We start from the raw sequence: 110,798 nt of genomic DNA on the forward strand, positions 1-110,798 counted from the left end.
CACACACTGGGTTTTCTGGTCCCTGTTGTCTATGTTGCTGCCTGAGAGAGCCGGAGGCCAGAGGAGGCTGTAATGAAGCTTTACTGACTGCACTTTGTTCTTCTCAAGTTTGCCTTGCAGACAAGCTAGTGACTTTCTGATGTTAATCTACCAGATCCACGACCAGAGCGGGGGAAAAATGCTTAAAAACTCAAAATTCTTAGAATTCTTCCTGAGGATTATAAAGCTGCATGAGGACTTGAGTTTCTGAATCCCATTCCACTATCCAGGCAATAAAGATAAGTTCATAACTGTTATGTCAAGCGTCAAGCAAACATCACATGGAAGAAGAGGAGTTCTGAAAGACTGCAAGTGGGTAAAAATTCTTCCTACTGCAGGAAGCACAGAAATGGTAACACAATGTTTATTCTCAAAGGCTGAAATAGAAACTTTCATCTCAATAAAACCCCTGAGCTTCCCAGATCAGAGAATGGCACAGAGTTCAGTATAAGCCCAAGTGAAAACATTTGAGATGTTTTATGTGTATCTTTCTTTTTATCCTGCTCTGACTAAAAAATAGAGGAAAAAACATTTAAGTTTGCTTGCAAGATACATTAATAAAATATTTTTTAAGACGTCACAGATGCTATTAGGAAGAAGAGAGAATTAACTTAGGAGAAATAATGTGAAGCTAGACATAAGGTTGATACACAAAAAGCTTGCAGTGAAAGTTCTACACACTTGCTAGTTCCGAGCCACAGTTTGAGCTTCCTAGCAGCCCATACAAAGAAAGAAACAAGACCAGCTGTTTTACTCAGGATGTCTGTGAGTTTAAAAACAATCACATGCTTAATTCCAAGACCAGAAAGGCTTTTCTTCCATGTGTTTTCATAGGGAACAAGGGGTCCCATCGAACACACAGATCTGTCAGTGGAACACATGTTTCCATGCACTCACTGAGCCCATCTTTTCAAATCCTTGATCCATCCCTCTGGGCAATAGAAGTGCCAGCCAGGATCTGGTCTGAGCAAGAAATGTAACGATAAGATTCATATTCAGTGGTCAGCTCATCTTACACCAGACCCCCTGTGAACAGTGATCATGAAGTCACTGATGTCCATATGCTCAAACACATACGTCCTAGATCTCATCAACTAGGGGATTAAGGGGCTGCTGAAAATGCACAGAATGAGATGTATAGGTACAGGAGCGGGGAGTCCACAGTGAGTGCTGGCCCTCAGGTCCTCCCCACGGACACAGCTGACCTTCTATTTGATATTCTGTAAAGTGGAGCTTGCTCTGAGTCTTGACTGAGGACTGGAGATGACGCCTGTGAATACCGTCCTTTCATCCCCTCTGATCTCGAGGTGCCTGGCAGGGAAAGTGTGCCTGGTTGGTGAGATCTGTACATTCATGATGTCCTGGGAAGGTATGGTCTCATTCTACTTTTAGAGCTCCCGTTAGAGCTACTGTTAGAGCTTCTGGGCCACTCGTGACCAGCATCACCCTACCATAAAGCTGGATCTGGAGAGACTCAGGCTCAAGCTTCCAGTTGATACAACCAGGTGGACTTTTTTCTCAGTCTTTTATTTTTTCAATAGGGTAATACATGTAAATGAGACTTGGAAAATATAAAACAAAGTTACATATAGTTCCACTATATATTACAATTATTTTTGAGTAGATAAATTTTAAGATTTTTTAATTGAAATTTCAATATCAAACTCTCAAAAGTTAATGGAATGAATATACAGAGAAGTAGAAGGATATAGTAGACCTAAAAAACATCATGAACCAATTCAACATGATTAAGATTTCTACAATTTTCACACAACAGTAGGATACAAACGCTACTCAAGTTCCCATAGACTATAAACTAGGAAACACTGGAACATATCCAGGGTGCAAGAATGTCATGGTCTAAAGGTATCGAAATCCTACAGAGTCTGACTAGGTTGATTTTTAAAGGAAGACCAAGTTGAGTGGCTTTGAAGTCCTTACGGCACAGTTCAGCTGTTGTTCACTCCCTGCCCCACCGAGCCTCGGATGCGGACAGAGCCTCCTGGAGCCGCCTGGAAGCCATAGCCCCAGCGGCGGGTGCAGATGCCCTCTTTGAGGGTGCAGATCAAGGCTGCTTTTTGCCAATGCTGTGCTGAAGATGCAGACATGCAAGCCCTGCTCAGGGAGCTTGTCGGCTGCTCTTGGATGCTAACTAGGCAGGGTGGGCTGGTGTGCACCCTTCACCCAGATGTCCTTTCAGTTGTTGCTCGTGGGTCTTCTACCATGAGCCCCTCAGTGGATGTGTGGAGGCAGGATGGGGTAGAATGGCTGAAATGTGGCTTGAGTGCAGGTTTCTGCTGATGGAGGGGGTGCCCCTGTGCCCCTCCCCCATCCACCCAGCCAGTGCAGGTGTGCCCTGGGTGCCTGCCCACCACTCCCCTTGACACTGCTGTACCATCGTGGGCCCCTCTGGGGCACTACAGGGGCCTAAGTCAGGGTTTCTGGTTCAGCGTCCTCTCCCAGGCTTCTTAACGAACCTTCATTAGACCCTAGAGTTCAGGTAAGGCTCAGATACTTAACCCCCAGAAGAACACCAGCTGTCCCAGAGATCTGCACTCCCAGGGCCCTGATGGGAACCAGTGCTGGCCAGGAAGACCACACAGGGGAGCAGAACATGCCACCCGAAAGTGTGCCACTTTGGTGTGTGGATTATTTTTAACTGAAGGCGATTAAGACCCTGAAAACTTAGGAAAACTTTTTACCTCTTCCTTAACTGCCTGAAAAGTGAACGTGTTAGTCACTCAGTTGTGTCTAACTTTTTGTGATCCCATGGACTGTAGCCCACCAGGCTCCTCTGTCCAGGTGATTCTCCAGGCAAGAATACTGGAGTGGGTTGCCATTGTCCTTCTGACCCAGGATCTTCCTGACCCAGGGATCAAATCTGCTTGGCAGGCAGATTCTTTACTGTCTGAGCCATCAGGGAAGCCTTAGAGATTTTTAAAAGGAAGCCTGTACCAAAAAGACAGCTCTTACCAGAGATAACTTTTTTCTAATCTGAGAGACTTACCTGCCTGGGTAATATCTGATGCCAACCATCTACTCTTCCCATCTTCCTGTGAATGGCCCTTGTCCCCCGATGGCACCCCAGACCCCTAACCCTTTCCTCAGCTCAGGATGGCAGCAAAGCCTCAATTGGCCAACTGCCTTTGCATCGTCTGTCTTTGTGGGGCTCCAGTATGCACATAATTTGTTTTTCTCCTATTAATTTGTCATCTGTCCATTTAATTATTATACCAGCTAAAGAATCTAGAATGGAGGAAAAGAATCCTTTTCTTCGCCAACAATCAGGAGATGAATTTCTGGCACAAGGGAGGGAGGGGAAGGAGGAAGGAAGAAAAGACTGGGATGAAAAAGAGGGAGAAGAGAGGAGAAAGAGGTGCCAGCAACTCAATCAACATTACTCCTTGATTTCTAGATCAGCACTTTTCTATCACTCCTCCTCCCAAGCTCCACTTGAGCAAATATGTGTGCTAAGTCGCTTCAGTCGTGTCTGACTCTTTGTGACCCCACCAGGCTCCTCTGTCCATGGGATTCTCCAGGCAAGAATACTGGAGTGGGTTGTCATGCCCTCCTCCAGGGGATCTTCCCGACCCAGGGATCGAACCCAGGTCTCCTGCATCTCCTGCATTGCAAGTGAATTCATTACCACTGAGCCACTGGGAAGCTGAGCAAATATAAAGAAGCAAATTGTTTCCGAAATTCTGGTTTCACTTTACGTCTCCATTGCTAAACCAGAGACATAAGAACAAGCCTGTTTGTTTCATGATTTTTAGGGCATGAACAAAGGCAAGGAAGAAATATTCTTGGCAGCCTACCTCTTTTTCTTAGGTCTTCGTAATTTCCTGTTAATTTAAGACCTGAACCTTTGCCAGGTAAATAACACAGGTAAAGATAAACTTCATTGGCCCTGGACTCTGACCTTTGTTGAATGCCCCACCCCTTCTCCAATCTAGCCTCCATCTCACCGCTGGAAAGTTTGGAATTGTTACCTGGAAATTTTGAGCAGAGAGTAAATAGCTGAAGAGGCAGAGCATATTGATTTTAGACCAGTGAAAGTATAAAACCACCAGCACATCTGAGAGTTCCTCTCCAGTCAGCTGATAAGTTTTCCTCTCTTTCTCAAAAAGGTAACCAAATAGATTCAATTGCCTTTCCATGTTCCTGGTAGGGCTCCCACCCACTCTGCCATCTCCCAGCTAATACCCACCCAGGCTGTGCTTTGCCAGCATTGTACAGAACAATTTACTTAGACAAGAGTAATTTAAATAAGTATTTAATCCCTTTTTCTCCCTATTTTGAGCACATCTATATTTCTCTTTTTGTTGGAAGGCTTCCTCTAACAGTGATTTCAAAGAGGGGCTGTATATGATAAAGGGGTTATATCCTTTATATAGCTGATAATCTAGCTAGAGATCAAAATTTAGGTTCCAAGTTCTTTCTCTTTGATACTTTAAAAATATTATTCAACTATTTTCTTAAATCCAGTGTTACTGTTTAGAAATCTGAAGTCAATTGATTTTTGTTCCTTCCTCACCCCTCCACTACCCTGTTGCCTGAAGCATAGAGGTAATGGCTGGAGCTTTTGCTGCCAGTTTGAATCATGAGGACAAGATGGAGGAATAGTGATCCAGAATGACACCTGTGTTTTCGAAGACCCAGTAAAACAGAGCTACAACATCAGCCATGAACTATCCATCTTTAAACTTCTACAACAGAGAAAAATAAATGTTCATTGTGTTTATGCCACTGTTATGTGTAGTCTGTGTCATTAGCAGCTAAAATGACTCTGATTTCATGTATTGATTAAATCTACATTAGCTTATACTTTCCAGAAATCTGATTAATTTTTTCAGTGAGTTCCTGTTCACCAGATATCAGCTATCTTGGCTGGCATGAAAAGGACTGAAATTTAGGTTTTATCTTGAGCTCCCTCCTAGTGAGCTCAAGGAATATGAGTGGGCATAGGAATGGCCTCTGGCATGACAGTGTGAATTTGGCAGCTCCCCATGTGCCACCACTGCTCACCCCCATCAGGGGTTGTGGGCACACTCTCCCGGCATGACTCTTTCCATGAGCCAGGCCTTGTGGTTGGAATGCCCTGTTCCCGCCAGGGGAAAGAAGGGGCTGCTAGGCTGCAGGTCCGCTTGTCTGTACTTCTGCCCTCAGCCTGATGTTACCATCTGGGGCTGTTTTCAGTGCCATGGGAGGCGGGCTGGGGAGAGGCTGGAGTTGGGCAATGATCTGTGGCGGCCTCTGTGGGGAGAAAAGAACACACCACAGGGCGATCAGGGCAATCGATCCCTCAGCCTATCCCTTTCCAGGGCACCCAGCTCTCATCTGGAAAGGGTTTCCATGTCTCTCCTACAAATGTGGCCTCCCCGCTGCGGCCTCCAGGAAGGTAGGGTGGGGGAGAACACATCTCACGGTTTTTAGGTTTGTCTCTTGGTCTTCTTCAACCTCCCTCTTGCTTCCATAGCATCTTCAGGTTGGTATTCACGGGAGTGTGCCAGCATCTCAGGCACATTACCATCTTGTCAGCCCTGCATTTTTTCATTGTACCCATCACCATCTGAAGCTGATATTTATACATGTACTTGTTTATGGTCTTTCTCTCGAAAACTCCATTAGATCTGCAGCTCCACAAAGGTAGTAATTTCACCTGTTCATAGCTGTCTTCCCAGCAAGGGGCACAGTGCATGGTAGAGATGCTTGATAAATCCAAATTGTTGACTGAATCACTGAGCTGGTGCTGGAGCACAACCTGATTCCAGCGCAGGGATTCCTGCTCCATATCTTGTGCTTTTCCCACCTAAGTCCCTGGATCTCCTGGGCAAAAATGGTGTAGAGAGGCAAGAGGTCATATTAACTAAGACCCCAACAATGATATTGGGTCCTTCTGGAAACACTGGCTGAAATCACTGCTGGATGATCAGGCTTAGGGCAGGGCTCCTCTGTCCATGGAATCCCCACTGCTTGAGCTCAAGAAAGCTTTGTTTTAATTGAATAGACACACAAACTCCAGGAAGAGGTGTTTCAACATAACTACAGGGGGCAGAAAACAGGGTAACTACAAGAGCAGTTTGGGGATTTTATGGTCAGGGAGAGAATGGAGTACTAACGTGTTCTTGACCCAGAAGGGCCTTTGGTCTATACCGTGTCATAGAGAGCAGGTAAAGAGCCTTGACCAGCGCTGCCCAATCCCCTAGCCACTCATTTCATGTGGCTATTTACACTTAGTTAAAATGAAACAGAATAGAAAATTCAGTTTCTCAATAGCACTAGCCAGTGCTACTGATTTCAAGTGCTCCATAATAGCCACATATGGCTAGTAGCTATTGCATCGGACAGTTGTTGTTTAGTTGCTTAGCACTGTCCGACACTTCTGCGACCCCATGGACTGGAGCCCACCAGGCTCCTCTCTCCACCAGATTTACCAGGCAAGAATACTGGAGTGGGTTGCCATTTCCTCCTCCAGGGGATCTTCCCAACCCAGGGATCGAACCTGCATCTCCGGCATTGCGGGCAGATTCTTTACCGCTGAACCACTTGGGAAGCCAGCACTAGACAGTACAGATAATATATAAAACACTTTCATCATCACAGAATGTTCTATTGGACAAAGCTGACTTAGACCCTTAGAATGAAAGGAAATGCATTCCTACTGCTGACCTGGCCTACTGACATTCTCTTGTCTTCCAGCCCATCCCCACGTCCTCAACACACACATAGATCAAAACAGCATCCCATCCCCATAGACTTCTGTTCCACAGGGAGCAACACTATCTGCCTTTACTTCCAGGGCCCTACAGGTCATAGGATTTATTGAAACGATGAGTCCTCGATAAGTTTTTGTTCAAGGCTGAAGGCCCCCAAAGTGAGTCAAGGACCAAAGTAACGGAAGAGACTCCTGCTTCCCTTGTTTTCTCACCTCTGGTGCCCCACACACACATACCCTCCCCAAATTCCAAAGGGGCAGTAAGGGACAGTCCCAGCTCCAAAACTTCCTGTCCCCACACCACGAGAACTCCTCAGAAATATCTGCTCCAGGTCTCAGACCAGTCTTGCTTATGAAGATACATTTGTTCACATGATAATTTTCTGTCTTACTCCACCTTCGACTCCTGTGCACTTAGCAGAAGTGGAAGCTGCTCAGTTGTGTCTGACTCTTTGTGACCCCATGGACTGTAGACCACCCGGCTCCTCTGTCCGTGGAATTCTCCAGGCAAGAATCCTGGAGAGGGTGGCCGTTCCCTTCTCCAGGGCACCTAGTAGTTGTTCAGTAAATGTTGGATGAACCGCTGTTTCCCCTTGTCTGCCGCCCGGGGGACCTAGGGAGGCGCCACCCTTGGAGCGCTGTAGGGGAGAAAGCCCCCGCCCAGTTCCCGGCTGAAGCGGGGCGATCCGGCCCTCGGGCCGGGGTCGGGCGAGGCGCAGCCCTGGAGGCGTGTCCTCCCGGCCTGGGCGCTGCCGCCCCGAGAGGCGGGCAGCTGGCCCGGCAGGGCCGCAGCGGCCGCAGAGGTCGGGCGGCCGCGAGCATGGAGCGTGAGCTGGAGGCGCTGGCCGCCCGGCCCGAGAGCCCGGGCGAGCCGCCCTTCCAGGCGCTGGTGGAGGCGGCGGGCGGCCGCGGGCAGGTGCTGCTGGTGGGCGAGCTGTGGGAGCGCGAGCAGAGCCGCGCGCTGCTGTGGGACTTCGCCCAAGCGGTGTTCCCGCCCCAGCAAGCCGCGGGCAAACAGGGCGGCGGGGCCGCCGAGGGCGCGGGGCCCGGGGCACCGAGGGCACCGAAAAGGCACGCGACCGGGGCGCGCGCCATCCGCTCGCCGCTCGTCTTCGTCCTGTGCCGCGCGTCGTCGCTGGCCGCCCGGGGCCCGCGGCGCCACCTGCGGGAGATGCTGCGGGATGTGCGAGGCCGGCGGCGGGCCGGCGCGGCGCTGGTCGGGGTGCTGGTGGCCGAGGCGGAGCCGGAGGACGCGGCGGCCCCGGAGCTGCGGCTGCTGGAGGCGCTGCTGCGCAGGGTGTTCGGCCGCCAGGCGGGAGGCCCAGTGCAGGCGGCCGCCTACCGCCCTGGCCACCCGGCTTCCAGCCTGGCGGTGCAGGCGGCCGCCTGCAGGGCCCTGCAAGCCGCCGGGCCCTGGCAACCAGGTGAGGGGGCGCGAGGCCCGCGCGGCGTGGGCGGGCGGCGGCTGGACACAGCGTTGGGAGCTCTTTAGGCCAGCGCCTCCCTCGCCCCCGCCTCGTGGTACCCCCAGGTAAACTGAGGCCGGGAGCGAGGCGGTGCCTAGCCCTAGACCTCCCAGCTAGGGCGGAGAGGGCCCTGGGCAAGGGGCCGAGTCTGTCCCAGGAGGACCCTGAGTGCATGCGAACACAGGGGCTTAGGAAAGCCCAAGGGACAAGCAGAAGGCAGGGGAGGATGGTAGAGAGAGGGCTGGACGGCGCTGGGCAAAGATCTGGAAGTCTCCGGGAGGAGAAGGAGGGCGAGGAGACGGGAAAGCCTTGAGAAGCGCCAGTTTAAAGGTGGGAGGACCACAGGACTGGGACCCGGGGGTTTCTCGTGCTGGGAGCGCGCTGCCGGAGATGGCGGAATGCACGACGGATGCGATGGTGAAGCGCCGTGGGGTCAAAGGAACAAGGCAAGGAATAAATGCGGGGCACTTGGAAGATGGGGGAAAAGGATGTGAGGGGCTGAGGCACAGGCTTTCCCAATCCTTCTTGACTGTTCACCGCGGTGTCTGCCTCTCTCCCCTCCACACTCCTAAGGAGAGGGGAGGGGAGTGAGAGTCTTTTCCCAGCCCCGTGACTGCTGCCATCAGCAAAAGGGTGAGAATCTTCTCCATCCTGGTACACGAGGTCTTACAGAAGCTTTCCAGGGCCCCGAGATTAAAATACGGACGCTGAGTACAGCTGGACCTGGCAAAGCTAGCAAATGCCAGAGCGATCTCTGCACTTCTAGCATCCTTCTCCTACTCCTCTCTCCAGCATCTGCCGCCCCCCAAGCCTTCCAGCCTCTGCCAACCCTTCTTGCTTCAGAGTTTCTTAAGGTAGAGGCTGTATTCTGCCTCCCTGGGCATTCGTGTGTTAACCCAGCAACTGGGTGATGCCAGACTTAACAGGGGTGGGGATGGGTCTCCTTTTCCAGCAAGGAGACCTGGTACCCCTGATGTCACAGGCTTCCCTGCCAACTTGGCCGGCCTAGGTGAAGACCATCTCTTTCAGCTGTAGATCCTGTCCTAACCTCCCCCACCCCTTCCCACATCTATTCTGTTGAGTCTGTGAGAAAGCCAGCTAAATTTGAAACTCAGTGTCTAGCATCATGAAAGACATGAAGAATGTCCTGAGGTGGATTGTCATTCAGATTGTTGCTGCCAGCACCTTTGCTGACCTGGCCCCATGGGGAAATTTTTCTGTTCCTTAGTGAGCTTGTGCCTAGAAAATTATCTAAGCCCTTAGTTTCTTAGCTATCTACTATTCCCAGGGAACAACTTTTTAATTCCCCAGAGCCAAGCTTGCTCTGGCCTCTACTTTTTTTTTTTTTTTTTTTAATGTTGCAGTTGCATGAAAAGCCTTTTCTTCCATCCTCCTTTTCCTCTCACCATTCAGAAGTGGACTTCCTCCTCCAGAAAGCCTTCCCTGACCCACTCCCCTTTGCAAGTTCACAAATCAAACCCCAGGACCTGCTTCTGCTCTCCAAGCTCTTACCATGGTGGTTTTGTCACTTTCCCATGTGAGTTTCATCACCACTGTATTCCCATTTCCTGACACCCTGCTCAGCACACAGAATCCTTGCCTCCTTTTAAACAGGAACACTTAAAATCTTTTAACAGTTTGCGAGGGAATCATTCTCTGTTGCATTAAAGTCAATTATACTTTAATCAAAACATATTGAACATGAAACCTTGCATTAATGACTGAAGGTCATGGGTGTAATTACAACTCATTGTCCAGAACTACCTTTCAGGCTTTTGCGGTAGGCTATGCCATGCGTTCATGCCGCTAAGGTTTTGCTGGTGATAGCAAAGTTTTCCAGTCTCTTCCCTCACTGTCTGGCGGCTATTCTTAGACTTTTAGGCTACCTGCCTCTTGGTAGTGGTTCTTTACTCAGTGTATACTTAATACAGCTGTCTTTTGGTTGCAAAACGAAGGACCCAATCTTATTAAATTGGGTACAAATTAAGAGTAAATGGGCCCCACATAAAGAATTATAAATAAAGATTTTCTGTGTTTTGGCTCTCTGGAGTCCTTTTTTAAAACTTTGTTCCAGTTGACCTGATTCCAGATGGTTAGGGATCCCCAGATAACTGAGGTGATACTATAATAAGGAAACTCAAATCAACATGTAATCATTTTGTGTGTGATTATCAAAAAAGATTAATTCTGTTCCTATTAAGAAATAGTTTGATGGCTTTTTCAAGAATAGTTGAATGGCCATCATTAAAAAATACAAATAATAAATGTTGAAGAGGGTTTGAAGAAATGGGAACCGCTAGCTACATGGTTGGTAGGAATGTAAAGTGGAGCAGCCATGATGGAAAACAGCATGGAGGTTCCTAAAAAAACTAAAAATAAAGTTGCCACGTGATCCAGCAGTCCCACTCCTGGTCATACATCCAAAGAAAGCCATAATTCAAAAAGGTACATGCACCCCTACGTTCACAGCAGCACCATTCACAATAGCCAGACATGGGAACAACCTGAGTGTCCATTGACAGATGGAGGGACAAAGAAAATGAGATATATATACATCCAGGCAAAAGCACTGGAGTGGGTTGCCATTGCCTTCTCCACATACAATGCAATGTTACTCAGCATAACAAAGACTGAAATAATGTCATTTTATATATATATATACAATGAAATATTACTCAGCCATAACAAAGAATGAAATACTGTCATATATATATAATGAAATATTACTCAGCCATAACAAAGAACGAAATAATGACATTATATATATATAATGAAATGTTACTCAGCCATAACAAAGAATGAAATAATGTCATTTGCAGCAACTTAGAGATTATCTTACTGAGCGAATGAAGTAAGTCAGAAATATCGTATGACATCACTTATATGTGGAATTTTAAATATGACACAAAAGAGCATATATATGAAACAAACAGACTCACAGACATAGAACAGACTTGTGTTTGCCAAGGAGGAGGGGTCATGGGGAAGGAAAGGATTGAGAGCTTGGGATTAGTAGATGCAAAGTGGTATGTATAGGAGGGACAAACAGCCAAGTCCTCCTGTATAGCACTGGGAGCTATATTCAATATCCTTTCATAAACAGAAATGGAAAAGAATATATTTTAAATGTTTGTATGTGTATAAGTGAGTCACTTTGTGGCACAGCAGAAATTAGCACAACATTGTAAATCAACTATACTTCAATTTTACAAACTTGTTTGAACTAAAAAATCAAAGGAGGAGGTTTATGGCTCCTTGAATTTTTTCTTTGGTGCTATATAATTGTAATTAACTTCACATCATTTTTGTTACTGTAGTTTCTCCAATATGGTACCTACATAGGGTTTCTGTGAAAATGAAATGAAGTAATATCAATATATATAAAAACAACTGGGTTTTTTAAGTTAAGTTCGAAAACCCTACCCTCTTTTGCAAATTAGAATCTTTTTTTTTTTTTTAAGTTAGTTGAAACTAGGGCAGTTGACAGCTGAAACCTTGGTTGCTGAACGGAAAATTCTCGCAGTTGCATCAAGAATCATCTAACCCACGCCCTCTGGGACTTTGTGTTCTTTCTAGCAGAAGGAGCCTGGGACAGACCAGGCCTTCCAGCACTGCTGGCGTGCTTTTCCTGGGGTCCCTGGAGCCGGGGGAAGGACCCAGATACCAGCTCCCGCAGTGGTCCAGCTCAGGGTGAGTGTGTCGCCTTCTTGGCCTCCTGGGCCCTGGGGGGTTGAGGGGGAGGGTTGGGGTTACAGTCAGGTGCACACTAGAACCGGAGGGATGGAGTGGACCAACATCCAGGAAGGCGGGGAGTAGTGCGGTGGGGTGGGGTGGGGCCTCTAGCCCCAGGAGTCTCGCCTAAGGAAGGCCGTGTGGGCGGGGCCCGGAAGGCAGAAGTCAGACTTGTCTGGTGGGGCACCTGGAGCCAAAAGCATTGTTCCCTGCCCTGCCCCACCCCCGCACCCCTGCCTGCCGCCCCGCCCCCTCCTCCCCCAAGGATCCTGGGAGGTTCCCCAGAGCAAGTGACTTGAGCTAAGGGTTGGGGGATTTTCTTAGGCGGAAATGGGAAAGCTTTGGAGAGGGAACATGAACCAAGACTTGACAGAATGATGTCAAGCTCAGAAAAGGGACCCCTGCCCAGAGGGTCCGGCGGGTGGGAGTGGTGGTGAGATAGATGCATAAGAGGATTGGTGAGGGCTGAGAACCAAATCAGGGCCCTGGGCCCAGGTCTCTCAGGAATAGGGAGCCGCTGGCGACTTCTGAGCAAAGGCACGCAGATTAGGGTGTTAAAGAGGTGGCTGGACTGCAGGAGCAGGGAGAGACCAGAGGCAGAGCCCAGCTAAGAGGGAACTGCACCCTGCTGGGGCGCTGGGATCCCTGCGTCGCAGGCTGTCACCTCCAAGAGGCTCTGAAATTGCCTCCTCTCCCAGGCTCTCTCGCTCATGGTGGCTGCTCCTTCCATCAGCAAGAGAATCTCCAGCCTCCTGTAACATAACGTAATCACAGGAGAGACAACCCATCACCTTTGGCACAAACCGAAATCAATGGCCTGACTATCTCATCGTATTCACAGGTCCCACCCACACACAAAGGAGGGGATTATGCAGGATAAGTGCCCCAAGGAGTGGGAAACTTGCTGTCTTAGAATTCTGCCCACACAATCGAAAGCTTAAAAAATACAACCGGAGAAAAATATTAAAAATCATTTGTTTAATTCCCTCAGTCAAAGGTAACTATAATTTGGATAGACTACTCTCTCTCCCTAGCTGCCTATTTATAGCACCATGTACTATTTACACTGTAATAAATTCACTTCTATGTAATAGATAAATCATCTGCAAAATGCATCACATATTTAAAATATTTAATTACAAAAATGTTGACTTCAGTCTCTGCATCATCATTTTGTATGCATCTGGAAACTAAAGGGAAAAAAGTGAAGGAATCATAAACAACTTTATGTAAATCTTTGATCACTTCCCTCTGTAGCATAGAACAGACTGTTTAGTCTCATGTAGAAGTGAATACATTAAGATGCAAATTGCATGTACAGACCATATGTATACATTTATAATGTAGATCATAAATAGTAGATTATACATGCATACATATACTGTTTTAGAGTCTGCTTTCTTCATCAATTACATAGTGTGACTATGCAGTATTCCACAGCAACAATTACATGTCAGCATCTTTCATCTTCTTTTTTCTTTGAGGTAATCGTAGATTCACACACAGTTGGAAGAGACCATGTAAAGAGTTTCTGTGTACATCTCGCCCAGTTTCCCCCCATGGTAACTTCTTGCAAAACTATAGGATAATATCAACAACCTGGATATGGACACTGAAGAAATCCACAGGCCTTATTCAGAGCTCCCTAATTCTACTTGTGTTTGTGCGTGTGTTTAGTCTTAGGGAATTTTATACATCATTTTTAATGCCTGAATCCCATCATATGTCTGACTAAGCGGTAGTTTACTCAGCCAATCCCTTTGTCAGACCTCATATCAATTAGGGTGCTCTCAGCTCGGGTGAAGAAACCATGATGCAAACTAGTATCAACAGCCAAGGAGTTCATTATCTCGCCTAGAAGACATCTAGAGATGGAATCAGCTTCAGGGCTCATTGACTCAGGGGCCCAGCGACCCCGCTAAGGACCCAGGCTCTTTCCTTCTCTCTGCTGGGCCGTCCGTGCTGTTTCATCTGTAGGCTGGTAGCAAGATGGCTGGAGCTTCCGCTGCTGCTGGCGCTATGCTGCTGCTAAGTCGCTTTAGTCATGTTCGACTCTTTGCAACCCCAGGGAGTGTAACCTGCCAGGCTCCTCTCTCTGTGGGATTCTCCAGGCTAGAATACTGGAATGGGTTGCCATGCCCTCCTCCAGGGGATCTTCCTGACCCGGGGATTGAGCTCAGTCTCCTGTCTCCTGCCCTGCAGGGAGATTCTTGACCGCTGAGCCACCACCACTGGGAATTCTAATTATTCCTAATTATTTCTTTAGGATAAAATCCTAGAAGTGGAATTGCTGGGTCAAAGGGTATGTACCTTTTTAAGGTTTTTGCTACGCATTTTGTTGGGTTTTTAAAATAGATAGTTACTGGGGCCGACTTCTTCGCTTTCATTCCCAGCGTACCCACTCAGAAACTTTGTCCTCTCACTGGGTGATTCCTTCTCTTGTGTTCCAGGTGACCTCCAGGACTCTGAGGAGGAGCTGGTACTGACGGCCGTATATCCCAACGGAGATTGCGAGGATCCCGGAAAGGGGTCAAAACCCTGTGACAGAATTGCCTCTGCTCCCACTGAGCCCGCCAGAGACTTGAGATGAAGGCTGGACCCCTGGCTGCCCCAGCTCTAAACTGCAGACTTGGAGCTGGCTCTTCTCACTGAGTCCCCTCTGCCTCCATGTCAACCTTGGGATGCTGGTAACTACAAGGCCCCACCTGCTGGGGGCTGTTGCATTGACATGTTACCAGCCAGGCAGTGAGACTTATGAAGCTAAGTAGGACCTAGGAAAATGTATTCTCTGGGAACCTGCCCCCTACCTTGCATCTGCTCATTCTCTGGTCACAGTGGGGTTATTATTTCTCTCTGTGCCTCGGTTTCTCTATGCCATTGAAACAGACAGCTCTGGGCTTTGAGGTCCTGTGGTGCTGTGGCATCCTGTCATTGTTTGCATGAGCATCCATCATTTTGAGAGCAGCTGGACCAGAAATCATCAGATCTGAGAGAGGAGACCTGGACCTGTCACTCAACCTTTGGGGCTTCTTGTTCTCAAACACGTAGGAGCACTACCAGCCCAGTGGCTCTCAACCAGGGGCCAGGCTACTCCTCCAGGCAGCATTGGAAATTGTGTTGTGTGTGTGTGTGTGTGTGTGCGCGTGCGCGTATTAGGAGAGTCACTGCGACTGTAGGGCACCCCTGCAATTTAGTGGGCACCTCATAATGTACGGGACAATCTCCAATGGTGCAAAATTGTTCCATTAGAAAATGCCAGTTGTGGCAACTTTGAGAAACACTGAGTGAGACTGTCTCCTCCCAGTAATTCTAGGAAGAGTCCCCAGAGCAGAGAGAATTGGGTTTCCTGGGGCTTTGGCTCCCAGAGCAAGCCAGAATAAAGATGCACTGCCATCCTGGGGACCTCTGGGGCCAGAGTGAAGATGGTCCATGGGCTGCAGGCCCAGAGTAAAAGTAGTTTTGCACATCTTTCTTCTCCACATTCACATTGACTTTCTGTGCCAAGTTCTTTGAGAATAAAGATGCTGGGAACTGACCATGTCACCAACGGAAGGAAAGTTAGGGGTAGGAATTACAAGAGCATAGGATTTGTTTTGGATCTCAGGTCCGGTCCTAACACAAGATCAAAGCTGATGAAGCCCAGACATGCCAAGTTCCAGAATCCTTTTTTCTCTGCTTATGAGTTCATCAGAGTCAGTGATGTTCCCTTAAAAGCCAGGAAGACCACCTGTGTTTACTCAGAGAGGGAACTCTGTATTACCTCCCTTGTCCTTCTCACCTGCCCCTGGAGAAATCCAGTCTTTAGAATGGCAGGGAGAGCTCTGATTTTCCCAAGTAGAAAGCACTATCTGTGGGAAGCAGCTAAATGCATTCATTCATGCATGATTCACTCAGCAGACATGCAGTTGTGACTGCTATTTGCCCGGCACTCTACAAGATGCTACATAACTTGTATTAGCTATTTTAGCTCTTGCTGTGATGGCAACCAAACATGGAATGGGAGACCTGCTGCTGCCCAGGAGCTCTTTGATAGTAAGGAGGAGGCCTTTCTGCTCCAGGCCTCCTGTTTATTCTAACAGGCAGCCTAATCCATGTCGGACTTCCCAGGTGACACTATCGGTAAAGATTCTGCCTCCCAATGCAGAAGAGGCAGGTTCGATCCCTGGGTCAGGAAGATCCCCTGGAGGAGGGCACGGCAACCCACTCCAGTATTCTTGCCTGGAAAAAGTCCACGAACAGAGGAGGCTGGCAGGGTACAGTCCAGAGGGTCCAAAAGAGTTGGACATGACTGAGTGAGCGTACACACACAATCCATATCAATGTGAGGGCAGGTAGGATGACAGGAAGGACCCAGCTGACTTCCCCCTACACAAGAATGGATCAATGAACTGCTGCTGGTTGTGTTTTAAAACAAGGGGCCCCATTCCTTCAACCGTGGCCACCTCCTGGGTAGAGAGGAAGCGGGAGAGCAGCCCCTGTCCCCGTCACCCAAGTCTTCCAGCCAGGCAAGCTGTTTGCCTGCACCCCCACTGCAAGCTGGATCCAGAGTTTCAGGCAGACCAATTTCTGCATCAGTATTATCTCGGCTGGAGGCTAGGACTGCAGAGGGCTCTATGGTATTTAGTGGGGCCCAGAATGATGTGTCTCAGTTAATCCAAAGGGAGTTCAGACCGGTGCAGTCAGCAGAGATGCTGAGACTGCAGCTGCATTTATTGCTGCGCTTGTGCATCGACAGGAGTGGCTGGTTCCAGTGCTGGTGTTGGAACAGTCTTCGGCAGCCTCATCATTGGTTATGCCAGAAACCCTTTTCTGAAGCAGCAACTGTTCTCATGTGCTATCCTGGAATTTTTTTTTTTTTTTCTGCCAAACCATATGGCATGTGGGATCTTAGTTTCCAGACCAGGGATTGAACCCACACCCCCTGCACTGCAAGGCAGAGACTTTACCACTGGACTGCCAGGGAAGTCCCTGATGATGGCTTTCTTGAATTTTGTTTGCCATGTAACAGAAATTACTGCTTGAAATGTTGGCATTCATATTAATTATGGATGTAATTCTGTGTATCTTACTGTGACTCTGAAAACTGTAGTACTGGTGTCAGGGAAATGTACATTATTTCCAAAGTCATTTCGTTAATGATGAAAACTTTAAAAAATAAAAAAGGAATTAAATAAAATGGGAAGGCTGGTAATTTTGAAGCTGTTATATATTTCTATTTCTCTGTTAACCTCTTTGTAATAATTTGATTGAAGTTTTTTTTATCTGGTGGTGGGGGGCGGGAGCTTTTTTGAAGTTAGGAAATTGTCTAAGGCAGAAGTCACAAGACAGCAGCCTCTGCTGTGTTTAAAAATTTTTGTAGGGATTTCCCTGGAAGTCTAGCGGTTAAGAATCCACCTTCTAATGTAGGGGATGTGGGTTCGATCCAAAGTAAGACGGCAACTGAGCCCATGCACTGCAAAAAAGAGTCTGCCACTACTGAGACCCGCAGGTACGTTTGCAAGCCTCTGGTGTGAAGGGTGGTTTGGTGATGTTCAGTCACTTCAGTCATGTCCGACCCTCTGCAACCCCATGGACCGTAGCCCACCAGGCTCCTCTGTCCATGGGATTTCCCAGGCAAGAATACTGGAGTAGATACCATTTCCTTCTCCAGGAAATCTTCCAAACCCAGGGATCAAACCCAGGTCTCCTCCATCTCCTGCATTGTAGGTGGATTCTTTACCGCCGAGCCACTGGGAAAGCCCAAAGGGTGGTTTACACGTGATTTTTTCATCACCTTCAGTATTTGCTGGGAATAGTTGAAGAGAGAAGGTCTTTCTTTACTGAGATTTGGGTTCTGCCTCCCAAATGTTAAATGGGACTGAGACCCACCTTTGCTTCCTTTAGGCAGGGTCTCCTCCCCTCCCCACCCCACAGTGCTGGGAAACCCTGGCCCACCTTCTCTGCCATCTTGAGAAATTGCTAAGACAAGCCCCATCCTTTCAGGAAGTATGGTTGCTGTCTTCTAGCAGGCAGTAGAGTTGGGTACCAGAGGGATGCCCTTGATGGTGAGTCTCTTCACAAGGAGTAAAGGTTGGAGCGGGCCTGTCTGAGGGGGCGATTAGAACAACGATCCCAGGAGCCATTGGCAAGGGGCCTGTGGTCAGGTCCCAGTGTGGACTCTTAGGGACTAATCTTTCTAATATGGCAGTGGTTGTGCTACTTCTGACTTGAATCAAGAATTCCTAATAGCTAATAAAATCAGACCTCGTTGCTGTCTAATCAAAAACAAAATGCATCTTCCCCTTTATTCTCATAAAATGTTTCTTGAAGGGACCTTTGGGAGCAGGTCATCTGAGCGAATAGCAGGACCTCTGGGATCGTCTGGTCTGAAAATCACCCAGTCCTGGCCAGTGACGTGTCCGCGACCACATTTGTTGCGATTGGAAAACCGGCAGCTGGAAAGTATAAGTAAACATTTACAAAGAGACTGCCTTTTTTTTTTTAAGATAGCATTTAACTTGGTATTTATTAGGGTGTGTGTCTGCACACGCAAATGTTTAACAAGCCGAGACAGCCTAATGGAGTCTCAGAGAACCCTTTGTACTAGTCACAGTTTCCTCTCAAAGCCTTTGTCTACAAGAGCACTCTGCACAGGGGTCTCTTGGTGATCAAACCACAAGCTTAAGGCAAAGTTGCAAAGGGGCCAGGGGCTGAGGCCCCCAAACCTATGGCCTAAACAAGCCCCTCTCACCCGGGACAGACCACCTAGGGCCCCACGTGCCTGGAGAAGGTTGACGGTGGCCACGTTAACCTGAAAGCCATCCACGCTGTAGCAGATCCCCGCTGCAGGGCTGTTCCTGTGGTCAGGAGGCTGCACTTTGTCCTATTTGGGAGGCAAACAGCCCGCACAGTGGAGGAAGCCGCTTATTTCGTACTCGAGGCCTGTATAACCCCCGTGTGACCTGGTTTTGTGTGTAAGTGGCTCAAGGATTGGGGCAGAAGTGGAAGCTGCCCTGGGCAGCCTGCCACATGATTACAGGTGGAAAGTTCAGGGGGAAAGAGGGTACAAGGCAGGAGTGACGCCCAGAATCCCACATGTATCCCTGAAGCCTTTGGTCCCTGGGCCAGAACCCTCCGGTTGCCTTCTACCTGGGGCTGCCTAATTGGAGCAGAGGCTTCCCTATTGGCTCCGTGGTAAAGAATCCGCCTGCATTCCAGGAGACATGGGTTTGATCGCTGGGTTGGGAGGAGCCCCTGGAGAAGGGCGTAGCTACCCACTCCAGTATTCTTGCCTGGAGATTTCCATGGACAGAGGAGTTGGTGGGCTACAGTCCATGGGGTCGCCAAGAGTCAGACACGACTGACCGACTAACACACACACAATATGGAGCAGAGGCAGAGACCAAGCCATGCTGTGGTTCACAGAGACCTCGGAATTCGACTCCAAGGGACCGTGGGATGTTTCTGGCTGGGCACTGAGGCCGCCGTGGGACCAGGGCTTTGACAAGAGTTTGAATCTTGTCTGGCTTCCTCCCTGAGCTGCCCAGTCCCAGCCAGGCCTCCTGCTGCAAGTGTAGACCAGTGCATTTCCGAGACAGAAATTCGGATTTTAAGTCCTAAGTCATGCTTGTGACTGTCCTGGTCTGCATTTATTTGGAGTAATTAGGCGCTATGCTTAGTCCTTGTAACCAAGACTTCATAAAGAGTCCTGGTGGCAGAAACCGGGCCTTTGTCTTGTCGCAGGAGTTCTTTCTCTTCCTCGCTGGTTGACAAGGTCTTCTCAGAGCAGGGTGTGGCCTCAGATCGCTACCCCAACCCCAGGAGGCCTCCAGCCTGACCACCCTGACCCTCCCGCGTCCCAGGGGCAGTGCACTCTCCAGAACTCCTAGCTGCCACGGCGGTCACTCCCAGTCCCTTAACCCCAGAGCGAGGTGGGTCTCGTGTCAAGCTTCTGCCCCTGGTCTGGTCTGGCCCTGCCTGTGCCACCACCAAGGAGCAGCCATGACTATGAAGTAAGGCAAGGTGCCTGGCCCGAATCCAAGGGCAGAGGGACTGTGGCCTTTGGGTGAGTCTAGACCAGCTCTTCTCAGAAGAACCTACAGGCTCACCTGTCACTTTAGATTTTCTAGTAGCCATATTGTAAAAAAGATCAAAAGAAACAGGGGAAATCATTTCAATAACATTTTATTTAGCTCAGTATGTCCAAAATAGTATCATTCCAACCGCAAACATTTTTAATACACTTTAATGAGACATTTTGCGTCTTCGAAATCCCAGTGAGAATTTTACACTTCAGATAAGTTTTTATTCAAAATACTTACTCTATATTTAGATGTTATTAAATTTACAGTTGCAAAAAGAGATTTACGTCTTCAGATTGTTCCACATACACTTACAAATTGTCCAGTGCCTGAACTGGGTGTCTGTTTTTAAATTTCAATGGAAAAAAATTGTAATTTAATTTAAAATCAGTTCCTGGGTTGCACTAGCCACATTTCAAGCGGCCACCTGGCGTTAGTAGCCGTCGGATAGAACAGCCAGAGTGCAGGAGACCTCTCCTGAGGGTTTGCTGTGACTCCTCCCACCCCTGGCCACTAGCCCAGAGCTGGCTCATCATCTCAGACCTTTCACTCTCTCAGTCACCCTAAGCCCCATTCCGGACCCTATACCCCCCACTCCGTCTCCCCACACCCTCCCCCCACCCCACGAGGGGACAGTGGCTTCCAGCATCAGCTCGTCCATGGCAGACTTCCAGTTTCCCAAGATAGGCACTGCCTTCCTGGACACTGTCCTTCGAGGAAAGAGACCCTAACCTCCTCGATGGCTTCCAGGGTTCTCTCATGCTTTAGTCCATCCAGGCCAATTCCAGTCCCAGCCGGGCATTTCCCTCCAACGGAGCACCTACCCCTTGGTGGCCCGAGTTCCCATCTGCATTCCCCGTTTCTGCTCCAGGAATAAGTGCTTTCAGTCAAAAAGCATGTGGCCTGCGGTCTGTACGTGAAGCAACTGGTGGCCCTGTGACCAGTTTTACTGCCCGCTGTTCTCTGCCAAGCCCTTGATGAGAGCACCTCCCGGCACTAGCCCGGCTGTCACGTAGGTGGACCCACCCCCTATGTTGCAGAACTACTGTGCAACAGGGATCTGATCCCTGGTGTCCTGGAGCCCACAGCGGCCCTTTGCACCTTATCACTCGGCAGCTTAGAAAGCAATCCCTGGCAGTCCAGTGATTAAAGACACATGGCTGGAAAAGAGGGAGAAAGGAGAAAGGCAGAAAGAGAGAGGAAGGGAAGGAGAGAGGGAGAGACACAGAGAAAGAAGGTAGGAGGGAGGGAGAAAGCATGAGGAAGGGAAGGAAAAAGACAGAGACAGGCACACAGAAAGAGAGGCAGAGCCAGGGAAAAGGCACGCACATAGGTAGTCTTCTGAGTATTTGCCTGTGTTTTCTGAGCTCATCACCTCTGTGGAGATCAAGATCACTCCCATGAAAAGTGGCTCTGACATGTACACCAATGTTCATTGCGGCACTGTTTACAATAGCCAGGACATGGAAGCAACCTAGATGTCCATTGGCAGACGAATGGATAAGAAAGCTGTGGTACATATACACAATGGAGTATTACTCAGCCATTAAAAAGAATGCATTTGAATCAGTTCTAATGAGGTAGATGACACTGGAGCCTATTATGCAGAGTGAAGTCAGAAAGAAAAACACCAATACAGTATATTAACGACATATATGGAATTTAGAAAGATGGTAACAATGACCCTCTATGCGAGACAGCAGAAGAGACACAGATGTAAAGAACAGACTTTTGGACTCTTCGGGAGAAGGCGAGAGTGGGATGATTTGAGAGAATAGCATTGAAACATGTATATTACCATATGTGAAACAGATCGTCAGTCCAGGTTCAATGCATGAGACAGGGTGCTCAGAGCTGGTGCACTGGGAAGACCCTGAGAGATGGGATGGGAGGGAGGTGGGACCGGGGTTCAGGATGGGGAACACATGTACACCCATGGCTGATTCATGTCAATGCATGGCAAAAACCACCACAATATTGTAAAGCAATCAGCCTCCAATTAAAATAAATAAATTTTTAAAAAAGAAAAGGGGATCTTCCACCCTCACCTCAGACACCAGTACTTGTCTTTGGCAGCCCCAGGGGGTCACTTAAAATGTAGCTAGTGCAACCCAGGAACTGATGTTAAATTAAATTAAAATTTTATTTCACTGAAATTTAAAAACCGACACCCAATTCAGTCATCGGACAACGTTTAAGTATATGTGTCTTAATACCTCTAAGAAGAGGAGCTATCCCTTGAGTTCTGCCCCTGCCCTTGATTGGAGTGGGTGGTGTCGTTTGGTGCTGTTTGTTTTAAATCCCCGGCGGGAGAACTAAGTTCCCGCATGCCAGGTGACAAAGCCAAAAATAAATAAGTAGATTCAATTCGCTTAAAATATCTGTTGTAAAAATCAATCAATTAGTCAATAATTTTTTTAAAAAAGAAAAAGGGCCAGGGCTTGCACTAAAGGGGGCAGGGCTTCCGTCCCTGGTTGGGGAACTAGAATCCCGCACGCCAAATGGAGGCCAGAAAAAAAAATTTTTTTTCGAAAAACCCCAAATTTTTAAAAAAGTAGCGGGGGGATGGGGTGGAAAGCAATCAAATCCAGTTCTTCACGGAAGGACCGAGCCCTCCGAAGACCCAGGATTTAAAGGCCAGAAGGCTTACGGACTGGGCAGCGTTAGGGGAGGGGAGGGGGCGCAGCGGATAGAGGATGCTGCTTTGGCGAGCTCGCCCCTTCCCACTTTCTCCGCCTTCTGGGAGGCGCTGCAACCACTAGAGGGCGCTGGGCGGGCCACGGAGATGCTCCCGCTACGCTTCGGACTGAATCCTGCTCAAGGTGGGTATGAAAGTGAAAGTGAAAGTCGCTCGGTCGTGTCGGACTCTGCGACCCCATGGACTGTATAGTGCACACATTTCAAGTGACCCCCTGGGGCTGCCAAAGACAAGTACTGGTGTCTGAGGTGAGGGTGGAAGATCCCCTTTTCTTTTTTAAAAATTTATTTAATTGGAGGCTGATTACTTTACAATATTGTGGTGGTTTTTGCCATGCATTGACATGAATCAGCCATGGGTGTACATGTGTTCCCCATCCTGTATAGTCCATGGAATTCTCCAGGCCAGAATACTGGAATGTGGGTAGCCTTTCCTTTCTCTAGGGCATCTTCCCAAACCAGGGATTGAACCGGGATCTCCTGCACTGCAGGAGGATTCTTTATTCACTGAGCTTCAAGGAAGCCCCAAGGTGGGTATATCTGCAAATAAAAATCAGAATCATGGTTTCCTCCCTTCACTCTGACAGAGACCCCGGCCCAGCCCATACGTATGTGAGACCACAACTGACCTCGTTGGGGCTTTGAGATCTTTTGTGTTACCCCTAAATCTGGAGGCAGATTGTTGTTTTATGAGCACTGGGTAAGAATCCTTTCTGTGGTCTTGCCGTGTCCTTTGAAAAGAAATCACTTTAGAATCTTGGAGAGGCAGAGGTTTCTAAGACATAGGTCTGAGTTCTAGCCTTGTGTCATTGGTCTAATAAACATTGATCATCTATTACGTGTGTGACCCTTTGCTAGTTACCATAGGGGACACTGAGATGAATAAGATGTGGCTGTGCCCTTGAGTAGTTCCTTGTCTACTTGGAACGTAGGCAAGGAGATATGATTATAGCTGTGTGGGGTAAAGGCTATAAGGGGACACATCGTAGGGTGGTCAAGGAAGGCTTCCTGGAGGAGGTGTGGCTTGACTGGAACTCAGGACAAGTCTGGTTAGCTGGGTATGAGTCGGAGAAGGCCTTGAAGGTAGAAGGGCGGTCAGAAACAAGGTACACGGCTGCACAGCTGCTCAGGATGGCAGGAGTGTGGCCCACAGGGCAGAGGAGTGGGGCATGCAGGTGGGGGTAAGCACGGTTGGGTGAAAGTCCTGGAGGTGTGCGGAGGAGAGAGTCCCTGTCTTCCTTGTTTTGAGTAGTGCTCCAGGCTGGCTGTGAAGAATGGCCCACAGAATTGTGAGATGGTGAGCAGGAAGTCAAGGCTGTTGGGAGCTGCTGCAGCCAACAAAGAAGAGGAGAAATTTATTTTTCTTATAAATAGAATTTTATACCTTTCCACCCTCTTCATTCATTTCACCCAAGTTATCAACTTTAAAAATTCCAAGGATTTCACAAAAAATTCTGGTTTCCGGCTTTTCTTGGAAAAAAATCATAAGCCCTCATGACAGTAGCCCGCATCTTGGCAGACCACCACAGTAGGAGCGAGCAGCCACTGCTCTCTTTAAATGGGGTGGGCATGCATTCACAATCGCTCAGTCCAACTCTTTGCGACCCTTTGGACTGTAGCTTGCCAGGCTCCTCTGTCCATGGGAGTTTTGAGGCAAGAATACTAGAGTGGGTTGCCATTTTCCTCCTCCAGGGGATCCTCTTGACCTGTGTTGGATTCTTTACCCACTGAGCCATCAGGAAAGCCTGAAACGGGGCATCATTCTTCATTTTGTCTCACTCACCACTACCCCCTACTGCCCCTCACATCCGAGTATCAGTCTCCATGCACTATCCTGCTGAGCCGGTGTTTTCTTACACTAGACGTGCTTGACTCATTTCCACTACCTGTTAGTGTTTATATCTGATTCTTTTAGGGCTTTGGGGGCACAGAAGGGTCTTTATGTGAGTGATCAGTCAGAGCACCTCTATAAAATAATACTCCCAAACACTCAGCCTGTTTGTTTTTCGTGCACACTTCTGAGGGCAGTGCCTTTTAATCTGAGCTAGATTCTTCAAAAGTGTTTAATAATTACATTTAATATATTTTAACATATAGCTTTAAGAATGCTATTTTTTTTTAGTTGATGACACTCAAGTGTGTCATCAATCAAATTTTATTTCCAGTGAGAAACATTGGTTTGTGTAACTAGGTTAAATTGTTTTGAAAAGTCCTCAGAAATAAGCTTTAGTAATCACTAGCCAGTTGAAGAGTAGCTTGATAGTGTGAGGCTAGAAGCTTTAAAATGCCACCATTTGTCACTAATGTTTGTCAAGACTTTCTTAGTACTGACTACTGAAGTAAATTGTCTGCTAAAGCTGGAATAAAACCGCAGATGTCGATCACAACTGGCATTTCAAATCAGACATACTAAAAAACAGGAACCCGCTGCTATGGAGGGTGAGAGGAACTGGGCAGATGGAAGGCAACAACGACATTTTTTTTTTCTCCTTTGGAACACTTTTCACTGTATATCTTTGTATTCTTCTGATTTTTAAACCATTTACAACACTCACTGTTCCAAATGTAAATTAGAACTTCCCTTGTTCAACTTTATGATAAACCAATGATTACTTAGGGATTCACTGTGATACGATAATAGAGCACTGATGTGAGGATTTCTTTTAAAACTGGGCTCCACTTTTTAAAAAAATTTGAAAATCACTTTTCTTAGAAAACGCTATTTGCGCTACCCAGACCCTCAAAGGCTAGGCTGGGGGGCGCTGCAGGGAGACCGCCCAGGCAGCAGGTGGCGCTGCGAACACCGCGAGCAACCTCCCCTCAACCTCCCTTTTCTCAGCAATGGCGGGTGACGGGGGGCGGCGTCCTTTTTCTAGGGGTGGCTATTCTGAAGCCTGACTCCAGGTGCGGACGCGGGTTCCTGTCCCCGCGGGAGCTGTGGCCTCGAGGAGGGTTAGAGAAGAGCATGGAGCTCTCCGTGCACCCCCATCCCGCGCGAGGCGGGGCGGCAGCGGCGGCCCGGGGAGACACAGGCACAGGGGGCAGAATTCGCGCCGGGCGGCAGGCGGCGTCGCGGGCAGCTCCGGGGCGGGCAGGGTCCTGGGTGAGAAGCGAGCCGGCGGCCTGAGGAGGCGACTGACTTGAGCAGGGCACAGGGGGGAGCCAGGAGGCTCGGCGAAGCGAGCGGGCCCTGAGCTGACAGATACACGGCGCGGCCGGGGCGGCGAGCGAGCGGGCGGGCGAGTGCGGGGCGCAGCCATGATCACTTCGGCCGGTGAGTGAGGCCGCCGCCGGCGCCGCCAGGGAGGAGCCGCCACGCCGGCTTTTAGCTGAGTCAGGGCCGGTGACTGGGCACCTCTCGGCGGAGGCGCCGCGCGCCTCGCTGTTCGAAGCCCACCTCCGGGCGGGAGCTGGCCGTGCAGCCCGGCCTCTCCGGGGGGCACCCCGCGACCACCTCCGGCTCGGGGAGGGGAAATCGCGCTGGGTGGACCGGCTCGTCGTCCCTCCCCAGCCACTCCCTCCGATCTGTGCCCGGACCCGAGGGGCTTCCCGGGCCGGTCTCCGACCCCGACGGCTTTCCTTAATTCCCTCCCTCCCGAGGTTGAGCGTGTGGGCCCGTCCGATCCCAGCCCTTTCTCTCGGGTGGGATGGTCCCCTCTGTGCAGCCGGACGGTAAGGCAGCCCATGCTACACAGTACTTCCCGACCTGACCCAGCTCTTGTCTTCTTTGGAGTGAAATCTAAATTAAACGAGGGCTGGGGCAGGTCGTTTCTGAGTTTATTCTGATATTTTAATTAAGTCACCCCGATAACTTTTCCTGTGTACTGAGAATCAGCCTATGGTTTTGAGGCTGGATGCACGGTCACTCTGCTAGCTAGAAGAAGGAACTCCTGGGCGTGCGGGCAGGTTTCCTCCACTTAACCCTTGCGCGCGAGGATTCGTGGAATGACGTTTGCAGTGGTATCAGCTCCGAAGTCACTTTGCAAGTGGAGTTTTTTAAGCCCCTCATTACAGATCGATCTGCACAAAGTTGTCCACAGTCTTGGTGCCTTTTTTTTTTTTTTTTGCTGGCTCACGGACCTTTTTCTCGTCTTGATTTACTCTACACTTGTCTCTCAAGTGTTTTGTTTTAAGCAAACTGATGATCAGAAGACAGTGACTTGTACTTTTAAGGAACTTGTGTTTCTAAGGATTGCTTAAATTGGCGGAGACCCTGGAAGGCATAATTTTACACTTGAAGAAATGCCACCGGCACATAGAATTAGACTTTTGTTTTAGTTCAGTATAAATAAAAGCTTTTCCAGTCAGAATTCTGTAAAGATAAAATTAGCATTAAATTTCTTACCACTTCTAAAGGTAGGACTCATTGTTTTTCAGATTCATCTTCTTAGCCCAAAGTACCTTCATCTCTTGCCTGGGTTGCTTTGAGAGCCCTAAGATTCTGTTTTTCCAACATTACCTCCATATAGTTTATTCTTCTTGTTGTAGTCAGAGTATTCTTTCTTAAACTTTAATCACATAATATTCTTCTGCTTAAAATCCTTCAGTGCTCTCTGTTGTGTTTATAATAAAATACAAGTTTAAAGACCTACATGATTTGATTCCTGCTTTGTCTTGTACTACTCTTTTCTTCGGTTTTACATAATCATACTGGCCTTTCTGTTCCTTGAATATGTTAGTTTCTTTCCTACTGGCCCTGTCACATTCTCTTCCCCCTTTCTAAACTCTTCTTCCTCAAGTTTTCCCTTAGCTTCGCAGTCTTTAGTTTCTGATCAAATTTTAGTCTTTCCTAATCATCCTATTTAAACATGCTGGGTCTCTCCCCCTCATCCATCCCCTTCCTTCATTACAGTCCTGTAATTACTTTGTTTACTTACCTGACTACTGTCTTTCTGTCTGTGGTAGAATTTTGGGTGGGAAACCTTTCATAATTCTTAGAACAGCTGCCAAGCAGATGGCAGAACTTCAAAAGTGTATCTTGAATGAAGAAATCAGTTAACTAATCAAATCAATTAATCAGTCACTAGAGTATTTGAAGTAGAGGCTAAAAAGAAAACACTTGTAGGAAACTTAATAGAATTTAAACCTGATGATTTTTTTGAAGTCCTGCTCTGAGACTCAGTGATGGTAGAATAGTACGGATCTGTTACTCTCATTGGTTACATTTACAGGATTACTTAATCAGCTTTTGCTCCAAACCTTTTGTCACCTGATTTCCTGTTCTTTGGCTGGCTGTGGTTTAGGATCTGTCCCTGGTGCTAAAGAGAAGCTAACAGGTTCCAGTTTGGGTTTGTCAGTTTGTTTGTTCGTTTATGGTCTAGGCACTTTCAGGACACTACAGACACAGTGGTGAATAAAAGGTCAGCATGTACTGTTAAGTTTTTCAAGAGTTTTGGCAGTGAAAGGGAGTGGAGAGATAGAGATAGGGGGTTATTAAGAGGGAGATGTGAGAATGAAATTCTTTGAGGCAACTGTTTCAACTTTCAAGCTGTGTCTTCTGGAGCATAGCTTCATGTTTATGAATAATATGCTATTTTAAATAATGCTGTAAGTTGATACAGCATCTTAGTACTTGCTGACTTCGTATTATGGCACAGGAGATTTTTTAGCATCCTGAAACCTTTCCCATTCCCCAGGTGCACCCATCCCCCATCTAAAGGTGAGTTCTCCTGTTTTTAAGATGGGAAGTATTTGTGTATGAAGTGTAGGTATTTGATTTCATTGTGTTCCATGGACAGTGGCAGCATTTCTAAGCCAGGACAACCATGTAACACGTTAGTCATGAGTGAAACCAAACAGGAGAGTGTACAAAGATCCATCACGTCTTTTGGTAAAAGCAGTTCAGGCATACCATTGACTGTTGATAAGGGAATGGGTAGCATTTTTAGTATTTTGATAAAGCATTCTGCTGTTTACCATCTGTTCCAGATTTAAGGCACTCTTCTCTATCAGTTCTTCATTGATACTGGTTCCAAATCTCCCCCTACCCCCCACATTGCATTCTTTAATCTGTTTTCTCTTCATGGTTTCAATTCAGCCTCTCTGCTCTGGATTTGTTATACCAACCTACAGCACCAAGAGGTTCTTTTTATCTGCATTTAAAGTTTTAGAATAGTAATATGCCCTAGCTAGAACCATGGCATAGTCTCCTTTTCCGAATTTTGTGTCTTTTTCCCATATGACTCTTTAAAGACTGCTGAAGCTGTTTGGCAAACCTACACTTACCACTTAGAAATGGCTACTTCTGCTAAGGAAAGTTGCTTTGACACTTTTTGTATCAGCTTACAGGTTCAATTCACTGTTGCAGAATGATTTTAAAGACCTACATGGAAAACATATCTGAGAAACAGTTTAGTTTCCTTTAGGTTCAAGGACAGTAATTTCCCACTTTTTTTTTTTTTTTTTCCCCTTAATAATCCCTTTGATATGTGACTGTATTTCAGGATGTATTTTTGGGAGACAACAGTTATTTCCTCTACTCTCCACTGTTGGTGCCAACACCTCAGGCTCACATGAGGATTGCTTTGCTTCAGTAACTCATGTCAGAACAAGTGAGATTGCACATCATTTAGCAAAACCTTCTAGGTTACTTGTGATACAACAGAGGTGCCTTAATATAAGCATCTTGAAACAGTCATTAGTTTACTCCGTTGAGTTGACAACTAAATATTCCTGCTTCTGTAAATAATTTTATGACTTGGTTTATTTTGTGTGAATAATTTTATTCTAAGATTGTGTAGGGAAGTTTCTCATTTTGGTCAGTCAATTAGGCCAGTGATTCTCAAACTATAATGAATATCAGTATTGCAGGGAAGGCTTGTGGCCCCATTACTGGACCCCACCCCCACAATTTTTGATGCACTAGATCTATAATGGGGCCAAGAATTTTTTATTTTTATCAAGTTCCCAGGTAATGCTTGTACCAATTGATCCAGGAGCCATACTTTGAAAACTGTTGAATTAGGCACATAATGTGGTATATGTGGTATCGTGAGAGTTTGATAACATAGTTAAGTCTTGAACTTTGAAATAGAAACTTTTTGGTTTTAAAGAAAAATAATCATTCCTATAATGAAGTCACCCCTCAAAAAATACTTATTTTCCAACTGTGATATATTTTTCATTAAGCATTAGTTTATCTCAGCATATATAGTCCATAATCACAATAGATAGCCTCCCTGGTGGCTTAGTTGGTAAAGAATCTGCCTGCAATGCAGGAGACCCCAGTTCCATCCTTGGGTTTGGCAGAGCCCCTGGAGAAGGAAATGGCAACCCACTTCAGTATTTTTTCTTGGGAAATCCCACGGATAGAGGAGCCTGGCGGGCTACAGTCTATCAGGTCACAAGAGCAACTAAATTAATCACCGTCTACCTTTTGTCTTATAGCTGGAATTATTTCTCTTCTGGATGAAGAAGAACCGCAGCTTAAGGTATGAGTTGAACAAAATTAACTGGGCTTAATATTTGTGCTTTGGAACTGTTTGACGATATTTATATTTGTGTATATTCCATCATTTAAAATAGCCATCATACCCAGTCTATAAGCAGTCATTGAAATCTAGACCCAGAGACAGTGCTTTGGCAACAGCAGTTGGTTTTCCCTAGAGTTTAGCAAAGCTGAGGCAAATAAATCTCAGTATGGTACCTGGAAACCACCCCCCCTCCAATTTTCTGTAGCAACAGAAATCACATATTTTAAAACTTTTTTCATATGACAGAAATTTAAAGTATACTTTAGTTGGCTCTAGGCACCTGAATTCATTTATATCCAAACCAGCAACCTAGAGTCAATCTTACCTACTGTCAAAGAAGAAAAATGTTCAGTATGATAAGGAATGACATTATATGGCTAGTCTCATGTTCTATGATTGAAAACAGAAAGGAAGTATGTAAGCCCAAGAGAAAATGTAAGTTAGTTGGTGAATTTTTATATTTGTCATAGATTAAAACTTTTAGTAAATATGACTTAGAATTTGGCCATTGATTTGTTTGCTTTTTTTTAAGGAAATATAATGATAAGCCTGTCTCAAAATCGAATTTTGGTTTTATCTTCTACAGGAATTTGCACTACACAAATTGAATGCAGTTGTCAATGACTTCTGGGCAGAAATTTCTGAGTCTGTAGACAAAATGTAAGAATTTGTTTCTATTAATTGGAATAAAGTAGATCAACCTTAATTATCCATGGATGTGGGTCTTGTGATTTATTGATTCCTTTAGAAATTTGCTGCCACTAAATTGTGACTTGAGTATATAGATTTGGAATTTTTAAAGAGAACCACAGTTTGAACTAGGCCTATACTTCCTAATTTCTTTCAGAGAAGTTTTGTATGAAGATGAAGGTTTCCGGAGTCGGCAGTTTGCGGCCTTAGTGGCATCTAAAGTATTTTATCACCTGGGGGCTTTTGAGGAGTCTCTGAATTATGCACTTGGAGCAGGTGACCTCTTCAATGTCAATGATAACTCTGAATATGTGGAAACTATTATAGGTAATTATCTTCCATCTAGTAAGGCTTTATCTTGTTGGCCTCTTTCTTACTCTCCTACATACAGCATTTTTCCCCCCTGAATTACTCTTTGATGTTCGCACATTTCATTTTAATGAAAGTTCATAATCTTTCTACAATAATCTTATGCATACTGAGTTTTTAGATTTGCCTTAGAATTCTATGCCATTTTTTATCGTAATAAACAGTAACATCAATAACAGAAATTATTAATGAAAGCACTCACCTCACAAAATATTTTAAGAGTGAATCTAAGAAATTATTCAGAAACAGCTGACTTAAGGCAAAGTTAGTTATCTCAGTGGTTATGGTCATCTCTTTTCCAGTGAGCATATGCTTAATATAAAAATACTAAATCAGGTTATTGTGAATAACAGAAATTAAATGATAGCAATTTATAGAACTGTTTCTAGCACAGGAAAACATTATTCAGTATTTCCATTGTGCTAGGCACTGTCCTGATCATTCTTCATTTCATGGTTTATTCCACAGCTTCCCTGTGAAGGGGGAGCTCACCCTGTTGTATAGATAAGAAAACTTGGGTTTCAAGATGATAAAGACACATGGTTATTAAATAGGAGGGTCAGAATTTAAAACCTAGACTTAATCACTACAAAATCCATATTGTTTCTACTAGTAACCGTTGTCTTATTTGTTTCTGTATTTTTGAAGTGAGAGGGTAGCACACAGGCAAGCCTCTGGGTTCTCCATTTTGCGAGTTGAATCAGCTCTGTAAGATTTTGTTCAGAGCTTTTGTAGCTTTAAAAATGTTAGAAAACACTTGCTCTAATAGATGAAAGAAGAGATTGTGTACCCTTCAGACATGTCTATGAATATCAAGCTTTAGGTCATAATTACAGATAGCCCAAGAGTGTTTTCTGGAAATGTATATAGTATAGATAGTGTTTTGAATTCCTGGTTGAGAGGAGATCTGCATTATTCCCCTGAACTCTTAAAGGGAGAAATTTGGTATTCTCTTTCAGAAATTGGGAAATGCTGCATTAGGGAGTCCAAATGGGTACTTTCCAAGTGTCCCTGAAGTTTGTAGTAAGATTTTGTGTTCACACTTAAAAATTTTTTGCCATGATGGTGAGAGGATGTTTCAAGCTTTATTGTTGTTGGGGATTTATTAAATTGGAGTTTTCATCTGTGAATCCTGTGGGAAGAACAGATTATTTTAAAGAATAGACCATATCATTTGAAACCAGAGCACTTCCCCTGCATTGTTAGGAATGGGGAGTTAAATACTTTTATCTCTTTTCTTTTATTTGAAGGATTTATTTTGATGAGTGTTGATAATTTTATCCATCAGTGATCTGCAGGTGCTTGCAATGTTACCATTTTACAAATGATGATTTTAATCAGGACAGTTGATCCATGAGGTGGCAGATTCCTTCCTGTATATCATCTTAATCTTTAGCTTGTAAGAGGTGATTGTTGACTGGTAGACCAGTTCTGTTTGCTTTTCTTTAATTAGAAATGGGGTTCACCTTTCTAGTTTTCTTGGGACTATTAGAATGAAATTTTTTTTTTTTGCATAATGTCAGTGAGATCTGTGAAAAGATACATAAAATAGAATTTAGGAACACCTTCCTAGGACCTTAAATGAATGTCACAAGCAGTACACTCAGAAAACTCAAGGCTAAAAATTTTCTCCCAATTGTAATAAGATTTTAGCTAGAAATGAGGCTACAGTTAGTATATCCGTGGTAAGTGAGAGCACGAGTCTCATTTGAAACTTAGAAGGTAACACTTTTCTTTCTCCATTATTAAATCTGAGATTCCTCTCTGGTGAGACAGGGGTAATGTTTCCTCGCAACTACATTTGGTTCAAAAAGCTCCTGTTGGGGCTTGGTGAAGATTTTCTGCAATGAAAATTAATTAAGGTCTGTGTTGTGACTGCCACTTTGTTCTTACTAACTGTACCTGAACCTGTCTAATTCTTCCTGGATGGATCCTGAACCTGGTGTATTCCAGTTTAGAAAAGTGTTCTGCTTCCCCTGAATATAGCCCCATTGACATGGGCCAGTTCTTCATGCTAGTTCGTCAATCATTTCTGTTTTCTAAGGCTGTAGATTGCAACTCATTAATCTTTTCCTTGTACCTTTCTCTTTGAAAAGGAGAGTGACAAGCCAGTGAGTTATGGAGAGGACAGCTCTTATATATCTCATTTAGCTTGAGTGGCTATCTTCCTTATGAAGGTGAAAGAAGTCTTAGGGTAATTTCCCTTTTTGGTTGCTCTTAATAAGTTGATGGTATGATGGTAAAGTAGTGTAAGTTGTAAACATGATACTTCCTCCCCTTTCATCCAAATCACTGTGAAATGTGAAAGCCGAATTGTGCATGTGCACCTCTGCACGAACTTTCATACTCTCCGGGGGAGAGGGGAAATATGTGTGAAAGGGTTACCCTACCTCACATTGAGACAGTGAGTATCTTAGCTGATTGCTGGAAAGGGTTTTGGAAATCTTTGGGATTGCCTTTGGGACCAGTGGCCCATTTCAGGTCATTTCACCATTATTCTACAAAGATGATTAAGGCAGGCTCTACTCTCAAGGGGCTAATAGTTTCATTAATGTGAAGACTGATAATTTATTGCCACGTGATAATTGCTACAATAGGTTTTTGTTAATATTCTCAATGGCAAGTGTTTGTTTTTTGAAAAGTGAAACAGTCAGCTATTTGTAGCCAACTCTGTAAAATAAGCAGCTTGGCCAAGTTGAATAATGTAATTTTGGTCGAAGTACAGTAACAAGATAGTAATGTTTTAAATAATGTCAACATATGGAATAAGTATAACTGTTATGAAGGGAACTATTGTTTGAAGATATAACTTCTAGCATTTAAAAAATCTGAAATTTACTTATTACTCCACAGTCATCCGATAAGTTTTCATGGTAATAAATGTAGGTATTGTCCTTTCTAGTAGTATCAGCCCAATTTACAAAGTAATCAGTTATTTTATTTTCCCTATAGCAAAGTGCATTGATCACTACACCAAACAATGTGTGGAAAATGCAGATTTGCCCGAAGGAGAAAAAAAACCAATTGACCAGAGATTGGAAGGCATTGTGAATAAAATGTTTCAAAGATGTCTAGATGATCACAAGTATAAGCAAGCTATCGGCATTGCTCTGGAGACACGAAGACTGGACGTCTTTGAGAAGACTATACTTGAGTCGGTAGGTAGAGGGTGCAACTTTAGAGATTGTTATTGATGAAGAATCAGCAGAGCAAATTATTAAAACTGAGAATTATAGTGAAAAGAAACTCTAGCTTAGATAGAATAAGATGCGATGCTCTTTTGAAAAAAGTTTATGTTTTTAAAATATGTCTTTTTATATTTTTTATGTTTTTAATGTATTTATAAAGGAACTTTGGCTGTGCTTGTTGAATAGCCTCTTTTGTCTTACCGCTTTTATTCCTTTGAGGTCTTGCATGGGGAAGTTGTCTTAATTAGGCTTTCTCTAGTTGCTGTGCTTGGGCTTCTCTTACAGCGCCTGGGCTCTAGGGTGCAGGCTTCAGTGGTAAGGCACATGGCTGTGGCTCTCCTAAGGCTCGGGGAATCTTCCCAGGCCAGGGATTGAACCTGTGACCCTTGCATTAGCAGGCAGATCCTTAACCACTGGACCGTCAGAGAAGTCCTCTGCCCTTTTAAAGAAGACTATGATAACTGCAATTGTAGTGCCTTTATTATGGCTAAAAATATACTTTCCTAGCTTGGGGGTGTTTTGCAATAATTATGACAATTGTAAGTCACCAGCCAAAGTGGTCAGAGAGGTGCAAGCCTGAGTTAAATGAACATGATCTGTTAAGTGCCCACTTAGCCTGCCTCACCCTCTATCCTTCTCCACGAGCTAGCTCTTTGTACTCCAGCCATCTTGACTTTGTCTCTTCTTCTAGATGGACCGTGCCTCATTCCACTTATCAAAAATATTGCCCCTCCAGAAAACATCCTTTTCTTTTCCTTACCTGCTTTATTCCTGTTCAAGATTCATAGTTCAGTTCACCTGGCATTTGTTTACAGATCCTTCTGTCACTCCCTGCCAGCCATATCCTCCTCAACCCCTGGATCCAACTAGGTCCACCAGATCAGAACCTACTTGAGGACAGGTGCTTTTACCACTGGGTCCCCAAAGCTTAAGGCAGCATTTAGCAGCAGTGGTAAGATTTGTTTAAATGAGTGTAAATATATGAATGGCCCAGTGTCATAGAATGGCCCTTATTTTGCTGTTTGATTTTTTGCAGTTGTAGTTACTCCTTGTCTTCAGGGGACTAGAACTAAAATACTTGTTTTTATTCATTTAACACTGTTCTCAGCATTGGAGATAACAGTGGGAAGCAAGGAACAAAGTTCCTGCTCAAATGGAATAATCCACTAGGGGAACCAGCAGTGACACCTATTCCCTGCAAGGTAAAGGGGTGATAAATGTTTAAAACAAGAGTAAAGCAGAGTAAGAAGTACATCTTACTTTGTCTCCCAGTGCACATATACGTATATTAATAGATGTCACTTAAGATGAAATGTGCTGTGCTTAGTCACTCAGTCGTGTCCAACTCTTTGCGACCCCGTGGACTGTATCCCACCAGGCTCCTCTGTCCATGGCGATTCTCCAGACAAGAATACTGGAGTGGGTTGCCGTGTCCTCCTCTAGGGGATCTTCCCAACCCAGGGACAGAACCCAGGTCTCCCTCATTGCAGGCAGATTCTTTTTGTCTGAGCCACCAGGGAAGCCCATAAGATGAAATAATACCTACTTTTTCTGCTTGTGGTATAATCATGGTATTTTTAAATTGTACTTCATTTTTTTGGAAAGATATTAGTCCTGTTAAGTTGATTTCATTATGTGTGCACTGATTTGTCACAACTTGCTTACAAAATAAATTTTATTTTATCATTGAATGTTAACTTTCTTTAAATTCTATAGCAATTTGCAGTTTTTCAAAAGTTTTGCATACTTTTTATATAATCCTGTATTAACCCTTTTTAATCCCCTGCTCTTCTATCACCCCTCCCCCTTCCCTGTCCCCTCTGATAACTACGAGTTTGTTCCTTATATCTGTGAGTCTGCTTTTGTTTTTTATTTTATTCACTTGTTTGTTGTGTTTTTTAGATTCCATGTATAAGTGATACCATATGGTATTTGTCTTTCTCTATCTGACTTTATTTTGCTTGGCATAGTGCCCTCCAAATCCATCCATGTTGCTGCAGATGGCAAAATTTTGCATTCCATTGTATATATACATATGTGTGTGTGCATATATATGTACACACACACATCTTTCTTCATTCATCTGTTGATGGATACTTAAGTTGCTTCCATATCTTGGCTATTATTAACACTGCTGTGAATATTGGGATGCACAATAGAAGTCTTTCTGAATTAGTGAATTTTTTGAATTTTGCATTTCTCAACTCCATTTTTGAGAAGTACTCCTGTAGCTCTTCAGCATGCTTGTTTATGCTGAAGATCTCAAAATTCGGGCATGCTTTGAAGAACCGCAAGGTAAACATTTAATCAGGAGTGAAAACTTCCCCAGGAGAGTGCCAGTTAGATATGACAGCACTCAAAGCTTGAGTCACTCAGAGCTAGAGAACAGTTATATCATCTTGTGTTCCTGGCCATTGAGTATAGGCGATAATCCTGAGGATTAGCTAGGTTGTCTGCTTGGTTTTTATAATACTTAACAGCACTACTCTGTTATAGTATACTGTGTTCATATAGTGAGGATCCTGGGTGGACACTAAATATTTGTTTTCAACCCATTTTTTTCATGAAGACAGGGAAATAGGTAATTTTCTTTTAAGATTTTCATCTAAAATAGTTTAAAAAATTTTATTTTATTTAAGTAGCAAATAAAGCTTCAGCTGCCTAGAATGACTAAAGAATATTGTTTAAAATTATTTGATTTCTAAATAAACATGCTTCAGTAACTAGATAATGATGTCTCTTCAAATTATTTCTTTCAGAATGATGTCCCAGGAATGCTGGCATATAGCTTGAAGCTCTGCATGTCTTTAATGCAGAATAAACAGTTTCGGAATAAAGTACTGAGAGTCCTAGTTAAAATCTACATGAATTTAGAGAAACCTGATTTCATCAATGTTTGTCAGGTAATAACATTATATTATTTTACACTGTGTTATTGGGTAATGCCTCACTACCTCATGTGTGTACCTCATTACATCACTATAATTTCATACATATATCTCTTAGTTGATCTTTACAACAGCCCTGTGAAGATAAGGTGTGTATTTATGTTCTGTTTTACTGATGAAAATAACTGAAGTTCTAAAAACTAAAAAGCTATTTTGTTATAATGTATTCCTTGTGTTCCTTTTTTCATTTTGAAAATAATCCAGGCATTTAAGGAAATTTTTGGAAATGAGGTTAAAAAAAATAAGTAGAAGAAAAGATAAAGATAAAAACAGTGCCTATGTTATATCATTCCAAAAGAACTTCAGGTATAAAAATTATCTTTGGTTTCATTTCCCAAACACAACCAGGACCTTTGGGTATTTTCTTTATCTCTTTTCATGTATGGATTTCCTTGCATACTTAAAATTAAGACAGTACAGAAAATATATAAAATGAAACTGTATCTATCCCTTTCCCTGGGCATTTTCCCAGTTAAAAGATTCATAGATGTTTTCCTCCAAAAACATGTGGAGCTATGTCATTTATCTCAATGACTGGATTGTGTTTTTATTGGCTGGAAATGCTCAGTTTGCTTTTTAACAGTTACCACACTGTGAATTTCTGTATTCTGCTTAGAGCATAGCATTTTATCACCCATTTTATTTTTTCACTATAATATATTCTCAATATATGTTTCTATCCTCTATACATATTTAAAATTTAGATTAATGCATCCTTTTTTGAATGCTTTAAAAAAAAATCATTATAGGCTATTACAAGATAGTGAATATAGTTCTCTGAACTCTGTTGCGTATCTGTTTTATGTATAGTTTTTGATGCTTTTTAAAGCAAGTGTTAAACAAAGAAAAAGTTGGAAGAAAAATATCCACTTTTATCTCACTTGGTCTACCAACATTTTAGTATAGTTCCTTCCATTTTTCTCTATATAGTTTTTTTTTTTTTAGTTTTGTTTGCTTCTAAATAGTTTTTAATAGTTTCTTAAATGGTTTTTTAAGAGTTACATGAAAAACAATAGTTCTTTGCCTTCTTTTCTCAGTGTATTTCAGTTTTATTTCCCAGAAGTAATTTTATTTATTTTAGCTATTTTATTCCTTGTCCCTATAAAAAAATTTTTTTGAATTTTACATTTTTAAAATTTATTTTTGAACAGATGATATTACATTCACATGATTCAAAATTCATGAAGGACCAAGGGGTATAGTTAAGTCTTCCTGCCACTTCTCCCTTTGGCTCCCAAGTTCCCTTACCTGGAAGCAAACTATCAACTATATATATCCTTCAGTTTAATGTGTTTTCCATGTTTTAACTGTTCACAAACTCTTGTACAAACTCTTTCTTGATTATGCAGTAGTCATTCAGTGGGTGTTCTTTGCCTGTTTTATCCAGGCTCCTGTTATTGGTCATTTATTTTGTTTCCATAATTTCCTATTCTTAGTTTATAATAATTTTTATTAATGTGTTCATTTTGAAATTGAGTTATTTGCTATTTGAAACAAATTTTAAATTGAACTCTTAAATATCCTAAATTTATTGGATGGCTTTTGTTAAAACATGTGGCAGATCATAGGAGTAGTAAGAGAAATGCTTCAGAATGTTCATTTTAGTGCCTCTTGTCCTAGCCCAGCACAATACAGTGCATTAGGAGTGAATAAATGAATGGCTCCTACAATTTATGGTAAAGCAGAAATTAGAAGTGAAAGAGCACTTGATAATGATTTGTGAGGAAGTTTTAAAGAAGTAAGGATTCATTCACCAACCAGTTATTTATTAAGTATTGCTAATTGCCAGGCACAGTATTAGGAGCCGTGGGCATAACTTGTATGGACTTTCTTATAGAAGGCAGATTCTACTTTCAGGATAATTTTGGTGCCAGGATGAGAAATGGAATGCTATCATTAGACTAGATAGTTTGCTGCAGTTTGCCTTCATTTTTATTTATGGTTTCCAGTGTTGTTGACTGTAACTCTTTAAGTATCTTACAAACCAAGTTTTTGATTATAATTGTTCTCTATCTGCGTTTCAGTGCCTAATTTTCTTAGATGATCCTCAGGCCGTGAGTGATATCTTAGAAAAACTGGTAAAGGAAGACAACCTCCTGATGGCCTATCAGATTTGTTTTGATTTGTATGAAAGTGCTAGCCAGCAGTTTTTGTCGTCTGTAATCCAGAATCTTAGAACTGTTGGCACCCCTCTTGCTTCTGTGCCTGGGTCCACCAACACGGGCACTGTTCCAGGATCAGAGAGAGAAAGGTACGCCTATCTGTTTCTGCATAGAACTAATCCAGCTATCTTTATCTTATTTGGGGAGTAGATAGAGTATTTCTAGACAACATAGTCTAAGAATAAATGCCATTAGGTTTCGTAGATGGTAAACTCTTAAGAAGACTATTGCTCTGTTTTGCACTCTGCTGGGCACATTAAGGAAAATGAAAAAAAAAATGGACCCTTCTGGAAACAATGAAAGTAGTTGTCTGATGGGGCAGGTGTGGGTCCTGCATGCTTTCTTATCAAGTAAATTAAAAAATCTCAGGTAGGGTAGGTTGGGCTAGATTTTAGATGTTTGGGTTAGATATTTTACAGGTAGAAACATTCTTAGCTTTTAAAAAAGCTTTTAAATATGCTTTTATTAGAACTGATAAAAATTACTATAATCCAGTAATCTTCATTTATCTAGGTTTCTTCTCAACATTTTTTTGTAGATTTTAGTATAGGGCTTTTGTACATTTTCCCCTAAATTTATTCCTAAGTATATTATGTCTTTCGATACTATTGTAAGTGGTATGTTTAAAGTTTCAATTCAATTGAAATTGCTTATTGCTAATATGTAGAATTATACTTGATCATTGTATATTAAAATTGAATCCCACAACCTTGCTTAAGTTATTTACTGGGTCAAGTAAATTTTTTTTATAGTAATATTCTTTTATATCCTGTAGTTTTTCTTTACTGAAATTAGTTTTCCTAAGTATTTACAAAGCAGGCTTGTTTAGGATAGTTTTTCTAATTTCACTGTTCTCTAGAACTTCCTGTTCTGCTTCGTTTGTGGAGTTTTAAACAGAATGGTGTCTTATGTTGTGAGATCTGGCTGTGTTTCCTTTCTCACTTTCATTTTGGCCTTCTTTTTCCCTCGTTTCTGCTTTCTTAATTTGAATTCTATACCCAGCATTTTCTCCTTTGTGTTTTGCTTTGACCTAGAAGAGAGTGTTGGCCAGTTGGTTTTAAGAGTTGTTGGGGCTCTGACTGCTTTACTTCAGACAGGTTTTGTGGCTGGTGGTGGCGGTTCTGTTTTGGGAATCTGGGAGATACTTTGTCCCCTGGTTTTGTTCTATTTATTGTCCTTTTTTTTTTTGTTAACCAGTTGCTTTGCGTGTTTTATGAAATTATTTGGCAGAAATTTGGTAACTGAACTGCCTCCATCTTATTTTACAGTCTTTTCTGTTTCTTAACAGCAGTACTTTAAAAGTTATTTAGTGTTTTTTTCCTTGCAAAATACTTATTATGGACATGGTTCAAATCTTCCATTTGATTAAAAGGGAAGAGAAAAAGTCACCCACACATACCATTCAGAAAAGTTTACCACACTGGTAACTGTTGATTCTCTTCGTTTTAGTGACTCGATGGAAACGGAAGAAAAGACAGGTAGTGTCCTTGTAGGAAAGACGCCAGAAGTGGTAAGTGTGCTTTTTGAAGTTGAGGTTTCCATTTAAACATAGAGTTCCACACTATATTGTAAATTGCTTAAAAGTGTTACATACCTGCTTTTATGGAGGTTTATTATTAAGTTTGATATCAAAGTTTTATAAAAATAGATTTTCTATAAAAAGTAAAAATTTTAAAAATTAATCTCAGGAAATCGCTTGGTGGTCCAGGGTTAGGCCTTGGCGCTTTCACTGCTGAGGGTCTGAGTTCACTCCCCAGTTGAATGGGGAACCAAAATCCCACAAGCTGCACAGCACAGGCAAAAAGCAGAAGATTGATCCCAGAAAACACTTGACTTAGAAGAAATCAAGTCCTCAGATCCCTACCAAAGAATGAATTCTGTTCAGAATAACTCTGAATTATGTCATAGGGTGAGAAAAAACTCTGACCTCTAACAAATAAATGGCAACTTGTAGAGACAGAGGACAGTTTACTTGTCTTTATTTTTAGTATTCATAGTGTACTTACGAGTGAGGCAAGGATTAGAGCAGTAGTCTGTTGGATGTAATGTTTCTTATATCAGAATTTTTGGTTACTGGTTATCAGGTATATAAATTTCAACTCTTGTGGTTGGAACGAGTTGTGTTGGTGGCTTGGTATAATTCGTGAGATCATATTTATGTGTTGATTAAAGGTGCTTTTTCTCAATTTTGAAGAGAGAGTTTCTCACCTAAACTATGAGCTAACTAAGTATAAAATAGTTCTTCCTGCATATCATCATTACTTTTACAGATTTTTTAAAAAATTTTTGTATTGGAAGCATGCTTAAGTTTTTTTATGTGTATGACTGAATTTCACTGGTTTAAGGCTATTAAAATTAGCTTACTGGATTTCAGTAATATAATCTTCATTTTTGTTTGTTTTGGCAGAGTCCAGAGCCCAAGGACCAGACTTTGAAAATGATTAAAATTCTAAGTGGTGAAATGGCTATTGAGTTACATCTACAGTTTTTAATACGAAACAATAATACAGATCTCATGATTCTAAAAAACACAAAGGTAGAAAATTCATCTGTAATGGAGGCTTTTTTCTTATATTTATTTCTCTGTTGACTATAAGTACTTAATACTTATTTCTTATTGAGTAATTTATTGCATTCTGTCAAGGAAATACATTTTTGAAAAAATAACAATGGAAGACACACTTGATCTTACTGAAGAAGAAAGGGAATTAATATTGATTAAACTCCTGTATTTTGTGTTAGTCTGTCACTGGGAAGTTTAGTGGTTTTTTTTTAACCCCATTTTTTTAGCTAACTTTTTTTTTAAATTTGTTTATTTTTTAATTGAAGGATAATTGCTCTACAGAATTTTGTTGTTTTCTGTCAAACCTCAATATGAATCAGCCATAGGTATACATATGGTTTGGTTTTAGTTGCTAAGTTGTGTCTGACTCTTGCAACCCCATAGACTGCCTGCCAGGCTCCTCTGTCCATGGGATTCTCCAGGCAAGAATACTGGAGTGGGTTGCCATTTCCTTCTTCAAGGCATACATATATCCCCTCTCTTTTGAACCTCCGTCCCCATCCCACTCCTCTAGGTTGATATAGAGCCCCCGTTTGAGTTTCCTGAGACATACAGCAAATTCCTATTGGTTATCTACTTTACATATGGTAATAGCTAACTTTTATTTGAATAAGTACATGTGGCATTTGGACAGATACCACAGTCAAAGCATTAATACAGGTTGTGTGTTTGTTTTTCCCAGTGAACTGCAGACTCCTTGAGAACAGGGGTTCTTAACCTTGATATTGTAACCTTTGCTGAGATATTCATCCTGACAGTTGTTCATTTTAATTTTTGAACAGATGATCTATTCATCTGGTTCCAAAAATATTTTAGCATGAAAAGATACATATTATGAAAAATCTTCCTGTCTTGCCTGTGTTATTTACCCAAATCCTTTCCCAAAGTCATTTTATATAATCATATATTATTTCTTTAATATGAAGTTCTTTGATTGAGGTATGTGTAATCATGCTTCTCTGGATTTTTAAAATAATTTTTACAAGTGTGCAAGAGAAAAGTTTGCATCTATGACAGTTTTCTGATGCTTATCTTTATAGTGCAGTCGAATTAAACAAAATTGCTTTGGTGACTGACAGAGGTACAGTGCCAGAAGAGGTACACCATTGCTCCTCAGGTTACATCCATTCTTGGAGACCTTCAGCAGGATGTCAAAGAGAAATGGCAAACTATTTAGAAACTAACAATTAGAATATCTACTATTAAATTCTTACCTGAAATCTATTGACCTCAAGTTAAGACCACAAGTAAAACTTTTGACTTGCTGTTTTTTAATAAGCTAGCTATTTAATCTTTATAAAGAAATTTCCAAGATTCATATTTTAAATGCTAATTCAGTTTATTCATGTTTTCACCACAAAATAGTGCTTCTTATTGCGTATTTACATGCAAGCTTGCATTTGTATGAATACAAATGATAAATATCTGTGTTTATTTTTTAGGATGCAGTAAGGAATTCTGTCTGTCATACGGCAACTGTCATAGCAAACTCTTTCATGCACTGCGGCACTACCAGTGACCAGTTTCTTAGGTAAATGTACTCATAGGCTCCCACTTCAGTTTAAAAGTGTCTCTGACAGACACTCTGTTGGCAGTATTACATGGATGTGGGAAACTTTACCTGCTTGCCAGTTCTGAATTTTAAATTCTACTTTTGCTATTTTATAAATTTTTTTCATTGCATTTAACTACCTGTTTTGAGGTAAAATTAATTTTCTTCATTAGTTGCCTTGAATACAGATTTTTTAATGTAATATATTAACCTCTGAAGTTTGATACAGTTTTGCTTTTGTTCATAATGTAATTACATATGTGTTTTTAGAGAGTCCTCAGAATATTAAGAGGCCTTAAGAGGTAAAACAGAATCATCGGTAACTTGAAATCCATAAAGTAAAATGATTTTTAACAGTTCAAGGTAAAAATGTTAGAGCTTTGACTTTAGTGTTATAAAAAGCTTTATGAAATTCATTTCAGTAATAATGCTAAATTTTGTTTTCTTACAGAGATAACTTGGAATGGTTAGCCAGAGCCACTAATTGGGCAAAATTTACAGCTACAGCCAGTTTGGGTGTGATTCATAAGGTAATACATACTGATCTCTGTGAGCAGGCATCAGAACAGAAACAATTTTTCTTGAGTTAAGGAACAAAAAAATAGGGGCTTCCCTGGCAGTCCAGTGCTTGAGACTCGGAGCATCCAATTCAGTGGACAGACCAGGGAATTAAGATCCCAGATGCTATGTAGTGCAGCAAAAAAAAAAAAAAAAAATAGAGAAACATGTTTACTATAATGCATTGACAAGTACATTTTGTTAAATTAGGTCAGTCCTTATACAGGAAAGGATAAAGTAAATAAATGCGTGGTTTTTTATTTTTAATAAGAAGTAGACATCTTTTTTGTGTGAAGACTAAGCCATTTCTTAAAAGATGAATTGAAATAATTATTTGCAGAGTCTAAGATAAATTTGGGGAAATATTATAAAACAAAGAGGAGGCAAATGGAAGCATTTGTTTCTAACTAGGATGTGATTTAAGATCACTTAAAAGCTGTCTTCTCCTGTGAGTGATAAAGTTGCTTAGGAGAGAACTCCACTTCCTCCTTCACTCTGGAGAAAAAGCAGTAGTCATGGAAAATGTTTCTCTCACTTTCTTTTACTGACACCTCTGTGATGGCTCACGTTTACAGGGTCATGAGAAGGAAGCATTACAGTTAATGGCAACATACCTGCCCAAGGACACCTCTCCAGGGTCAGCCTATCAGGAAGGTGGAGGTCTCTATGCACTAGGTCTCATCCATGCAAATCATGGTGGTGATATAATTGACTATCTGCTTAACCAGCTTAAGAATGCCAGCAATGACGTAAGTATTATAATGCACAACTAAATTCCCATTACTTAAGAATGAGGGAAACATTATATTTGCCAAATTATTTCACTGAATAGAAGAAATCTTGTAGGATTTCCAAATCTACATTCCCAGATCTAAAGTACTGTTTTCATAGAATCTTATCTTTTAAAGGTAATTTCCTCTCTTCCTCTATAAGCTAAAATTGTGTTTCCAGTCCCTTAAACCTTATGTATGAAAAGTGAAATAAAGTATCCAATATTTATAAAATGTTCACTGTATGCATTGTAAGACACTTTAGAGTCTTGTTATGTTACATAAGTGATTTTCTGTTATTTTATAGGAAACTAAAGCCCCTCCAAAATTGCCTGTACTCTTTTGGGAGTCAGAATTCTTGCTTGTGTAAGCTTTTTGGTGATTTTTAAATGTAACTCTTTTGGAAAAACTTATTAAGCATCCCTGTTTTTATTTTAAGGAGCCATGACATAGGAGTTTAGACTTTTTAAACCTTTATGTTAGGGTAGTCTCTATTAAAAAGCTATTGGGAGAGTAGCTCAGTGAGCCAGAAAACTTTTCCTACTTCAGTGAAAAGACTGAGATCAGTAGGATGGTCTGTCTCAGCTAATATGCCCCTATCCACAAATCTTATATAATTTATAGATATCTCTGCCTTAAATTTCTGGTGATCTCAGGTAAAAATTTTCTTATCAGATAAAGCTTTTTGATTACCAGCAACAAAAACCTCTGCTGACCAACTTAAGGAGTTTATTGGAACTAGCTTATATAATTAAAGGAAAGCTGGTGAACTAGTTCTCACAAAGGTTAAAGCAGGGTGATTCTGGGAATCTTGGTAATGGGAACTAATGGAATGATCCCTTCGGGGCTCTGCTGTCAGGATAAATGAACTTGAAATGTTTTTGGTCCTTGGGTCATTCCGCTTAAGAAAGATTAAAATTCCAGAGGAGCATCTGATTGGCCTCTCTAGAGTCACTAACTTTTGCTTTTGACACCATTTTCTCCCACTTTCTTCGTAACCATGTTCCATTAGGGTCCTTTTTCTGCTCTGTGCTTCCTCCCTCAGTTCATAAGCATATTCACCTATCCTAAAAAGACTCTTCTTGCAGTTGCTTCTCTCTCTTAGTTGTTGTCATCTGTCTCCTCCCCTTCTCGTGTAAACTTATTAAAAGAGAGCTGTACTGTCTCCACTTTGTCTTCATTTCCTTCAGTTCAGTTCAGTCACTCAGTCGTTTATAACTCCCCATTATTTTATATCAGCAGGCAGCATTCTTTTGAAACTGAAATTGTGAGGTTACCACTGACCCTCTGTATCCTTTGATAATATTCACTAGGCCAAATGCTCTCCATGCCAACAGCACAATATATTTTGAAAGTACAATGAAAGGTTGGATTTTAAGTACCGTGTACCAGATAAATGGAGCCCGTGCTTTTTCTCTAGATCGTTCGGCATGGTGGCAGTCTAGGCCTTGGTTTGGCTGCCATGGGGACCGCACGCCAGGATGTGTATGATTTGCTAAAAACAAACCTCTATCAGGATGATGCTGTGACAGGTAAGTGATTCTTTCCAAAGATGACATACTGTAGGATTAAGTAATGTAACTGTAACATTTGTTTTCTGCCTATATTTTGTGGTCTCTTAAAAATCTAATAGATTTCTCTACTTGTAGAGGGAGTTAATTTTGCCACATTTATCAGATTCATCGTATAAAAATATATTTTGTGATATATAGGCTTCTAAAAATAGTGTATCTCGTGTGTATGTCTGTATTACTGACTTTTGCAAATAGAAATTTATTAGCGCGATCTCCTTGTATCCTGGGACTATCTATGCTGCTTGGTGATAATGTAGAAAAAATATTGCCATAGTATTTCATTTGAAATCACTGCAGGATTTCATGATGTATCCTATCACAATTTAAAAGGAAAATAGGTATAAATGTATGGATGGACTTCCATATAAACTATCCTTCTTTATATCTGATGATTTGAAAAAAATGCTTCAGAAGCTGATGGTTATTTTGATAGCTATTAATAGTTCAGTTCAGTTCAGTCGCTCAGTCGTGTCCGACTCTTTGCGACCTCATGAATCGCTACAGCATGCCAGGCCTCCCTCTCCATCACCAACTCCCGGAGTTCACTCAGACTCACGTCCATTGAGTCAGAGATGCCATCCAGCCATCTCATCCTCTGTCGTCCCCTTCTCCTCCTGCCCCCAATCCCTCCCAGCATCAGAGCCTTTTCCAGTGAGTCAACTCTTCACATGAGGTAGCCAAAGTACTGGAGTTTCAGCTTTAGCATCATTCCTTCCAAAGAAATCCCAGGGCTGATCTCCTTCAGAATGGACTGGTTGGATCTCCTTGCAGTCCAAGGGACTCTCAAGAGTCTTCTCCAACACCACAGTTCAAAAGCATCAATTCTTCGGCGCTCAGCCTTCTTCACAGTCCAACTCTCGCATCCATACATGACCACATTAATAGTTAGCACTTCCAATAGAATATGTTTTATTTATATACTTAACTCTTATTATTTAATGTTTTGCTTTCTACTCACTAGGGGAAGCAGCTGGCTTGGCCCTAGGTTTGGTTATGTTGGGCTCTAAAAATGCCCAGGCTATTGAGGACATGGTTGGCTATGCACAGGAAACTCAACATGAGAAGATTCTCCGTGGTCTTGCAGTTGGCATTGCGTTAGTGATGTACGGGAGGATGGAAGAGGCTGATGCTCTCATTGAATCTCTCTGCCGTGATAAGGTGAGATCACATATTATTCATCCTTTCCTCCCTGCTTTTCCTCACCCTTCAGTTATTATATCCAACATTTATAGAAACACTTAACCTTGACTAGAAATTATCTCTGTTCCCATCATAACTCCTAGGTACATTTATCGATGAAACTTCTCAAAAGATATATAAAGCCTAATAAAATTTAGGCAAGAAAAACACTGATTAGAAGAGGTGAGCAGGACTAATTTGAGATTAAGACTTCAGTGGTTTTCAAATAAGCAGATTTAGAAAAGTTCTTTAGAAATTGTAAGTTGATTTATTTTACAAATAATGTTTTGGGGATGATTTCATAAACATTTGATGGGATACAAAGTTTGCTTCATTGTTTTTTCATCACAAAACAGTGCCCATCTCTGTACTTATTTATTTGGATGTGTTTTTTTTTCCTTTGCCTTTTGTCTTGTTTTTGAAAAACTGAAAAGTGAAAGTTAGTCACACAATCGTGTCCGACTCTTTGCAATCCCATGGACTGTAGCCTGCCCAGCTCCTCTATCCATGGAATTCTCCTGGCAAGAGTACTAGAGTGGGTTGCCATTTCCTTCTCCAGGGGATCTTCCTGACCTGGGGATCGAACCCGGGTCTCCTGCATTGCAAGCAGATTCTTTACCAACTGAGTCACGAGGGAAGCCCCTGTCTTGTCTACCTACCATATACAATATAGTAAAAATTGTTTTACTGTTGTAAAAACAAAAAACAAGATGTGTGTGTGTCTCTTGTTTTTACAACAGTGAAACGATTTTTACTATATTGCATATAGTAGGTGAAAGTGAAAGTGAAGTCACTCAGTTGTGTCCGACTCTTTGCGACCCTGTGGACTGTAGTCCACCAGGCTCCTCTGTCCATGGGATTCTCTAGGTAAGAATACTGTAGTGGGTTACCATTTCCTTCTCCAGGGGATCTTCCAGTACTGTCCTCTGTAATCTGACTTTAAAAAATCCACTGCTATAGTTTATTGATAAAACTGCTAATTATTTTGCTCAGCCATCAAACTCCATATCTCTTCCACTCATTGCTCAGTGCCCAAGAATTAAGTGATAAGGTAAAAAGCAAATTAGAATGTAGAATTAGAAGCAGGCTTCTTTGTTGTTTGACAAATGAAAGAATCATAGGGCAGTTGGTATTGGGCTTGAGTTTATACGTCCTAAAAAGTGTGAGGCAGCATAGGTATGTTACACAGAATACTGGGAATTAAAAGTAGTTAATTATTCCCATGTTAGAGCCTTTAGTTTCCCCATTCCTTTAGAAAACTACCAACCACAAAACGGTTCTCTTTTAGTTCATTTTCTGCCTAAAACCAGCTCCCCTTATGGATGCAGCTAAGCCTGTAAGAAGTTACTATTTGAAATAAGTTGATGATGTTGAATTATTTCTTAGGATCCAATTCTTCGACGATCTGGAATGTATACTGTAGCCATGGCTTATTGTGGCTCAGGTAACAACAAAGCTATTCGACGCCTGCTACATGTTGCTGTAAGTATTCTAACCCTTTCTTGTATAGAGATGAAAGGGAAAGTTTGCAGATGGACCCTCAATGTGTTGATGACTACAACACCCACAACCACATAGTCACCACCAGTGGTCTCAGATTCATATTCTCTTCCACTGAATACAGTCAGCCATAACCGAGCACCAGGTTCACTTAGCTTTTCCAGGTAATGGTGTGTCTTATTTGAGTAGAAATCCTTAAAGTCATTCAGGGCAACTTCTGGAACTTTGTTCCAAGGGAAACCCTCGTTAGTAAGAGACAAGACCATGTGAATGTGTGCAGCTACCCCAGGGTAGGAAAATCTGATGAACAATAGAAACAACTTCTTTTTACAGCCTCTGAAGTTAGCTTCCAGGTAACCCTGAGGGACATGCTCTGTGACAGGAGACACACTGCGCAGGAGAGCCAGTGCCCATGTTTTTCCACTCATAGTCACCCAATTCAGGTGTAGTTTTTCAATAATGTTGTCTGATGACACAGTGGACATTCCCTGTGTCTCCACCCAGGGCGTTTCTACCATCTTGGTGCTGGGAAAAGGTAGACCCAAGATCATCTTCCTATGCAAGGAAGAGTTTAGTACTGTTAATATTGTTTTCTTCCTAGAGATGTTCACATCACATAGTATTTATTAGCAATTTATTATTTATCAGTGCAGCATGTGGTATGTTCTAGATGTTTGTATTTTGCTTAAGTTTAGGGCATATTTTTTTTTAAACAACATTGACAGAACGATTAGATTTTTGGTGTGGGCCACAAATGCTATGGGTACAGCTGAAATAATCTTTAAAACTATCCCTGGATCTTAAACTTCACCAAGCTGTAAAGGCTTTTAAGTCTTGAAATGAAGAAATTCTCAGTTGAATCTTTCTAAATTTGGGTAAGACATTCTAATAGAGGAATACAGTAGTCCCCCCGCCTTATACATGGATATATGTTCTTAAACAACCAATGGATGGCTGAAACCATGGATAGTACTGAAACATACTGTTTTTTCATATACATATATACATCCATACTTGTTATAAAGTTTAATTTATAAATTAGGCATAGTAAGAGAATACTTGAATTGCCAGTATCACTACTTCTGTGCTTTGGGGCCAGTATTAAGTAAACTAATATAACCTTTATTAAGTAAACCATTATTAAGTAAATTAAATAATGTAAGTTTACTAAGTAAACTTAGCCATTATTAAGTAAACAATAATAAACTTTAAGTAACCATTATTAAGTAAACTAGAGGTTATTTGTGACCCTATGAACTGCAGCCCACTAGGCCCCTCTGTCCCTAGGAATTCTCCAGGCAAGAATACTGGAGTGGATGCCCGCCTCCAGGGGATCTTCCCAACCCAGGGATCGAACCCAGGTGGATTCTTTACCAGTTGAGCCACCAGGGAAGCCCAAGAATACTAGAATACTGGAGTGGGTAGCCTGTCCTTTCTCCACGGGATCTTACCAACCCAGGAATCGAACCAGGGTCTCCTGCATTGCAGGCAGATTCTTTACCAGATGAGCTACCAGGGAACGCTATTTGAATATAAGCACTGTAAAACCCCGTGGATCTGATAAATGAGTGGGTTAACTAAGTGATTGGTGGGTAGATAACAAATACAGCTTGGATACACTGACCAAAGGGTTATATCCCAGGTGGGACAGAGTGGGACAGCATGAGATTTCATCTTGATACTTAGAATGCATGCAGTTTAAAACTTGTGAGTTATTTCTGGAAATTTCCATTCAATAAATAAATTCAGACCACAGTTGATTGTGGGTAACTGAAACTGCTGAAAGTGAAACTGTGAATAGGAAGATAGCTACGGTATAATATACAAATAAGATCTAATTTACATTTAAATGATGTGAGCCACTCATATCAGTTTATTCTAGCAATAGAATGCATATAATATAATGATTGCAGTAATAGAATGCATGTAGTATATAATATAATCATCCTTTGAAATTTTTCCTAGGTAAGCGATGTTAATGATGACGTCAGGAGGGCAGCAGTAGAATCACTTGGGTTCATTCTCTTCAGGTAATAATTTCTAATTTCTGATTCTGTTTATATTCCGTTTCTATGTGTAATTAGTAGTTACACAGCAACTAACTCTCTGAGAAATCTATCTAAGTTCAGAATGTGGACCATTTAATAATAAAATTAGTGTTGTTCCTCTGAAAAAGAAGCCAGTATGTTTCGAGAGATTGGGATGCTATCTGAGAAGTAGTAGTCCACTTCTCATGTATTGATATATTGGTAATTCAAATGGGATGCTATCTTTCATACCGTGTAGAGTTCTTGAAGCTCTTTAATGAGAGTGAAAAGTAATAGGCTTTGTTAAAATGCAGAAGAGTGAAAATTTTGCAGATATCGAGATGCCTGTGGCATTATAGTATGGTTGTGATCTAGGGGACACACTCTGAAACCAACCTGACAGAATTGAATCTTGGCTGTGCCACTTACTGAGTCACTCAAACTCTGAGTGACTTAGAGCTTGTTACTTAGCCTCTTTGAATTTCAGATTCCTCATTTGTAAAATTTAGTAAAAGAGGTAGAGTAATAGTATCTAAGACTTTTTTGACAATTAAGTGAGTTAATATATCTAAAGCCCTTAGAATGGTATCTGGCACTAGTAAGTGCTAGTCAAGTGGGTGTGAGCAGTGGCAATTGTAATAGTGGCGGTAGGTACAATAACACCTCTTAAAATAGTTCTGCTCTCTGATCTCGCATAGTTTCTTTCCCCTAAGGTACTTTAAAGTGCAACACAGGAAAATTAAAAGTACTTCTTTCAGCTCTTTTTTTGGATACTGCTGGATATTGGATATTGTGATGAAATTGCACTGTAATGTAGGGATGGGAATCTGAAGGAACAAGTAAGATGAGTTTCATGTTCTTTTAATCTCTGGTACAGATTTTCTACCCCAAGTTCCTGGAATGAACCTTTGTTGTAAAGATTGTAATGTAATTCAACAAATATATATACATATATATTTTTTCCAACAAATATTCATTCAACATCCACTGAACTGGTTAGAGAACCATCTCTAAGATGCAGAGTTCGCCATTTACTGCAGACACTAAATACTTTTTTCCTATTTTGGTAAAAATGTTGGCTAAAACAGCAAAGCACAGATCCATATAGCATGCTAATAGGTTTCTCCTTTCACCAGTCAGTTTTTTTGAAGGAGGTTGTTTAACAAAATACTAATCTCCTTCAGTGTATTATCCTCTAACCCTCATTTGTCCAGCTTGTTCACAAAGACACTGGAGAGCTTTCACTAAATCCTGAAGATGTGGTATTTATACAGATCTGGTTTTCTTGCCTGGGAAATTCTATGAACAGAGAAGCCTGGAGGGCTACGGTACATGGGGTCGCAAAAGAGTTGGATATAACTTGGTGACTAAACAACTAGTCTGGTACCTCTAAAACAGAGTATGTGGTTAATTGGTTATTACTGATTTTAGTAAATTCATAGAAGTATCAGGTGTTCATTGATTTCTTTTCTGAGATCTGATAAAACCTATTTGTATTAAGCTATTTCGTGTTTTTTCAGAAGATCTACAACAGACTCCACAGTTTAAATTTCTTGATTCCCATCCCTTTTTTCTCTTTTTGAACGTTAGGATATTTGCTACTTAAGTTCTTTTGTACCTTTGCCATTTTCTGTTTTTCCTCAGATTTGTCAGGGATGGTTCTATAATTATATTCATAGGTTCTATTTCAGGGATGTGATTCATTTAGGTTAGAGACTTGAACCCATTTAAGTTAGCCAGTCTCTTCACCTGTTTTACATTTTGATCAGTTTTAACATTACTTTTTCTGGTCTAAAAATCATTCTCTTGAGACAAAAGATGGAAGCAGATTAGAAGCTGAGTAGTTCTGTTTCCATCCTTTTGTCTTTGGCATATCATTCTAGCCAACCTGTGATGCTAACCTTTCCTTAGTTTTGCTCTAAGTTTAGACACAATATAAAAACAAAAATAACTCAGTCACCTCGTGTGTATATTCTGCCACACAAGAAATTGAGTAACTGGTTTTTTTTTTTCCCTTTTTAACCTGACCATGCTTTGATCTCTAATTAACAAAATTCATTTCTGCTGTTGTATTTACTGTAGCTCACACATGTGGTCAGTTCCCAGTTTCAGCAGCAGATGTCTTCCCTGAGCTGCTTTAAGGCTTTGCTAAGGTCTCTACCACCAAGGCTACTACCAAGGATACTCAGATCTAGCTAATGAATTATGTGCTTTTTATTTCTGAAAGGCCATTCAGGGTTTTGGTGTGTGTGTGTTTCCTTCATAATATGATTCTTATAAGAAGTAGAAACTAGAAAAGATGTTAGGAATGCTTTTGTCTAAAACTTCATGGATGAAGAAAATTAAATGTAATCAACTTGTCTAAGGTGCTGCAAGTTCGCAAATTATTAATAACTAGTAAATGACGCAGATTGGATTTAGTCCACATCTAGCAGTGCAAAGTAAAATGACAAACAGATGAATAAAAAATTACGTGCCAGAAGTTCAACCAACTCTTTGAGCAAGCTTGGGCAGCCACGATCTTATTTACAAATTCATTAAAGTTTAGGTTCCTGGATTAAAGTCCCATGCCTCCAGTTTACACATGCTCTTTGAGAAACATAAGGTTCATGTACCCAAGACTGTTTTCATTTGCTTTTTCTTCCTCTAGTAAACCGGCCTCTGTTCAGTAAATGCCTGGTATGAGCCATTTAACAAACAGCTGTAATTCCAAGATCCAGTTCTTTGGTGTGATATCCAGATACTCTCCTCCCTACCCCTTCTCATCAAGACAGTTTCCTGATCAGTGCAAAATTGTGGCTACATTTAACGAAAGTGAAAGTGACAGTGTTGTTTACTCAGTCATGTCCGACTCTTTGTGGCCCCGTGGTCATAGCCCACCAGGCTCCTCTGTCCGTGGAATTCCCCAGGCAGGAATACTGGAGTGGGTAGCCATCCCTTTCTCCAGGAGATCCTCCCGACCCAGGGTCGAACCTGGGTCTCCTGCATTGCAGGCAGATTGTTTACCATGGAAAGCACCAGGGAAGCCCACATTTAACTAAGCCAAACTGTAAATGGCAATCTTAGCTTATCTTCAGATGTGATCATTATTTTATACTCTTTTTTTTAGACCTCTTATCACTGTTGTTCTGTGTTATGCCTTATGCTTTTAAGGCCTTGAAGACAAGGTTAATGCTTGTTTGTTTTGTTTATTTCATTCTTGGCATAGCTTTGTATGCAGTTAGGAACTAAATAAATTTTTATGGTAGCATTATTTTTTTGTATGGTGACATTGTTTTTTTCTAAACCACAAGTTTATTGATTTAATAATTTTATTTCATTTGATTATCTTAACATTTAACCAGTCTGCTGGATTGTTTTAATTTTCAGCTATACAAAAATGATTTTTTATTAATAGTAGAATAATTTTGCCCAAATAAAGAAAATTGGATAATCTTAATACAGAATTCTTAATTTAAAGAGATGATTTTTGATACATGATATAATGTTCTTTATATAATTCTTGGTATATTTATATTTTCTTCATCATCTTACTCATCATTATATTAAAATTGTGCCATTACTGCTATACATAACTGATTTGCTCTTCAGTTTTGTCACCTTCATTTTCGGTGAGGAGAAGTGTATCTAGTAAAATGATGGATGAAGACTGAATGGTTGAGCCTCGGAGCCTCATTGGGCTCTGGTACATGGCAGGATTAATGCCATTTCGCATTCCATGTTTCATAAGAAATATAGAATTCTCTGCCATTGGATTCCGAAAGTAGATATTACTGGAGCATTTTCCAAGGGTTTTTACTGATGTGGGGGCTCGGTAATTGCAGGTGAGGTACCGGCCAAATGCATCCCGGAATGTCTTGTTGAAGAGAGTGTAGACCAGAGGATTCACCCCTGAGGAAACATAGCCTATCCACACAAATATCTCCAGGAGCATGTTGAGAGTCATCTGGTTGCACGAGTCACATAAAACTAAAGTTACATTTGTAATAAAAAAGGGGCACCACATAAGTAAAAAGAGGAAAAATACAATCCCGAGGACCTTTGAGGCTCTCTCTTCATTGGAAATGGTCTGCACTGACTTCTTTCCTACTGTGGACATTCTTCGCATAAGTATGTCAGCTCTTGCATTGGGCAGAGTTTTGTCCTTGTGGAAGCCATACAGCATTGCTACTTTTTCTGGTGATGAGCAAGGTGTTTCATCCCTTTGGAAAACTGTGGACACGGTCAACCATGTTAGGCGTTGAGGTGGCTTGTTTTTGACCAAGTAAGCTTTCTTCTGTAAAGCATGGATAGTGAGAAAGTAGGTGACAATCATGATGGCCAGGGGTGTGAAGAAGGAAGCCAATGAGCCAAAGAGCATGAAACTGCCAAAACGATCCTTTGTCAGCCCACAGGTGATGTTGTTTGGGTTAGCCACATCAGTTTCTATCCCTTTAATAGGAACTGGAAGGGCAATGCCTAAGGAAAACAAGATAAACTGAGTTATGACCTTTGATTAGATCCTTTTAAAGTTTGTCTTCCAGACATTTCACGATTAGTATATGTTAATTCCTGGTACCCGCAAGGCAGAATCAAAGCACTTAATAAATGGAAGATTTGACAAACAGAATCTAAGTAGGCAAACCTGCTGTTTTTAAAGAGACTCGTTAGTGGTTTCAGTTGTATAACTAAAGCGTCCCTAAAACTATATTGTACCCATGATATAGAGAATGTCTTCATTTATTCTCCACTTCACAGTATCTATTTTTGTTTCTTGAGCTATCCCAGGTTAAGGAAAGGAATATGGGAGAGAAGTTGCTTTTTTCTTAATGTCCAATGTGATTGAGCTCAAAAGACTTAAGAATACATTCATGCAGTATCTTTGTTCTGAGTTGATACCTATTTAATCTCTGAAGTTACACAGTTTCATTTAACAGTTTATCTTCTGATATTTGTGAATGTCTTTTAACTTTTTCTTTCTGACTTCTTAGGGAAAACTAAGGGTTCATTGTTTTTTATTAAATGCTACTTAAGAGTTTGTGGATCATGAAATTTATTTTCAAGATTGCATTTTCCTCCATTAGAAATGAAGGAAATATATTTCATGCTAATTTTCTTACACTTTAAATATTATGAAGTAGGTATTTAAATATGATCTTGCTTATTAGTGAAATAGCTTTTTAGAGAAGAGAACACAAGTGTTGGCCCTAATCCTTTCCCTTTGAAACAGCAGATATTTTAAAGTAAGTCTGAGTTAATTGATCTTTAGACGCATCTAGGATTCTTGAGGTATCATAGGATTCACTTCTCTGAATCTGAACATATTCCTGTCATCTACATCGCCTTTTTATTGTAGCGTAGAGACCTTGACAAGAATGTATTCCTCAATCCCTTTCTAATGAAGGCCGCTGCTTTGTCTGCTTTTTCTCAGGTACACCACCAGAAAGATGATCTGTATACTTTCTGTTCTACACTAGGGGTCAACAAACTGTGGCTCAACAGCCAAATTTGGCCTGCCTTCCATTTTTGTAAATAAAATTGTGTTGGAACACAGCCATACCTGTTGTTAATATATGGTCTGTGGCTGCTTTTGTTCTACTGCCACTGAGCTGAGTAGTTTTGACAGAAATCACACAGAATCTGTAAGACCAAAACATTTACTCTCTTGCCCTTTGCGGAAAACTTTAGCTGGTCCTTCTGTCCTATTACTTCCAGTAACCATTACACTGTTCTCCTCCCCACCCCACCCCCACCCCCGCAAAAGCACATCTCTTTCAAAGCCTATGTAAGCTATTTATACTGTTCTCTATCTGGATCCTCTACCAACCTCCAGGAGATATTGTCTGTCTTCCTTAATGGTTTTAGCCCTTTGCTATAGTTTTCTCTCCCCTGTTCCATTCTATCATCGTCCATAATTTCATCCCATTGATGATTCTTCTAACACCCAAGTTTATATTTCTTGAACTCTTCACCTCCAGTTACTTGTTTGCATTCCTGAAGCCATCCATAAGTCCTCTTAAAATTATCCCATATCTAAAATCGTGAACGGTTATTTCCCTTTCTTGTCCTGCTGCTCTTCGTTGCTGTAGAACTTCTTTTCACAGTTATCTTGAGCTCTATCCAGTTCATCCTTCTCTTTTTCCCACATTCCGTTAACTCCCATGAAGGCTCATGTTACCTTCTCAATCAACTTGTTGGTCAGTAACCTTTGTCTTCTCTGGTATTTTTTTGCACCTTACCCTGTTACTCTCCTTTCAACCTTACTGTTGTCAGGTGTTACCTGGGATAACTAAATCCAGAAGAAGAAAATGAGCTCTTTTCAGCACATTACAGAGTTTAAAAACTGAACTAACACCGTTATCTACCTTTTCTTTTACAAAGTTGTTAAATTGTCATTGGTTCTACAGCATAGAGTGTGATGAACTGAAAATGGCATTGATCTTGACCTTTGTGCTTAAATAAGTCTTTAAGCCAACCTTTTAAAACCTCTAGGTTTCTTTTCTCATCTATAGAAGGAAAAAATAGGTTTGTAAGATCCCTTGTAAGCTGTAAATCTGAGGTCATCGTTTTATTCTTTTCTTCCTGTGTACTTAGTACTTACTATTAGACCATCTTCCTGAGTGAAAAGATTCTTTTTCCTATTTTTATATTCTTAGTGTCTAACATATAAGCACTCTATAATATAATTTGATCAGTTTTGTCAATATAAATTCATGTCATCCAGGCTTAATCAAGGTACAGCTTCTACCAACAGGCTCTATATTAGCTTGAATATATATTTCAGTTTCAAATGTTTTAATTCTTAAGGAACCGTTTCTCCTATTTTCCCTCCACCTTTGCCCTGTCCCCCATTCCACCCCTTGCTTCCACCCTACTGCAACACACACGTTTCCCTTTCCTTTTCTCTCATTGCCCTGAGCTTACCAAAAAGATAGGGGGTTTTTGACATAACTTCAGTTTTCCTTCTCTCCACTTTAAATTTTGGCAGTTGTCACTCATTATCTCTGATGCCCTTTCTGTAGCTTCTTTTTTAGGGCCCTCTTTTGTTCTATCAATCAGCCTCTTTCCCCAAAGTTAGCTTTTTCTCACTGCTTGCAGATAAATAGACTTCTCCTTGACTCTTAATTTCTTCCCAAGCCAAAGTAGTAACACTCCTTACTTTAAACTCCAAACTTTTCAAAAGAGGGTTGGTCTTGGTATCTTTATTCCAAGAATATGTAGGTCATTTTCAATATTTTGCTTTCTTGTTTGTTTTTCCCTAACCCCCAGTGTCTTTTTTTTTTTCTCAATAGAGAGAGAAGTCACATCTTTACTTGATTTCTTTCTAGTGTTTCAAGTCTCTCGATTATTTCAAGTCTCTCTTGATTTTTTTCCTCTTTGAATTTTCCTTACTAGGAGGAAGTGAACATACTGGACATACTGTTAATGATCATAGTAACTGTTGTGAATCTGTTAGTTTTTGTGGTACTAACTTATAAAAGATTTGAGTTACCATTTATGCTTTATATCATGCTCAGATACTCAAATATAGCAGCTATCTTTGAGTATTAAAGATGGGCACGGGGCATAAAACAGTTAAGAAATATAATTTCTTCCAAAAATTATTTCTGAACATCATTTGTATCTCTTAACATTTCTAATTAAACACTTTGAAGGACTTCCTTAGAGGTCCAGTGGTTAAGACTCCACACTTCCACTGCAAGGGGTACAGGTTCAGTCCCTGTGGTTGGAGTTCTAAGATCTCACATGCCATGCAGTATAGCCAAAAAAATTATAAACGTGTTCAAAACACTTAAACAGACACTGATGTGTCTAGTCTGTATACATATTAATTTCCAAGGTAACCAAATGAACTTTGATAGCGACATAAAATGTTTTCATTCTTTTTTCTCATTTCCTATTTATTTTCTTAGGTGTGATTTAAGATGCGTGTCATTTTTTGCTGTTACTTTAATAAAATTTCAGGATTCTGTATGCTACCTAGGCCTTAATGATTGGTTGACAAATATGAAAACTTTTTCAGATTTAGTCTTCCTGCATGTCAGCAAGCCATGAACTTTTCTGCTTTTTCACCCTTTTTCTGATACGATGGTTTAGAAGCTATATGATGAATGTAATGTTATGAGGAGTTTGTGTTGCTGTATCACTGTCTACCAGGCCTGATAATCTCCTAGCCAAAAGGAACCAAAGGCCTGTATACCCCACCCCACACCCTGGCATTCCCCACGTACCTATTGAAATCAACCACACCACGATAATCTTGATTAATGCTGTAGCTCGTGAGTTACATTGATTGGCCTGGATTGGCTTTTTGATGGCTATGTAACGATCCACTGAAATGGCGCAGAGATGCAGGATGGATGCAGTAGAAAAAAGAACATCAAGAAATAACCAGGCAGGGCATAGAACAAGTGGCAGGGGCCACGTAGCCTCTGAAAGAAAGAAAAAACCAAAAACATATTCTCCTGCAGTTTCTTTTTTAACTGATACATGTTTTTTAACCTTTTTCAATATTCATCTGAAATTTTATGACTTAACTTCCAAGAAGACTTCAGATAATAAAGGTGACGATATATATATACATTTCTGTAGATGGTACCTTTTAAATAGATTTTGTTTTGTATAGTAATTACAATTCTTTCTAAATCAGTTTAGCATTTTTATCATTATTTTGACCTTTGCTCTTTTGTCTGTTTCTTTTGTAATATTTAAAAAATGTATATAGTGTTACAGCTTAATTTTGCTATTCTGATAAAATTTATTTTTAATCTGCTGTTTAAAAAAAACAAACACGCACCTTTTGCCAGATAGAGGAAGCAGTGTAATGTGGCATAAAGAATATTAGCATGGCAGTTCAGGCCTGGGATTTGGGCTCATTTCTGGCATTAACTAGCAGCAGCAGTATGAGCCTTGCTTATAGCAAACTCTAATTTGGTGAAATAACTAAGTGGAATGACTTGAGTTTTCCTTTTGACAGAAATAGTTCTGAAATAAAGTTTGCGAAAGGAATGGCTGTAGGTTATTCCAGAGAAAAGTGGATTGTTACCCTTCCTTCACTCTAAGCACTTGAGATATAATACAGATTTTTGGTTTAAAAAGAACATCTCATTATTAGGCATGGTAATTAATTTATTTAACAAACTATTATTTAAAAAGCATTTATTCTATATCTGATACCTATACAGTCTTAAACACTTTAGAATATTAAATTTTTTTAAAAATTTCAGGTTTAGGGTATGCTATTGAATATTCTATGTAGTTTTCTAATAAACTTACTTAGAAGAGTATCCATACATATATGAATTTGATAGACTATATATTGTACATATATACTCACTACTATATTTTTTTGCAGTTTTAAAACAACTAAAATTTATTATAGCATTTGCCCTAGAGTATTTCAGTTAGAATCCATTTTATAAACACAAATTTTAGAACTTTCTACAAAAGCACATTGCTTCTGTGTAGAACAAATGCCATAGGAAGCCTGAGGGGTGGAGAGAGGTTAGTATTCCAGACCCCAACCCACCCCCACCCCGCCAAAAAAAAAGACTATAATTTAGGGAAAGATGTTTTAGATAGACTTGATTTTTTTTTTTTTTTTTTTTTAAGAATCAAATAGGATCTCAGTGAAAAATACTTGGATATTTCACCAAAAAAGCTAGCAGACCGGACAGATGCTCCCATTGGTACCTTCTGCTTCCACAGTTAGTATGTAGCATTCCTAACAGGACTATTAAAATATTTTTTAAATCAGTATGAGATTTTTTTTTTAATTGAAAAAGAATAAATGATTCCTTTGTACTTGGTTCCATCTTCAGCAGATTCTTTAAAAAGGCTTTAAAGCATCAGATGGAGGGAGTAATTCAGACTTTTAAGTAAATTACTTTAATCAGGCTTTTCCTACTTCATTGAATTGGGGTGGGGATAAGGGATGGAGATGATAAAATTTAGTCACTGAGCTGGAAGGGACACTGATTTTGCAGATGGGTAAAATCAGGTACAGTGAAGTCTTTAAATGTGAGAGGGAGCATTTATTAAAATTTTACTAAAATGTAAAATGTTAATTGGAAGTGTTCTTTAGGACCTTGCTACTCAAGATATGCTCTTCAGATCTGCAAGGATCAGCATCACCTGGGAACTTTTTAGAACTGCAGGCTCTTGGGCCTCATCCCTACCTGCTGCATCAGACTGCAGGTGAAGGAAATACCTTAGGTGATTTGTATGCAGATTAGTGTTTGAGAAGCACTGCTTTCTTGAAAAGGTTTTTTATTGAGTTTGCTGACAAAGGATAGACGCTCAGAATTCCTCATAAAAAAACTTAATGGGAGACTGCTCAAAATAAACAAAAGAAATAAAATATGGCAGAGATACTTGTGTTTAGGAAGAATCTAATCAGTTAGATTTTCTCCCTCTTAGCCGTGGTGTTCAGTTTTCTTTTTAACTAGCGGGAAAGGACCTTGAACAGTCAAAGGCAGCAGTGTATTCTTTGACCTGAGCTTAAGGAAATTAATGGCCTAAATAGAGCGAAAAGAATCATGTATGTCTGAGATAGTTTTGCAGTGGAAACTACTTAAAGTGAGGCTGCATTTTAAACTGTCCTGAAGTTCAGGTTTAGAACTGAGCAGCAAACAGAAAAATACTCGAATCTAGAGCTACAGCCAGAGATTCTGATCATAGTTAAAGATTTTAAAAGGCAGAAAATTAAGGTCTTATGTCTTAGGCTTCCTCTTGTAAAATGCCTGCTCTCTATCATCTTTTAAATGGGTTGCTAATAATTTACACTTGCCTATTTAGCTATTCTAATTTTGGATTGTGTTCTTTTCAGTTAACGTCTGGAAAATTCTGGTCAGAAATCTAGTAGCCGTGAGCAGCAGGCCACAACAGAACTCATATTAAAAGTACATATCTCTGGAATTAAACTGTTTGACCTACATACTTCTAATTGTGAACTAAGAGGGAGAGCTCTTTAGTGTTGCTTTTAGCTAAGCCTGTGAAGCCTTGTTAGCTTTGTTTTCCAGCAAAATGACTCTACAATTTTGGAGCAGAAAGGGGTTACTAAAATTAATGCAGATCATTAGAATGTTATTGCTTTAGTCAGTGCAATTCTTAATCAATTACAGTAGAAATGTTGAAGCATGATAGAGAATTTTCTTTAAGAAAGAAAGAGACTGAGATTTAGGATTAAGAGTGATAGATCTTTTTGTTTAACCTTTATGATTCCAGGTTTCATGAGATACTAGTGAGTACGCTGTTTTTATGAAACTAACAAATGTAATAGATGATTGGGTTAAATTAAAGAAATCTTTTATACAAAGCCAAAATAATTGCCTAAGTAGAATTCATGTAACATAATAATTTATGCAAGTTAAAAACAGCTCTAGATGTTCTCAGTTTATAAAAGGACTTTTCCTAGTACAGATATTTTCATTCTAAAATTGTCTTCTCAGTTAGTATTAATTTGACAGGCTCGAGGTCAGGAAAGTTTGTTATTACTCAGAGTAACCAGAAAAGGTTTTAAAGATTTATAATTTTATTTATTTGTTATATTATGTCTAACATTTCCATAAGAATATAATGTATTATTTAAAATGGAAGTTAAGATTTACATAAACAGAAAAGTGTATCTAAGAATCTAAGGGAAATAAGTTATCAGATACTTAAACTAAATTAATTCCTGAGGCTTTATTTTTTTAATAAAAACTATTACAGAAGAAAGAAAACATTTAAATTATATAATATGTATCATTTAATATGAAATATAACTTTTAAACAATATTGGGTTCTGCCTTGTCCCTAGATAAAATTCTATGGCCCTCCTGTTAGATCAAGTTATTTAAGATAAAAATGTTGCCTGCTTGCCAAATAAAACAGTTTTGGTTGATACAGTTTCTCATTTCATTTGAGAAAGCAGAGTAAAAGAGGTTAAGAGTGTGAATTCTAGAATTAGTTCTCCTAGGTTCAGATCATATCATTTATTTATTCCTGTGTCCTCTCTTGTAAAATGAGGATGATAATAATACCATTTTATAGAGCTGCTTTGAGGATTAAATACAGTGATACATGTAAAGTGTTTAGAACAACATCTGGCATGCAGAAAGCACCCAATAAATGTTAGTTCTTATTGTTTGGCAGAAACTAGCCAACTAATCCAGCCATTAAAACCCTCCCACTTATAAACAATGAGCCATATCATCAGTATAAAATCAGTGTTTGTTCAGTGTTTGTCTTCCTGCCTGTGGTAGCAAAACACATCCGATTAAAATGAAAACTCTACTTTGTAAAAAGGGCATGAGAACATGTTTAACTGTTCAACTTTTAACTAAATTTGTCATGAAAGTATGCCTTTTACTAAAGTTGAATTTTAACTATATCGAATATGGCTAAGAAGTATAAATAACCTATGTGCATTGCCATGCCTTTTTTGTTTTGTTTTCTTTTGGGTGAGTTGTTTGTTTGTTTGGCTTTCTTTTAAACTGGTATAGAAACCTGAATTTTTAAACCACAAACTTGGCTTCTTGATGACATAGACTAATTTTCATCTGAAACCTGCTTATCCTTGTGGCAAGTTTTTAGTTTGAAAAGCTGAGTTATGCTGTTAGTTTGGAAAGTAATTGACATTAATCTCTGAATGACATAAAAGATTTCCCTCTTGAGGATTTAAAGACTATTTTAAAGCCATTCCAAGGGGACTCTGTTCATTGATGTACATAGTTCTTGATACTGGAGCAGGACAAGTCCTAAATTGCCCTAACGTCCAAAAAGGACATAGTTTTCAAGTATGTTTTTTTCTTTAATCTCAGAAATTCTTATGTTTCTATATTTATCTTCTGGAAAAGACAGCTAGAGCAGTGCTTAAATTTTTATTACAAAGCTTCTTTGTTTTTGTTATTGTTTTTTCACTGCATTTGAGCATATGAAGGATCATGGGGTTAAATGTATAATATAGTGTTATTAATATTTCAAGTGATTTAAAACTTGTGAAAATTTTACATTGTTTTTTTTTAATTTCCATTTTTCAGAAAGAAGTGCCTTTAATTGCTTTGTTCCCTTGTTTTTTCACTGTATAAATGAATAACTGATTTTTTTCTCTTTTACTGCTATATGTTTATTTCATCTCTGGTCAAACATCTAAACTAAATATTGTATTTAAGTATATAAACCCTTTGCATGTTGTACAAATACTTGCCAATTATTAGTATATAATACATGCTGGGACCTACTTGAAAATTTTGCAAGATAGTGGCAGTGGAAGATTTAGCATAGCCATTTTACACACAGGGTGCTTGAGTTCTGATATGTTGTTAAGTGACTTGCCTAAGCGAATACAAGAGAACCAGGATTCAAAGCATATGGTATCTTGCTTCAAATGAACCCCCATATTTCAGCCATTTTATATGCCCACTTTCAGCATACCGCAGATACTGTTTCAATTTACAGATTATGAAACATTGTTTTAAATTTGTTATAAAGAAGCCAGTAATGACCAGTGGATGACCAAATGTCTCCCTTTACATTTTAAATAATTTGTTTAATGGGAGAAGAAAAAGTTCAGAGACATTCTTAAACTGTGAATAACCTGTCTTTTTTATACTGGCATATGATGCTCTTTTTTTCCTTTGAGTTCTACTCAAATATGTCTAACCTCAGCATCTTCAAGCCTTATATTATAAGCCACTAATTTGTAATCATGGTTTTTAAGAATTATAGACAAGACAGTGAAAAATCTAGAAAGTAAAGGTTAAGTCCAATGCTCCCAAGGAGGAAGAAGTGACAGAAAAGTTAATGTAGCCACAATTTATTTGAAAAACGGTGTTATATCAGTCATTATAATCTTGGTAAAATAGAAATTCAAATATATAATCAAATATACAAACTATTGGTTAGATAAAATGTTACTCAGTGTAAAAGCCACTTTAAAATTGTCAGTGCTGTCCTTTTTTTTTTTTAATTTAATTTTGTTAGAATATAAAGTTTCAGTGTTACTTTCTTTAAATTTTCCTAAGATAACTGAAATAACTCCTATCACTAATAGTGGTAGTTAATTTTTTTAAATTTCCATAACCAGGGATACTTTTGTTTGTACAGACTTCAGAAATTCTGAAGATTTTTCCTGTAATGAAAGAAAAATGCACAAAATCTACCCCTGCATTTTAAAGTTACAGAAATTCTTATAAATGCATTGATTTAGTTAACACATGAAAGGCTATTTAAAAACTCACAGTATTTGAACTCAGGTCCCCATTTATAATATATGAAGTTCCAAGTTTATGAATGTATCCTTTTGAAAGCTTTTAAGAGGGCAACATGCACTTTCTCATAGAAGTAGAATGTTTTCAATAATGAATTAATGCAGTAATATTTTAAATAGTGGTTCCCAGTTTAGCTTATTTTTAAAAATCTACTAACCTTTCTATGCAGCTTAATTACTGATAGCAGAAATATTTGGGGCTATGAAAGTTTATTTTGTAATTAAAAATTTACATTTGAAAGAACAAAATGAAGTTAAAAGTGTATATATATAATAATTTTTTAAACATAGATAGGAAAATGTTCTACATATTGTATGTTAAAATATGTTGGATTTTCTGCTCTTATAGCTAAGAATATCTTGGGCCCCAAATATTTAAATATAAACTTAGTTTTCAGCTGCTGTATGCGTGCTGTTTTCCTGTGAAATACATGGGATTATCACTGTTACCTGCTTTTGTATTTTGTTTATCAGCTTTCTTTAATGTCATGAAACTTTGCCTTTTAAGATTCCTTAAACTGTCTAACTGTTGGTTAAGTATCTACAACAGTATTTTGCAAATACTAATAGATGATTGATATTTATGAACTCATGGATTTTAAAGTTAAAATACATTTCAATCTCATTTATTCAACATAACATGTCAATTACATTTTGTTGTAGTTGGGATGGGCATTTTAACATTTTCTGTATGCCTAACAAAGCACAATTTAAAGAGTAACTTCACACATTAAACTATTGTGCACATGGAGATAAGAATTTGAGTTGGTGCCTGTACAATCTTTATAAAATATGCATAAATGTTCCTACATAATCCTCATTTACTTCTTTTAAACTTTATTCAGAATTAAGATTGTTTAGGCTCTCCTATAGAGTAGATTTCTCAGTAATTTTCCATGATTGTGTGTTGCACTAGATTTTTACAAACTTACAAGAGAGGGGATAGATAGCGAATACTAATGATGAGAGAGTCTTTTAAAGCAGAAAAGACATTACTATTTGTCTCGCCAAAGAATTTAACACCTAGCTAAGAATGGGAAGTTTTAGCTTGTCACCATCTGATTGTATTTGAGGTATTAATATTAGATACCTTTCTATAATTATAAACATGTAACATTTAACCTGAATACAATCAAATATGCAATCTAATTCTAGTTAACAAATTTTACTTCTATAACCTGAAATATTTTTATCTTCACCATATAAGCAATTCTAAAAAGCTCTATTTGCTATAAATAATCATCTTCTTCAGCAATTAATGAATGGACTATCAATTTATGTCAAGCATTAAATAAGTTATATACCCTCTTAATGCTGATTCTTGAGAGCCTTCATAATCCATCATCAGAATTGTATTTACCCAAATTATATAACTAGAGATGTTATGCATGAATCATAAACTACTTGCATCATTTTAATATCATTTTCTTTTTTATTATGACAAACTAAAATTTTAGTTCTAATTATGTTTTAAATTATTGTAATAACTCAGAGTTGGTCATTTATTTTAATAACTTACAGGTCTTATTCTTCTAACATACATCAAGGACATGAATGGTCAGAAATCGTAAAAATTAAACAGATGGATAATCTCTTGGGATTTTCTGAGCCAGACCATTCCTTCAGCAACTAAACATAATTTTTTGTTAACACAACACATGTGTAACACTTTAGTTTAAGTACACAAACTATAAAGAGCTATAGCAAGACTTTTCAGAATAATTCCAATTGAAATTTGAGTTTAGAGATTTATATTGGCATTTAGTGATTCAGAGATATTATTATTAATATTTAACCCAGCACATTAACTGTCACAATAGTGTTCTAGCTGTTGCTTTATCAAGAAAAAGAAGTGCTAGTAATGGGATAAAGTATAGAGTCATCTGTTCTTCACAATAAGTTTTAGGTAATACAGTCAGAATATATGAATATTGCTAACTTGGATGACTTCTTAATGATTGTTTTAGGTGACTGAGAGGGAATAGAATTGTTTAAGAAATTATTTTTTGCTCTTTAAAACTGATTATCAACCTTAGAAAATGATGAAAAATGAGGGACTGCTTACTCCCTGTATCTTTAAATAGTCCAAATTCATATGTAAACCCTGAATGAGTATCCATTTCTCTAATAGTATATCATAGTTCTGTGGTTCGATGGCAGGAACAAAGTGAAATACTTACCAAACATTATTGTTAAGAGGGCAATCGGCATCACAAACAATCCAACCAGCAAGTCGGCCACTGCCAGGGACATTAGGAAATAATTGGTAGCATACTGCAACTTTTTCTCCAGTGAAACAGCCAGAATAACAAGGATGTTGCCACCAATTGTGGGTATTATCACCGTGAGTATCAGAAGAGCTGCCCAGCGCGGCTTATTTCCCTGTTCCTCACCAGTCTGTTTCATTTTCTCTGGTATCGATTCTGTCTGTAATCCAGACCAGTTAGAAGAGATTAAGTGGTCAAATGAGCTCTGCAAAACATGCCCAGGACTTGTGTGTTGCTCGAATATTCTAAAAGAGAAAGCCATTCGCTGTTTTTCTTTGATTTGATCTGATTCCGGACACTGATCAGCATGGTCAGTAGCTAAGCTGGTCATCTGCTTTTTTAAGGCTTTGTACCCATGCCAAACACTCAAGGCCAAAGTTGACTCCTTCCTTAAAAAGAGAATTTCAAGTTCTATAAAATGAAAGTGTACATACATCTGTCCATGTCTGTAGGTGAGGCCCGAGTGGTTAGTATTCTGCAGAGGCTCAGGTTTCGGAAGGCTTAGTGAAAGAAACTGATAGCTGTGGGGAAAAAAAAGACTATTTTTTGGTTTCTCTCTCTCCCTTTTTTTTTTTTCTTGTTGTGGCAGAGTCGAGTTTGAATTTGAATGCCAGAGAGTTTGCCCTAAATATAAAATATATCAATTGCATTATTTTCTTTATTTCTTAATAAAACCCAGTTTTAAAAAGCAGTTGAATTTATTAGCAGTCTCTTCCTTCTCCATAGGTCTCTTGTGCATTTGTGACAATACAGCCAGTTCTTATAATCATATATATGCCTAGTATGTTCCAATTAATGAAGTGGGAGATACGTTACTTTTTTCAGTGGTATAATGAAAACCTAGGGTGTTTCCTGACCCTTGATTGTTATTTTACCTTTACTTTATAATATGTACAGAAGATTAGAAACATCCAAACAACAAACAGAACTTTTCATACACACTGGCCTTCTACCTAGAAACACTCCAAGCCCCCTAACCCCCCCCCCCCCCCCCGGCCCACCATGATTTACCAGCATAGGAATCCTTATTTGTAATTAGATTTGGTCTGATCAAGTTTATTTTAATACTCATATAAATGCCATTTTTATAAAACATTTTTATAACTCATTCTAAAAAACTGGGGTTTCTAGAACTCCTTTATAGTTTGAAAGAAGAGGAGAAAGTATTCCTAGGATCCAAAAAATTGTTTTTACTTGTTTCATCTTTCAAAGAAAATATCTGTTGCTGCACAGATATTTTCCGAATTTATCACTTTATGCCGTTTGAACCAGTTATTTTTTTAAGTAGTAATTTCTTTTTTCTTAGCCTTCCCAGTTTCTGAGGCAAGGAGGGAAGGCTAGGAGGAAGATTAAATCATTTTTTCATAAAGCCTTGCAAATCCCACATTAAAATCTTCCCTTTAACATTTGTAAATTTTTCATTTTGGTTTTTAAAGCACTGAATAGAAATAAAAAATTATGGTAGCAGTTTTTGAAGAAAGAAAAGGAAAAGCCTGTAGATTAACCCTATGTTTATCTATTGGGTACTTACCTCTTATTTGTGGGTTACTCTGCTAAGCATGTCATCTGATCTACTCAGGAGACCTGCTTGCTGCTGTGGTGGGAGTCCTCCTCCCGTTGACTTATTCTGAGCCTCCAGCACTGGTGCTTGAAATCATACAAATGTGTTGTGTAGCTGTAAGCGTGCCAAGGAGGTTGTTTCATTTTTAGAGAGTAGCAGCATTCATTATAATTCATAAAATCACCAGTTAAATATGTTGAACCAATTCATGATCCTTATTCAAGTTATATTCTTAAGAGCTGTCTTTAATTTGGGGGACTGTGATAAACTCTGTCATTATAGCTTAAGATAATTTTGTTTACAGTTAACCCTAGGCTGTTTTTCCTAATTGAGAAAAAATAAGATACAGCCTAGAGATACTGGAGCTTTAATTCTGTGGAGATTCTGCCCAGTGAGCCTTAAAGTGATTTCCAGAGTTTTAATTTCTACCAGTGAAACATGTTTCTTATGCAGCTTTCATGCCTTTGTTGCCGAACATAATTAATTTGCTCTGATTACAACCTTATATAGAAGAACACAGGAAGGTTTGAATTCTACATGCATATATAAGTTTTAGAAGAGATGTTTTCATTGCTTATTTTTAAAAAGATGAATTTGGCAGTTGACTCTTGGCAGTTTTTTTTTTTTTTCCTTACCCCCTATGGATATATTGGGAAAAGTATATGATAGGTAATGAAAATATATTTCTGCCTTATTTTAGAAAATTAGCATAGAAGTCTTAACAGCTATGCTATCTAAGCATCCTTAAACTAAAAGACTAGCTTCGTACTAGAACTTCGGCATTTTCAAAGCTTCCCTTTAAAAGATTATGTAATAGGGGACTTGCCTGTTGGTCCAGTGGTTAAGAGTCCGTGGTTTCAATGCAGGGAGTGCAGGTCCGATCCCTGGTTGGGGAACTAAAGATCCCGCATGCTACACAGAAAAAAAATAAAAGATCATCATAGATCACTCATATTTTTAAGTTATTTACTTACTTCTCTGTTGGCAGTAGCATTTATGCCGTTTCAAATTTATGTTCCTTGGACAGGACTGGGCGACTTCACTTTCACTTTTCACTTTCATGCATTGGAGAAGGAAATGGCAACCCACTCCAGTGTTCTTGCTTGGAGAATCTCAGGGACGGGGGAGCCTGGTGGGCTGCCGTCTCTGGGGTCACACAGAGTCGGACACGACTGAAGCGACTTAGCAGCAGCAGCAGCAGCAGCTTGTGTGAAAGTTACCAGAAAATATTTTGTTCAGTTCTACTGAGCACTTAAGATTTTATTCAATATTTGCTGCTTTATTTTAACTCAAACTTATTTTAGAAAAAAAATATTCACTAATAATTTTGGGTGAAGACAAAATAATCCTCAAGAACAATCAGATAAATTTTAATGTGCCAGAATTTCTCTTCAGGAATATGGAAATACCTTAAAATAGTGCTTTATTCTGAACCACAGTTTGGCTTCTGTGCTCATGCAGGCAGGTAGGTAGCTGCAAAATGAGTAATGTCAGATTGGAAATAGCATTATTATATTTAATGAAAAGACGTGTATGAAGTAAACCTTCATCAATTTGTGTTTACAGATAAGTGTTTTAAAATATTCATTGAGTATATTATAAAAATACCGACCATTATTATTATATAATTCTGTGTCAGTACTAACCCTTCTACCCACATTCACTCACTTCTTTTTTTAAACCTTAACTAAAAGTAGTTAAAATTGGTTCCTAGAATGTTTTTATTTTATATTTGTATTTTCCATTAGCTTAATGGCTAGGGACCATAAGTAGTTAGAACAACTACTTATTGTTGTAGTTAACAGCAACTTTGAGTTATTAGAAGCATAACTGACAATCGAGAGAAAGCAAAATAATGATACTAAATGAAAGAGTAGATGAGTCTAACTGACAACTAAATCTGTGCTCTTAAACCTCATGCACATTAGGTCACCACTTCAAATCTTTTTTATACTAAACACACACAAAAACTTGTCTTTCCCCTGTCTTTAATGAAAAAAACCATTTGCCCATGGTAGTAAATCTAAGCAGTACAAAAGAATATTCAGTGATAAATTCACTCTTGAGACAGTTTTAACAAACACATTTCCCTCTCTTCTCCAAAACAGAGTAACAGATTAAAAGATGGACGGCTCTTTGGTAATAGTGAATAGGGCCAACTGAAAAAACAGGAATTAAAAAGAACAGGCATGTAGTTCTATTCAGAATAGAGACTTGTAGCTCTCATAACTCAGCCCTCCACAACTCTTGTGTGGTATGGTAATCGATATAGTGATGACTATAACATATTTAATAAAGCTTCAAATGAAAGTGAAAGTTGCTCAGTTGTGTCCAACTATTTGCAACCACATGGACTGTAGCCTGCCAGGCTACTCTGTCCATGGAATTCTCCAGGCCAGAATATTGGAGTGGGTAGCCTTTCCCTTCTCTAGGGAATCTTCCCAACCCAGGGATTGAACCCAGGTCTTCCTCATTGCAGGCAGATTCTTTACCATCTGAGCCACCAGAGAAGCCCAGGAATACTAGAGTGGGTAGCCTATCCCTTTTCCAGTGGATCTTCTCAATCCAGGAATTGAACCAGGGTCTCCTGCATTGCAGGCAGGCTTTACCAGCTGAGAGCTTAATCTTTTTTCAGCTCTTTTCTGGATGATTGGAATAAGTGAAATGCATTTTTTTTGAGATTTCAAATATCTGGAAACTTTGTGTAGAATATGTTATTTATAGAACTAGATGAGTTTATTTAATTAATTAATTTATCAAGAACTCCAGATAAATTAATTCTTGCATAAGTAGCTTAAAGGTCAGTTTCAAACTCTAATCTGACTATAACCAAAACACCTAATTGGTGCCTTTTTTCCTAAAATACTGAATTTTATCCTTGAGGCCTTTTGTTTTGTTGAATAGAATCCGTCTTCTACTTAAAGGGGCAGTGTACTATCTTTTATAGGTCTAGGAAGGCAATTTAAATATCAGCCAAGGATAGTTGGCTAGTTGGATAGTTTTTACCTCTCAGTCATGATACCTTTCAAACACTTAACGCATTAATGAATCTTTGACAATATGTGGATTGTGTTCGTTGCATATTCATTCATGTATAAAGCAGTTGTTGAGTTCCATTTGTTTCTGGAGATACAGTGAATGAACAGAATAAGCATGTTTTGCCTTTATATATAATTTATAATCTATGGGGGATGCAAACAGTGTGAGTGAGTGAGTGATAGTCGCTCAGTCGTGTCCAACTCTTGGCGACCCTGTGGACTGTATAGCCCGCCAAGCTCCTTTGTCCGTGGAATTTTCCAGGCAAAAATACTGGAATGGGTTGCCATTTCCTTCTCTAATCAGATACTCCAACCTGATTCTCCTAATCAGACACTCCCTTAAATATAAGATTACAGTCTCTCAGAAAACCTCCTATAGAGACACAGAACTTCAGATCCAAGTACTAACAGAGTAAATGAAAATCTCTCAGGTCTTCAAAGATTTCAAAGGGAGGAAAGGAAGCCAGGTTGAGAGAAGAGGGGGGAGGTGGGGGTCAAAAGGGTGGAAACAGTATCCTGATAGAGAAGGCGATGGCAGCCCACTCCAGTGCTCTTGCCTGGAGAATCCCTGGATGGAGGAGCGCGGTGGGTTGCAGTCCATGGGGTCGCCAAGAGTCGGACGTGACGGAGAGACTCACTCACTCATTCACAGTATAGGTATGGTAGAAGTAAGACTAGCTCCTTCATCAGGGCCTGCACTGCAGCTCAAATACATCTTGACATTTTTTTTTAATTTCTTTCTTATTCATTATTTTTTGATGAGATCAGTGAAATAACTGAACTTTAGTAAGAGTAGCTGTTTTAGACTTAGTCTGTTCTGCTTAGACTCTTTGTGCTCATACTCCCCTGATGATTGAATTTACCGCTTATTTTCATGAAAGGCTTAAGCCAGTCTGAAAGCTCAGTCAGCTTTCAACTTCTTCTTAAAATGTCTTTTCATCCATCCTATTCTTTGAGATCATGTTGTCATCCCTCTTTTCCATAACTAACTTCTACCTAAATTCTTAATCCCAACTCTTTATGATACTATTTGCGATCTTACTAAATAAAGTATCTTTTTCACACATAGAATCCATGCCTTAAATACTCGTTTTCTCAGCTTTAACTTCTTTCTTGCAGACGTGCTCAGGTTTACCACTTAATGAAAAATAAAACCTTTCTTTATCCCTTCAGTCTCTTTCCTTCATCATTTGACTTCTTTAGAAAATTGCCTATCCTTTTTCCTTCTTACTGGGCTTCCCTGACAGCTCAGTTGGTAAAGAATCTGCCTGCAATGCAGGAGAACCTGGTTTGATTCCTGGGTCAGGAAGATACCCTGGAGAAGGGAAAGGCTACTCACTCCAGTATTCTGGCCTGGAGAATTCCATGAACTGTATAGTCCATGGGGTCACAAAGAGTCGGACACAACTGAGCAACTTTTACTCCACTTTCCTTCTTACTCCCTACCCAGTCTGTAACCCTTGTAATCAGTTTTTTATCCCCAGCACTCTACTAAAATAACTCTTGTTCAGTTGCTTAGTTGTGTCCAACTCTTTGCGACCCCATGGACTGCAGCATGCCAGGCTTCCCTGTCCTTCACCATCTCCCTGAGCTTGCTCAAACTCATGTCCATTGAGTCATTGATGCCGTCCAACCATCTCGTCCTCTGTTGTCTCCTTCTCCTACTGCCCTCAATCTTTCCCAGCATCAGAGTCTTTTCTAATGAGTTGGCTCTTCACATCAGGTGACAAATTTCAAACTTTTCCCCTCTATGTTCATGACTACAACCTTTTCCAAGTCACTGTTATATCTTAACCAGATTTCTGACGTAGCCTCTTAATTGGCCTTTTTTCTACCTTTACCTCTGGCCTCAGTAGAGCAGCCAAAGTGACTGTTTTTAAACAAGTCAGATCATATCATTCCTTTGCTTAGAATCCTGATAGCCCTTCATTTCACTCATAGTAAAAGCCAGTTTCCTATAACCTGCCCCGTTTTCATCTGCTCTTCCCTCTTCACTACCGTCAAACTGTTGGCGTCTTTGCCCCTCCTCACACATGCTGGATGTCATTCTGCCACAGGGCACTTGCATGAGCTGTTTCTACTGCCTGTATTCTTCCTCAGGATAGCCACTTGGCTCACTTATTCACTGACTTAGCTTAAATGTCACGTCATCACTGAAGGTGCCCTGACTGCACCAGTGAATGCTGCAGAATGCCCCATTCTCTTGGCTCTTCCAAGGCCCTTTACCATGATTTACTCTTTTTGTTCCATAGAGCTTCAGCTTTTTACTTACTCTATCACTTATTATTGTCCGTCTCCTACTAGAGTGTAGTCTTTGTCTTTTTTGTTTACCGTTCTCTTTGAGTTTATCCTGCTTGGAGTTTGTTAAGTTTCTAGTCTTTCGTCAAAATTTGGGATGTTTTTGGCCATTGTTTGAGTATTCTTTCAGCCTTCTCTTTTTCTTCTCCCATTGGGACTCCTATTACGCATATGTTGGTGTGTTTTGTGATGCCCACAGGTCTCTTAGACTCTGTTCGTATTTCTTCATTCTTTTCTTTTTCTACTCCTCAGATTGGATTGTCTCAGCCAACCTAACTTCAATTCTCAGTTAACCTAAGAAAGATGGTATTATCTCTGCCTGTTCTGCTGTTGAGCTCCCTCTAGTGAATTTTTCATTTCTTAGTTTGCTCGTTTAAAGGGCAGGGCTCGGAGATATGCTGATAATGCTATAACTTTTTAAATGTTAGACTAGGTTCAGAAATGCACTCTGAGATTTTTTAAGAGCTTTGTTGCTTATTACGGGCTTCCCTGATAGCTCAGTTGGTAAAGAATCTGCCTGCAGTGCAGGAGACCCTGGTTCAATTCCTAGGTTGGGAAGATCCCATGGAGAAGGGATAGGCTACCCACTCCAGTATTGTTGGGCTTCCCTTGTGGCTCAGCTGATAAAGAATCTGCCTCCAGTGTGAGAGACCTGGGTTTGATTCCTGGGTTGGGAAGATCCCCTGGAGAATGGAAAGGCTACCCACTCCAGTATTCTGGCCTCAAGAATTCCATGGACTGTATAGTCCATGGGGTCACAAAGAGTCAGATACAACTGAGTGACTTTCACTTTCACTTCTTATAGTGAAGTAGCAATTTCTTTATATAAATCTTATGAATCTACTTTCTTCTCACCTCTTTGAGAAGATTTCATTCCATTTTGGCATCACCTGAAAGCAATGAATCTGTTTGGAAACATACCACAAGCTTATCTAAAACTATAATAATTTTTAGTTTTTCAAAGTAGATGATAAAAAAGAAATATTAAAAATAGGACTAAAATCATAAGGTTTGAGGCAGGGTCTGTGTGGTTTTGGTTTCCTTATGGTACTTTACATGTTGTAGAAGGATAATTCTTTAAATACTAAATTGATGGTAAAAAACTACAGTAAAAACTAATTTTAAAACTGCAAATAGCAGTAGCTTAGGATACTGAATCTCCAGGGACACTGTCTTTTGGAGATGAAACTTTTCTTTTTCAGTTATTTTTCTGATAATATTTTATATATTTTTTATATTGAGATGAAAACAAAATTCAAGGTATACACTATCACCCCTCTTTTAATCTCTAAATCTCTTATTCACTTTATAAACTTTTATAAACTAGCCAAAAACAGAGCAGGAAATGTTCATGGAGACAGATGAACTTTTATTGCTGATGAGGAATTAGTCATTTAAATACTTAATTACACTGATCCAAAGGCATTAAAACAAGATACAGAAATTATTTTATGATGTTATCTTAAGAGATAAATGTTTACATAGAAAAGCTAACAACATTCAAGGAATGTCAGAATTATCTAAAACAACTGAATGAAAGTCTTATGAACTTATACACTTATTAAAGTTAGTGTGTTTTCTACTAATTTGCAGGTTCTTCCTCCATATCTTGCCTAGCCCTCCCTACCCCCATTGCATCTCTGTGTAATATAATGTGTTTTTTGGTCTTCTGTATTTCCTATAAATTGATACGTATAAAGACTTGGTCCAATTCAGAGTCAGTTTTTCACTCATTTCTTCTTTTCTCTCTCTCTCTTTTTTTTTAATTTAAGGAGAGGCTGGCAGTGTGCATAAGGTATAAGGTCTAGTTTTTCTTTTCATGATGTTAGCCGTCTGATAATGATGCTGATATCCATTAATTTCATTACATGTTGCAAAATATTGACAATATTGATATGATTTTGTCATTTATTCATTTATTAGCTTAGTTTTAAAAAGTATATATTTACCAGCATGTATGTGTGGGCTTCCCTGATGGCTGTGTGGTAAAGAATCCTCCTGCCAATGCAGGAGACACAGGTTTGATCCCTGGGTCTAGAAGATCCCCTGGAGAAGGAAATGGCAACCCCCTCTAATGTTCTTGCCTGGGAAATCCCATGAACAGAGGAGCCTGGCTGGCTACAGTCAACGGGGTCACAAGAGTTGGACATGACTTAGCAACTAAACAATAACAATAGCATGTATGTATGTGTTTGGAAAAAGATTAACATAAGGAAGTTTTGCTTTCAGTCAGTGTTTGCATTGCGATCATTGCTTGGAAAAATTCATTTGTCCTTTGAGAGCTGCTTGTTGAAAAATTTAAGTAAACCTAGAACATTATCGGAGAAGGCAGTGGCAACCTACTCTAGTACTCTTGCCTGGAAAATCCCATGGACGGAGGGGCCTGCTGGGCTGCAGTCAATGGGGTTGCTAGGAGTTGGACACGACTGAGCGACTTCACTTTCACTTTTCACTTTCATGCGTCGGAGAAGGAAATCGCAACCCACTCCAGTGTTCTTGCCTGGAGAATCCCAGGGACAGGGGAGCCTGGTGGGCTGCTGTCTGTGGGGTTACACAGAGTTGGACATGACTGAAGCAACTTAGTAGTAGCAGCAGCAGCAGTAGAACATATGACTTGGGGACTTCCCAGGTGGCGCTAGTGGTAAAGAATTGGTCTGCCGATGCAGGAGGCATAAGAGGCACAGGTTCAATCTCTGGGTCAGGAAGATCCCCTGGAGAAGAAAATAGCAGCCCACTCCAATATGCTTGCCTGGAGAATCCCATGGACAGAGGAGCTTGGCAGGCTACAGTCCATAGGGTTACATAGAGTCAGACATGACTGAAGCGACTTAGCAGTCATGCATTATTTTATTTTGCTCTTGAAGAAGTTGAATGTCTCAGCTAATTTATGAATGAGTTTGTCATTCCTTGTCTTAACAGATTTTCTGAAGAATGTGTCAGAGTTGGAATAATTATTATTAGACTGAGAAACATATAAGAATTTTTTTATGTGCTTTTGAGTTTATAGCCCTTACAGCCTGTCTCAGTCATTATGGTAATAAACTAAGTAAAGCTTTCCAATTAGGCTCCCAAATAAAGCTCTGTATTTGTGTTCACAGGCAAATTTTTTTTCTAAACCTCATAATAGTTTATATTAATAGTTAATACCGTGCTCGCTTCGGCAGCACATATACTAAAATTGGAACGATACAGAGAAGATTAGCATGGCCCATGCGCAAGGATGACACCCAAATTCGTGAAGCGTTCCATATTTTTGTTCATGTTTGGGAACGCATGTAAGAAAGATTAAAAAAAATTTTTTTTTTAATAGTTAATACCTTTTTTTAAGCATAATACTTTTAACAAGGGGAGAGTCATAAAATAAGATTTTAGATACATTTCAGATAAACTCTTTGTGAGTCACTTTTCCCTGGACTATCCTGTCCTTGCAGCTAAGGGGCAAAGTGGGTGGAGTGTTCTCTGTGCCACCAGCTCCCTGAAAAGTCAGGGAAGAAATCTGGATGTCAGAACCCTAGGTATAATCAGTTTCCTGGGTTTAATAGCCAACTGGTTTTTACATTGTTTTGAGTGAACTTTTGGGTATGAGTTACACTTTTTTAAAATAATAAAGTTAGGAAATAATCCAACCTTCCCTTACAGCAAAGTTCTTCCCCCCACCTCACCTTTTTGAGGTATGGTTGATGTATAATATTATGTCAGTCTTAGATGTACAACGTAGTGATTCACAATTTTAAACGACTGTGTTCCATATATAGTTACCATAAAATATTGGCTATATCCCCTGTGTTGTAGAATGTATCTTCATAGCTTATTTACTTTATACATAGTAGTTTGTACTCTTAATCCTCTACCCCTGTCTTGTCTCTCCCCCCAAATTCACCCTTATAGACAGTTTTCATAAGTTTGACTCTACTTCATTGGAAATTTGAATTTACCATTCTTTGGGGTTTGAGACTAGAGGACAGTTTCAGCATAGAATTATAGGTTTGAATTGGTCTGTATGTAATAACTGCTTTCATTCACAACAAGATACTTTTTTTAACTTTCTATTGAAATGTAATATATGAATAGTCTTTTTAAAATTTTTGTTGAAGTATAATGTACATCTAAAAACATACACTTAATTAGCCTAAGCTTGGTGAATTTTCGCGACTGAATAGCCTGTGTGACCAGACCTAGTTCAACATCAGCAGCAGCCTTTCAGAACCCCCCTTACACTCTCTTCCAGTTATTATACCCATCAGGCTGCCCCTCACAAGTAACCGCCCTAACAGGATAGTCTTTCAGAGAAGAGGTGAGATACTTCATTTGTCAGGGTTGTCCTCTTTTCTCTATTTGCTGCAACTATGAAGAGGATATGAAAAGAACAACTTCTCTTTTCTTATCAACACAAAAATAATTGCTGAAGACAGAAAACAAAAATCAGAATTCTTTTCATACCGACTCCTATTTACCAATGTAATATTCCATCAGAGTAATAACTGGAAGATTTAAATCATTTGGAATCATGTTGGAGTCTCTGTAAGTGACCTGTGTCTTCTGAAACAAGACCCAGAGTAAGCAGCAGTTATGAGAGGATGCAGAGCAGAGTTTGCCCCCACCCCCTTCCCCCATGGCTGTTTCCCACCCGGGAGGAGACACAAGGAATGACAGATGCTGGGATGCAGAGCTGTGGTTGAGGGATCACCTGACACTTTCCTTTCTTTGCTTACAGTCTCTGAACGTTGACGATAGATTTCTAATAACAGTGTTAGAATTCTGTTGGAGATTTTTAATCCGGCAACTTCTGTGTTGAATATAACTGTTGTTTGCCATAACTTTCACAGAATTGATTAAAGTTGTTCCATCTTGATTTAAAATATGTCTCTGTCTCTCATTAGGACCCCTGAACAGTGCCCTAGCGTTGTTTCCTTGTTGTCAGAGAGTTACAATCCACACGTGCGTTATGGAGCTGCCATGGCCCTGGGCATCTGCTGTGCTGGTACAGGAAACAAGGTAAAGCCCAAAGCCGGGCCGGCAGCTCTTCCTGGCGCCAGACTGTTTCCCTAGCAGAAGAGTTTATGGAACAGCTGTGAAGATACAAGCGTGCTGTAAGCTGCACTTGCCTCGCAAGCTAAGCTTTCCCGAACTTCCCCACTTTACTGTGCTGGATTGCTGAAAGCGGTTTAAGAACAAACCACATTACATGGGTGGCTCTAGTAGAAAGAATGCTGTTGAATTTTCTAAAAAGCATTGATTTCTTTAAAAAGAAGAGAAAATATTTTCTCTTTGAAGAACTACTCTGGCCATTTTACATTGTTATTTCACATATCTAATTTGCATAATTAGTATTGTGGAAATCAGAGTTCTTCTTGAGACCACCATGGTCAGTTCAGTTTGATTTTGTGTGTGTATTTTAACCTTATACCTAACTGCTGTTTGTCTGTTTTTTCCTCAAGAACGTAATAGGTAACCTGGTATTTGTTAAGCCCTCAAAAGTGACAGAGTTGGGCTAGGCACATTGATGATTCAAAAATAGTTTTTCGTGAGATTCATAAAGAAATGCACCAGTGTTTTAATAACAGGTATTCTTGATCAACAGCAATGACATAATCACCACATTTTGCCTTTCATAGCACACGTGAACACATCTTGGCTAGTTCCTCAAAAGTTATACTTTTTCTTTTAGCAGCGCACAAGTGTGTGTCTGTGTGTGAAAGAGAGAAAGAACAGGAAGATGGTTATATCCCCAGAGTCTTTACATCAGAATGGAGCCATGTTTTAGAAATCATTTCTTATCTAAACTAAAGCATAATTTTTAGTTTATTAATTGATTCCAGGAATTAGATTTTAACTTGCTTGACTTTTCTCTAATAAAGAGGGTTAGTATTGGATACAAATAATTTTTCCTAGTCACATAAAACATTATTGAAGCTAGAAATTAAACTAGGCATTTTCACTGTGTGGCAAGAATTGTATAAAAATTTATGAAAGAGACACGCCCTTCCAGTATTCCCTTTCTGTCTCCTTACCCTGCTTTATTTTTTTCAGAGCACTTAGTACCACCTGACATACTTTTATGACTTAATTGAGCAAAAGATTTCTTGGTCAAATACAATGAACAAATGCTGGGATGTGCAAAGCTCTAGTGGTTTCTTTCTCTCTCTTTTTTTTTTTTTTTGACTTTTTATTTTATTTTGACCTATTTACTTATTGTCTGTTTCCTCTCCACTGAAATGTAGGGTCCCTGAGAACCAAATATTCACTGCTAAAACCTGAAGTCAGACCTGACACATAGTAGAGTTTGAGTAAACATTTGTCAGTTGAATGATAGAGGGAAGATCATTTTAAGGATATGATGAGGAGCAAGTTGGACATGGTTTCTGCCCTCACAGTTTTGTTTTTAAATGTTTTCATTTTTTTGGAGGAGAATTTCTTACATGAGAATGTATCTTCAATTTTATTAGAGAAGTCATTCTGTGTATAAAATACAGTTTATAGAAATTGGCCTTCATTTTTTTCCAGACACATCTGTTCTATAAATAAAGGAAAAATATAGTTGAATGTTATGCAAAGTATTTTCTCCCTCGGGTCTTTAGTAGACATTTATGTCAGACCTCATAAGTTACATGTAAATTAGATTTTTTTTCTTTCCAGATTATTCTGAACTTAATATGGTATCTAGGAGCAAATGTTCTTTGGGACACAGCATCTGACAAGTTAATTCAATGAACATTTTTCATTACTCTTACTAAACAAGTCTGCTTTATTTCTAGATAGTTTATATGATCTACTTATGAATATCTGTCTGAAGTTTGGCACTTTAATTTTCCTTCTGGAAAACCTGAAACACCCTGTTTATTCTAAAATATGTTTTTGAGCTTATATCACATACTTTAAAGGGCAAGGTAGTGTCTTCTAACGTATAAGTTGGAAATTTTGTTAGATTTTTATCATGACTACATCATAAAAAATATATAAATAATATTTGAAAAACTTATTCTTCTAAACAACAGCACTACATTTTACAGGGAAGTGAGAAAGAACACACTTATGTGATGTTTGTTTTATCTGTGAATCACTCTTGATTTTTTTTTTTTAATAAATAAATTGACATGTAAGGAAATCATTACTCCCCACCCCCGAAAAAGGATTCAATTCATTTACCCGGCTTTGAAACAAAGGACATCTGAGAAATTACATACTATATTGAAATAAGTTTGATAATCATATAAACTCATTCTTCTGTTCTTCCAGATTTATACTTACCTAAGGACCGTGTAAAAGGTGCTAAACAAAGCTCCTGCAGAGTGTTTAACAGAGCAAAAGAGTTCTTGGTCAAATATACAAAGCTCTAGTGGTTTCTTTCTCTCTCTCTCTCTTTTTTTTTTTGACTTTTTATTTTACATTGGAGTACAGCCAGTTAAGAATGTTGTGATAGTTTCAGGTGGACAGAAAAGGGACTCAGCAATACATATACATGTATCCATTCTCCCCCAAACCCCCCTTCCATCCAGGCAGCCACATAACAGTGAGCAGAGTTCCCTGTGCTAAGGAGTAGGACCTTGTTGGTTATTCATTTTAAATATGCAGGGTGTGCATGTCGATTTCAAACTCCCTACCTATCCCTTCCCCCACCCTTCTCCCCTGGCAACCATAAGTTCGTTCTCTAAATCTGTGAGTCTGCTTACTGGTGGTTCCTTTAATTAGGTTTCTTCAATAACTTCAGATATGCAGATGATACCACCCTTATGGCAGAAAGTGAAGAGGAACTAAAAAGCCTTTCTTGATGAAAGTGAAAGAGGAGAGTGAAAAAGTTGGCTTAAAGCTCAACATTCAGAAAACGAAGATCATGGCATCCGGTCCCATCACTCCATGGGAAATAGTTGGAGAAACAGTGGAAACAGTGTCAGATTTTATTTTTTGGGGCTCCAAAATCACCGCAGATGGTGATTGCAGCCATGAAATTAAAAAACGCTTACTCCTTGGAAGAAAAGTTATGCCCAACCTAGATAGCGTATTCAAAAGCAGAGACATTACTTTGCCGACTAAGGTCCGTCTAGTCAAGACTGGTTTTTCCAGTGGTCATGTATGGATGTGAGAGTTGGACTGTGAAGAAGGCTGAGCGCCGAAGAATTGATGCTTTTGAACTGTGGTGTTGGAGAAGACTCTTGAGAGTCCCTTGGACTGCAAAGAGATCCAACCAGTCCATTGTGAAGGAGATCAGCCCTGGGATTTCTTTGGAAGGAATGATGCTAAAGCTGAAAACTCCAGTACTTTGGCCACCTCATGTGAAGAGTTGACTCACTGGAAAAGACTCTGATGCTGAGAGGGATTGGGGGCAGGAGAAGAAGGGGACGACAGAGGATGAGATGGCTGGATGGCATCACTGACTCGATGGACGTGAGTCTGAGTGAACTCCTGGAGTTGGTGATGGACAAGGGAGGCCTGGCGTGCTGCGATTCATGGGGTCGCAAAGAGTCGGACATGACTGAGCGACTGAACTGAACTGATACATTCCTGGAGCCCTTGATGTACTAGATACATTTTTGAATCTGCAAGAGGGGTTAATATATAGTATGCCGGAGTTCCCAAACTTATTTAATCAAGGAATCCTGTTTTCATGGAACTGATATTCTGAAGAATTTAATATTGGGAAAATCCTGGTAAACATTTTGGAAAATTCTACATACAGAGTCTTTCAAAGTGTTACCATGGAATTAGTTCTAATCCTATTTAATTTGTGTTGCCATTCTACTAGCAAGTAAAATCTTGTTTTCAGAGTTCTGTTTGTTTTTTGTTAGTTTCGATTTAGATTTGATTTATTTAATTTTTTAAATTAGGTTTTGTAAAATCATCTTAAGATATTATCTTACTCTAGTATTTGAAAAAAGTTGGATACAGAGTCAGACTGGCCTGAGTTTGCTACACTTAGGTGATTTTTGGCAATTTACCTTTCTAACTGTCTCTTTGTTTATAAAGATTGTTTTCTATTGCTCTTGTTGTTTTAGTGGAAGGTATTTTATATATTTAGGTTGAATATACCCTCTTCATCCTGAATATGTAATAAATATACAAAATATCTTCCACTGTACCTGGAAAATAATATTGTTTATCAAACATTAATCTCATTTTTTCTTACTTTCTTCTTGACCTCTTTTACCCGAAGACAGGGGCACTCCTGTCTCTAAGCTTTCTTTTCACTTACCATCAGATATATTGAAACTTAGAGCATGCTCAGTTCTGACCGTTACATCCAAGTAGTCTTAAATTAACTTGTGAATGCAATGTTAGATGGAAATATTGTGTTAGAAAGACAGTAACTAATTTGAAAATTTAGCTACATGAACTTTATTAAAAGGTTTTTTTTTATGCTTTCAGGAAGCAATTAATTTACTCGAACCAATGACAAATGACCCTGTGAACTATGTGAGGCAAGGAGCTCTCATAGCTTCGGCTCTCATCATGATCCAGCAGACTGAAATCACCTGTCCAAAGGTGAGTGGACAAAAATATTCTCTAGGAGAGAACTGGTTCAGACTTTTCTTTAGTAGCTTATCTTCTCTTGAGTACATTTTTACCTCAGATATTGTGAACACAGTGCATAGGAAGTAAAGAAGTAGGAGAATGGGAAAGCTTTAAGTATGTAATATTCTTTGAATGCATTTTTTATAAATTTATGGTCACTTTGTTAATTCAGCTACATAGCCATACTTGAAAAATTAGAACTCATGGGTTGGCAAAATCATAAAAATCAACTTTAATTTCTGCCTTCTGTTGTCCTTTTAAAATTTGTTCAGCGGAATGACCTGTTCCTCTAATACATGATACAAACTCAGTGGTCCATGACTTTTTTGGTCCGTCCTCTGAGGCAATAAAAAGTTCTTCAGTCACTTTATATAGTGTATACAGTCTCAGTTAAGAAAGGAGCTCATCCAGATTCTCTGTAGGAATGTCGTTGCCTTCATTGGAGAGCCCTTGGGCAGGTTTTCAAGTGGCTCCAGGAAGACTTTCTTTCTTTATCCACAACTCTTGCATATTTTTCCCTTCCTGCAGGTCGGATTGTAATGTTTCATTGCAGCTTTGCTTGCCTCTTCCTCTCTCTCCCTCCTTCCTTTTCTTCTCCCTCCCTCTTGCATTGCTTGTGCCTCAGTCAATAGCAAAGGCCTCTCACTTCATGTGTCAGATGTCAGTGCACAGTGACCACTGATCATATTAAGCCCACCGCGTAGTCTCCCTGAAGCCCATTTCTAGGCTTGGAGTTGGGAGGAGGAAAGACTTAAAGCCCAGCTTTCCCCATTCAAGCCCTTTTCACATATCCTTCTATCATCTTCCTCACACAGACCATATGGGTGACTCTGTAACAGATTTCAAGGCATCTATTTTAAAATCTCATGGGGTCTCCTCTCAGACCTTATTTCAGACTTGTATCTAATGTATCTTGGCAGCTCAGCCAAAACTTCTCATTTTGTTGAGAAACAGATGATGTATAGATCTTATTTACATATACTAAAATTACCATGTTTGACATAATGTAATAGATGTATATAGTTTATGCAGTAATTTCAGATCTTTTGATTCTTAATTTAAACTTAGGGCATTTAACAAGCTTGTATTATTTCTGCTTCTGTATGAGAAGTAGTGAAAGAGTAACAACAGAAAATGCCATTGGTATACTGTGTTTTTGCTCATCAGGTAGATTTATTTTCAGCAAAGTAGATAGACTGGGAAGGGGGAAAGGGAGGGTGAAGGAGAAAAATAATTTTAGAATTCATTGATTATTCTGTGAAACTTTGTTCAATAAATTTCAGTTTCTGAGCAGTTGCTATCATTTTTGTCACTGTTTTTTTTTTTTTTAAATCCAGTTCTACTCTTTCAAAATCATTTCTAAGACTTCTAAAAACTGGATTATTGCAGAAATAGAATCAAACTTCGCATCCTGTTTTAATAATATATTACTTCTAGAACATCTTTTCAAACAGACCACATTTCTTTTTGGGTTTTGTTTTTAACAGCAGTTATAATATGAGTAGCTTTTGCATCTTTTATGTCTGCTTTTGATCATCTGTTGATCTTTGTTATCCAACTGAGTAATGTCATTAAAGAAGGAAGTTTGGTCATGGAATGCATCTCCCCTAACAGTAATATACAGATATTTATTCACTTTTATTCTGTTACTTTCATGTTTATGTATTATGAACATGACAAATGTTTTACCATCTTCCCATCCTCTGCTGTAGGATTTCACTGATTTGATTTTATAACCATAAACTGTGTACCAACAATGGCCAAGTACTAATAAGTAAAACTTTTTCATATTTAGAAAAAGTTAAAAAGAATGCAGCAATTAGAATAATTATTCTTTTGTAATCATTCATAAACATTTGTTGAACCAAGTCTTAGCTGATGTGAATATGTGGAACACATTTCCATCTTCACATTGTATCAGAATCTTTGGTATTGATTCAGAATGTTGAAATGTAGTTATACCTGGTAGCCAATGCCATTAATATAAATTCTTTGGGGGAAGGTTAAGTGTGTACCCCAATGACAAAAAAGCAAAACTTTATACAACAAATGTTCTTTCTGGAAACACTATCCCTTAGAGTGAAATTGTTATTCAGTTCATAAATCCTTAAAGTTTAAGTTCTGTTTCGTTGTTTTCTGCTCTGAAGCATATGATCAAGAGCTTTGTAGACTATAGTTTATATCATCTCTCTTTTATCTGATAATTGCCAAGAAGATAACATTGATATTCTGGGAATTCCCTGGTGAGCCAGTGGTTAGGACTCCATACTTCCACTGCAGAGAAACTGGTCAGGCAACTAAGATCCTGCAAGCCTCACAGCGAGGCAAAGAAAAAAAGATATTCTCTCAGGGTGGTATGTGTTATTGCTGAAAAGAAACAACTGTTAACAAGCTTGAAGAGAAGTAAGTTCTCAAGGCTACAGGTTCCTAGTCACAAGGTTACAACCAGTCCATGAAATAAAGTGAAAATGCCTTGAAATCAAAAGTCACGTGTTAATTTAATCAAACTATAACCCTTTCCTCAAAGGAATCCAGAAGAGATATTTCTGAGCCATTTTGTGAGATTCTCAATGGAAATTTCCAAAGGAAATGTTTTTTATGTAATCATGATCTATATCACATCCTTTTATAGAATGCTGTCTTTACACTAAGCTCTACACACTGTGGTCTTAGTTGAACTAACTCCAGTACATCTTTGCTTTTCTTCTGCCGGTTTCTTACTCTCACAGACATAGGCCTAAGAACCTGCACACCCTTTTGCGTGATTACAGACCCAATTTAAAAAGCTGTTATACCAGAGGATCAGAACCATTTAACTAGAATAATGTTCTTTTATAGATCTTTGGAGTTATTTTGTCTCCAAAACCAAACTCTTTATGAAGAATCTATCTTCTGTTTTTCTTATTAAATGAACTCCACTGTTAGCAGTTACTTGAACATGTATATAGCAAGTAACATACATAGAATCAGATAAAAATGTTGAAGTGTAAGAATAGGATCTAGTGCTCATCCTTGTCCAGTATCATCAAACCTAAGACCTGCTACAAGGAAGCTTCTCCCACCACTGACATGTACCTCTTCTGTAAGTAGGATCATATTTGGCCACGTTTGATAAGCTTTTGCAGTTCTACAATAAATCAGCATCAACTTTTATAAGGTTTATTTTGCAGCATAACACATTTGTAAATAGAAATCTATATTACATACTGTTGCCTTAAGTAAGAGAGTGATTTAGACACTACAAGTGTTGGTGGTAATATAAAGATAAGGCACAGGCAACTAACATGAACAAAATAATGCTAATAAAATTGAGGAGGAAGCTAGAAACATGATTTGGTATATTGATAGGAGGAAATTATAATAGCACTGCCAGGAATATCTTGAAAAAGGAGAAAGATAATTTTCACTTTAGTCACATAAAGTTTGAGATTATAGCAAGTCATTTGGAGATAAGATGAGAACATAGGAAAATAATCAGAACGAAAGAAAAAAATAGGAGCCAGTCCAGATAAATTATGTAAGTCCAGAGCCCTTTATCTGCAATTCCAAATTCCAGAAAACTCTAAAAACTAAGAATTTTCTTTGTTTTTAAACTCATTTGGCTGTAAAATCTAACCTCGTATGAACATGTTTATAGCCTTTGTCCCATTTGGTAAATATTCAGTCATTTTGCTGCTTCAGAAATACTAATTTGGTTAATTATGGAATACTACCCCCATACTCCACTGAGGTTATTGCATAGTTAATGGTTTATGCACCATGTTAACTGTGAATTCTGAATTCCAAAATTCATTTAGTCTCAAGGATTTTGTGGAAGGAATTAAGAGACCTAGTTGAAGTCATAAGAGCTAACGTATTATTGTAGAAAGATAAAAGGGGACAAGAAAAACCCTCTGAAACTGATCCCTCAATGTAAAGCTTCATTTCTATATCCTGGAAAACTGAAGGAAAAAAAAGAGAGAGGAAGAGACATACCTAGGTGATAAGTTACAACAGAAAAGACTCAGTGTAATTTTATTCTCTTCTCCCCTCTACCTTTATTTTTCTCTCTGGCATACAAGCATGGGTTACTTTTTTTTCCCCCAACAGTATAAGGTGTATAGAATTAAAAACATGATGAATGTTTAAAATGTAGGAATTTGGAGAGGATAGACTTTAATCAAGCACAGCAGAAAGCATGGATCACATCATTGTCTGAAATTTAATTATCTTTTCTTTGAGATTATCATGATATAAAATGGGAAGTTAATATCACTTTATTCTACAAATTCTAATTTGTTTTCTGTGGGGGCCATATTATTCATACTGATAAAGTTGAGTCAGAAAATCATGATCCTTAGCCATGAAATTCTTTTTTTTTTTTTTTTTTTCACTTTAAGCCAAGTCTTTGTTTTCAAGAAAAAAGTGCATTCTCATTTCCTGTTCTTGGCATAAGTTTTAATCACTTCCAGTGGAACCAAAGCCTCCGGAACCCCTTTCAGTGTCATCTAAAATTTGAACTTCCTCTGTTTCTGGGTAAAATATCCGTTCACAAATGAGCTGTGCAATTTGATCACTGTTTTTGACTTCAAACTTCTCTTTGTCAAAATTAAACAAGACAACACCAACATTTCCTCTGTAATCTTCATCTATGACACCAGCTCCTACATCTATGAAGTGTTTTGCTGCCAAGCCAGAACGAGGAGCCACTCTTCCATAGCACCCAGAAGGAAGGGCTATCTGAATGTCAGTTTTCACAAGCACTTTCTCCATCGGTGGTACTGTGTAATCATAGGCGCTATACAGGTCGTAGCCCGCGGCGCGCGCGGACCCCTTGGTGGGGGCTGTGGTGTGCTCTGAGAGCTGGGCAAAGCGGAGATGCATATCTCCCGCCTCCGTGGCCCAGGCCCACTTGCTGGGGGAGACGACTTGTGCCTCTTGTGAGCAGGGCATGGCAGCGTAGAACGTGGGCACAAGAGGGAGCAGGGGGAACAAGAGCTGAAATTCTTTATGAAGATCATAATAATGAAAATGAAGTCACTGCTGCATAAATAATAAAATGTGAGGAAAATTTTTAAGTGATAAACAAAAACTGGCTTTTTAAGTACTAGTCTACTTAATGTTAATTGGATAAACCCATTATGTATTTGTATTGATTTTTTTTGTTTAAATTCCATCTTTCAGATGTTGTCTTCTTGTTTTGGGTGTGATTTTATATTTAAATTTTTCCTTATAATGTACATACAGTGCTTTGTCCAGTGTTTCTTTTTATAAGTTCATGAACCACTTCATAAACTGTTAGCACATAAAATTTCCATCCTATATAAGGTAATGTAAGTGTTCGTCTAAAATAAGTTCAGAATCAAAGGAATTTGACCTGTTGAACCAGAGTAAAGGCATCAAACCTTAGGATTTTTAAAGCTGGAAGGGAATTTGGTGATGATCTCATCATGCAGGGTTTTATAGTTAGAGAAAGTAAGATGTAGAGAAGTGGCCTGTTAATGGTCATAAGCTGGGCAGTGGCACAGTTAGCTCATTGTTTTCCCCATCACATTCTGTTGCTGCCTATGAATAAAAGTAAGCACCATTTTAAGAAGTATTGTTTTGTTAGAGGTAATAGTCATGGAGGACTGGTGGGATTCTTCTCTGGTATGGTAAGACAGCCATGCTTATTGAACTATACAATGCCTTTTACGCATTACTTTACGTATATATTACCTCATATGATCCTTACAACAGCCGTGTAGGTGTTACAATCCCTGTAGAGATGAAGAAACTGAGACTCGGAAAAGGTCAGTATCGAGGACTTACCCAAACAGCTTATTAGAACAGAGGTATTTATAGGCCAGTGTTGTCTGATCCTGTATTATAGTGCAGTGTGGCCTCCCAGACCAAGATAACTGAAAAGGTGAAGAGATTCTGAAAGAATATGTAGTGTAGATAAAATCATTATGTTAGGGAACTCAGATTCGGTATTTTCTGCTTTTGGCAGATTTGGGGAACTCCATAATCATTCCTTCTTGAACAAGCAGGCTTCTTTCTGAGTACCTACCATTTGAAAAGTGCTTGGTGGGAAAAGAGAAGTGTAAGACATGAAAGAAACTTAAATATTTCCTTTATTGTCACCCAAAAATCATAGGCACTTTAACAAGAACATATATTTTATAAATCCTGTTTTCTAATTATAAAAGTTAATATATGCTAATTTTAGAAAATACAGAAAATAATAAAGAAGCAAATAGAAATTACCCATAATCTCTCCCAAAATGTATCACCATGTGTGTTTCATTTTAGTGTGTTCTTTTGGTAAGAGTAATTATTACTCCTCAAAAAGTTAATGTGTGTGCATAATGAAAATCTGTATTGTATGTGTGAATATAAATCCAAAACATACTCATGCAGCTGCAGTGAAGAGTAGGTTGTTTTAAGGTAGAATGGAAGGACTATGCCCCATAGGAGCCCTGTAGGTGGATGGTGAGCAGAATAGCCCTAATTCACAGTGCAGTGAAAGCCTGTGTTCACTCACACAGTTTCAGCCTGCTGACTAACAGTGGTGCAGTACAAAATAGCATTCAGCATTCCCCCGAGTCTGAATCATCCACTGTGGAATGAGGACTGAAAACAGAACTGGTGCTCTGATACCAGAAAAGTCGTGACATCTGTGCTTCAACCATGGGACAGATCTGCTGTCAAATCTGGTCCAGATCCCCCTCTCTTTGCATGCTGTGAATCAGAATTTAGGTTTCGTTACCACTTGAGCAATCTGTTCCCTGCTCTAAAATCACATGGCAAGGGAACAGAATTAGGCTGTAATTCTTTTTCTTGTTCCTTCAGGTGAATCAATTCAGACAACTGTATTCCAAAGTCATCAATGATAAACATGATGATGTCATGGCCAAGTTTGGCGCTATTCTGGCCCAGGGCATACTGGATGCAGGTAAATGTTTTTAAATCTTCTAGATTTATTTATCTCTTTAAACTAAATCTAATGAAATATCTGTTCTGACTGTATGATGAAGTAGAAATTGAGTCTGAGACAAATTATTTCTGGAAAAATTTGGAAATAATTTAGTACAGTTAAGGCTGCAAACTGTCAGGGTTTGAATCCCAGTCCCTTTACAGTCCTAGCTATATTTCCCCTCTTTATGTCTGTTTTCTTGTCTTGTAGAGTCTACCTCATAGTGTTGGAAGGATTAAAAATACATGTAAAGCAATTAAAACCATCCCAATACCTTAGTAAAGTGTTTGATGAGTGTTGGCTGATTCTTTTAATTTTCTTAGTATGTATCAGTTTTAAACAAGTTGACATTGGAAATTTTTTGAGGAAAATAAGTTTTAGATAAATTCTAGCAGCCATGTCATCCTAAAGTAAGGTATGTGCAATATCTGCCTAGTATGCATAGCACATTGTACTGGCTCCTGAATTCACATTTGTCATTACTATGCTATGGTTTGTTTCAGAAGAAATAGGCTGATAGAATGGTGTGTTTTAGGGCCTTGGACTTTGGGTTTATTTAGCAGCATGCTCTTTAACTGTTTGTTATTATTGGTGATATTTCACTCAGTAGAGTAGAAGGGAGTGAGTGTAACTATTTAATTATTAAAGTATGAGATTCTGTCTCTAACTGTACCCTAGTCATGTATATAATATATGAATTATACATAAAAGAATAAAAAATTCTATAATCTTTTTTATTAATCTTTGCTGATTTGGACGGTAAAAAATAGTATCTCAAGGTTTTCATAGTAATTCTATTATTAGGTGAGCTCTCAAACTTATTAGTTATCTTAATTTCTTCTAATAACTGTTAACCATATTTACTACCACTATTTTATTGGTCAACTAGAAATGTGTTTATATTTCTAGTGAATGAGATCAGGAAAAAAAGCTGAATGTTTTGATAGCTTAGGTTTTTTTGGTTAACCTCTTCATATTTTCCACTTGGAGTATTTTTTAGTCATAGCAAGATTTTCAGTGTTCTTATTTTATGATTTTAGGCAATCTCCCTTGTAGATAAGGCTTTTTAAAAAATCTGTCTCCTTTCTAATTTGATTGTTTTACCTTTTTCTTGATTAAATTTATTAGATTTCTCTTCATATTTGTTTATATGCTACTGTTAGTCTTTCTGCCCCCTAGATTATTTTGGCTTGACTCTTACTTGCTTTATTTTCTCTTTCTTTTTTTTTTTTAATAATGTTAGTGCAGTTTTCTAAGTTTCTAAGGCAAATACTCTTCTCTTTTAATCCATTTATCTAATGGCATTTGTTTTGTTTTAATTTTCCAAGAAGTTGAGAGTTTTCTGCTTAAATTTTTAGTGTTTAAGATACGGTTTATATTTTTCTCTTTTCAATTTAAAAATAGGTTATTGCAGCTGTATATAAATAAGCAAAATATTCTATGGATACTTCAGATGAAGTAAACCATTTCAGTTCTTGACAGTATTGATTCTCTTTTTCCTGTGGTTATAAACATTACAGACATTGACATGCCATAGTTTCTTCCTTCTCATTCTTTGCCACCTTTCAAGGATTTTATGTTATACTTACATTGTCATCGTTGTTGTTCAGTCACTAAGTCATGTCCAACTCTTTACAACCCCATGAACTGCAGCACGACAGGCTTCCCTGTCCTTCACTGTCTCCCAGAGTTTGCTCAAACTCATGTCCATTGAGTCAGTAATGCCATCCAACCATCCATCCTCTGTCATCCCCTTCTCTTGCCCTCAGTCTTTCCCAACATCAGGGTGTTTTCCAGCGAGTCAGCTCTTTGCATCAGGTGGCCAAAGGACTGGGGTTTCAACTTCAGCATCAGTCCTTACAGCGAATATCCAAGGTTGACTTCCTTTAGGATTGGCTGGTTTGATCACCTTGCTGTCTAAGGGACTCTCAAGAGTTTTCTCCAGCACCACAATTCAGAAGCATCAGTTCATCAGCATCCAGCCTCCTTTGGGCTTCCCTGGTAGCTCGGCTGTTAAAGAATCCACCTACAGTACAGGAGACCCTGGCATTGGGAAGATCCCCTGGAGAAGGGATAGGCTACCCATTCCAGTATTCTTGGGCTTCCCTGGTTGCTCAGACGGTAAAGAATCTGCATGCAATGTGGAAGATCTGGGTTCGATCCTTGGATTGGGACGATCCCCTGGAGAAGGGAATGCCTACCCACTCCAGTATTCCTGCCTAGAGGATTCCATGGACAGAGAAGCCTGGCAGACTACAGTCGATTTGGTTGCAAAGAATTGGACACAACTGAGTGACTTTCTCTTCACAGCCTTCTTTATGGTCCAACTCTCACATCCATACATGACTGCTGAAAAAACCATTGCTTTGACTATATGGACTTTTGATAACCAAGTGCTGTCTCTGCTTTTTAATACACCAAGTTTGTCATAGCTATTCTTCCAAGGAGCAAGCTTCTCTTAATTTTGTGGTTGCAGTCACCATCTGCATTGATTTTGGAACCCAAGAAAATGAAATCTGACACTCTTTTGACATTTTCCACATCTATTTGCCATGAAGTGATAGGATCTGATGCCATGATCTTAGTTTTTTTGAATATTGAGTTTTAAGCCGGCTTTTTCCTTCATCAAAAGGCTCTTTAGTTCTTCTTCACTTTCTGCCATTTGAGTGGCATCATCTGCATATCTGAGGCTGTTGACATTTCTCCCAGCAGTCTTGATATCAGCTTGTGATTTGTTGTCATGGCTCATAACAAATACATTCTCTTGTGAAATTATAGTTCTCAGTTTAGTCTTAGATTCATATTAAAATGAATTCTTGCTTACCACCATTTCTTTTATGCTGCTGCGTTTTCCAGGGTATCAGTACTAAGACTTGACACTTGACTGACTGGATTTTGTCAGTCTCTAGTATTCAGGTTCACCCTGTGGGTTTTGATAGGTGCATGATGACATGTGTCCACCTTTACAGTATGATACGGAATAGTTGTACTGCCTTAAAAATCCTCTCTGCTCTACCCTTTCATCCCTCCCTCCCTCCTGTCTCCAGTCCCCTAGCAGCCACTAATCTTTTTTGCCATCTCTTAGCTTTAGTGTTTCCTTTTCCAGAATGTTATACAGTTGGAGTCATACAGTGTGTAGCCTTTTCAGATTGACTATTTTTGGTAATTGGTTTTTAAATAGGATTTAGAAGTAACATTTTACCACTCCATAATCTTTTATTTTTTCTTATAGCTGCTTCGTTTTGAATTTTATGATTTTACACTTCAACCCTTTACTCATTCATTCATTGGTTTTTACTAAATCAGAGTCATTTGTTAAGGAATTGGGAAGAGAACAGTTCTTCATTTTAGCTTTATTCTGCCATCTCTGCTAGAAGTCCTCTCTGTGTTTTCCCCTCCTTCCTCTTTGAACCCCTCTCTCCATCTGCCGCTTTTTGGTGTCTATTTGATCTGTGATGAGCTAATTAAATTTTAGTGCTTCTTTCCATTTCTTTCTAGTGTTATTAAAAGTTCTGTAGTGCCATACTAGGAGCATAAAATTATTTCCTTTCCCTTTTTCACTTTGCTTAAGAAAAAACAGTATTATGATTTGTCTCAGAAGTTAATGGTAGTAGAGAAAATTCGGAGAGGGAAACTTCAAAGAAATGAGTGAAGTTAAAGTTTATGAGAACTCACTCAATGATTTAGTCTCTTCATGGAGAAAAGCTGGAGATTAAGAAAGTTTATAGTTGAAGTTTATAAAACTGTGCAAATACTATCAGTAAAATAAACTTGCCCTTGTTTTATATTAATCTCACACTGTTAGAACCAAAGGCAGGTTTAGTTTCTAGTCTGAAGAAGATAGATTTCATTGAAATAAAAGGAAATTCAGCTTCAAAACTTAGGTCAAATATCACATTTTCTAGGAAGCCTTTCCTTCCCTTCTGCCCTCTTCAGCCTCTGCCATGGGTTAGGTGAGCCTAGCTTTATACTAGTCATAATACTTTTATGCCTTATTTTAATTATCAAATTATCCATCTTCACTAGATTGAAGCTGCTTGGAATCTTTTTCAGCATTTTGTTCAGAATTCTCAATCCGTAGTAAGCATTCTGTGAATGTGAGGTCAGAATGGGGAGGAATATAAGCCAACAGTAAAAGAACTCATTCCTATTGGAAAAATACATTTAAAGTATACCTGATTTTTTCTAGGTAAAATCGTAAATGAAATATCTGTAAAGGAGTACTGAAAACATCTAGCTTATTTGGTTGAACAGTAGAACCCTGATTCTTACAAGAAATTAAAATGCTTTTTGGTTTAGTAAAGTTTGTACTCATTTCCTGATTCCAAGCAAAACGTGAAGGCACGTGTGAGATACTGAGATGAAATGGAATCAAGCAATGGAGATCCACAATTGGAATTCAGATTAGGATGTTGACCAGGCACAAACAAGCCCCGTTTTCATAGGCTATATTATATGAAGTACAAAGTTCGCATCCCAGAGTTCTGGGGTCCAGCACTAACACTGTTGCTATAGACCAGAGGCAGCAACACAGTAGCCCATGGGCCGTATCTGCCTTAAACATATGTTTTTGCCTGCCTAGCAAAATGTGCAAATGTTTGTCAGAAATCCAGATTCAAGTGTACTTTTAAAAACAAAATTACATGATGACCATGGACCTACACCCCGAGTAACATGTCCTCTCTAAACATGATATGAACTTCTCAGTTTGCTTCAGTCGTATTGCTTTCTCATTTGTTTCATGTTTGCAACCTCCAGAGCATCCTAGAATCTCAGCCTTACGAGGGCCTGTAAAGATGTAGCTAACTGACACTTGGCCTTTAGTTCCTTTTTACTAGCTCTCAAACTGTACTTCTCTGTACTCCCTCAGGGAATAGTCTAGGAGACATGGCAACTGGTAGATTAATAGGTCAGGTTCAAGCCCAAAATCTCTTCTGATTTAGTAGAATTAGCTCTGATTTGTTTTATATATTATGCTTCCTCCAAAAATTTTTTCAATAAAATCAAAGATTGGATATTACAATTTTTGTTTTGTTCATGGTAGTGCTCTAGTGCAGATGGTCAAATTCAAACTCTCATTTTGCCAGTGGGGCAAAAAAAACCTTTTAGAGGTAAAATGATTTGTATAAGATCACAAGCCTAGTTAATCTTGGTGCTACCTGAATTCAGACAATACTAAAGCAGAAAGACAAAAATAAGCAAGCAGTATCTACCTCTTGTCTTATGCTGTTGTTTGCGAATATGATATGTATTAAAATTTTGCTTTTCATTTGTACATTAAAAGCCAGTGTACAATATAGATTAATATTTAATTTAGCATACAAGTTCTGATGTCCTTCAGGCTTAGTTTTTTAAAAAATGCCGTGTGTGTGTGTGTGTGTGTGTGTGTAGTCTCTGTCTCTGTGTGTGTGTCTGTGTGTGTGTGTAAGTGTAAAGAAGTTTTCGATTACCCTGAGTCCAGCATTTCCTTTTGGAGACCCTTCATAGATCATTGGCTAATTCCAGTGACTTCATATTGGATTTTATGAACTATACGCTCAAACTAATCACCAAATTCTTTTCTACTGCAGCACTTAGAAATTTTAGTTTGCTCTGCTAGATTTATGTTCGTGATTTCTCTCCTTTTCTGCAGGTGGACATAATGTCACGATCTCCTTGCAGTCCAGAACTGGACACACCCATATGCCTTCTGTGGTTGGCGTCCTTGTCTTTACCCAGTTCTGGTTCTGGTTTCCTCTTTCACACTTCCTGTCATTGGCTTATACCCCTACCTGTGTCATTGGCCTGAACAAAGACTTAAAGGTATGTCTGCAAGAGCTCAGTTTTATAGTATATCTTTAATATATCCTGTTCACCACCCACTCATGAAAATTTTAAAGATTAGTTGGCATCTTATTAATAAAATATTTTCCCCTCAGACTGAATCACCTTACTGAAAGGAGTGTGTTGGTGGAAGTTTTGAAAATTAAGTCTCTTTACTAACAGTGTAACCTTGGGTAAATGAGTTACAAAATGGTGAGACAGGGCAAAGGCTTTATAATCATTGATGAATTTTATTTAATATTGAAGGTCTGTGAGAGCCGTTGTAGGATTTCATGCAGATAAATGACATGGTGAGATTTGCAGTTTAGAAACATCATTCTGGTATCAGTGGAAATTTGTTTCAATGCTGTTGTAACAGTCTGGGCAAGGGAGACCTAAACTAAATCTTACTAAGAAAGGAAGGTTAGAGACAGGGATATGCTCCACTGTTATGTGATGCTAGACTGTTTGCTAAAGGAAAGGATTGTTACTAAAGGGAAAACAAGATAGGTGGATGTCCCTTTGGTAGTGACAAAACAGGACCAGGGAGGTGAGGAGCCGGGGCAGTCATAGAATGAAACTAGTCACATAAGGCAAAGACCTAAGGTGATGCATTCCCTGTCATCACACTATTTTGAGGGGGGACTGGGGGTGGGGGTCGTGGTTTCACTTGTGTCTTTCTCAGTCCTTTGGCCCAGTGATTCACTTTCTTGGTCTTCCATCCTCTTAGAGGCTTTCTGACCTTTAGATAACTCTTAACATTTGGTTATCACTGTTGTTAAAACATTCTTTAAGTTTTCAGGGTGGAAAAATTTTAGGTAAAGAAAATGATGGGTAAAGATTGAGTGTTTCACTGGATTGATTTTTTTTCTTCTTCTTCAGTATAGCTGTATAGCCAATTAATTGTCTTGTAAGTGTTTCAGTATTAACTACTCGTGTATATATATATTGAGCAGTTTGCTCTCTTAGAGCAAGAATCTTTTGGTTTCCCAATCTCTAACGTTGTGGTTAAACATACAGTGTAATCTTAGGGACTTCTTCCTTTGGCACACAGTTTTGTGATCTCTGTTCATTCCTTACAATGAAAGTGGGATGGAAAAGGCAACGTTGCTTGTCCTAGTAAATGGGGTACTTATTACCATTCCCTATCAATGCAAATTGGGTAAATAGAGAAAAATTCAGACTAGAGAACTTTAAATCTGGTCACCAAGTAATACAAAGCCAACTTTTCCATTAGGCTCATGCTAGACTCTGTAGTGTAAGGAAGGGACATGAAGTTAGGTGTGCAGATTAGATAATCAGATGACACTACAAAAAAGGTAACAGTTGATCTGATGCTCACACCATGACTGGGACTTAACCCTCTGAAGCAGGGTGCATGGTAAAATGAAAAATGGGCACAGAGCTTCAAGAAAGTATAGGGAACCACAGTAGTTCTGTAAAGCCCCTCACAACTAACTCAGTGAAAGAAGACAGATGCCTTTAAGGGAAGTGTGGTAACATAATTGAACAGCTGTGTGATTTAATGTGAATTGAAACTTCTGGCATCCCTTTGCATCTGTGTGCTTATTTTGGGTATAGAAACCTTAAACCTTGATTTTGATTATTTTAATAAAGGGGAGGAATTCTCTTATTTCTTCAGATGCCAAAAGTTCAATATAAATCAAACTGTAAACCATCAACATTTGCGTATCCTGCCCCTCTGGAAGTACCAAAAGAAAAAGAAAAGGAAAAGGTAGGTCTTTTGTTACTTTGAACACCATTTATACCTATATAAGAGCCGCTTAGTGTTTTACTTGGGTTTGTTTTAAATACTGTTATGTTTTAAAGTGGGTATTTTTAAAGTAATACTTCTTACGGTCAAATCCAGCGTTACATAAGAGTATGGAGTGAAAGCCCTTTTCTCTTCTGGTCATCCAGGTCCCGTGTTTCAGGGGTCATAATTTGTGAATCCTCTAAATGTTTTTTCTGCACATGTCAGTACTTTTTATACCGCAAATCATGTTTTCTACATACTGTTCTGCATCTTACTGTTTTCATTTTAGCAGTTCTTTTAATGTGTATTGATCTCGTTTTTTCCAAAGCTGCAGAGCAATCCCTTTGTGTGTATATTGTTTACCAGTTCCTTGTGTGATAGACATTTAAGGTTATTTCTGATTTGTCACTGTTACAGAAGAGACTGGGATAGAGTTTTTATACATGTGTATTTGTGCACTTGTACAAGTATATCCATAAGTTAGGATCTTACATGTAGAATTGCTTAATCAAAAGTAATGCAAATTGTTAATTTTTATAAGTATTAACTGAATTTCCTTTCAAAATGGATATAACCAATTTATAGTCCTCCCAATGAGTATAAAGATATTCAGTTAAACTATGGTAAAATTGAGAGCTGTGCTTGTCCCTGTAGTTTTCTCAGTAAAATTATCCTTTATGACACTTCAGGTTTAGGAAAATGACTTTTTCTCTTAAGAGAATATTCCATATTAGCCAGTTGATTGTTTGCTGTAAATGTTATGGTTAAGTAGGGATAATTATGTAATTGACGAAATTTCCAGGTGATAGGTGATAAAGTGTCCTTTGATAATAGCATCTTGTTCATCAGATGTGTATCTAATTCATCAGCTGTGCCCCCCAACACCTTTGAGTCTAAAACAAGGGCAGCTTTACACAATTACTGCCTAGCCTTTCAAGGTCCCTGTTTCACCTCTGGTTTCAGTGAGACCCATCAAGGATGATAATTCCAGGTTAACCACTTAGCCACTGTGGGTTACCATTGTAGGGCATCTAGCCCAGTGAGAGAGCTTTACAACCAAGTTTGGAGAAAATTTTTGTTTTCCAGTGCTTTCCCTATAAAGTAAAAAAGGATGCGGTACCCAAATCTCTGTCTCAGAAACTTACCATAGCAAATTAATATCTAAGGTATACTACAGATTAAAAAAAAAAAAATTTAGAGCTATATTGGACACAAGCCTCTGGCAACTAAAGATTTACCTGATGACTGTAACAGTGAGTTATCCTTATATTCCCAGATTATTTTGTTCTTTTTGATTCTTTACTACCAGGAAACAATAGCATTGTAGAACGGAATTCTTACTGGGCTTGTGCGTTTGTGTGTAAGTGAAAGTGTTAGTTGCTCAATTGTTGTGACCTTGTGGACTGTAGCCTGCCAGGCTTTTCTATCCATGGCATTCTCCAGGCAAGAATACTGGAGTGGGTTGTCAGTCTCTTCTCCAGAGGATCTTCCTGACCCAGGGATTGAACCTGGGTCTCCTGCATTGCAGGCAGATTCTTGACCCTCTGAAGTACCAGGGAAGCCCGTGTAAGTATTACAACAGTTTACTCTGTTCACTCCTCTAGGTTTCTACTGCTGTGTTATCTATAACTGCCAAGGCTAAAAAGAAGGAAAAAGAAAAGGAAAAAAAGGAAGAGGAGAAAATGGAAGTGGTGGGTATAACTTTCTGGTGATATGGGTTGATGTAGCTGTCTCTGTTATGGTCCAGATTCTTCCTTAGTTGAACGTTGTTATACCTTGCTCTTGACTTCCTTTAAATAATTATCCTGTTCAAGCATGGAAACCCGTAAAATTTTAATTGAAAGAGACTTTAGAAATTAAACTCATTCATGGGAATAATAGTAGGGTACAAATCAAGAATGAGTTCTTGGAAGGAATGACAACTAAAATGGGTTTTGAAGGGCAGAGTATGATTTTCATCAGACAGTGCGGTGCTGGTAGGAGAAAGAAAAGCCCTTTCAGGCAAAGGCAACATCATTTATTTAAATATCTCTGCTAATGGAAAAACCTTCTTACCCTTTTCAATTAAGTTAAATATCACTCTCATCCCCAAGCAGTTATCATCTCTCTCTTCTGAGTCTGGCATCATTTTGGTTCTATTTCCATTATATCTAATCCTAACTACCTTTTGCACCTGATAGTTGCTCAGTAAATTTATTAAACAGTGCTGTAGAACAGAAGTGAACCTTTATGGGACTATATTTTTTTCCTCCCTGTAGGATGAGGCAGAGAAAAAGGAAGAAAAAGAGAAGAAAAAAGAACCTGAGCCAAACTTCCAGTTATTGGATAACCCAGCCCGAGTTATGCCTGCCCAGCTTAAGGTCCTAAGCATGCTGGAGACCTGTAGATACCAGCCTTTCAAACCCGTAAGTTACCAATGGCCCTTAGTTATATACCAGTAGGATATTAATCTATAAGGCAATGGAATCTTTATAGAGAAGGATAAATTGCCCAAATGTTGGAAACAGCTCTCTAGTACTAATAAATCTCTTAGCAAAAGCAAACATACCCTTCCATTCATACAGATTTGAATTCTTGACTTTTGTGTAACCATTCATCTACCAAAGGTTTACATCATAGAGTTACCAATACAGCATAGTGATTAGGACCATGGACTCTGGAGCTGGACATCTTGAGTTTAAATCCTGATTCTACCACTTCCAGCCTGTGTGAAATCCTCTCTCCATCAGTTTTCACTGCTATAAAATAAGAATTACCATCCCTAACTCACGAGAATGTGATTGAACAACGTAATATACAAGCGTATACAAGCTTGTATATAAGCATATACAGTTAATACACAAGCACAAGAATGTTCTGTTTTACAATTAGATAAGGATCTTCATGCCATTTGATTTATTCTAGGGCAGAAAGTTTCATGTTAGAAACAAATGCTGATCAGAAATTTGAGCATGATAATGTCTTTCTTTTTTGGGTTCTTATATCTTGCAAACTGGAGAACCATTAGTAGACACACTTAGTAAATTCAAATCCTGGACCAAGCTGAAATGTCATAGATAAGATTTCTAGATCCTTCTGGAAAAGTAAACCCATCATTATCAGCTTGAAGGTGTTCCCTGCTGGTGGTGACAACTCTTACAATTGTGAGTCAGGGTCTTACCTGACTAGATTATCAGGAAACAAGGGCAGAGGATAGAAGATAGCTGTATTTAATGGAAGAGCTGGAACTGGGTGAAACTGAGTTTATATTGCAACTCTGCCATGCCTTAGCTGTGTGACTGAGACACCTCATTTAATTGCTTCCTGTTTGTTTCCTCATCTAATAATTGGAATGGTGATACTACCTACCACTCAGGAATATTGTTAAGATTAAATAGGTTGTTATGTGTGAAATACCTAAAACAATATCTATAGGTGGTAAATCCTCAGTAGCTATTACTTGGTTATGGTGACAAGTCATCAGACATCTGTGGGTAGCAGGCAGTAAGGCCAGGAAGGATAGAACAGTTTGAAGGTCTTCTCCCACCTCCTATTAATCTTGCATTCAGTTCAGTTCACTTCAGTCGCTCAGTCGTGTCTGACTCTTTGCAACCCCATGAATTGCAGCACGCCAGGCCTCCCTGTCTATCACCAACTCCAGGAGTTCACTCAAACTCACGGCCCTCGAGTTGGTGATGCCATCCAGCCATCTCATCCTCTGTCGTCCCCTTCTCCTCCTGCCCCCAGTCCCTCCCAGCATCAGAGTCTTTTCCAATGAGTCAACTCTTCACATGAGGTGGCCAAAGTACTGGAGTTTCAGCTTCAGCATCATTCCTTCCAAAGAACACCCAGGACTGATCTCCTTTAGAATGGACTGGTTGGATCTCCTTGCAGTCCAAGGGACTCTCAAGAGTCTTCTCCAACACCACAGTTCAAAAGCATGAATTCTTTGGTGCTTAGCCTTCTTCACAGTCCAACTCTCACATCCATACATGACTGCTGGAAAAACCATAGCCTTGACTAGACGGACCTTAGTTGGCAAAGTAATGTCTCTGCTTTTGAATTTGTTATCTAGGTTGGTCATAAGTTTCCTTCCAAGGAGTAAGCGTCTTTTAATTTCATGGCTGCAGTCACCATCTGCAGTGATTTTGGAGCCCCCCAAAATAAAGTCTGACACTGTTTCCACTGTTTCCCCATCTATTTCCCATGAAGTGATGGGACCGGATGCCATAATCTTCGTTTTCTGAATGTTGAGCTTTAAGCCAACTTTTTCACTCTCCTCTTTCACTTTCATCAAGAGGCCTTTTAGTTCCTCTTCACTTTCTGCCATAAGGGTGGTGTCATCTGCGTATCTGAGGTTATTGATACTTCACCCGGCAATCTTGATTCCAGTTTGTGCTTCCTCCAGCCCAGAGTTTTTCATGATGTACTCTGCATATAAGTTAAATAAGCAGGGTGACAATATACAGCCTTGGCGTACTCCTTTTCCTATTTGGAACCAGTCTGTTGTTTCATGTCCAGTTCTAACTGTTGCTTCCTGATTGGGACCCAGTACTACTTGGCCTGTAATGTTGAATGAATTAATTGGTAGTACCACCAGTGGAGAAGGGAATGGCAACCCACTCCAGTATTCTTGCCTAGAGAATCCCATGCACAGAGGAGAGCCTAGTGGGCTACAGTCCGTGGGGTTGCAAAGAGTCGGACACAACTGAACGACTTTCACTCACTCACCAGTGGACACGTTATATTAGTCACTGTCTAATCTGCAACCCACCTCGCCTAAGTGACGTGTTTCTAGAAAATATATTCTAACAGCATACTTTCAAAACTGCTCTTGCCAAAACAGCTGTATTAGTGCACAACCAGTGAACACTTTAAGCACACACAAGACACCCAGTGATTTTGACAGTTACAAAGAACTAAAGACAGCAAAGTATATGCTCAGTGTCATGACACCATATGAGGAGGCTGGTTTGCCTCAGCTGGAACTTAAATGATTGTTAAAGCTTTGCTCAAATCGGAGGAAGCTGTAACAGTTGTTCACTTATGAGCCAAAATATATTTCCTATGTCTGTGCCTGGCTGGCTGTTGAAGGTAGGACCCCAGTCGTACACATAGCCCCTCAGCAAAGACTGAGAGACTTATTCCAAGTATTTAAGGAACTCCCTCACTAGTTATTAGCTGTCCGGTCAGATAACTGAGAGATTTCAGTGGTCACATACAACAAAAATACTTTCTAGAAAAGTCACAAAACATAACTTTTTTTTTAATGGGCAAAGGATTTGAATAGGCGTTTCTCCAAAGAAGATTTACAAATGGCCAAAAGCACATGAAGACTCTCAACATCATTCATCGTAAGGGAAATGTAAATCAAAACCACAGAGAGATGCTTCATCATACCTACTAGTATACCTGTAATCAAAAAGACAAACAGTAAATTTTAGATTACAGTTAGCAAGGATGTAGGAAATTGGAGCCTCAGGCGGCACTGGTGTAGGAGTGCACAGTGTTGGTGCAGCCCCGATGGAGACCGATTTGACAGTTCCTTGAAAAATTAAACACAGGCGCATCATGTGACCCAGCAGTTCCACTCCCTGGTATATGCCCAAGAGAAAGAAAACCATGTCCACGCAAACACTTGTACACTGATGTTTCTATCAGCTTTACACATAATAGCCAAAAGGTATAAACAACTCAGATGTCCAACAAGTGGTGGGTGAATAAATAAAAATGATATGCACAATGGAATTTTATTCAGCCAAAAGAAATGACATAGTGATATATACTGCACCATGTTTGAACCTAAAAACATTATCCTAAATGAGAAAAGCCAGACACAAAAGACCACATGTTGTATGATTCTGTTTATTTGAGATGTCCAAAACAGACGAATCCATAGAAACAGAAGTTGTTTTAATGGTTACAAGGGCTGGAAGTAGGGAAAAATGAAGAATTACTGCTAATAGATACAGAATTTCTTTTAGATTAAACATTCATCAGAAAATTCTCTTCAATTAGATAGTGGAAGTGGTTGCATGACTTTGTGAATATACTTTTAAAAAAAAACCCACTGAATTGTGTACTTAAAAGCGTTAATTTATATTATGTGAATTATATCTCAATTTTGGAAAAAAGACTGCCTCTGTGTGTTTGTGGTGAAGAAAAGAGTACCCCCTGACTCATCTCCTCTAGTACCATGCTGGCAGGGGCATCAGCTCCTTCCTCAGACTTTGCATTTAATCTTGAAAATGGGTTGTAGTCCTCCTATTTCCTGTCCATCTTAAAAGACGCCTTACAGAGAGTGTGGAGCTTTTGGCAGCAGGAGGTATCCCATTGCCTCCGTCTTCAGTTGTCACTAGCCTTCTCAGAACATGGGCTGCCGTGTATCTTATTTTCTTACTAGAGAATGTGTGAGCTCTCTAACATATAAGGCATTAATAAACCTAGACCATGTAGGCATGGAAAGCTCTTCCTATATGTTGGTTATGCTGCAGGCTTTGGGCTGGAGCATTCCAGTTAAGCATGAAATAGTACTGTTACAACCCTAGAGCCAGTATTTCCAAAATGCAGGACGTCCTTTGCTGAATCTCCATTGGTCCTTTAGAGGTTCATACACACTTTTAGACCATGGAGTATTAAGATAGTGGCCAAGTAACTCTGTTCTTGGGTGAATATTGGTAGTCAAGTCAGGGACCATTCATAAAATGGCTTTTTTTCCAAGAAAACTTTTTAAGGAAAGGGGTTATAGATTAATATGTATGGATATGTGTGTATTGAGACAGGGGAAGCAGTTTAGAAATTCATGCAGGCACACCAGTTTTATAGCATGGCAGAGCAGGGTTCTGATGGGTAAAAAATTAGATTAGGTTGAACTGCAGAGATGCTTATACATATGTGAATCATTTGACTAATGTGCTTGGGCTTCTTTTCCTTCCCAGTAATGTGCTTTGGTAGAAATGTGTTTTTTCCAGATGTGCCCTCCACTGTTGACTGATTTAATTACAGAGAGCAGCTTTCCATTTCCTTTGACACAGGCAAGCAAATAGAATAAGATTGGTACACCAGAGATGGGCGAACAGTTTGGTGCTTGAATTTACCCTTTGCTAATATGTTTGGGAGAGGGCTTAATAGAATTGCTTCTACATTCTACTTCCCTTTTATTTCCCATCTAGTTTTTCACTGTCTTGCATCACAATGATTTGTATATTAAAATGAAAAACACTCAGATATTTGTGATATTGTTCTGTCATTCTGAAATTTCTGGAGAAAAATACTCTTTTCATTTATAAATTGTCTTTTGTGTCCAAAATGATGCTTTTCACACAAATGATAAAAGGATCTATTAGACTGTGTGTCTTAAACTTTAGCATGCATAAAAATCACCTGAGGATCTTGTTAAAACACAGATTCAGAATTCTAAAGTAGGGCTAAGTTTTCTGCATTTCTGACAAGCTCTGACATGATAATGATGCTACTGGCCCAGGACCGCATGTTGAGTGGCACGGCATTAGACTGCCTCGTTGGATAGTAAACGTTTTCCTGCAGTCCAGCTGAGGCCAGTGTAGTACTAGATAACGCTTCTTAAATCGGGATGCATCGTCCAGACAGAGCAACACCACGTGTTCCACCCTCCAGAGCCACTGGGTTAGATTTGCAGATACTCCTGTAGCCGACAGTTATCTTTATCCTTTGTTATGTACACTGGCAGTGCTGTCCACGGTCAGTACTCAGACTAACCTGAAGGAATAGATGAGGAAGATATTATTAGCCCCATCTTACAGTTGAACAGTTAAGTTACTGGTGTAGCATCACACAGGGACAAATGCCAAGTTTCCTGACTGTCATCTAGGAGAGTGTAGTTCCAGTTTTCTACTTCCAAATCATTCTCATTCTCTTGGGGTACCATTTAACAAGTAAGCACTCAAGATTGTGGAGCATTCTGGAAATACGAGTGGAGCTTGAGCATCTTCATTCCTTGCTCTGTTTAATAGCTGTCCATTGGAGGCATCATCATTCTGAAGGATACCAGTGAAGACGTTGAAGAGCTGGTGGAACCCGTGGCAGCTCATGGCCCAAAAATTGAGGAGGAAGAACAGGAGCCAGAACCCCCAGAACCATTTGAGTATATTGATGACTAAGGACCAGAGGTGCGTGTGGAGCAAAATTGTGTACTGCGAGAAGTCTCTCTCTCGTTCTTCACAAATGATTTTACAAGGATCTGGTCTCAACTTTCCCCTTCTGTTCTTAATCCCTATTTATGTAATGACATTAAAACTTCTTTATTTAACTTCTTCCTGAATATGTAACCACCAATTCCTTTTTCTTTTTTTCTTGATTCTCTCCCCTAGTCTAGTGTTCTGCCAGTTCTATTCAAAGTGGCTGGTCTGCAAACTGTTTTCATAGGTCCCTGAGGAAGGGGCTTGCTCCAGCATGTAACTCAGTTCTTCACTCATCAAAAAACCTTGCTATCCCCTAACCCCCCCAAAAATCAGCTGAACTGACTGGCCGCTCAGTAATGGAGTTGATTTCCATTCTGATGTAAGCTCCTTCTTGTGGATCAGTTATAGTTTGTGGACTGGCACTGTTCTGTGGATCCCACTTTGAGTAGCACAGGTCTGAATTTCTCATGATTCTTCTCTCTTTCCTTTGGTAATACTTCTGGCTGTAAAAGCCTTACTATTCATTTATTCAGTGAAGTTACTGAACATCTAATATGTATAAGACAATAGTGCTTATAGGTACTTATGGTCAGTTAGACTGTAAACAAAGCTTTGTCCAGTTGAAAAAGATAATTATTATGCCAGTTTCCTAACCATGTTGAAGGGGATTTTTAGGTGCAAAGACTGTAATTTCACAAAATTATCATTCTACTCCTCTATTTCTTTTTCAAGTGGGTGTTACATGTTTGAAGATGCAATTCCCTGGTGGCTCAGATGATAAAAAATCCACGCATAGTGCAGAAAACCTGGGTTCAGTCCCTGGGTTGGGAAGATACCCTGGAGGAGGGCATGGCAACCCACTCCAGTGTTCTTGCCTGGAGAATCCCCGTGGGCAGAGGAGCCTAGAGGGCTACAGTTCATGGGGTCACAAAGAGTCTGACACGACTGAGCAGCTAAGCACACACAAACTGTATAATCAAAGTTCTCTAATCCCACCGTAGGACAAATAGGTTGTAAAACAAACATGAATTGTACTCTTCAAAGAAGATTAGAATAGTATCATTATGACAAAGGAAAAATACATTTTAAATGTCATATTGCAGATCTAGCTCCATAAGTAACAATTAATTAAAGCTTTCTCAGATAAATAATTAAGGCAGAAACCCTGCTCTTAGTAGAAACATATAGTCAGACCCCTAAGAGACAATTTGCAGATTTATAACCTCCCTTCCTGCTTTTGAAAATTACCTTTTAGCTCTTAATGGTTTCCTAAGCTTTACCCAACCAGCACACGGCAGTATTAATACCCTGAGCTCTCAGTTTGTGTGCAGAACTGAGCTTACATTAGCCCCTGGCAGCCTTTCACAATCCCCTACTGAAAACCTCCCAATTAAGTCTTTCAGAGCTGTGAGCTACCAGATGGTGTAGACGTTTTCAGTTGGAAATTGGATTCTTGTTAGTTTTTAAAAGGGGAAAACATTCAGTCTAATAAGAATTTGAAAGCTGTATTGTGTCTTAGCAAACTGGCATATTAGGACTGTATCAGCAGGGTTAGGGGCTCGTTTTCTTTTGTTTTGTTTTGTTATGTCTTGGCTGCACCAGGCCACATGCCGGATCCTAGTTCCCAGACCAGGGATCCCAAATTTGTGCACCCTGTGGTGGAAGTGTGACATCTTAACCATTGGACTGCCAGGAAAGTCCCTAGGGGCTAGCTTTAAACTTCAACATCTAATGTCTTTGGGGTTTTTTGTTTTTGTTTTTAAATGTTTTTTTAAATTAAGAGTAACCCTAGCTTCTCCCTCTCCCCGCTACCCCAGGATCTTATTGCTCACCTGAAGAAGATTGTCCAGGCTCGTATTGGAAATGCCTGTGAGGAAATTTATGCTGAGACCTGCTATTCACTGCATGTATCATTGCCTCTGTGCTGACCTTGTCTGCAAGTCTTTGGTTGAAGAGATGGTATATGACTAGTGTTCTCTTTCACACAACTTGGTTTTCAAATAAATATATTAAGATCTTCAGATGGACAAGGACTTCTTGTTTGTTTTTCAGCCTGGATTGTAAATAAATGGATCAAATATTATTCTCCCCACCATGAAACCCCTGAACCCAAAGAGCTGAATCTGATTCCTGGGGTGAATAGGCATGACTTTAATATCAGTGAAGCAGTTAAACTATTTTATAAATTATTTGAAAAATAATGGGAAAAAAATAAAAACAACCACCTTTGTTTATTCAGTTCAGTTCATTTCAGTCACTCAGTCGTGTCCAACTCTTCACGACCCCATGGACCACAGCACACCAGACTTCCCTGTCCATCACCAACTCCTAGAGTTTATTCAAACTCATGTCCATTGACTTGGTGATGCCATCCAACCATCTCATCCTCTGTCGTCCCCTTCTCCTGCCTTCAATCTTTCCCAGCATTAGGGTCTTTTCCAATGAGTCAGCTCTTCGCATGACGTGGCCAAAGTATTGGAGTTTCAGCTTCAACATCAGTCCTTCTAGTGAACACCCAGGACTGATCTCCTTTAGGATGGACTGCTTGGATCTCCTTGCAGTCCAAGGGACTCTCAAGAGTCTTCTCCAACACCACAGTTCAAAAGCATCAATTCTTTGGTGCTCAGCTTTCTTTATAGTTGAATTCTCACATCCATACATGACTACTGGAAAAACCATAGCCTTGACAAGATGGACCTTTGTTGGCAAAGTAATGTCTCTTTTTAATATGCTGTCTAGGATGGTCTTAGCTTTTCTTCCAGAGGTAAGTACCTCCTGGCTGCAGTCACCATCTGCAGTGATTTTGGAGCCCAAGAAAATAAAGTTAGCCACTGTTTCCACTGTTTCCCCATCCATTTGCCATGAAGTGATGGGACCAGATGCCATGATCTTAGTTTTCTGAATGTTGAGCTTTAAGCCAACTTTTTTAGTGTCTTTCACTTTCATCAGGAGGCTCTTTAGTTTTTCACTTGCTGCCATAAGGGTGGTGTCATCTGCATATCTGAGGTTATTGATACTTCTCCCGACAATCTTGATTCCCACTTGGGCTTCATCCAGCCCAGGGTTTCTCATGATGTACTATGCATATAAGTTAAATAAGCGGAGTGACAGTATACAGCCTTGATGTACTCCTTTTCTTATTTGGAACCAGTCTGTTCCAAGTCCAGTTCTAACTGTTGCTTCCTGACCTGCATACAGATTTCTCAAGAGGCAGGTCAGGTGGTCTGGTATTCCCATCTCTCGAAGAATTTTTCACAGTTTACTGTGATCCACACAGTCAAAGGCTTTGGCATAGTCAATAAAGCAGAAATAGATGTTTTTCTGGAACTCTCTTGCTTTTTCAATGATCCAGCAGATTTTGGCAACTTGATCTCTGGTTCCTCTGCCTTTTCTAAAACCAGCTTGAACATCTGGAAGTTCACGGTTCATGTATTGCTGAAGCCTGGCTTGGAGAATTTTGAGCATTACTTTACTAGCGTGTGAGATGAGTGCAATTGTGCGGTAGTTTGAGCATTCTTTGGCATTTCCTTTCTTTGGGATTGGAATGAAAACTGACGTTTTCCAGTCCTGTGGCCACTGCTGAGTTTTCCACATTTGTTGGCATATTGAGTGTAGCACTTTCACAGCATCATCTTTTAGGATTTGAAATAGCTCAACTGGAATTCCATCACCTCCACTAGCTTTGTTCGTAGTGATGCTTCCTAAGGCCCACTTGACTTCACATTCCAGGATGTCTGTCTCTAGGTGAGTGATCACACCATCATGATTATCTTGGTCGTGAAGCTCTTTTTTGTACAGTTCTTCTGTGTAATCTTGCCACCTCTTCTTAATATCTTCTGCTTCTGTTAGACCCAGAGCATTTCTGTTCTTTATCGAGCTCATCTCTGCATGAAATGTTCCCTTGGTATCTCTAATTTTCTTGAAGAGATCTCTAGTCTTTCCCATTCTGTTGTTTTCCTCTATTTCTTTACATTGATCGCTGAGGAGGGCTTTCTTATCTCTC

General features: G+C 39.6%; 3 protein-coding genes, 1 non-coding gene and 2 pseudogenes across 11 annotated transcripts; 4 read left to right on the forward strand and 2 right to left on the reverse strand.

Moving 5' to 3' along the window:
* Positions 1-7,422: 7,422 nt before the first annotated feature.
* C2H2orf72 (chromosome 2 C2orf72 homolog) lies at positions 7,423-17,128 on the forward strand. Of its 4 annotated transcripts, none has more exons than XM_069574699.1 (4): positions 7,423-8,178; positions 11,800-11,910; positions 14,219-14,254; positions 14,403-17,128. In XM_069574699.1, the coding sequence occupies exons 1-3, from the start codon at positions 7,575-7,577 to the stop codon at positions 14,221-14,223; spliced, it is 720 nt and encodes a 239-aa protein (XP_069430800.1). In that variant the 5' UTR covers positions 7,423-7,574; the 3' UTR covers positions 14,224-14,254; positions 14,403-17,128. The 4 variants fall into 4 exon arrangements, with proteins under 4 accessions (XP_069430800.1, XP_069430799.1, XP_069430796.1 ...); XM_069574698.1 differs by having other exon boundaries at positions 7,434-8,178; positions 11,797-11,910; XM_069574695.1 differs by lacking the exon at positions 14,219-14,254 and having other exon boundaries at positions 7,461-8,178; positions 11,797-11,910.
* LOC138432472 (ATP synthase F(0) complex subunit C3, mitochondrial pseudogene) lies at positions 15,931-17,128 on the forward strand (annotated as a pseudogene).
* An 8,406-nt stretch (positions 17,129-25,534) lies between these two features.
* PSMD1 (proteasome 26S subunit, non-ATPase 1) lies at positions 25,535-108,822 on the forward strand. Of its 2 annotated transcripts, none has more exons than XM_069578519.1 (25): positions 25,535-25,613; positions 30,096-30,139; positions 30,768-30,841; positions 31,029-31,198; positions 34,193-34,398; positions 37,188-37,331; positions 39,401-39,627; positions 40,988-41,048; positions 41,946-42,074; positions 43,544-43,632; positions 44,105-44,183; positions 44,787-44,960; positions 46,402-46,513; positions 47,517-47,713; positions 49,121-49,216; positions 51,200-51,264; positions 79,536-79,650; positions 84,016-84,132; positions 90,976-91,078; positions 96,732-96,901; positions 98,544-98,636; positions 100,262-100,348; positions 100,916-101,062; positions 106,628-106,783; positions 108,613-108,822. In XM_069578519.1, the coding sequence occupies exons 5-24, from the start codon at positions 34,297-34,299 to the stop codon at positions 106,772-106,774; spliced, it is 2,454 nt and encodes an 817-aa protein (XP_069434620.1). In that variant the 5' UTR covers positions 25,535-25,613; positions 30,096-30,139; positions 30,768-30,841; positions 31,029-31,198; positions 34,193-34,296; the 3' UTR covers positions 106,775-106,783; positions 108,613-108,822. The 2 variants fall into 2 exon arrangements, with proteins under 2 accessions (XP_069434620.1, XP_069434619.1); XM_069578518.1 differs by lacking the exon at positions 25,535-25,613 and adding an exon at positions 25,616-25,983.
* HTR2B (5-hydroxytryptamine receptor 2B) lies at positions 52,829-70,487 on the reverse strand. 4 transcript variants are annotated; one of them, XM_070292280.1, is made up of 5 exons: positions 70,146-70,487; positions 69,290-69,433; positions 67,672-68,279; positions 59,472-59,672; positions 52,829-55,719 (listed from the first exon to the last, which is right to left on the reverse strand). In XM_070292280.1, exons 3-5 carry the CDS (start codon positions 68,192-68,194, stop codon positions 54,827-54,829), a joined length of 1,617 nt encoding a protein of 538 aa, XP_070148381.1. In that variant the 5' UTR covers positions 68,195-68,279; positions 69,290-69,433; positions 70,146-70,487; the 3' UTR covers positions 52,829-54,826. The 4 variants fall into 4 exon arrangements, with proteins under 4 accessions (XP_070148381.1, XP_069434708.1, XP_069434710.1 ...); XM_069578607.1 differs by having other exon boundaries at positions 67,672-67,918; positions 70,146-70,386; XM_069578609.1 differs by having other exon boundaries at positions 67,672-68,003; positions 70,146-70,371.
* Positions 77,804-77,910, forward strand: LOC138434780 (U6 spliceosomal RNA). Its single transcript, XR_011254859.1, has one exon. It is a non-coding gene; the product is annotated as a U6 spliceosomal RNA (small nuclear RNA).
* On the reverse strand, positions 88,573-89,133 carry LOC138434257 (deoxyuridine 5'-triphosphate nucleotidohydrolase pseudogene; annotated as a pseudogene).
* Positions 108,823-110,798: the final 1,976 nt, after the last annotated feature.

The sequence above is a fragment of the Ovis canadensis genome, chromosome 2 (assembly GCF_042477335.2).
Source record: "Ovis canadensis isolate MfBH-ARS-UI-01 breed Bighorn chromosome 2, ARS-UI_OviCan_v2, whole genome shotgun sequence".
NCBI lineage: Eukaryota > Metazoa > Chordata > Mammalia > Artiodactyla > Bovidae > Ovis > Ovis canadensis.

Bases quoted from the DNA above. Each gene is read 5' to 3' on its own strand.
- C2H2orf72 (XM_069574695.1), top strand. From the start codon at position 7,575: ATGGAGCGTGAGCTGGAGGCGCTGGCCGCCCGGCCCGAGAGCCCGGGC. The intron at 8,179-11,796 runs GTGAGGGGGCGC...TGTTCTTTCTAG, and splicing joins CGCCGGGCCCTGGCAACCAG to CAGAAGGAGCCTGGGACAGA. The intron at 11,911-14,402 runs GTGAGTGTGTCG...CTTGTGTTCCAG, and splicing joins CCGCAGTGGTCCAGCTCAGG to GTGACCTCCAGGACTCTGAG.
- PSMD1 (XM_069578518.1), top strand. The intron at 34,399-37,187 runs GTAGGTAGAGGG...TATTTCTTTCAG, and splicing joins AGAAGACTATACTTGAGTCG to AATGATGTCCCAGGAATGCT. The intron at 101,063-106,627 runs GTAAGTTACCAA...TCTGTTTAATAG, and splicing joins GATACCAGCCTTTCAAACCC to CTGTCCATTGGAGGCATCAT.
- HTR2B (XM_070292280.1), bottom strand. From the start codon at position 68,194: ATGTATGTACACTTTCATTTTATAGAACTTGAAATTCTCTTTTTAAGG. The intron at 59,673-67,671 runs GTAAGTATTTCA...TCTTTCTTTCAG, and splicing joins CCTCTTAACAATAATGTTTG to AGGCTACGTGGCCCCTGCCA. The intron at 55,720-59,471 runs GTACGTGGGGAA...TGTTTTCCTTAG, and splicing joins GGTGTGGTTGATTTCAATAG to GCATTGCCCTTCCAGTTCCT.